Below are 142,763 nucleotides of genomic sequence, written 5' to 3'. Positions count from 1 at the left end.
TATAGCACTTTATCCTTGTTAATGATTGTTAAAGATATTTTGCATCTGATTTTTGCACAAGTGGTAACTGGAACTTTCATCTTTTAGTTTCAGGGAAGATCAATAAAGTCCAGTGCATCTATTTTTCATTGCTGAGCAGGTGAAGATTGGAATGAAAAGTTTAGTTTAGCTGCAGCACAAACTTTGCAATTCAAGTAAACATGACACCTGTGCTCCCGTGTTCTACAAGTAATATTTGTCTCATTCCTGGAACTGCCTTTTCAATAAAGAAGAATAATAGTCTCAAAAATGGAAGTTTGTCAAGGAAATCTACAAAATATGCATCATCCTCACAAAGACTTGTGTTGCCTCTTCCTGGTTTTGTTAAGTTGTTCCCACAATACCACAGGGATTGTGCTATGGTCCATAGATCTGTAGCGAGTACCGTATCAGCCACAGGGACTGATGTAGCAGTAGAGGAGCCAGATTCACCTGTTGTTGATAAAGATTCTGATGGGGTTACAGAGATTCCAGCAGCAGATGCAGTTGAAACAATTGATTCCTCCACCAAAGCAGGTTCAAGTCCTGCTCCAGCTCAATCTAGTCGTTCAAAGGGCAGTAGGAAAAGTGAGATGCCACCTGTAAAGAATGAGGACCTGGTTCCTGGTGCAACATTTACTGGCAAAGTAAGGTCAATCCAGCCATTTGGTGCTTTTGTTGATTTTGGAGCTTTCACAGATGGACTTGTACATGTTTCAAAGTTGAGTGACAGCTTTGTTAAGGATGTTGGAAGTGTTGTATCTGTTGGTCAAGAAGTAAAGGTGAGGTTAGTTGAGGCAAACACCGAGACAGGGCGGATTTCTCTTACTATGCGTGAAAATGATGATATGAGTAAGTTTCAGCAACGGAATGATTCTCCTGCCACTGGGAGCAGCAATAGGCAGGCTGCCCGAAGGAACACTTCAAAGCCCAACCAAAGAAAAGAAGAGGTAAAAAGCTCAAAGTTTGTTAAAGGGCAGAATCTAGAGGGCACAGTAAAAAATCTGACCAGGTCTGGTGCTTTTATATCTCTTCCTGAGGGTGAGGAAGGATTCCTACCCAGATCAGAAGAATCTGATGATGTATTTGCAGGCATGATGGGGGACTCATCACTGCAGATCGGCCAGGAAGTCAGTGTCAGGGTGTTGCGTATCACAAGGGGACAAGTTACCTTGACAATGAAAAAAGAAGACGCTGATAAACTGGACACAGAGCTTATCCAAGGGATTGTCCATACTGCGACGAACCCATTTGTGCTGGCTTTCCGTAAGAACAAGGATATTGCTGCATTTTTGGATGAAAGGGAGATAGCAACAGAACAGCCTGAAAAACCAATACCTTCAGTGCAAATAGGAGAGAAAAACCAAACTGAACCTTTACCTAATATTGCTGAAGTGCAGGACCAACCAGTAAGCAGTGATGAGGTATCGAGCAGCATCCCTTCAATGGTGGATGAATCAGTAGAGGGTGATGAGACTTCTTTAAAGGAGGTGGTTGTGGGTGCCAATGTTGCCTCCGATGAGAAGCAGCCAGAAACTGTTGAATCTAGTGTTGATAGTACAGTACAGACTGTAGAGAAAGAAGCAGAGGTCACTGGCTATAAGGAGCCAGAAAGCATAGAGTCTAGCACACCACAAAATGTGGACGATACAGTTCAGACATTAGAGAAGAAAGCAGTGGCTGATGATGATAAGGAGCCAGAAAGCATGGAATCTAGCACATCACAAAACGTGGATGATACAGTTCAGGCCTTAGAGAAAGAAGCAGAGGCCAACGATAAGGAGCCAGAAAGCATAGAGTCTAGTTTATCACAAAGTGTTGATGATAGTATTGCAGGATCAGGTACGCAAACCAGATATATCTTCCCCAGAATAGCATGAATAATAAACAATCATTATATAACTAGGTGCAAGAAATTCATATTTATAAAAAGTTTTATAGGCCAATGTACCGTTTCTCTTTTCCTTTTCTTTTGCCCAGCTGGTGAATAAAAATTTAACCAAAAGATATTTACTAAGAAAAGGGGTTTTTAAGGCGCATCAAACCTGACCATGACGATGGTTCTTGCCGAACTCTTCTTTCCTTGAGATCTTGTCATGGGCTTACTTCATGTTTTAGACAATGATAATGAGGAATAACCTAAGTCCAAAAATTGGATAAGTATGTCCTGTCCATGGGCTTACTCTTTCATTTAAATGAAAGTACTGGTGGCATATCTTGTATTTTTTTTTCTGCCTCAAAGCAATAAAAAATCATTTTAGTTTGCCACCTTTAAAATTTTGAGTCTTCTAGTTGAATCTGTAGGTGTTTCCTTGTTAATTAAATGTTAATTATGTTTTTATTTCATTTTCCTGAGAAACTGTTATGATCTGTTAATAGATAAGGTAGAAAGCATAGAAAATTCTGATGCATCTGGAGATACATCCGAGGCTCAAATTATATCTTCAGAAAGTCTAACCAGTGAAGAAGTTGTTGAGAACCAAGTTAAAAGTACTGAGGATGAAATGCAGATTCAAACTCCTGCTGCTGAGACTGAAATTACTTCTGCCTCACAACTTGAAGATAAAAAGGTGGAACCTGCGCCTGAGATAAATGGCACTGTGGGTGCTTCAAACGGACAAAGTGGCAGTCTTTCTCCTAAGGAGAGTGTGACTACAGGTTTTTACCTTTTCCATATCTTTTGATCTTTGTGCTTGCTCAAACGAATTCAGAAACTGATGTCAAGTCCAAGCCCAAAATGGCAACATGAAAGCTGAAACATGTAGGCAAAAAGGAGTGAATGGCACTGGTCTCAAAATGAGAATGTGAATAATTTGGTCTGAGAAAATATGTTCTTTTCTAGTGTTTTGCTTTCGACAATGATATGTTTGTCTAGTTGACTATCCTTGCATAATTCAACAAAGTTAGCATTCCGGTTTCAAGTCCAGCAAACTGAATGGGTTATGCCTAATCTCTCAATGATCACATAGAAGGTGATTGACATTCACTGCTGCTTTTCTGATCATAAATAAATTGAGGTATAGAAAATAGAATTCAGTAACTAGTTGCAAAATTAATGTGTCAGTTTATATCTGTCGCCAAATCATATAGGGATTTGTCAATACCAGCACTGGTTCTCAAGGCCATGGCCAAGGATAGATTCTAATCTATGTTTTTTGCAACATTTAATTTTGCCATCAGGGTATGACAAGAGTATCAGGGCCACATTTTACCAATTACAGGGTGTTGCTACGGACCAGAATTTTCTTATTTTTCTGATGTTTGTGATTGCTTTGATCCCCTATTAGCGAGTAGCCTCTCCCTCTACCTATGTATTAATTTATTATTTGTTCATTGGGTTGTAGCAACTATATCTCCAGTTCTAGTGAAGCAACTTCGTGAAGACACAGGAGCAGGAATGATGGATTGCAAGAAAGCCCTTTCAGAAACTGGAGGGGACATTGTTAAAGCTCAGGAGTTCCTTAGAAAGAAAGGTTTAGCAAGTGCAGAAAAGAAGGCTAGTAGAGCCACAGCTGAAGGAAGAATTGGTTCGTACATTCATGATAGCAGGATTGGGGTCCTAGTAGAAGCGAACTGTGAAACAGATTTTGTCTCCCGTGGTGACATTTTCAAGGAACTGGTGGATGATATAGCCATGCAGGTGGCTGCATGCCCTCAGGTTCAGTACCTTGTTACAGAAGATGTGCCTGAAGATATTTTAAACAAGGAAAAAGAGATTGAAATGCAGAAGGAAGATCTCTTGTCAAAACCGGAGCAAATAAGATCAAAGATTGTAGAAGGGCGTATAAGGAAGAGGCTTGAGGAGCTGGCATTGCTGGAGCAGCCCTACATTAAGAATGACAAGGTAGTAGTGAAGGACTGGGTGAAGCAGACAATTGCAACAATTGGTGAAAATATTAAAGTGAAGAGGTTTGTTCGCTACAATCTTGGTGAAGGTTTGGAGAAGAAGAGCCAGGATTTTGCTGCTGAGGTGGCTGCTCAAACTGCAGCAAAACCAGCAGAACCAGCAAAAGAGCTGCCTGCAGAAGCAGAAGCAGAAGCCAAGGAAACTGCCCAAAAGTAAGTTACCTCCCCTTTTGGATTCAGAAGAGAAATCTCTGATGATCACACATCATGAGTTTGTGTGTCAGATATAGAATGCGCCTTTGTGTTGCGCGTGTGTGTCTGAATGGTGCCCACCCCAATGAAGCTTTTTTAAATTGTGATGGGCTTGAAAAAAAAAAATCCTCTTGAAAAAGTTATAAAAATGTAGTAGTCAACTTAAAATGTAATGAAACGTCAGGAAGGTTTTTGAAGTGATAAAAGAGATCATGGAATAAAAAATGTAAATGAGAATTAATCAGCCGCATTGGTGTACATTTGTTGTGCATGCATGTGTGTTTGTGTCTGAATGAAATTTTGGATAAACAATTCTTACTGTTATATATATATATTTTGCTTGGTAAATTAGAAGGTTCAAGGCCTACAGAAGGTTCAAGGAAGTGTTACGAATTTTCATAGGATTTTATGTTCTGTTGCCCTGTAATATAAGGATCTATTGTGGTCCATTGCCTAGAGTTATACATTTGTGTCCTAGTGACTGAAGCATTAAAGTTTCACGTATTGCCTTGAAAGGAAACAGTTAACCTCTTTAAGATCTTCAAAGTTTCACGCATGCCCTGCTCTATTTTTCAGGCCACCAGCAGTAGTAGTTTCTGCTGCTCTTGTTAAACAACTGCGGGAAGAAACTGGAGCTGGAATGATGGACTGCAAGAAGGCTCTCTCTGAAACTGGAGGGGATCTTGAGAAGGCACAAGAGTATCTCAGAAAGAAGGGTCTTTCAGCTGCTGATAAAAAATCCAGCCGTCTTGCAGCTGAAGGCAGAATTGGTTCGTATATCCATGACTCCCGTATTGGAGTGCTGATAGAAGTAAACTGTGAAACTGACTTTGTGGGAAGAAGTGAAAAATTCAAGGAATTGGTTGATGATCTAGCAATGCAAGTTGTGGCCTGCCCACAAGTGCAGTTTGTATCAGTTGAAGATATTCCCGAGAACATTCGGAACAAAGAAAAGGAGCTTGAAATGCAGAGAGACGATCTTATGTCGAAACCAGAGAACATAAGAGAGAAGATTGTTGAGGGCAGGATCTCAAAGAGGTTCGGAGAGCTTGCTCTTCTAGAGCAGCCATTCATCAAGAATGATAGTGTTTTGGTGAAGGATTTGGTGAAACAGACTGTTGCTGCTCTTGGGGAGAACATAAAAGTCCGCAGGTTTGTTCGGTTTACTCTTGGAGAATCAACTGAAGATACAGAAACAGGAGCCCAAGCATAAGACAGGAAAATGCCTCTCAAAGCGAAATAATTGAAACAAATCAAGCAAGGTCTTGGAAACCTGACAAAAATGAGACAGGCAGGCATTGTTGAAACTAATTTTGGATGAGAGAAATCTGATTTTTTTTTTCCCCTTCTCGTGATTATAGCAAGCTAGTCCTTGTTATGTAGCTTTTACCTTTGTACCATGATCACTGAAATTATTTTTTTTGGAACCTCCATTTTATAAAATGTCAAGAAGAGCATCTCCCCAATCACCATGTCCATTTTCTTTTCTACTGTTCATTTCCAATCTCCTCGATGTTATTACAAACAATTTTCTTACACGAAACACACAGCCTTCAGTTTTTTTTCCATGATATACCAATCATTTATCATTTATAGGACTCACATTCTATATTAATTAACTGATAAATCGGTTTATATGAAAATTTAATATGAAAAACTTGTTTGTAAATTATTATACTTTGTTTCTAAACAACAACACTCCTAGTTGCTTTTGAGATGCAAGATGCTTTCCAGCGGCTAAAGTTGTTTTTGTGAAAAACTTTATGATATTTAAAGAATAATTATTTATTCTTACGAAACGCAGAACAGAGAATATATATATTATTATTTTTAATAGATTTTAGATTTAATTTTTTCTTTCATGATATATTTTTTCATACCTCTCTAAGTATTATAAAAATTTTCAATGTTCGTGAAATCATAGTACTATTGCTTAACTTATAAAATTGGAATTAAATATATCAAGAAAGAAGAAATTAAATCTAAAACCTATTAAAAATTCACAAATCCCTTTAGAGTTAGATAAGGGCTAGTCGTAGTGTTTACGCTGCGATACGGGCTACAGCAAAAATCAATTCAAGCGTGCGCACTTAAAGCTTGATGAGTTTGTTAACTAAAATGAATAGATCATCATATGTGTTAATAATCACTAAAAAACAAATTAATGATTAACAAAGACTAAACCCTAAGCAATTCATGTAAATTAAAAAACATAATATTACAATATGCCATGCTATTTAACATATTAATTTAATTATGCATCAATATATTTGAAAAAAGAAAAATAAAAATTAAATCAAAACAAAATAGCTTATTGCAGTTCTATTGTTTTTTTTTTCATTTTTTTTAATTCATGTAGCCTCACCCTATGTTATGTTCCCTTACATGGCTTGGGTTGGTTTCAAAATCTATTATGTTGGAGTTAGTTTGGAATGGATCACTTGATCAAGCGGGCTCACACGCGACCCAATCATCACATACAAAATCTAATTTGGCTCCAAAACTCTTTTAAAGTCATTATTGTTATTATTTTTGCCTGACTTGATTAGGTTTAAATACGAAACAACGAACTGTCAAATGATAAAATTAAAAAAGAAATGGAGTGAAACAAAAAGATAACACCATATTAAATCGATTTGGTTAACCTGAATTAACCTATCAAATTCACAACTCGAATCATAGACATGACCACAATGTGTTAATCTGGTTTGGTCATCTATCTCTTCATTTCCCTTCCCTTCGTTTACCCCTGATTAGGTCTTTATTGGGCTTGGATATGATGAAATATAAAACTAAATTGAAAAGCTATCAAAGAATTATGAATCAAACAAAAAAAATTAAAAAGTTTAAACACCAAATTAAAATACAATATGATCAAGTGTTAAATAATAGCTCAATTGACCAGGTTTTGAGTTTATTTTTTAATAATCACGAGTTCGAGTTTTTTCAGGTTCTCAGAGTCTTTAGTAGATATAGATATATATATATATATATATATATATATATATATATAAAAGAAAAAGACCCAAACACTATATTAATTAAAAAAGAAATAGCTAATACATTGGACGCACATGTGTGTGAGAAAGCTTGTCGTAGTTGAGTGGTGCGTGAGTCATTCTCTGATCTCATATTATGGCTTTAATTGATGTCGTCATAGCTGTCTTGGCAAAGACTCGTCCCAAGGTTGCGCATGTCAGTGTCACAGCGACGACATGACTCTAAAAGTCTCTAACGACCATTCTTCTCCCTCCTCTTCTCTTCTCTCCTCTCCTCTTTCCTCTCACAGTTTCCGCCTCTGGCTTGAAAAAAAAGAAAGGCACTGCTATATACGTTGGAATTCTTATAAAGTTCTTAGAGTAAATTAAACAAAAAGCATAACTTTAGGGTTAATCTCATTTCCTATCCCCAAAACTCTCTCTCTCTCTCTCTCTCTAAACTAGATTATATTTTACAATCAGATAGGTTACATACAGTATTCAAGCAAATTCATTCACATCTCTCCGATCGAGTCTACGTGCGAAACCTATGGCAGCAATTACTACAAGCAATTACTACAGCTATGGTAACAAATTTCAAGCAGGTCCAACTCGTGCTATTTTCAAGCTGTTTCCCTTCAAAATTCTTAACAAGATCAAATTGCATTTTCCCTTGTTCTCTTCAAAATCTGTCCAGAATTACATCCTATTTTCATAATACACTGAATGGAGTACATATATATGGTTGTTTTACCCTTGTCCATAATGTTGATGGAACACTGTCATTTCCCCGATTACTCCTGCGGTGTCAATTATCATTTCCCTGGTTAGTTTTTGGTGCAAACCGCCAGAGATCTACAGCAATGTCCATCTCCCTTTTCTTGTGAAATTTGTATAGCTTAGGCACATCAAACCGAAGCTGGGGAGAAAAGGTACGGAAACAAAATTAAGAGATATTTAAAGGGAAAAGCATTCTTAACATCGACGTCATTTTCCACGACCATGGAATGCTCCCCAAAGACTGAATAGTAAACATGTGGCTGCAAAGGCACATTTACCCACCTCACATAAAACCTCTGCACTGCTAGCACCAAAGCCCCGCAAGGCTGCCTTTTTAACATGCTGCAATGACCAGAAAAAATAAAATCCGTCGTGGTTATCACAAGAAAAACCACAAGAAAAACGCTTATAAGAACTGGTTAACAAGGCTAAAAATCCATGACTTGAATCGATGTAGACAAACATGCTGTGGCCAGTTAATAGGGAACAACTGATCAGAACCTTACATCAAATGCAAAAGGGGCAGATAAGTGTAGAAGCCTGGGGGTACAGCCATGCTACTCTACCTTAAAAAAACGATGCGGCAGCTATAAATTTGTGAAGAAATACAGTCAACTAGATGAAAAATTGCGAGTCCAGTGATTATACTGGTCTTTTGACCTAATCAAATATATAGTGCAGACAACCAATGAGAAATTCTTTCACATAAGGAGGCATACATTATCTAAAAGTATTGCCAGGATGAGTTTTTTGTAGCCAAGGCCAGAAGAAACAGGTCCTACATCCGCAACAGTGTTTACATATGACACAATAGTTTGAGGTGCATGCCAATGCCTTGGGTTAAATGCTCAAAGCAAGTAATTGGGTTTTGGAAATGAACCAGTTAGTAATAGCACATGTTTGGCACATACATTTAAGAGAGACTAACTAGAATGTATTTGCAATGATTAGATAGAGAAAGCTATTCCCTTAGCTCGATAATGCTCTAGTTTAAAGAGCACCAACTTGTATTGTGAAATACACTAGTTCTAGATACTTCCAATATACAGGAAATCCACTATCTAGTAACTCGTTAATCTAAATTATTGGTGCAAGGGGCAGAAGCAAATTCTCTGTTCTGCTGCTAAAGCCTAGAACTGTCAAAGGAAGCCACTTACCTCTCTTGTTGAGGTCTTGTGTAATGAATAAACTGCTCGAGAAGCAATCTGGCAGGTAAAGGAAAAAAGTAAAAGCCACCCATGTTATTACAATTCAAGAAAGGGATACAAAATAAATAAATAAATAAATAAATAATCCAAATACACCTTTAATGCTGCTGAAAGAAAATCCATGTCAGCACCATTCCTTCGGGTCCCAAATGGAGGATTCATCACAACAGTATCAACAATAGGACCTAAAAAAGAGATTGAGACCCTTAGATCCAGGTATTTTTGTAGAGTTGAATGCAAATGAGAAATGAACATATGGGATACAGAAAATCAATTAAAACTATTTTTTATTTCTCGAAACACTCTGGAGGTGCACTAGTTGTCCATAAGACAGGAAACAACAAAACATGAAGCACTCGTTTTGTTACCTCTCCATACTAAGTTCCTGATATCACACTGAATAAAGTTTATGTCCAGCTGCAGATTTCAGCATATAAAAAAAAAGGCGCATCAGATAAGAGCAACGATGCACAATTACGTTAAATAATCCATCTCAAATAAATGACAACTTGAAAACAGACACACACACATACACAAACAAAGAAATGTTAATTTTATTTTCTCCAGAAATGCTACTCTATGAAATATAAAAAGCACAGTCATAGATGTGGAATTTCTTCTTCTGTTAAATGAAAGTATGAGATGAAGGGGAAAATACATGAAGCCAGGTAAAGCTATAAATAGCACAAACAGACAGCAATACCTCAAGATCCTCCGCATTAAGAGATGCTATCTCAAGAGATTCAGAATCAATATCGATGCCGATAACCTGCCTGTTCCAAAGTTACAAACAGAAAACAGGAGTCAAATTTAAGAATGAAGTAGGTTAAATCACAAGAATCATTATCATCGTCATCATAACAAGTCTCCAATTCACCTTTTTTTTCTTAAAAAAAAAAGAATAATAGGATGGATGCAACTCACTCTGCACCCATAAGAGAAGCTGCAGCGCCCAATGTGCCACACCCACAACCGAAATCTGCAACTATCTTGTTGCTAACATCCCCTAAAGAGTTTTCTGCCTTATCAATTACAAAAAAAAAAAAAAAAAAAAACACACACACAAACACATAGTTACGCATGAAAAACTACTTGCTTATTTAAAGGAAAAGGAGGGGAGGGGGTGATTTCACACATACGGTATAGAGCATACGAGAAGCAATGTGAGGTCCAGTTGGGTACTGTTCCAGCTCTACCTGCACGCACTCACGCAGGTGCAATCATATTATTTTTATTTTTTTCTGGAGAAGGAGAAGGAGGATGAGAAAGAGATCAAGGTAAGATACCTTTGGATTGGAGAACTGTTGAAGCTCACCTAACATGCTTTCTAATTGCTTCAGCTTCATTTCTCTCTCTCTCTAAGAAAGAGAGGGCAGTAACTAGGTACCTACAAAAGCGGAAGAAGGGAAGAGGAAGAGAGGAGATGAGATTCTGAAAGCAAAGAAAGGAAAATACAACCCTAATTCTTCTGAATCAGTATCAGAATCAGAATTATGCGTCCCTACGGATAATTCTGGAATTTTATTACCATCCAATGGGCTCATTCAGGTTTTGCTATTGTTCACTTAGGCTGCGAATCCCAATGGGCCATTCCTTTATACACTTTCCTTGTTCTTAGTTTTTTACGAGGCCCAATTGAAGCCTTCTCCTCTCAAATTCAGATCGATCGATCACTGGCCTGTTTCAACCTCTAACGGCATACAAAATCAGGAGGAAACCACACCAAACCAAGCCAGTGCTCTGCCGTGCTGGTTGTTTAGGGTATGTTTGGAATTGTTATAATAATAAGGGTTTAAAATATTTTTTGTTTAAAAATATATTAAAATAAAATTTTTTATTTTTTAAAAATTATTTTTCACATCAACATATCAAAACAATATGAAAACATAAAAAAAAATTATTTTAAATAAAAAAATTTTAAAATTTAAGAAAACATGGTTTACATCACGTTTCCAAACATGACTCGTCTCGGTAACCTTTATTTTTATATGTACACTTGTGATAGCCTAGTATATGATTAATTTTGACACAAATATGGCATTGACTTCAAAAATATTTTTGAGGAAGTTTAAAGTTTTTTATACGTAGTTATTAAAAATAAATTTTAAAAAATAAATGTATTTTTAAATAAAAAAATATTCGTAAAATTTTAGTAGAATAAAAAATACAAATAAAGCCTTTCCAAAACAATGTACTGGGGAGGGAGAGTTCACGAAAACACAAAGTGACATCAAAACAGTATATCAATCATCATAATATCCCTAAAATATTTCTTCTCGGGCTCTAGTTAATTAGTTTTTACATTACTTGATTGTTGTCACGGGTAAGATTTTTTATTTAATGTAAAAATAAAATTCAAGTATTGCTAATATATTTTTTAATAAAAAAATTAATTATGAACTCAAAATATAATACATGTTAGACTATATCTTTTTCAAATATTGATATGATAATATATTGGATGACATTGTTTTTCAAATATTGAGTTAGTGACATATTATATCGACCTGAGTTAACATGTTAAATTAATGACCCAGTTCATTAAACTATGGTAACCCTATAGAAAAAGAAAATCAAGATAAATTATGAAAGTCAATTCCTAATCAACCTAATGTTAAATGATGAAATTAAAAAAAAATATTAAATTAGAAAATGATAAAAAAAAACTACCCAAATCAACTTAGATTAACTTGCCAAACCCCTAACCCGGGTTATGAGATCAAAATAACTCCATAAAAAGCAAGACAAAAGGAATTGTGAAGCCCAATTTCCAACCAACTCAATGTTAAAGAATGAAATCGGAAAAAAAATCAATTAAAAAAGAAAAAAAAAAGAGCTAACTTGTTAAACTTGTGGCTTAAGTTATGAGGCCAAGATAACTCTATAAAAATCAAATAAAAAAATTACAAAGCCCCATTTTCAAAAGATTCAATGTTGAATGATGAAATCGAGAAAAAAAACTAAATTCATTATAGAAAGTAAATTGAAAAAAATTATAAAGCTCAATTCTTATTCAAGCTAATATTGAAGGATGAAATTAAAAAATAAATAAAAAGAAGATTGATTTGTTAGAGGGTGAAATTAAAAAAAATAAATTAAAAAAGGACCCAAAAAAATAAATCGATTCAACCTGGATCAACTTGTCAAACTCAAAATCTAGGTAATAAGATTGAGATAACTCCATAAAAAGCAAATAAAAAATAGTACGAAATCTAATTTTCAACCAACTCAATATGAAGGATGAAATCGAAAAACAAATCAATTAAAATGGCAAAAAAAACAACAACATGAGTTAACCTTAGTTAATCTATTGAACCTGCAATCTAGATTATGAGATCGAGATAAATTCATAGAAAGAAAAAAAAATAATGAAGCCCTATTTTCACCAGATCTAATGTTGAATGTTAAATTGAGGGGGGAAAAACTAAGTCCACGTGATGCGGTTCAACCATGGATTTCTCATGAAAGGACTTCAATTTTGTACTTGGGTTTGACGAGGAGGTCATTCAGCCAAGATTGTGTTTTTCCTTGGAATTTAGCTTATGTTCCATTTGGTCATGATAGATTTTTGGCATGAGATAGTTTTAGCCAGCCTTGGTTTATATATAATGATGAGTTTGGTCCAATCTCTTTGATGGTTTATTCGGTCAAATTAAGTCAGCCCATGTACGGGTCTAATTTAGGCAGCAAGGTAGGCTTCTTAAGAGCTTAAATCATGTCTGATTTGGGTTACATTAATGAGTATGAATTTGAACCATATGGGGGAGGGGCCAAAGTTGGCTTGAACTAATTAAGATGTTGGGATCTTTCTCTTACAAAGATCAGTACAATATTCTCCTACAATTAAAAGGAAAATTCATTCATTATTGTCTCTATTATTTATGAGAATATTTAACAACAAAAGAGGAAGTTTTCTGGTCATGTAAGGAAACTAAAAGGGCTATTAAATCTGGATCTTAGACTTGAAAGGATTGTTTAATGCTAAAAATTTGATTATCATAGTCAAGAAAGGAAAGTGATGGGCAGTTACAAGAGAAATTAATTTCTAAGATTATTTTCCAAGTTCTGAAGGGAAATCTTAGTTCTACAAGGAAAGAAGACTTCAATAATTAAATTCCTATTCGGATTAGATTTCCTAGCATTTAAAGGACTTTAAAACTTGACTAAGCAATCCTAGAGTATCTAGGAAGTGGATCTCAGCCAAGAGTTATTTAAGCTACGAAATTAAGATATTTTATCTTATTTTTCTTTTTATTATATGCGTCATCAACAAGCTATTATCCAGACTTATTGTTTTCATTATTATTTCCATGTTCGAGCTTAATTAATATTTTAGTTTTCAACTAATATCCAAGGTTTGCTTGAATCAGGGTTTTGGCTTACTAGTAAAATTTTTGGGTCGGTTTTTATAAATAGATCAATCCAGCCCATAAGGGTAGATCCATGAGAGTCAATTTCTCGAAATTATTTAAACACGTGCAAAGCCTTTTTTAAAAAAAAAACCTTTGATGAATAATACTTTTGAACTTTCAATTTACGGTGTGAGAGAGATTCATGCATTCTTTGGTTCTTGAACGAATCAAATCTGACTTATGAAAGATTAATTGGTTTTGTGGTGTCATTTGATGTCCTTTCAATAGTGCTGGTGCTTTGGGGCATGTTTTTATTGTGTCACGGTCCTATCAGACCTCTTTTGGCTTTCCGATATCACATCTCAATCTTGATTGTGGGTTACGTGACCACATGATTACAAGGTTCGCATCATGAGATCAATATATATCCTAACATAAAGAAAATAAAAAATATTACGAAACACAATTGCCAAAATAACATAATATTAAAGGATGAAATTAAAAAAACTAAAAAAAGGGTTGTTGAATGAAAAAATTGAAAAAGAAAACACAAAATACTATTCTAACCAGATTTGTGGGCTCACGTTATATCGCAGACCAAAATAATTTTTTAGAGGTAAAAAAAGCTTTAAGGTAACACAAACATGTTTTTTTAAAAATATGACTCCATATACTCGAGTGAGAAAAACAATATTGATATTATTAATTAGATAATAAAAAAACATATAACAACAATAAATGAACTAACTATAAAAAATCATGGTGACAAAAAAAAATGGTTAAAGAAATGAACAAAACAACGAAGCTAAGATGCCAGTCAATCAAAGGGGGAAGAACAAAAAAAGACCCGACTAGAGCTAATTCAAGCAAGTATACCAAATATGCAAGCCACATCACGAGACTGAGATGAGTCAATAGAAAAAAAAATTAAAATCCAATTATAAACAAATTCAATATAAAAGGATGACATTTAAATAAGGTCAATAAAAAAAGAACCAAAAAAACACAAAGCAAACCAAGAGAGTCAACTTAATCAAGTAACTCTGTGACTCTAATCAAGTGAATGAGATAATCGAAAAAAAGAAAAACAGGAAAACATTACGAAGCTCAATTCTAAAAAGAACATAATGTCGAAGGACAAAACATAAAAGATATTAGATTTAAAAAAAAAACAATCATAAAAAAACAAACAATCCAACCTACCAAACTCATGTTCTAAGTGATGGGACTGAGATAAACGAATATAAAGAAAATTAAAAAAAATCACGAAGCCCAATGTAAAAAAAACCCTTAATTTTGAAGAATATAACTAAAAATAATAATAATTCCCAATGGATATAATATTAAAGTATAAAACCCAAAAACAATATCAATTTAAAAATCCTGCCAAAGTAAACTCAATAAAAAATAACAAATAAAAAAACTCGAGTTAACTCGGATTATTTTGAAAATTCACAAAGAATCCTATAGAAAACAAGTAAAAAATGGAGTGTAATCATTAACAATATAAATGTTGAATGATGAAACTGAAAAATATGAGTTTAAAAAAGAAAAAAAATCAAGCAAATCCAACCAAACCTTCTAAATTTGGTCCCATACATCAAATCTGCAACCCATAAATTCCTAGACTCGTGCTGAATAAAAAAGTTCAATTATCAATCAATTTATATTGAAGGATGGAATCGAAAAAAATAAATATAAAATCATCCAAAGAAAATTGAAAAAAGAAAGAAAAATAAAAAGACTCGAGATTACTCGAGACAATTTCAAAATCAATAAAAAAATTCAATAGAAAGCAAATAAATAAAAATAACAGAGTCCAATCTTCAATTGAATAATGCTGAGGGACAAAACTGAAAAATATGAACTTAAAGAAATGAAAAAAAAAGGTAAATTAGGACAAACCTCATAAACTTAGGTTAACCTCTAAAACTCGCAACCGTTGAAATCCTATACTTGAACTCAATAGAGAAGTTTAATTTTCAACTAATTTAATGTTGAAGGGTGAAATTAGAAAAATAATAACAATTTAAAAATTCTATCAAGGTAAAAAGATAACAATAAAAAATATGAATCAAATTTGACAAGAAAAAAAAGTTAAGGAGGATGAGATTTTTAAAAAAATAAATTTAAAAAATTATTTTAAAGAAAATAAATAGCAATCAAAAGAATAAAGATCAAAGTTGAAAGATTAAAAAATTAAAGGGGGATAAAATTGAAAAAGAAGTCTAATTTTATAAATTATTAAAAAAATCCAAATATTCAAGGATAGAATAAAAAAAAATCAATTTAAAAAATCAGCCAAAAAATTAAATAGAGAATAACAAATAAAAGACTCGGGATAACTTGGATCATTTAAAAAATTAATGAAAAATTCTACAAAATATAATAAATAAAAATTATGAAGTGTATTCTCTAATTGAATAAATATTAAATGATCAAACTAAAAAAAACTTGAGATTAAATAAAGAAAAAAACCAGACAAATTTAGACAAACCTTTTAAATTTAGATTAATCTTTAAAAAGTATAACGTATTCAATTTTAGACCCGAAATCAATCAAAAAATTTAATTTCCAACTCAATCAAGAAATCTAATTCTCAACTATTTAAAAAAAACACTTGCAATCAAGTAAAAGAAATGCATATTCAAATGAATCATTACCAATAAATTATTGATCTAACGGTTAAAACATTGTTATATCATTTAAAATTTTTAAAAAATTCATTTAAATCATGAGGTTGAAAATAGTTTATGACAACCTTCGTCATCCTCTCTTAATTATTTCATTGTCATTTCTTTCTTTTTTTTAAGATTTCTTCAAAGGACATAATTGATATGATTGAGAGAGCTTAAATCCTTTCAAAAAGTCATAATCTAGGAGAAAATAATTCAACGTATTGATATGATATATTGATGAGAGGTAGCAACAACGCAGTTAGTGGTGTTGATAAAAATTAACCTTTTTTATTATATTTTTTGAACTTAATCATTGTGTTTTCGAATAATAAATGGGTGTTTTTCTTATAAAAAATATTTTTTCATCAAAAAATACTCTGCTTAATGATTTTTTTTTATAAATCAAAATTATTTATTCTTGCTTTTCATGTGATTTTGGGATATTTCATAAAGTTTAAAGTTTAAGAATGGAATTAAAATTTACACATATCTTCTGTTATTGTTTCTAATGGGAAGCGGTGAAGGGGTAAGATTGAGACTACAATGAACTTGTGAGGGTAAAATTAAAATAAATTTTGAAATAAAAAATTGAGACGTTCGATAATTTATAAAACTAAAAATTAATTTTATAAGGTATAGTTTAACTGATTAGATTCTAAATTTATTTTTTAAAGATTACCAATTCGAATCTCATAAATCTTAGGATCACTAAAAATTTATATAGTCGTTAATTTTAGAATTCGTAGGATTAATAAATAAAAAAAACTGATTTCTGTCGCCGGGTCAGGTCAGGAGATCGATGGACAAGATGAAGCCCAAATCATTAAAAGGGCTCTATCAGGCCTGATTTATGAAAGTGGAATTTAGAAATGGCCGAAGTGTAAGATGTCCAGTTAGACTCGGACTGGCCTGTTCAGCCACACAGCCCGAGGATACATTTCATTCTTTCGGGCCTGATATTTCATATTAGGCTTCAAACCACCGAAAAAAGAATTGTTTAAATTTGGCTTATGGTCGGTCACTCCTCTAGACTTTTCCCTTGGCTCAAAAAAAGAAATGGTAGAATTGTACCTTGAACATGTCTTAAATAAAAAGAAGAGAAAAGAGATATTTAAGTAGAGAAAACAGTAATTTCCCCTCCTCACAAACTACTGTTCACTGGAACAGTAGTTTTTCCCTTTACCTCTTTTCTTATTTTTTTTTTAGTTTTAAATTTTTTTTTCTAATTTTATCATTTAACATTAAATTTATTGAAAGATGAACTTCATAATTTATTTCGGTTTGTTTTCTATAAAATTATCTTGGTCATATAACCCGAACTATTAGTTTTGTAGATTAACCCAAGTAACTAGAGTTTTTTTATCCTTTTGTGTAATTAGTCAAGGGTTTGAAGGGTTGACTATGATATTTTTTTTTTATCATTTTTTAATTGTTTTATCTTTCAATTTTATTATTCAACATTAAGTTGATTGAGATTTGAGTTTAATAATTTGTTTTAATTTGCTTTTTATTGGTTTATTTTAGTTTTATAATACAAGTTTGATAGGTTAACTTGAGTTGACTCGAGTCTCTTTCTTTTTTTTTAATTGATTTTTTTAATTTTATTCTTCAATATTAGATTAATTAAGAATTGGACAAACAATATGTTTTTGATTTACTTTATATGATGTTATTATGATTTTATAATCCGGATTATAAATTTTACATGTTGACTTGAATTGATCTAAATTAATTTAATATATTGTCATCTTATTATTTTATTTTTTAAAAAAATATTGTCTTGAAATTATTTTTAATCAAACTATTTTTCTTTTACGGTTGTCCAGTTATTTTTAAACTTGTCAAATCAACCAGGTTATATCAATTTATTTTCTGCAACATTTATTTTTTTTCTTTTTAAAAACATATTAATAATATCTTAATATTTTTAATATATATTTTTGTAATTTGACGCAGAAGCATTTCGCAGAAAAATAATCTAGTGTAAATCTTCAGAACTATGTGCCTAGCTGGAGAATCTGACGTAAGCTGTTCACCATTCGCCAGGGTGGATAAAAACCTTTTTTAACAGGAAAAAAAAAGCACAAACATTTCCTGGTGTTTTTCTGACGTTAAGATAAAAAATTAATTCTAAATTGAAAAGTTAATTTAATCATTTAATTAAATAAATCACTATTTATATTTTTTCTTTAATTCATTCGATCCTTTTTTTATATATATAAAATAAAAAAAATAATATATTATCTATTTTTTTCTCTAAAATTTGACAATCGAACACACGTTTTGTATGTTATACTTTTCAAAATTCAACTATCAAAGAAATGGATCAAAAATTGAGTATTGATTTTTTTAACCAGAAAATCTATTTTTAATATATTTTAGTTTAAAAACATCTAAAAATTACATTTAAACTCTAAAAAACCCTTATTTATCAACCCAAAACCTTAAATTCGGTTCAAAATCACAGAATCAATCCAAAAAAAATCTTGTTTCTCAAATCTGATCTATTTTTTCTAGCAAGATAAACATTTTAAATAATTCATCTCGTCGAAAAAAACTCATTCAAACCAGAATAATTTTTTAAGTAGTCAAAATATGGATAATGAATGATTTTTTCTCCCCTCTTTATTCTCTATTTTCTGACAATTTTTCTTTCTTGCCAGTAAACCATGAGACTAAATGTAAATAAAATGAATATTTATACCAAAATATATAATTTTTAAACTCAAAAGACCAAAATAGAATTTTGCCAAAATCCTAAAGCACAAATTCTTTTTTAAAAAACAAAAAACTAACACAAACAATGCTGCCAAAGAAAGAACCTTCTATTTTCTCCTCGGTGTCAATTTTAGTCCCTTTCATTTCAATTTTTCTATAAACAATTAAACTATTATTTTTTTCCACAAAATAGCTCATTAAAACAACGTTGGAATGTGTTTTTTATAGCTCGAGAATCCCAAATCAAGTTTATAAAGAAAAACTATAAAACACAATTGCAAATTAATCAAAGGTAGTAGGATTGGATTGAAAAAAACAATTAAACAATTAAAAAGAAGAAGATGAAAGACATGTAAATCCACAATGTCAATGGGCATGGATCCACAAAGAAGAAACAGCAGACTCCACAGCCACTCTCCAAGAAGTGATGGTGACGTTGGACGGGTGATGATTGCTTGGAATTAAAGATTTATTAGAACAAAAGGATCAAAATTTGATGAATGCTGAAGTTGACAAAATTGGACTGATGGGGTTTCACTTTTCAAACGTATCTCCCAACAACTAGACAAAGTGGTCAACCACAATTCTTATTAGCAGCGTTTAGCCATCATCACTTATTTATCAACAGGGAAAAAAAAAAACATCATCATCATGTAGTGTTAGGTGAAAACCCTATCATCTTGCGATGAATGAAATCGTGATGCTACATGAATCAAGTTGTTGAAAAGAGAAGCATATTCCGATGGAACAAAGAAATCCAAGTTTTCCTTACTTTAATTCCTTCACCAAACAAAACCAATAATTTTTTTTAATATGGGTGTCCGGACCAGTTTGCACGCACCTTGACTAATCCCACAAATCCTGAAGTTAATCATCATGTAAACCTCCAGTAATCATCATATTAGTAAACATAGGGTTCGAACTTGAAACCATATGGAGAGCAAACTTCTTTATTCCAAACTCTTATCACTAGATCATCTACTAGATGGTTATCTTATTCTTATAACTTGGAGATCATTTGATGAAAAAAACAGAAAGCATTTTTATTAATTAATAAAAATACAAATTTTTTAACATCTAAATATCCACTTCAGACCTTCATTACTATTAATGTAGATATGTTCTAATCCTATATATTCTTGCTTTTCATATTTTAAACATTAAAGAAGGAGGCCTTCAATCTTGTGATGGACGTAAGACGGTGTTGGAAAATGTTGAACATTAGAAATCGCAGATATGGCATATTTAATAGATTTTTATAGTATTAATTTCTTACAAACAGGCTCTTGGAGTTCTTATTTTAGATATTTAAGCATTTATGATTTGATACATTAAATAGCACTTCTTCTGTGCATGTTCAAACCATTTTATTAAATAGCACTTCTTCTATGCATGTTCAAACCATTTTTTCACTCATCTTGACTTTTCAAGAATGGAAAGGAAGCTTATCATTTCTCTCTTAATTTCAACTAGTTTTGTTGCCTGTGATTCGTTGTTGGTATGGATTTGAGATGCTTGTAATGTTCTTGCATTTTTTTAAAAGACATTAGTCATAATCTTATAATGTACGAAGAAATCTCGATCAAAACTTAAATATGAGTAAAAATAAATCTAGTTGTCGAGAATTACAAACGACATAGTTTTCTTAATTGTAAAAAAGAAAAAGAAAAAGCAAGCTGTGAGAAAATCTTCTCCAATGTCATTAATCTTTGTCTAACAAGTCAACTTTGAAACCTATTGGCTCAACTGTTTGCATAGGCCAAACATCAAATTGACCATGTAGTAGTTCACTTAATGTGACCAAGTTGATTTGACAGGGTCAAAGAAAACTCAATTGACTGGTTAAAACATGGGTTAATTTTTTCAAAAAAAGCCAGTATGATATATTTTCTTATTTAAATATTAAAGTGGATACCAAGCAAATCATCCACGATCAAACTGGATTAAGAGAAAAAATCATGACTTGGATAATGAACACGATCAAAATGCGTTAACCTGGGCGATCAACTATTTTTTTTTCTTTCTTATGTCCTTATTCTCTTCTTGGCTGGCCCTACATTAGGCCTAGGTCAGATTGAATTCGAGTTTAAATTGAAGAGTTATTAGATAATTAGGAACCCAATTGACAGAAAAGAGCTTGGACTAAGACGAGATGCAATGCTAAACTTACTTGAAAGGTTAATGTACAATTAGGGATGAAACTGATTGAAGGGGATGAAAAATATCTAGTACATTTCGAAAACACACAAACATGTGGGAGGAACAGTCGCATTCTGGCGGCGGATTTGGAGTCCTCCAGCCTCCAAAACTAGTCATCCTTGGAAGCTTCTAGACTCCCTCTTCCATTATAGGCAACGCTTATAGGTGTTTGATCCCCGTGACAACGTCATCAACCAGTTTTTTTTTTGTTTTTTTTCCCTCTCTCCTCCCCTTGAATTCCACAATCTTTTTTTTTCCTCCCCTAAATCCTGATTTTAGCTCATTTGTCAATTACAATCCTTAGATTTTTAATCCCTTGAATAAATGAAAAACCCGAACAATATTGCACAAAATTGAGCTTGAGAAAAATAACAAATTTTTTTTACTAATATTGAGCTCTTAGAAACAAATCATCAAAGACAATCACGAATAGAATAAATAAAAAATAATTAAATTGAAAAAAAAATCAAGAAAAAAAATACACGATATAAATCCATATTACAATTGAGTCCGAATCCACAGTAATTGCAACAATAGATTTTATAGACTCTTTAGTTTGTGTTAATTATAGAATAAAAAAAGGAAAATTTAAATTTCTTGAAACTAGAGTTGAAACTATTAGAAATAACATGCATTCCTTAATTTCTTGAAAAGTAAAAAGGAATTGAAAATGAGATTGATTATGAATAGAAGGATTACTATTCTCTCTGACAGGTCAAACCATAAACACACAATTTTCCAAATTAAAATCAAAATGGTATTTTGTTAGACTCATCCATCCGATCTCCTTATCCTAGAAAGATATTCTTGTGAATTCATGTACCGAATTGATTCTGATAACACTATCATCATCAATAACCTTCCCACAATAAAAAAAAAAGAAAAAAGAAAAAGAAAAAGGAAGACTTTGGTAAAATGACCCCAGCCAACCATGGACATGGAATGTGGATCGGGCTGGGATGTGTCACCCTTGATGTCAGGATGACGTAATTGCAAAATAATTCAAATCCACTGTGAATAGAAAAATATTTTGAATCTATAAAAAAAAGAAAAAGAAAAAGAAGAGAGAAATAAAGATGGAGAAATCATTGCACAATGGGCCCAAGGTTGATTTTGGTAGGAGTAAGAAACAAAACAATAAATAAATAAATAAAAAGAAAGAAGAAGAAGCAGAAGTTGTTAGAGGTCGGTGTGTATATATATATATATATTATTTTTTTCTTTATTTCTTTTAATTTTCGAGGAGGAGGGAGGCACACTGTGGGGTGGGGCCCCTGCTCTTGCCACTAGCCTCAGGAATACAGTCCAAAAACTTTAAAGTCGCTTTCGTAAAAGGCCGAAGGCAAAGAACAGCTCTCTTACGGACGCTCAGGTCCACAAACCGCCTGCTTGACTTCTTTCTCTCCCTTTATAATTCAAGCTTGAAAACGTGCTCCGACGAGAAAGGACGGCGTGTAAGGGTGTAAAAAACATCGAAGTAAAACATTTCAGGTGATGTTTGGCCTTCCCTTTTATTCTTATCTTAAATTGTTATTTTGGACTGCGCCCTGTTTGGGGATTCCGACGGAACGGAGGAGGGCTAAAATTTAATTTTTATATATTTTTGGATTATTTTAATGTTAAAAATTAAAAAAAATATTATTTTAAAATATTTATAAGTAAAAAATAATTTGAAAACTAATCATTTAAAATTGATTTATTTTTAAATTATTTTTTTATATTTTTTAACATATTAATATTAAAAATAAAAAAAATATTATTTTTAATATATTTATATATATAATATATTTAAAAATCAACCGTTACAATACTCCAAAACATATGTAAAATACCCATTTTCAAGCTTTGCATTTTGTGCCGCCAAAACGACCTCAATTGGCAAAATGTATGTAAGAGGGGAGAAGGGACTGGGATTCTCTAATTATTTTACTTGTTATGTTTGTGAAATTTAAACATTAAAATTAAAATAAGAGGGTAAAATTAATTACCTTCAAAATGACTTGTATCTCACTCTCGAAACTCAACGCAATTAAGAAAGACTCCGAAGACTTCGAGTTTTAGGTCTTCCAATTTCCAAAAAAGTAATTCCAACTTTTGGGATTTTGTAGAAAATCTTCAGAACAATAATGCCGTTCAAGAAATCAATTTCTATCTTTCAAATATTAATTATCATTCTAAATTAGTGGACAACTTGATCTTATTCAAACTGAAAATGAAAAAACCCGCTCACGCTGACCATTTTGCTCTCATTAAGCTTTTGACTCTTTGATCCCTTTTTTTTTCCCCTTAAAATATATAACTTAAGCTTAAAACTTGATAAAAACAGCAACTTTGTCATGTCATCAATGGATGATAGCACGTACGTGACATCAGCAAGCAGGGATGGAAAATCTTCATTGCCACTTTGAATTTGCTGATGGGCAATAGCATGGTGACGGATATGCCAAAGATTGATGGCCCAAGTGGCTTATGGGGGATTTATGTGTGATGGAAAAACAATAAGGGCAACCCAACACCCTGATTTAGAGCACTTGGATGCGCGCGCACGGTCCTATCAAGCTAGCATTCATTATTTAGTGGCAACATGTATTTTCTAACTTCCATGAATGATTACAGGAGCATAACTTGGGTTTATTTGTTGAAAGAAAAGAAAGAGGTTTGGAGTACGTTATAAGAGTTCAAGATTTTAGCTGAGAAATGAAGTGGTGGTTGTCGTTTGAAGCGTTCAAGAACCGATAAAAGTGTAGAGTATACCTCACGCGAGTTTGATAAATATTGCAAGTATAGAATGGCGTTGTGCATCTACTTAATTACTTTGCCACAAACACCATAGCAGAATAAGCTGAAGAACAAAACCATTCTTAACATGGTTGGATGCATGTTGAAAGAAACTACAACATTTTGGAGAGATGTAATGAATTTCATTGATAAAAATAATACTTGGGAGCTTTGCACGCTTCTTCCTCGAGGAATCAAAGCTATTGGAATCAAGTGAATGTTCAAGACAAAAAAACGTGCACAGGGAAATGTTATGTCAAATGAAGGCAGTGATCAGAACATGTCGGCATAACTTATACTTCCTCAACATGAAGTTTAGCCATCTCCAAATTAAGAGTTCTTCTAGTTCAACTTCAAGGAAGAATATTTCAGCACAGAATTGATCCGTCGAAGAATTGATTTTGAAGAACTCAACATGCTATATATATTGTTTTTGAAGAACTCAACATGCTATGTCTTTTCTACAGGTCGTGACCCATTGAAGCAGTTTCTCAACGACCAAAGTAGAGAGAAGTTATAGAGAGGATGGAAGGAATGTCATTGACAAAAATAATATATACTTGTGAGCTCACTGCACTTCTTCAAGACCTCATAGTTATCGGAGTCAAGCGGATATTCAAAACAAATAGAAATGCACAGGGAAAAATGTGAAGCCAAGGCTAGATTGGTGGGGAAAAGGCTGCAAAGAGCAATATGGAGTTGACAACGAAGAAGTGTTTGCACTAGTAGCTCAACTTAAGATGGTATTAGGGTTGTTAATCTCATTATTAGCAGCCTAAAACAAGTATTAAATTATTTTAGATGGATGTGAAATCAGTCTTCTTTCCTTAATGATTATCTTAAAGAAGAAGTGTATGTAAAGAAATCACCAAGGTTCAATAGCGTTGAAGGGATAGGAACAAATCCATAGGTTGAATAGAGCTGTTTATGTGCTCAAACAAGCACCACGAGCATGCATTTCTAAAATTGTTTCTTCAAATTTTGAAAGATCCCAGAAGTGATAACATCACCATCCAAAAAACGCAGGAGCAATCCAATTTTCACTTGCCAACCTCACACACATGATAGGATTAATGAAAGGTCCTTTCTCCTTTCATGGATACCCATCAAATACTAGATATGATGTAGAAATAGCTGTGAAAATAAACATCACTAGTGATTCGACGTATGAATGAATTAGTAAATCATTAATCATCAACATGTTTGGATGCATGACTACTCATTAAAGATCCTGTTTATGTTAAGAAATAATTATGTATATAATGTTGAATAATTATGTACTCACTATTTCTTAAGTGATTTATATTTCACATATAAAAAAAAACCATCAACTATGACTCTATTTTTTTTCTTTTTACATCATGTATAATTTAGTAAATTTTGAAGTGATATTATATATGATTCTAATAGATACCATCATATATATATATATATATATATATATATCAAGGAAGAATCATTTTAATTAAAAAAATTAAGTTACTTGGTGAATCCCAATAAATGATTTTATATTACCCTTTAATATATATATTCTTAATTAATAAAGATTAATCATTATTTTTTTTATTATCATATTTTCAAAATTATAAAGTTATAAATTTAGATTGATGTTTATAAGGCTTGCAATATAAGACAATAGTAACAATTATGCATATATTTAGTAGGTGACCCAGTGGTAAGAGCTTGAAATTAGGATGTTTGCCCTCTCCGTGGTCTAAAATTCGAACCATGTGGTTGCTAATATCATGACCACTGGAAGCTTACATGTTCATTAACTTCAGGGTCTGTGGGATTAGTCGAGGTACGCACAAACTAACTCAGACACCCACGTTAAAAAAAATTTCCAATTTTAGTTAAAAATTAACGTTTGGATAATTATGAATAGCTAAAGGCTAATGTGTGAACAAAAATTACAAATTACAACCAGCATTTCTTCCTAAAAAAAACTAAAAGAAAAAATTGGTGATTCAATTATGCAGAAAAATGGATTTTTGCTTCTGCCTTTTTTTTTCCGGTTCAAATTCCTCAATTCAATTAAAAAAAGACGAAAACTCCCCCCCATTTGACTTTTCTGCACCATCAATTTCACTTTTGATGACTGGAAAATAATTGCACATAATATATTGGTAATGGCAGGTGTATTATACTATAGTTTAATTAGTTTGTCCCTTGTGATGATAAAAAAATAATATAGCTGTACTAGTGGATGGAAAGGAAAGCAAGATGGGAATAATATTTTTTACCTGTGCTGCGTAAGAGGACAAAAGAATAAGGGTTAACGTGGAGGGAGGGATATTGATACAGATGAATTGGGATCAGCATTCAAGTCCGATCGAGGACAAGAAAGTAGGTAAATCGGATTATTCATTTCATCTTGAGAATGATTGATGGTTTTGTTTATTATCAACTGAGATTTGGTCGTTTGTTTGTCTACCAAGATTATACATAATTTGAATTATTTTGTCACTTTGTGCTGTGCATAATCCTTGGGCCAGCTAACCCCAGAGATCCAAGACTATATACATACACACCACATACATACATAAATAAATGTATAACGAAGGCTTATATTATTTTTAATTTTAGAGTTTGTGAGATTAGTTAAGATGCATACGACTCGAACATCTATATTAATAAAAAAATAAACATATAATTATGATATTTTTACCTTTTATTTTTTATGAAGATTGTATTGTCATATTTTTTATTTGTTTGTTTGTTTTTATATATAGTTCTTATATTCTTGCAAGTACAATGAGTAATATAAAATTATTTATTAAGTTTCTAGTAATTTAAAATTTTAAATTCAAATAGTTTTTTACTTCACCTAGAAATTTAAGGTTTTCTTTGAAGTACTATTAGAATAAGAGTTTAACCAATCATTTTTCCTTTTGTTTTAATTATTTAAAATTGTTACAAGGATTCATGATTTTTTCAATAATACTACTTGCTTCATAAGGCGGTTCAATTATGTCTAATAATTAACATCCATCTAATTAATTATATATTCCATTACTTGAACATGCATGACATGATGGGTAAATAAATTTTATACAGGATAAAATTAAACTCATATATCAATAATGGTGTCATATAACTTTCACATAATCGAGAAATGAAAACAAAAAAATTCTCTTTTTGTTACGCCATTTGCAATTGAAACCATGTGCTGCATAAGCTGAATAAAAAATCCCTAAAGAACCCAATCAAAAGCCTTTCAAAAATCAATCTTAAAGATAAAGCCTTTATTATGGTGTTTTTTTTTTATCACACTGGAAAAGAAAGCAAGACTTCCCAAATTAAAGAGAAATATAGAAAATAAAGTCATCATCTAGTTCTTTAAAGAGATTAAATTAAAATCATAAAATATATAATGATTCCAGAGATCTAAGTAAAGGGTTGATTATGTTTAAGGAAAGATAAAAATCTCCCTTACCATATCATTTATGAGAAAAGGTTATCTTAGCTGCGTGTTTCTCGTAAATTTATTTTACGCATGCCATTAACTTTTCAAATTATTTTCTTAGCAAATTCATAAGGTGTTTATTGTCAGTGCATGTTTTTAGAGTTAACATCGGGCCCTAAATTAAAAGTCTTGCAAATCAATGATTTTTGATTTTATATATATATATATATATATATATATATATATATATATATATATATATATTTCTTGGCCTTTTATCATCATTATTTATTTTTTACAAAAATATTTAAAAAGAATAATACGCTTGTATCACGCTGGTCTCTAATTGGAGGAGACTCGTGGACTTATTATTGACATTTTTTTTATTTAAAAATGTCATATTAGGCCTATATTGACCTCTAAAACTAGGAGACACATCGACCTAAGAGTAAAAAAATCAAGTTTTCAAAACACGACATTAACTTGATGACAATGCATCGATTCATTTTTGAACTTGTTTTTAGGTTAAAAATGTCTTGTTAGGCCTAGTTGATTTATAAAAACTTGATGACATGTTAACCTAATTGTTAAAACGAAATATTAATGAATGAAATGAATCTAATTTGATGAAAACTCATCAATGTTGATTTTCATTTGTTGTTTTGAAAATAAACTTTTGCGCACACACATACATAAAAATAAGAAAGCATAATTTTATAAAATACAAATAATATTAATAAAAAAAATAGAATAATAGAATGCACAGGTGAATAGTAACCTACTTTTAAAAATAAATTCTTACACATATACATACATAAAAAGGTAAGAACATAATTTTATGGAATGAAGCTAACTTGAATGTGAAGTCTGTAAAAATAAAATAAAATAAAAATAATTGAATGAATAATGTCCATTCATGAATTGTAACATCTTCATTATTCTTGCACTTGAATATTAAACATAAGCAAAAACCCTGTTATAAAAAAGAAAAATGAAGGAAAAAGAAGCTGGTTCACCTTGAGGCTGGTTCTAGATAAAGGAAAAGATGTTGTGGTAGTGGAGATAATGGCGCGCTGGTGATGTTGTGGTTTTCTCTCTCTAGTTTGAGTTTCTCTCTCTTTGTTTTTTTTCTTTTTTTCTTTTTTCTTTTTCTCTTCTCATCTCTTCCCTTTTGCTACCTTTTGGTTCACAAGCTTCTATTTCTAGCTCAAAACTCTTTTTTTTGTCCTCTCATTTTCTTCTTCTTTCACCTCTCCTACCTTCTAGCTCAATCTACCCTCACTTCTCTAAGCTCAAACTCTCCTTCTTTTGTTTTCACTCACTCTCTCAAACTTGACATTTTATCTCTCTAGCTTGGCTCTCCTTTTTGTTTTGTGCTTTGCCTTTCTATTTATAGGCAAAGATGACGCTCCTAGAACTTTTATTGATGGAATAATCGTGGTCATTGGTTTCCTTGGGTTAGTCTCAATCATCCACCAATTTTTTAATTTTTAGCTAATTTCAACTCTTTTATCAATTTCATCCTTAATTGTATTTTTTTATTTTTTTAATTAATTTATTATGAACACTTTTTTTATTGAAATATTTATATCATTTTCAGTTGAAATATTTATTTTGAGAGAGGTAAAAAATTGGATTATGATATTTTTTTTATGTAATAAACCACTTCATTTGTAATAAAAGCTCAATTCAGAATCTACTTACTAACAATAAAAGCATATCGGTTTTTCACCGAACACTTCTCCTATCACACATCTTAGTATCAATTAAAAAATCTTAGCTATGATCTTATAAAGCCTATTAATAAGGCTTACAGCTTGGAAGTCGATAAAAAAAGCTGCATCATTGAACTTAGTGTATAAATTTTAAATAAAAGAGAATGTTATTATTTAATAATAGGGATAATTACAAAAACCTTTTATACTATGGTTTGTTTCTTATTTTTCATTTAAGGTTTGACATATTACGGTTTTTCTTCTAAACTTTAATAACTTCATTACACTTTACATCTCACATTTTAGAGCCAAGACAAAAGTCAATTATTACATACAAGTTTACCATTATAATAATTTTAACGACTAAAATGCCTTTGGTGACTAAAAACAAGGAAAAATGATTATGTTATTGTTAACTTATTTTTTTAAAAAAAAATTATTGTTGCAAAATGTTCTACTATTTATAAAAAATGCCACTAAAATAATGTATATAATAGATCCAACAACAATTCTTGATCAAATTGAAAACAACCAAAAGCATAAAAGTTTACAACAAAAAGTCCTTCATCAGTTTTAACCAAAAGCAACAATTCTTCACTGTTTTTCACAATTTCAACCCAATAAAAACTCTACTGAAACTAGCATTGGTTACACAAATTTGTTACAATAATTCCAAAAAGTTGCAGTAACAATTCTTCACCTTCTAGAAACAATTTTTCACTACAAATCCTCCAAACACACACTAATCAAAACTACCAAGCCAACATATAAATCCAACACACACACTAGTCTAACACACATAATGCTAAAAATAACCATAAAATTACCAACACACACTGTAAAACATAACCCAATATTGGCAGCTTACACATTTGAAATAATATTGTCATATTCATTAAATGCTAATAGACTACAAACTTGCAACAACATGGATAAGCTAAAGTTCAAGAACAAAAGGTGCATAAAATATGGAAAAGACCAACTATCAGGATATCAAAAATAAATTCAAGTAAAAAAAGGTTTTCTACAGATGCAAAGACAGGTCATGTTAGAGCACATTCATTGATCGATGAAAACCTATTAATGATATTGAATTAACCACTAGAAGGGGAGGAGGTGTTAATGATATCGATTGAATACTAGATGAAGTGAAAAAAATTAAAGATGAATTACATCAAGTTTAGATAAAGAATTACACTTCTGCAATAAATTTATATATCTAAGAAGTCTGATGAATGACTCCTTATGAGTTCTTTCCACAAACTCAATTGTCTTTGTTCTAGCCCTTCAAAGTTATACTGGATATGGTTTGATACCATACATTTCCATTAATATTGTATCCAATGCTTTTCTAGATATGTTTGGATCAACACTAATAATATTTAATATCTTATTTGCAATCTAAGTAAAATTGACAACTTTAATAATGGAAGGTTTAATACAAGTATGCTTATCCTGAAGAGTCTTAATCATAAAGTATTACTACCAGGAACAGGTGAAAAATAAATCCTACACTTACAACAAACACCTGAATATGTAGATGTAACCTTCTTCTTCTGATTATGGTATCTCTTCAAATGATAGCCATATTTAACTTCATATTCTTTCAACACTTTTCTAAACTGATTGACATTATGAAAGATCTAACATTCCTGAAACTTAATTGATCAATCAACTCCAACTTTAAATATATTGTATTTAAAGCTAGATCTGGGATCGACATTTGGTTTCTTATTATTCTTCCCAATCCTCTCACTTTCATCTTTAGAACCCTTAAAACTATTGTCTAATTTGCACTAAATATAACATTATCCTCACCATCATCGTTGTCTATCTTCTACTCATCCATATTCATCTAATTTACACTTAACACACTTTTACTAAAACACATATCACCATCTAAGCTAGCAATCCATTTTTTTCTTATTCATTAATGAATTAAAATCCTTCCTCGTTGGAAGGAATATTCTCACTTCTATCTTCTCATCATCAACATATTTATCACCACCCTTATCATATACACTATTATTGCCAACATTATCCCTTTTAGTTTTTTTCACCTTTTAAACTATCATCATCAAAATTCCTACCAGTAACAACATCAACAACATTATCGTTAAGAAGATCCAATTCATCCATAAAAAAATATAGTATAACCTTAATGCTCACAACAACATCATCATTGAAATATTTATTTCAATTCTTTTACTGCCTCCAACCTTGCTAGTGAAACACCTTGGCATCCTCATTGTTATAGGAGTAACAACATCATCAACATCAATATAAATATGTATTTCTTGGTGTTTATAAAATTGATAGTAAAAAAATTAAAATTAAATCTAAAAAGAACCCAAACTTTTAGAGAGGAGATGTTGTAGATAAAATAGGCATTGGGCTTAAACACACATGCATGGGCGCATGCCGACTCAGGCTTTAGGCTGGGCCTAGGCCTTAGTCTAAGTTTATTGTTAAATAATATTTTAGGCCACAACAGATAATTTTTTCCAACTAAAATTTGGACTTGGAACTAGTTCATGAATTATTTCTTTTAGCTCATTGTTTGTCCAATCCAATTAAAAAATGTAAACAATCTTTTCTAGAAGCTTTTGTTACAAATCTGAATAATTGTTTTTGGCTAAAAACATTTAAATTTTTGGTCATTTTATCTAGATTTAATTCTTGATTTATGGTGGTTAATCAAAGGTTAATAATGGTGTGAATTAATTTTGATTATTATCATAATTAATTGTTCAACTTTTTAGCTTTCAAAATTCACCTTAAAAAAGAGCCGGGGGGGGTGAAGGAAGAGTTCAACTTAAGTTTTTCTAGATTCTTACAAACTCTTCTTCACCTTATTTTTAGCGTTTTTATGCTTTGAATTTCCTCTCAAATATAAAGTTTAGGTTCTCTTTATTGAGAGATAATTGAGTTTTTTTATTTTAATTTAAAGACTTTGTTTAAAAGTGCATCTAAACTAATATGGTGTTGGAATCTCGGGAGGCATATTGCAAACATCATAGTTCCATATGCAAGGAACGATAAATTCTTAAGGATAAATTATTCATTATTAACAACAACAAAAGTTTCATTACTTTAAAGTGCTTGAAAAAGTTAGTACCCTTCTTTATTTTAATTTAAGTATAATTATTTTTATTATTAGTATGCATGTTAGGACATTGATTTTATTTCAATTGCAAGTTTGAATATATACTTAGTATGCATGCTAGTATTTGTTTTTATTATATTTATGTTTAAAGCATATTTGTTATGAGTTTTATTTTTGCATGTTTATAGATCTAAAATTGTATACACTTAAGGCTTTCCTTGATTTTTTTTATATGTTTTGAATGCTCATGTTATGATAAAATAATCATCATTGCTCACTAGTATAATACAACTATTAAATCTTTGGAGAACAATTTCTTACAAGGATAGCAACAATGTGAGGACTAATTGAAGCAAATCCTATTGTTAAATTATATTTGTTCATATTAGAGATTAACATAAAATTATTCTTTGGATTTTACATAACAATTTAAGTTTTTTAATTGAAATAGTTCTCTAACATAATATTAGAACTTTAATGATCAAGTGATTTGGAATTTAGATTTCAACCCCCCCATTCTCTTTAATTAGATTTTATAAAATTAGACTAAAATAATAGTGAGTTTATACAAGTTTCAAATTCAAAGAGTTTATTTAAGAAGGTGTATTAAAAAGTAATATATATCTATTTATGAAACTTCACTAAATAGTTTAAACTTTTACGATTATATAATTGTCTCTAATCTTGGGTAATTGCATTTTATGATATGACCTCAATATAATTTCTTATGTATGGATAATGTTATAAGCTTGCTAATATAATAGAAGGATATAGAAGAGCTTAGAATTAAAAATGTATACTACAAATAAATAAGAAAAAATTTGTTCCTTTGCTAAAGAGTTAGAGTTTTCTCAATCTAGGATATTGAACATCATCTATTACCCATCAAAAAAATATTAGGATGGTAGTTATAAGTATAGAATTTTAGTAATTTGTCCATGGACATTTTTTAAAAGCTTGCGTATACTTGTAAGTACGTAGATGATAGAACTCCAATATTCTCTTACAAATATATGATGGATCATGTAATGTAATGTTTTAATATAGTTCTAAGTTTTGTTATGTGATAAGGCTAGAAAATATCATTAGTACAAAGATTGATGGTGTTTTTCATGGGTTGATAAAATTGAACTTGGAGGACTTGGTGGGCCCAACAACACCTGTAAGAAAAACATTCTTAAGCTTAAGTCAATATAGTGTTTGTGCATGTGATAGAGAGAATGAATATTCTATTGGCTTAAATGTTTCTCAAACCTTGTTTAAGCCTTGTATTAGACTTGTGTCGAGTCTTGTGTTGTCTAGAGACATGAAGTCTAGAGGGATGAGCCTTAGAGAGATGAGTTTTGACCTTTCTCATACTCCTAGAGAGATCTATTTATATAGATTTTCTTAAGATAAATATCTTAAGAAATATCTAAGATGTTTAATATAAACATCTTATATAAATATATAAGTTATAAGATATTTAATATAAATATCTTATAAATATTTAAGATATTTATAGAGATATTTATGGGGATGTGTACATTGTATAAAACATCCATGTAGTTTTTTCATGTATCATCAGATCCCTCCAAGTCTTGCAAACATATATGTTTTCAAGACTTAACCTAGCAAGAGTAGGGGAAGAAATACTAATAATGGGTAATGTTACCGTTTGTGTATCATTAGAGCCGTCAAGTCCCGGTGACACCTTTGGGCATGTATAAGCCATCATAAAAATTATTTGTGGGAGTAGCTTTGTGGCATAGCCGTGGAGCGTAGCCATGGGCATAACCGTAAGTGTAGACATAGCCATGGGCATCACCGTGGGTGTGCCATGTATAGTCGCTAACGTAGTCACGTGGACGTAGTCGTGGGATAACCGCTGGCGTAAGGCGTATCATAGGTAAAATCAATGGCTTAGCCGCTGATATGTTGATGGCATAGTCGTTGCGTTGGGGTTTTGTCATCCATGAAAAGAGCTTTTGAGAAACAATAATGAACTAACTTTTTGTCCAGTCCCTACAAAAAATGCCAAATGATAAGTCCAAAAAATATCCCCAGCAGAAAGATTAGAGACACTTTTCATAGGCTGATAAAACTGGAACTAGAGGGCTTCGTGGGCCTGATGACACTTAAAAAATATATTCTAAAGCTTAAGTTAGTATATTATTTGTATAAGTGATGAAGAGAATGAGTATTCTCTTGGCTTAAATGTTTCTTAAACCTTGTTTAATTCTTGTATTAGACTTCTATAGTGTTAAACTTGTGTTGAGTCTTGTGTTTTCTAAAGACATGAAGTCTAGAGAGATGCGCCTTAAAGAGATGAGCTTTGACTTTTCTCATGCTCTTAGGAAGATCTGTTTATATAGACTTTCTTTTTATAAATGTCTTAAGAAATATCTAAGATATTAAATATAAATATTTTATATAAATATCTTATAAACATCTAGAATTTTTATAGAAATATTTATGAAGATGTGTATATTGTATAAAACATCTGTGTAGTTTTTTAACATATCATCATTGTATAATTTTAAAAATTATATTTAATGGAAGATTAGAATCATAATTGCCTCTTACATTATAAGAATTACACACACACACACACACACACAAAGTGACTTGATTGCAAAAAGGTTCTATTATAAGGACGAAAATGTATTTTAATAAATACAAGGACTGAAAAATCTATAGACTAATTTATGAATAGAAAGAAAACAGAAGGACTAAAAAATCATTTATGTAAAGAACTCATAGGGATTGAAATGAGATTTTATAAAGCTTCCCTTACATTACTGAAAAGTTTTTTGCAACCAAACTTAGAAAAGTAATAGGTCAATAATTAGCACCTTAAATTACACACATTATAATACAACAAAAGAAGGTATATATATCTACAAATCATTACTCTAATATTGCTACATGTGTTGCATTTGTTACTCGGAAAAGATGATATTAGCTACATGTGTTGCTTTTGTTACTCGGAAAAGATGATACTAGCTACGTATAGCATTCCCTTTTTGTCTTGGGAGCCTCTAAAATTAAACTGTAAGTGTTAGGGTTTCAAGGGTACATTCTATATAATAAACCATCTTGGGATCGTAAGGAGGAATTAGTGGATTGAGTAAAGAAATAATAAAGCATGTGACGAGGAATCCAATGATCAAGCATGAACAAGTAGAAACAGAAAAAACACACCCTTTGATGAGTAATATATTCGACTTCAAGGAAACGACATGCCGATTTTCATATAGAATTAATGTCGAGTTCACGAAAACTGATTGCTGATTTAGATAGTAAGTATTGTAACTAATAAGATATTGAGAAATATGGGCTTCGAGTCGTGCTAATTCAACATTGTGTCGGTAAGAATTCTAAGATCTTCTCGACAAAAGACGAAGCAAATGACTCGAAGTTCGTCATATACCTAAATATTAAGGTTTGAGTCTTTGAGACATGAATTTTGAGGCAAGGGCTCATTGCTATCGTAAATGAAGTGACGTACAACTGCCTGATACACAAGAATTATCAAAATTTCCCATGTAATGTTCTTATTGGCACCTCGAATTTGCTTTTTAAGCCTTGCTTCCAAAATTATCATCTCACGGAAATAATGGCTTTTTTATGCATCGATCGTTATTGCTCTACAATGAGATAAATCCACGTATAACAAATGAAAATATTTTGTGCAAAAATGAGTCCTCTGGATAGCAACACAACGTAACAGTTTGCGGACAGGTTCAATGCTTCAACCAGAAGTGTCGTCTGCTTAAGAAATATATGAAAAAGAAAATAGAAGTGAAAACCTAGCTAGCGGGTCCATGTTATTGAAGAACTCTGTCTTACGGGATGGCTATTCCTGCCAGTTTGCGTATAAAATAAAATAAAATAATGAATAGACCTAGCTCAAGAGAATATAAGTAAAAGAAGATGAGGACAAGTGAGAACTGTTTACTCTTAATTTTGTTTTCTTTCGGTCGAGAAAAAGAAGAGAGCTAAAGAACATAAAATATAATATAAGAAAAGTGGAGGAAGAAAGAGGGGCAAAGGAAAAAGACACTCCTCCCCCGACAAATGTTTGGCAATTCGGAACAGACACGTTATATCCCCCTATCTCTCCCCAGTCCCGAAACAACGTTTATGTTCCTCAGCTGCTAGTCATGGCTGCCTCGAGATTTAAGGGTTTTGTTGTTTGTTTGTCACATTGAAAATTGTTTCAAGGGAGGAGTGTAGGTCGGTCATGGAATAAAAATATAAATTATACCGAGGAGAATAATTTCTTTTACATATTAGTATCTTAATAATGCATGTGGAGCTGGGAATAATGGAATGTTCTTGGAATTATCAAGCTAGCTAGAGACGCTGTAGCCTTATTTTTCTCATGAAAGCACTCCTACACGAAAGACTTTGCTCACCTTTTATAATATTCTAGTTCCATTGTTTTTGCTTCACTCATAAGCTTCACTCTGCATGCGCTTCAGAATTTTAAAATTCATTTGTCATGCTAAACTTGCTTCCAGTAGAAGAATTAGTATTCAAAATAAATATAAAGGTTAATCAATTTAATTATTTCAAAGTGGAGAAAACTTCATGTATTTAACTGTAATTAATTTGAGATTCAAACATAACTCGATGAAGTACTTCTAAATATTGGAGCAGTATATATTGCTTACGAGAGTCTAATAGTTAATTAATAAATCTGACCTTTACTTCTGCTACCCTCGTCATCGTATCTGTGCGTATAATATATATATGCACGGTCACTTACAACAAAACGTCACAACAGAGAAATTAAAGAAGAAATTAAAGAAGAATCTTTCGATTAGCATTGATATAAACATTTCAAATCTGTAAAAAATATTAAAAAAAAATTCATTTAATTTTTGTTATGTAGAATGTATTTTTGAAAAACAGCTAAAAATAAAAATTTTCATGTTCTTAAACAATCATATTTGCATTATACATTATAATGATAAACTCTCAACATCTTAATAAAATTGATCCAACTAACGAGTCAATATGGTGATTCGTTGACCCGATCTCTAATCTAATTGAGTTTTAAATCAAATTAAATAAAAGTTGATTTGATATGATCTAGTTGACTTGAAAGATATACTCATGATGACCCAATTTGAACCTCGTTAGACTTTTGTTTTAATTTTTTTTTCAAAACTACATAATTTAAAAGATTTTTTTTAAAAAAATATTGAGACGACAATATTTTAGATTGATATGATTCAACCTGAGTTAACTTGCTTAACCCATAATCCAGGTCATTGGCCCAACCAGTTTTAATAACTTTGTTTTTTGGAATCTATTTTTTTATTTAATTGTAAAACAATAAAAATAAATATTCATAGAAAAGACAACGAATAAAATTATAGAGAAAAATGTATTTCTTAATAAAAAAATTGCTTTTTTAATTCATATTTTTTATATATTTTTTCAACAAAATAGTTTTTATTTTTATTTTTTATTACCTACATAGTTCATTGAATAAAAAAAACCACAACAACCAAACCAATATTCAAAAAAACTATAATTATTTGAACTAGAAAGGAAAAAAAAAATCTATTTTTATCAAAAATATTTTTTTTATTTAGATGAAAATATATATTTTTTTCTTTTTATGAGAAGCATTATTTTTAAGCAAAAGTACTTATTATGATTTTGAAAACAAGTCTAGATTAAAAAATTTAAAAATCATGAATCAATAATTATTATGCAACTATCACTACCAAAGAATCAGCAAATACACACTTATTATGATTGTGAAAACAAGTCTAAATTAAAAAATTAAAAAAATCATGAATCGATAATTATTATGCAACTATCACTACCAGAAAATTGACAAATACAAACAAAAACACAAAAGAAAATATTCTGTCAGTAAATTGTGATGATCTTTACCTATAGAAGTTTTCATCCATATATCAAACTGTAAACACCAACAGAAAAATTCTCTCTATATATACCGAGGGAATGACGATGGGTATTATAGTGTAATTCAAAAAGACAAATCATACGGTGACATGATATTTTTACTAATAGAATGACCGATGAAGTTACTGAAGGAATAATTATGTCGGTAATGTCGTCAATGATATTTAATTCATGATTGGCGATCGACCCTCCTCTCCCCTCCCTCATTTCTTATTCTTCCCTGTGTATTTTTTCCTGCAACAAATAGCCACCCCTGCCCCTATCTCAACATAATTCAACCTCCCACAACAAATCCGACCACTACAACACTCAATTTGTATGCGTCTGTATTCTAATTAAAATTTTATTAAGGATTCTTCACTTTAAGTAATCAAATCTATCTTTTTTTATTTGAACTCAATTTTAAAATGTTGATTTTCTTTGCATATTTTTTGTAGTATATGTATTTTGTTTGGGTGTTTTCTTGTTTTATAATTTTTTCTCATACAAATTTGTTGTATGGATTTATAATTTGTACATATTAGAGTTTATTTTAGATTTTGTAAAATTATATATTTTTTGTAAATTGATGAAACTTGTGTTGAATTTTTTACTTAGGTGTTTTATGATGAAATAAATAATGGCTTAAATAACGGGCCGGTTTTATATTTTATCAATTTTATTGTCGAGTTGAAATTTTCAGTAAATATATAGATGTTTGAATGTATGTAGATAATTGATAATGAATTAAAAGTACTATTAAAATAGATTGAATAAGTTTAAGCTAAATCAATATTTTTGCAAATTATTTTGTTAACGTAGTTAATTAATACATGTTGTCATCATTATTTTATATAAGTTTGATATAAGTAATGGATGATCATTCATGGTTGTATACAGATTCACCCCAAAGATTGAGGAGGTTCAAAGTTTTATTAATTACACACTATCTAATCCGAAAAATATTAGTGATAGAGGTATTAGATGTTCATGCAAGAGGTGTAAAAATAAAAAGTTTCTCGATCTAAATGTTGTAATGATGCATCGTTTACAAAAAGAGTTCATGAAAAAAATACTTGTATTGATATACACACAAAGAACCATATGTTCCTTATGATACCATGGTAGAAAGGATAGTTGAGTTAACTTTTAATTCTAGCAACGTGCATGAAGTTGTTGATGACAATAGTAATTCTTATAGGAATAAAGTTATCAATGCGATGAGAATGAATTAGGGTCATACTAGTCAATGTCTAATTATAGATAAAGAACCTAGTGCAGACGCGACCAAATTTTTTTTTATCTTTGAAAGATTCTGATGAACCATTATGGGATGGTTTCATAAATTATAGTAAATTATCGGTCGTTGCACAAGTGTTCAACATCAAATCAGATCATAGGTACAAAATTGGTGAATGGGTAAAAAATATTTTACCTGAAGGGAATAGGCTAAAAGTAAACTTCTGTGCTGCTAAGTCGATAAAAATGATAGTGATGAAATCAACATACAAGATTGCAATGGAGATGAGAATGAGTCAATTGACGAAGAAGAAGAGAATTCTAATTAATTTGCATAACAAGAATGTGTAATGCCATAAACTATAATGTAATATTTATAGACGAAATTCACTTCAATGTAATGACAATTATGTTAATTTATTATTGAATGACAAGAAAATATTTATTTTAATATTATGATGTGAACTGATGTTATTGTGTTGCGTGTACAACTATAAATTTAAGTATTTACAGGATACATAAATAGGCATAGGGAATATAAGTATAATTTGGCATCAGACACTGTTTTACATAGATAAAAATACCGACAAACTGTACATTACATACGGGTATATCGACAGAATGTATTTGTTAGTATATTTTATAGACCATGGGAACTGTTCCCCTTCACCCTAGCACCATTCATGGTGTTCATTACATACGGGTATACCGATGGAATGTGTCCATCAATATATTCTAGAGACCATGAGAATTGTGTCCCTTCACCTTGGCACTATTCTCGATGTTCATTACATACAAGTATACCGATAAAATATATCTGTTGGTATTTTTCAGAGACCATGGGAACTATTCCCCTTCACCCTGGCATTATTCACGATGTTTATTACATACAAGTATATCGATGAAATGTGTTCGTCAGTATATTCTATTTATCATGGGAATTGTTTCCCTTCATCCCTGGCGTTATTCACGGTGTTCATTACATATGAGTATACCAACGGAATGTGTCTATCGATATATTCCAAAGATCATGAGAATTGTTCCCCTTCACCTTGGCACTATTCACGGTGTTCATTACATATGGGTATACTGATGAAATATGTTCGTCGGTATATTCTAGATACCATGAGAATTGTTCACTTTTCAATGCGGTGATAATTAATGATCTTTCGACTGTTCATTTTTTTTCTCAACAGAATCACCAATTGAATGAAAAGCCTTCAGTAATATTTGGAGGGGTTTTTTGAAAATTTTCATATAATTTGAAAATTTTCATTGGACTTTACTGAAAAAATCACCAATGAAAATATTAATATTTAATTGCCTATCGGTAATCCCGTCGGTAAAAACTAAATAAAAGACCTGAATCATAACAGATCACGAATTTATCTTCTTCACTCACACACCTGTTTCTCTTTCTTTCTCTTTCTCTTTCTCTTTCACTCTATTCTCTCTCTCATTCTCACATGAGATCAAGTATTCTCTTCTTTTCTCATCCTAAGGTATGTTGTATTTCTTTATTTTATTTTTTTTGGGTTTATTTAACAATGTATTTTTATTTTTTTAATTAAGAGCCAAAATAAATCGTGCCATCAAGGAAAGAATTTTTCATTCATTTTTTTTTCTTTTTTGTGTTTTTCTTTTGCATTATTTTTGTTCAATTTTATGTTTTTAATAATTTTAGGAATTAATAATTTTAGGAATTAATAAATGAAATGAATTTTAATTGTTATTGAAATAATTTTTGCATTACTTTGTTGAATTTTAGTTATTTTTTCTACTGCACGTCGCGAGGAAAGAATCGCTACTAGTGTTTCTAGTAGTGATGCTAACAGCCATAAGTCATTAGGAGTCAACCAAGAAAGAACACCTGTGGCACAAGTATCGACTCACGATGCAAGCTCGTAGGTGGGGGCTTTTTTATGTCTAAGAGTGGATGTTTTTAAAAAATAAAATAAAAAACAAAGTAGACAAGGCGTTGTTTAATGATCTAATTTTCAAGCACATGAGAGGTGGTTAAAAAGTTAGGGCATATGTTATTTTTATATCCAAAAACACATTTTTAATTTATTTTCATCTAAAAATACCTCATAAATACCATAAGAATCCTAACAAACCAATTCCTAACCTCAAAACGCCCCTAAACTATATAATCCAAAATTAAACCAAATAAAAAAATATTCTTCCTTAACCCCAATCTATTTTTTCAGTGAGATAAAAGCTCAAAAACACGTAAATATCACTCCTCTTGTTAATAAGAACTCGTCAACACCAAAATCAACTTTTTCATAGCTGAAATGTGACCAACTAGCTATTTTCTCTCTTGTCCCTATTTTTTCGTGATCTTCTCCCTTATCTAAAATCTAAAGGAAAAAATATAGAACAATTAAAGTTTAGGAATGAAAAGTTAAACTCTTTCCGTGCCTCATGAATTGTACAAGAAGAAAAAAGGCTTGGATTTTTGTTTATGTGATAAGTTTGATCTCCATTGTTTCAATTGTTTTAACTAAAAAAGTAAATCATATTCCCTAAAAATCATGCATCAATTCAAAGTTGAGGTATTTTTTGAAACTACAAATATGATGAATCATATAAACCAAAAGGAATTACCCACTCATGTGCATTGCTCACACCCATTATACCTATAAGTATATAGCCATAAAAAAAAACAACGAAATATTGATTTTCAAATAATTCAAAAAAAATTATTTGCCCATTCACAAAAGTTAAAACTCATTGTTCACCCTTATTTATTGGAATAGTGTATAAACAATTTTTTTCTTCCAATAAAAATATATATTGAACTGGATATTATGTTCAGTGAGGTTTTTCATAATGCTTGTAGTCATTATTAAATTGAATAGGGATAAATTGGTGTTTTCATATTTCTAGAGCACACTAAAATGACTCAATTACTCTTCAAAGCAAAAAAATATTTAAAAGTGGCATATAGGGTTTCTTTTTGTATTTCATGCTATTTTTTTTTGTTATTATTAGGTTGACTTAGTGACAATTTGGTATTTAAAAAATATAAAGTTTAATTAAAAAAGTGGCTCGTGCGTGCAATGCACACACTAGCTTGTGAGAGACGTTCACACCCTTTAGGCAGCGCGTTCTAGTGAGCAAAAACTACTTTGTGCCATGTCATTAGAAGTGTTATGTCGTTCTTTTCTTATTAGGGCAGCCTGTGGTGGTGCTAGTGCAATGTCTCCAACACTTTTTTTTTCTTTCTCGTTATCTCTCTTCCCCTCAAAATTGATGCTAGAGAAGCAAAATTTTGGAGTTGCCCTTTATTTATTGAGATTATAACTTTGGTTTTTATTCTTTTCATTTTTAATTTTTATTTTTGACCCTTTTATAAAATTATGATTTGTTTTTAATTTTATCCTTCAATTTCAATTTATGATATGTTATTTTTTCCACTTCGGTCCTCATCCTTTTAAGTTTTTTTGGATCATTTTGTTAAATTGATTTCTCTTTTTAATTTCACCTTTAAATAAAAAATATTAGTTATCATCTAATTTATGTTTTATTTCAATTTTGATCCTTATTTTTTAAATTATCATTTTATTAAATTGATTTTTTTTCTCAATTTCAACCTTCAATGAAAAAATTTAAGTTGTCCTCTAATTTATTTTTTATTTTAATTTTATCCTTATTTTTTTAACTGTCCTTGTAGTAAATTGATTTTTCCTTTTAATTTTACCCTTCAATAAAAAAATTAGTTGTCCTCTAATTTATTTTTTATTTCCATGTTGATGCCCATTCTTTTAATTGCTATTTTTTGTTTGTTTTGGATCCTTTTCTATAGTTTAATTTCTTTCTCAACCTCATCATTTAACATGTGATTGGTTCAATTTCACCATTCAATAATAAAAAAAAAAGGTTCTTCTCTATTTTGTTCTATATTTCTATGTTGATCCTTATTGTTTTAATTGTTATTTTTTTGTGTTGGATCCTTTTGTATAATTTTTTTTTATTATATCCTTCAACATTTGATTGGGTGAAGATTGGGTATCATGATTTTTTTAAGTGAGATGCTTCTAGTTTAATGACCCAAGTTATGAGTTTGGAAAGTTAAAGCAGGTTGGCATTTTTTTTTTGTTTTACTTATTTTCCTTTCTGATTTTATCATTCAATATTTTTTTAAAAGGAGCTTTGTGGTTTTTTTTATATTTTATATCAGGTTATTTCGATTTTATGACTTGGACCGTGAGTTTGAAAAGTTAACCCGAATTGGCTTGACACTTTTTATGGGGAGTTTTTTTCTAAAAAAAGAATTTTAATCTTTTTTTAAACATTATTTTTTACAAAAAAAAAAGAAATAATAATAATCTAACCCCACAGCACAACGCGGATCAACATCTAATGTCATATCTATTTGTGAGCATATTTCTTACTTAAATATATTGTATACATGCATTATTTTATACTTGAACAAAAAAACATGATATTCTTTAAGGATTTCACTGTTCATATACTAAAATTTTTTTTTATGGAGCTTCATTGTTTATATGGATAATAAAGCTACTCTTTTTTCTTTTTCTTTTTTCAATCTAGCCATTTTTTTCTTCCATTTCTCCCTCTTTCATTTATACTTTACTTTTTTTTTTCTTTCAATTTCATCCTTTAATTTTTTTAATAGTTATCCGAGTTGCCTTTGGATTGGACAAGTAAATTGAATCACGTTGAAACAACTCTCACACAATTTAATTTTAAACTCAAGCTAGGTAAAGAATCAGGCCGAGATGTTTCTTTTTGGTCAATTTCATCTTCTTTTTTTCTAGTTTTCATACTCAGACTTTTTTTACCGATTGACCATGTTGCCTTTGAACCAACTAAATTGACTAGGTTATGTTAAGACAACTTCCACACAGTTTAATTTTAAACATGGGCCACATAGAAGTTGGGCTTAGAAAATTTTTTCTATCAATTTCATCATTTTTTTCTCAATTTTATAGTTAGATTTTTTAACCTGTGAAACGAGTTGCGAAGTTGACTGGTTATGTTGATGTAACTCTCATAAAATTTAATATTAAAACTAGACTAGACAATAAATCAAATTAAAAGGTTTCAAGGTTAACTCATTATAAATGATATAATAATAATATCAAATAATTTTCTATGGTCTATATATTTTTTGTTATTTTCAAATCCAACCCGTATGTAAACCCCTATATATATATATATATATATATATATATATATATATATATATATATGGAAACTATAATTTGATCGTACATACATGGTATCCCTAGTCAATCCGGCCTTCATATAATTATTAATTGAGTCAACTGAACTTCATACCATAAAATGACAATCGAATAATAATGTCATTTAAGTTAATTAATAAGATTTTGAAGGTTCAAGGCCAGTCCATTAATTAATGAATATATAATTGGAGACTATCTATTTCATCTTTGACCTAAGTCTAAGAAAGATTTAATTCCGTTAATTTACAAATAACTAACACCAAAATTGGCTTCATTAATTTTAACTTCTTCGTATTTAAATAAACTTATTGCATATATAATCACACATATTATGATTGTAAAATTATTTTGATCACGTTTCTAAATATAAAGATAAATTGATAGGAAATGACACACACACACACACATATATATATATATATATATATATATATATATATAGCAAGCTGTTGACGACTTCATAATTATTGATCAAAGCATGACATAATTTTCTTTCGTGGGCATGGACTGTCATGAATAGCATCACAACTTAACGAAAACAGTTAAAATCAAACAATATTTCTCTTATAATTTATTTTATTCAATGAGAAATCCAAATACAAGAATTAATCTCAACAAAAATGCAAGTAAGATTAAGAAGATATATAGTAGTTCCTCATATCTTGCTGACATAAATACTTGAAAAAATTAATGATTATTTGTGATAGGAGTGCTCCGAGGCATTAAAGCAAGGATGAAAAGCAACGATAATTAATAACATATAGTATGATTCTGGGGAAATGGCAATCATTCCTTTTGGAGACCTTAGGATAGGGATCTCCAAACCCAAGATTTTGACCTCTCGAAAAGTGTGATATGTCGACCGTCTCATCTCTCACGGGTCCATTAATCTCACATTTACCACATTCTTAGAAGATTATCCATGTATACCATATACATGTATGTCACCACACCACACACTGCTAGCAGTTCTTATTTTTCCCATCATCCTGACGTACGTAGCTGTCATCCATTCTTCTTTCTTTCTTTTTTTATTTATTTATTTATTATTATTTTTTAACCGTGGATATCCAGACTAACTTATATGTACCTCGATTAATCTCTCGAAATCCTAAAATTAATAATTAGATAAAGCTTCAATGATCCTAAAGTTTGTGATACTCAAACCGATAATTTCTAGAAAATAAACCTGATATGATCCACCCATTATCCCTTCTTCTTTCTTTCATCAGTGGGTGGTCAGTCCCTGATTTTCCTATTCTTTCAGCTATACAATGCAGCTATATATGATATCGCTCTTTATACATAATTGAGCCAGTGTATATTTTGCCCATTTCATAGAATTTTCTACATGCATGGTAGTAAATAGTGCCTAGCTAGTCCATGAAGAGTGAAAGAGTATTTAGCCACGTAGATAAAGAGGCGGCCATAATATATATATATATATATATATATAAAACCTGCTTAGAGACAATTTACTGTTTGCTTCACGACTCGATAAATTCAATCACAAAACCATATTATGACAGAAGAAGAAAAAAACAGAGGAGCATAATAAGAAGAGAAATTACTTTCGGTGCATTTAAATCCTATTAAAGTAACTATGTGTGAGAGTGGGACGTGGAAATGAAATATTAAATGTTAGTTGTGTATATTTACTATAGTTTGACTGTAAACTAGATTTTATTTTTATGGCCAATAATCACTCTATTAATTAGGAAGTCATTCTCAAGGAAAAAAGAAATTTAAGTCATGATTTTATATTGTTGAGTTGCAAGAGATTTTGGGTTTAATTAAATCTTGTTAAGTAAAACTTCAATAAATAATTTTATATTATTCTGTAAATATATTTTCAAATAATTTTTTTTAACTTAAAATAAAAACAAATCTACCATTATCTTGTATTTAGTTTTATTATTTTATTAGAAAGAACCAGGGTGACGAAAATCAAATTCTTGACCGCTTGGTTGTTAAGACTATTATATAACGTGAAAGAAATCCAAAAATTAAACTTATTAGATGAATTCCAATGAATAATTAATTTTATATTATCTTGCATGATGCATTACATTGTATTAACTTATATAAAATGTACATTTAATATCTACAGCTAATAAATCTGTTATACAAGGGAAAGACAACTCATAATATGTTATACCTAGAGAGAGCACACCAAGTCTGAAGCATAATGATATGAAGAGACAAAGGATAATTCAAAATTTAAATTTTCATTGAAATCCTTATATCAATATCAATAACGTAAATTTTTGGATTGAAATTATTTTTTAAGATAATATTAGAGTTTTAATAATCAAATAATTATAAATTCGAGTTCTACTACCTGTATTCTCTCTAATTAAAGTAAAAATTAAGTGCAAGTTAGTTATGAATTTTTATAAATTTTAAGTCTAAATAATTTTTATTTAATGAAATGTATTATCGAATAATTAGATATGACAACGGATATCACAAGTTAAGTTTCTAGTATGTCTATACTATATCTTTATCCAAAATAAATATTCATACCAATTATTCATTGGATTAAAAATTTTTAAATATTTATACCAAACCCATTATATTTTGAGCATCGATCCATTACCTAATTACTATTCACACACACACACCCAAATTATCTAATAAGTTTAAATTAAATTACCATCTGTACAAGTAAAATCCGGTACATTCATAAAGTATGAGCTAAAAAATAAATCACAATAAAACATGATGGAAAAATGGGTACACCTACTGTCATTGTAGTGAAATCATTTTTTTTTTTTTTTTCAGTATTATAAATTAACTAGAGTTCATAATACCTTTTGTGTCCCACTTTGAGCTAAAGCAAAAGCAGAGATAAAGTAGAAAAGAAAAACATACAAAAGAAAGGGGGAAAAAAGAGAGAAGAAAAAAGTAAAGTAATAAAGAAAGGAGGGAGAGAAACAAAGACAGGTTCTCAAACCTCCATGATTTAAATTCTCTCAACAGGAGGACTTTCTTCTATTTAATCCAGAACAGGAAGACCCCTCAAACTTTCTACAAAGACCCTGCTTAGGAGCTTCAAGAAAAGGGAGGAGAAATAAAAAAGAGAGAGATTTATAGCTAGTACAACTAGAGTGAAAGAGATCATCATATATACCAAGGGGGAAAATATATATATTCTGTAGGAAGGCAATGAATAGAGGAGTTTTGCAGAGTTCACCGGTGCAGCAAATGATGGCTGGCAACCCCAACTGGTGGAGCATCAACAATATGAGGCCACCAATAACTCATCATCAACAACCCTCTCCTTTTCTGCCTCCTCCTAGTCTCTTCCCTCAATTCCTACCTTCCATTTCTTCTTCTTCATCATCTTCTCTTCCTCTTCCTTCTTGGAATTATGATAACCCAGATCAGCTTCCAGAGTCATGGAGCCAACTGCTTCTGTAAAGTTCTCCCTGTCTATCTCTCATTCCCACACACACACCTCATAAGTACTCTTGATGCAGCTTTATGGATGTGCTTTATTAATCATACTTGTTCTTGTGGTCTTCTTCTAGACATGTTTGTCATGCTTGTTCTAGTGGTCTTCTTCTAGAAATGTTTGATGGCACTCTTTAATTTCGTCTCTTTCTTTCTAGATCCTGGACAGTTTCTATATATCATGAGTTATACCAAATGAAGAGTGGATATTATGATTTACTTGGGTTTTGTGTGATATGATCTTTTAGGGGTGGATTGGTGTGTGATGAAGACAAGAGCAATATAAGCAATTTTCAAGCAAAGAAGATGGAGAATTGGGAGGAGCAAGTGTTACATCAAGCATCAAGTGCTTCGGTTGTGGATGTCAAGCAAGAAAACTCTGCAAGCAACTACGTGTACGGTGCAAATGAAGATTTCCAGGCAGCTGCAAAACCTACAGCTTGTTCTCAAGTGATACCTGCTTCATCCCCCAAGTCCTGTGTTACCAGTTTCAGCAGTAACATGTTGGATTTCTCTACCAGCAAAGGAGATGGAAGGCATCCACCACCAGATCGATCTTCTGACGTGAGTGAGAGTGGAAAAGGGTTATTTTCCACTGACTTTTCATTAAGAAATCCTATTTATTTTAGGGCTTCAACAGGAATTTGTTCACGTATCCCTTCATGATGGCCAAAATAAATATCCGTTAATTAATTTGAATAGGTTATCCAACAAAGAGAATTCAGAAAACCTTTTATTTTTTTATTTTTTATAAATTCTTCATTCTACATCTAGATTAATGGTTTTGTTAGGTCTCAAACTGTTAATTATATGTATTATAACAGGCTTGAAGCAATCAGATTTGTTATTAAATACTTCTTCTGCTATCTTCCCTTTTGGTAGTGTAACAGCACCGCTACTGGTGGGGCAGTAAAGAAAGCTAGGGTTCAATCTTCTTCAGCCCAACCTACCTTTAAGGTAATGTACACATCTGAAGAGAATCCTCCATCACATAATACACACAGAGCACGCACATGCACAAACATCCGCTGGGGTGGTGGCTGTGTATTTGTCTTTCTTGATTGTCCATTTCTTGAACCACGGTGATTCTTTTAATTAATTTGCATCTTTAATTCTTCATTAAGAGATTAAAGAAGAAGAAGAAAACAATTTTAAGTACATGCATGTTTGAATTCACCAGGTGAGGAAGGAGAAATTAGGTGATAGGATTACCGCTCTTCACCAGCTTGTTTCTCCATTTGGGAAGGTGAGCTTGAATTTCTCTTATTTATTAAAAAATAAATATTGCTAGATCTCGCAGATAAAAAAAGGAATAAAACAAACACAACTCTTTTTATGGATATACATAAAAGGAGATTTTTCCCACTAATAAAAGCTTCCCCTTTTCCTTCATCTTCTGTTTTTCTAATTTACATTATTTATTTATTTATTTTAAGGCTAGAGTTTTCACGTAAACCTAGCTATAAAGAAGACAAGAAATATGACTTTGGATGTTTGTGGTGTGGTATTCTCTCTTTTGCAGACTGACACGGCCTCTGTCTTGTTAGAAGCTATAGGGTACATCAGATTCCTTCAGAGCCAAATTGAGGTGATGTTCCTTTCTTCCTTTTATTTTCACGAACAACCATGAACCAGTGATGGCACCCTGCAAAAGATTTAAGTATTACACAATATTCCTTTAACATTCTTTTAGATATTGAAGTCCTAAATATATATATTCCCTCCTCCTACCCCCTCGAATATATTGCAGGCTCTCAGCTTACCGTACTTGGGCAGTGGATCCACAAATATGAGGCAGCAACAATCTGTAAGAAACTGAGTTTATAAAATTCCATAACTTCTCCACTCCCAAAGCATGAAAAAAAAAAAAAACTCATGCATATATATATATCTGTGGTTATGTCCTTGCATGTGCTTGATATATTCGTTTTCTTAATTATATGATACTTACTGGTTGATGATTGTACATTTTCTTTGTAGGTTCAAGGAGAAAGCAACTGTATATTTCCCGAGGACCCCGGTCAGGTATGCTTTATTGGATCCATTACCTCCTTAAAAGGGTTTGGGAAGCTTGAATTTGAAACCAGAAAGGAAAAGCTACTGCCTTACTAGCTAGTACTGTGCAGTGATTTTTTCCCCCCCTAAAGAATGCTCTAAATGAACATTGCTCTCAGCTTTATGGACGGTTAAAGGCAATCTGAGTTTGCATTTCAAAATTGTAAGATTATATATGCAACCAAGAAAGCTAATAATGCTTTTTCCGTGTTGTTTCTTTGACTAGCTGTTGAATGATAGTTGCATAAAGAGGAAAGGAGCTTCTCAGCAGGTACTTTTTTATTTATTAAAAACCAGCTCTTTCTCACTTTTCCTTTCTAATTTAATAAAGTTTCCCTTCTAATTATCTCGCTACTCTATACTAGTAATTAATCCAACCATATATAATTTAACAAATAAAATATCATTGACATGTTTTCCTTTCTTTGGAACATTGTGTTAATAATCAGGACTCTCACGGGGAGCCAAAGGACCTGAGGAGTAGAGGATTGTGTCTTGTTCCAGTGTCATGCACACTGCAAGTTGGCAGCGACAATGGAGCAGACTACTGGGCTCCCGCTCTTGGAGGGGGGTTCCGATAGGCGGAACAATCTTCTGGTGGGAGGTTTAAGCACACGAGGAGCTTCATAAAATGATATAACATCATTAGCAGTCACTCTGCTCAAATCTAAGGCTGATTGCTCATGATGCTATATGCGGTCTTCGCTATCTGTGTGTGCTCTCTAGTTTGGACCTGAATGTCTTTAATTAGAACACTCTGATTTAAGATCAAGACTTATAATCTATCTATGTTCTTCCTCATTTAGCTGCTACTAAGATCGATGATGCTTTCATGTAAATGCACTACTTCTAGTATGGTTAATCATTTTAATGCTTGTTGCGCACGGATTAAGCAGCATTTCTTGGATCGTTATTAATTGTCAGCATTCCGAATATCAATTCTTTCGTAAATTCTTCAACATTTCTAAAACCCTACTGTAAAAATATCTTCTATATCCAAAAAGCGCACCCATCAAGTTATTTTTATATGTATAAAATCCTAAAAAAAATCTTCGAACAAAAAAGCTCATGTAAAATCTAACTCAAAAGGTGTTATGCACAATCACCGACGTTATTATTTCATCGATAATTTATTAATAGAAATACAAACGGAATAAATCCATTGATATATTTTCAGTGGGAATTTATTTTTTTGCATGCATTTTTTATTTGTAAAACCATTGATTTTTTTTTTATCGATAGAATTAGTAATAAAATATGGAATTACTGACGAGTATTTTTACGACGACGTGGTAATCTTATACCGATAGAAAATACCCATCAATAAATAAAACTGTTAAATATTACAGTGTAAAGAAAGAAAGAAAACTACATAAAAAGATGGCTATAAAGTTTACAATCAGAAGTTAAACAAAACCCAGCAGCTAAAGTCTAGTGTTTGCTTATATCTGTGTATTACTTCTGAACTAATAGCCAAAGCACTTCCTCTAGAGGAGAAACAAAGCAACTCTGTCCAAGATCAGGAAATGGGTATCCTCCCAATTTGGTGTAACCTGATTATTGCATTTTGCCAAAAGTAAAGGATTTCCAAGTCTGAAATAAGCAATCAAAATCCTTTGGAATGACCGCAGAGCTACTCTACCAGCGCATGCATGATCAAAGCAGCTATACTTTTCGGCAGCGTAGGAGCAATTGATTACTATTTTCTGAAAAATCATTGCAAAATGGACATGAGCAGCCTACTTGTTCAATAATTCTATAATTTTAAAGAAAATATCAAGTTGGAAGTTTACAGTGGGCTGCTAACGAAGCAAAAAGCTTCAACCTTTGGTAGAGCTAGAGATTTCTAAACGTATGGAACTATAGGATTACTACTTTATAAAAGTTTTGACGCATACACAAATAATATACGAAAAATAGTAAACATAAGTAACATAATATTCTGATAATTATGTTGAATAAGGTAATACACGGAAAAAAAATTTCATTTAAATTTTTATTATTAAATTATTTTTTCTTAGTAGTCTGCAAAAATATAAATTAAATAACTCTACTTATATTAATCCTAGTTCTATCTCTAAGAGGGAAAAAATCATAACAAATAATTATACAGATTCCTATACTAAATAGGAGAAATATGATTAGCAAGCATAAGATTTGATTTTCTAAACCAAATAAAAAAAAAAACCATCAAAAAATTATTTTTCTAAACAAAATAGAAAAAAAAAATAACTAAGAAAAAAAATTGTTTTTCCTAAAAATATATTTGGCAAACACGCCCTAACATTTTTTCATAGCCTTATTATCTTTTTTTGTTTTTTGCCTAACATGCCTTAGTTTGATTTTTATTAATTTTCATATTTTTGGAGAACTATTTTGCAATTAATTTTGGATCTTTTATACCATTTTTACCCTTTTATATTTAATGTTTGAAATTATAAAATTATATGTAAGATATTTTTTTAATATTAAATAAACTAGTTTTAAAAAAGTAGAAAAACAACAAAAACAAATCCTTCTTAAAATAATATATTTATGTTTTTAAATGCACATGGTCAAATTCTAAGATAACTTTCACACATATGTTTTTTTGTAAATTATAAAATATTTTCTTCATTTATTTAAGAAAAATCATTTAATGGATTTTACAACTAGTTTGTAAATATCCGTTAGGATTTGACCTAGATTTAAAAAAAAAACAAGTTATTTATTTTTAATATCAGGATTTATGAACTTACATGTAAAGTATATTTTTAATATCAGAAAAGGAAAATTAAACTCAAAATAAATAAAATAACCCCCCTCTCTCTCTTTACTTTTAATATTTGAAAATTACAAACTTATACGTAAGACACATTCCTAGTATTAAGGGAAACAAAAATATAAAATATATTTTGACTTTAAAATGGTTAGGTTTGACCCATAAAGCTATGATTCACTTTACTAAGGTGGATATGCTTTAACCAATAGACAAATTAATGGTTATAAAAATACAACAGAGCCTTATTAATAATAAAAACAAATTAATAATGCAACTTACCTTGGGTAGCGTGTATTAGAGGTTATATTGTCTTCCATATACGCAATCAGTCCTCTTATCCAAACTTTATAAACCAGTTAGGGTTTTTAGTGACCAAAACACTGAGTGATGATTTCAAATCTTTAAACCATAAAAGAACAAGAATTCCTTATTCTTTCCACACCTAAATTTAATCCATAAGGATGTTCGTTGTGACATCGTACACATACAACAAGGAGAGAGAAAATGAGAGAGGGGATTGGGGGAGAGAAAAAAAGAGAAAGGAAGACAACGACTAGGATAATTTTTCATACACCACCATCTCCCCCCTCCAAGTATTTTAAGTAGCCATGTTTAAAAGACTTAACTAATAAAGGTATGGGAAATAAAATACTTACTATTTTATACAAGTGATATAATCTTTTTATGGCTTTTGTTATCATATCTATAAGAGAGATAAGAGTTTTCCTACAAGAGAGATAAGAGTATGATAAATTTGTTTATTCCAATAAAGGTAAAGAACATTATTATATAGAAATTCAAGAATACAAAGCATTATGTAAAGAAATGTTACATGGATAGAATACATAACCTCTAATACAAAGCATTTTTGTTGGAGTTATGGAGATTTTAATGGAGACATGAAAATCTCATCATGGATATTTTATTGGAGACATAGAAATTTTCATAGCCACCCAAGTGTTTTAAATAATCATGTTTAAAAGACTTAATTAGTACAAGTATCTGGGAAGAAAATACTTACTATTTTATACAAGTGATGTTACTTTTTTTTATAGCTTTTCATTATCATATTTGCAAGAGAGACAAGTGTTTAACTATAAGGATTATAAGGGTATGATCAGTTTGTTTGTTCCTTTAAAGATAAAGAACATTATTATTTAGAAAGTGGAGAATGTAAAGTAATGTTAACATATTATGTAAGGAGATCTTGCATGGATGGATATCTTTGTTAAAGCTAAAGATATTTTTATGTAGATATGGAGATCTTACCATAAAGATTATTGGATACATAAAGAAATTATCCAGATATGTGGAGATTTTAGTAGAAAGATTTTATTGGAGATCTTATTGTGGAGTTTTTATTGGAGACATGAAGACTTATTTAGAGATATGAATGATTTGTTTGGAGACTCAAAGATTACATTGGAGACATAGAGGAACACTATTGCTTTTATTAAAAAATAAAATATTTTCTCATATAGCTAGAGATATAATTTCTAGTTTTTATTTGATCTCGAATAATGCATCATATGGATCTTTCTCAATAATAAAAATCTAAAATCAAGCTAAAATATGCAATGTTTAGGGACATCTCACTAACTCACTAGTGATTCAATCAGATAGATAAGGATATATCTGTAACATAGATTTTCTCTTGGTTCTAATTAAGCAAGGGGTGAATCCTACTGAATTCTACTAAGGTTAGACAAAGTTTAAAGTTCAATTCTTATCAAAGTTTAAAACTTTAAATATTGTTTTAAATATAAGAATTGACCCATATAGATTGTCTAAAAGATTATCTCCTAAATACTTTTCTAAATATTAGGGTTTAACCCATACAAACTTTCAAAAATTTTCCTAAAAGCTTTAGACCATGCATGACATTTTTTACTATGGGCGTTGGACTCATACATACCACATAAGTCAACATAGAAATGAAACATAAAAATAAAGATTATAAAATGAAAAGCATTATATAAGGATAAACCCTACATGACTGGGGTTGTTTACATGACTAAAGAGAGACGAGGAGCTAAGGCTTAGACATCTAGGCCAGGCTCTTAAGCTAGATATTCCTCATATTGAGCAGATGCAGCCTTGGTAGGGAAAATGTCAACAAAGTCTGGCATAAAAACTAAATAGAAGGAAACACTAAAGTTCACTTATATTCCTCTTGATTAATTGAAGAAATTATACATGTTGGATATGGCAAGGAAGATCTTATCCCCAATCATCTCAGATAAAACTATAGACCCTGGAAAAATTCCTTGAACTCCTGAGAAGATTTCCTCAAAGCCTTCAATTACGTCTAAGAGCTCTAAGCTTGTTTTCTAGAAGTGAGGAGCTCAACCCTTAGACTATCTTGAGTGGTCGTCACCTCGAGGATCCCTTGTTTTAGGGGATCCCTTTCATTTTGAGCAATCTGAAGCTACCTTTCGGTATAGCTCAACTGAAAGACAACACCCTGCATTTTATCCTTCTAATAGGCATATGCCACATTGATTGAGGCTCTTCAATTCAGCCTTAACAATAGCTTTCTCCTCCCTTAGTTGTTGGAGGGCAGTCTGGTCTACTTTATGTTTGGTAATGGCCTTCTTTACATAGTTTTTCTTAGGTATCCAGTGCCTCTTAGAATGAGTGCATATCATGAAAGTCTATGAAAAATAGGATTGTTAGAAACAATAATCATAAAACCAAACTAAAAATATTAAACGAAAGATTTCCTTACATTAAAAGCCATTTTTTTAAGATTCATATAGTAGTTTTAGATCTCATCAGATATCACTAAGATGGCTAAAGGAATAATAAAAATTCTCTTCAACTGTTTCACCACTTTGAGGCCAGCCTCTCCAAAGCCAGATCTCCTACCAACAACAAGCTTCATGGCCAAACTCTCCTTTTTAGTTAGGGTGAGGAAACTAAAAGGAGCTTAACCAAAAACAAGTTAGGTTGGTAAAACATCCTCAAACCTCTATTTAGTGTTTTTAAAAACACCTTAGGTAGAGGGCCTAATAAATGTAGCCTCTACAACCAATATTAGAGGTGAAGGTAATGGATTATTGTCACATAACCCTTTATAATCGAGGCTGGAACACCAGTTTTAGATTTAACTCTTTTTGCATCCATTTTGTTATGAAAAAAAATAAAGAAGTTTTTTGGTACGAAATACCTAGAAAGACATTTTTCTTCTCAAATTAGGGAAAATTTAGGCTAGGGATTCTTCAACAAAATTGTTTTTCAGAAGTTACAAAGAGTTAAATTAAATGAAAAGATGGAAGCGAGAATTACTAGGGTTATAAAGGAAACAATATTTCACCCTTACTATTGGATGAATGGCCTTTCATGTCATCTCAGATCTCCAGAAATCTATTTAATTATTGCATTGAATACACCATCATTTTGTTTTCCAAATGACACTTTTTTTAAAGGCAGACCATCTTACAACGTTGAATCTCAACAATTCTATGTGAGACATAAAAATTATATGGGAAATGTAAAAGGTCTTTTTGTTCATTAATAAGAATGAGTCACATGGCCACAAAGAATCCCAATATTTCTGCATGGGACAAATAAATCTCGTGAGGAACGTAAAAAGGTCTTTCATTGATGGGATAAATAACTCTCAAGTAAAAAAAAAAAAACTCTCATTAAAGCTGGTAACCTTTTAAATCTTTTCGTATTAAAATATAAAGACTTGAATTGATGGATCATCATGTTTTATATATGTTATTTTTGCTCAAGTCCATGTTTAAAAGGGTTAAAAGCATAACAATAACCCAACATCCTCGGCCTCAGCTACGTGTTAAACCCAAATACATATGAGTTTTGTGAGCTACCAATCTAACATTCTTGAACACAACTATACGTTGAGCCCAGGTACATGTAGGTCTGGCAAACTGCCAAACCCAACATCCTTTGGCTCAGCATCATGCCAAACCTAAATGGATAAAGAATTAACAATCTTTTTATGCCCTATATAAGGCCACAAGACTTTGTTTGTATATTCTTATGACCTTTAAAATATTAAGGTCAATGATACTTATCTCTCAACATCTTTAGGTGTATACAAGTCTTATAAAGACCTACCACATTTCCATCAATATTAATGATGTGTTCCTCATTGATGCTATAAAAAAAATTACTTTTTTGTCCCTCCCCTCTACAAAAGAACAAGACTCATGGGCTATATATATATATATATATATATATATATATACCCTACGAATCCTTCAAACACGAGGTTTAAAATCTTTATTCTCTATTATATGCATATTTTTAGAGCATCTATTTCTTAAATATTATTGTACCCTCTCTCTAAAAATATATTTAGTTAAGCATCTGAAAGTCTTCAAATATATAAAAGAAGACTTTTTGTATGTACCAGCCACCAGCTATCTTGGTTTACCAACTACCTTAGTTAAGGAGAATGAGTCAAATTTCTAGAACCAAGAGATTAACTGATTATCTAATACATAAACATTGCTTCTAAGATATTTGGATTTTTGGAACATCATCAGATTCTATATTATTTTTCATTAAAGCACATGATTTAACATAACCATATATCAATTTCCAAAAATTAAGAGAAGTATCTAAAGAATTGCATCAACGGTTCATAAACACCAAAATCTAGATAGTTAGAAGCACACATGCACATAAAATTCAGTAGTATATAGCCGTAAAATTACGGCATATACTCGAAAGTTCAAGATCCAACCCTACTAAACTTCTATTCATTTTTCTTATTGAAAGTATGTTATAAATTAACAAATCAAACATGTTATTTAGATTAAAAAAACAAGTAACAATATGTGTTGATACCATTGTTGGAAACAATAGCAATAGAAAAAAAAAATATAATCATGTAACAAGAAACTTGCATCACTATTCTAAGCATGATCACAATAAATAATAAAGAATCATGTTTTTTGTTCAAAAATTAGTAAAGGGTTTTTTTTGTGAATCTCTTCTTGATCTCTTTAACAAAAATACATTATTTTCTCTTTCTTACTTTGTTGTTGTTTATATATATATATAAGTGAGTTACAACCTCTAGCAATTATTGTCAAATACAACTCTTCATTATTTTTTCATAAATTATTTTAGTAATATAAATAATATTAATATGGGTCAGGTTGCCTATTATGAGCTGCCTAAATCCATTTTTTTCTTCATTTATATATATATAAAAAAATATGGCCAAATATTAATTAACCTTAGAAATAATATAATAGACCATTTTAATTAAAACCTACATCAACACCGGCACAAATCAAGATCCACAATCACAACAATTGTGTTTAATATTTGTGGTGGTTGTGCCAGGCACATGATATTGTGATCCTTGTTCTATTGAGTTTGAGGCAACAATGGTTACTAGCACTTGTGGTGATATGGGTTGATTTAGTGTGTGTTTGGTATTATTATTATTTTTATTCGAGGAAACCCCACCTCCCGGAAAGCGCACTTTGTAGGTCCAGGTGACCGAGTAAAACCTTGGTTGTACCAGACTCGAGCTCAAGACCTGCTGTGCAGATCTCAAACTCTTTGCCATCATGCTACGTCCCTTGGGGACAAAGGTGTTTGACATAAAACAATACGTTTAACTGCGGAGTTCTAATGTGATCCGGTGCATTAGTGCTGGTATGATCGCACTCGTGTGTTTGATATTGTGTTAAATAGTATTTTCAAAAGTATTTTTTTAATTGAAAAAATATTAAAATCATTGAAAAGCATTTAAAAAAATATTAATTTGATATTGTTTTTAGAAAAAAATAATTTAAAAATATATTTAAAGCAAAAACTACCACAATGACAAACACCTGGATTCAAGACTTGATTACTTTTTTTCTCTTATTTTTGCTCATGATAATATATTTAGTTTGGTATTTCAAATTGGTTTCTTATGTCAATTATTTTACCAACATTTTATTTTAATCTCAAATTTCTCACGATCCTGTGTTTTAAAAATCAATTTATGCTAATATTTGTTTTCAATCTAGACCTCAGTCTTCCGGCTGAAAACTGGACTGTACGTACCAAGTCAGAAACAGGAAGCATGTTTCTTTCCCTTTTTTTTTAAATAAGAAATCGGAAACTATCATAGCAATTTCTTAATCATCTTAACATTTTCCCGATCCATGTTTCCTGTCCGTATATATAATATGATAACTTAATGCAACAATGGTAACCAGAACGTCAACTGCTTGCTATGACTGAATCAAAGTATGAAATTTATATATTGCTCCAACCTGTACATGGTGAATAGAAAAGGCTTGCAAATTTGGCAGATAAAATAAATCCAAGAAAGGCATGGCCCAGCCAAGAATTTCATGTAAAATGCTTTGAATCTTTGATGCTCTATGGAAGAAACATCGATAGACAAGTGGAACACAAGAAGATAGCTACGCAAACTTGGATACACTGTAGAGCTACAGCCTAATATGGTCATCAGGCCGGCCAGGGCGGCAGAGGGTCCCTCTCTTGCATTCCGGTTCTCTCTTTGCCGCCAAAATTCAAAGCTAATTAAATTATAATGGAATCCTTGTTTTGTTTTCCTGGTGAAATAGAAAAATCAGAGAGTGGAAACTGAATACAGAAATTTGTCTCTTCTTGCTTCAATCACCAATCATTTACAAGGGCCGTCCCGTTTTTTTTTTCTTTTAAAGAAGAATGAATTAAATCTTTGTGAGGGAGTGAGTATTTTTGGTTTGAGTCTAGCAGAATTTGGTTTGTGCTAATTCTTGAGAAATCGTGATCAAAAGTCGTTCTTATGGTGTCGTAGTGGTGTTGTTCTGGGTGGTTTGCTTTCAAAATTAATATTTACAATAATATTTTTAACATGGCAACCACCACAGCGTCCCAAATCCTCCACCACACCACTGCCTTCCTCTCCGAAACCCTCTCCCAACCTCATGACCACCGCCACCATCTTCTCTCCACTCTCCGCCGCGAAGCCCCATCATCCAACAAAACCACCACCATCAAACCTCTGAATTTAGCAGTTGACAATCTCGAAAACGCCATCTCTACTACCAATCCTTCCATTCGATCATCTTCTCTACGCCTCGCCCAAAAGGTTCTCCTCTCGTATCCGGATTCCCTCCTTTCCTCCTTACTTCTCTCTCTCATCTACACCCTCAACAACCGGCCCACCAATGCCTCCATAAGTCTCCTTAACATCTTCCATCTAGACCCTTCATTGGCTCGATCACAGATTGCTCCTGTTCTCTTTGAGGAGCTGTTTTTAGTCCATCTTCTACCAGTTCTTCGATGGTTTAATGAGCAAAGATCAAGGATTTTGTCCTCTTTAACATTGGATAGGGGTTATGATAGTGATGAAAATTCAATAGGTGATGTTTCAATTGTTGTTCCTTGTACGAAGTTGCTGTCAAAGATGAGTGGTGATCAAGCATTGGAGTTGAAGGAGTTAGAAAGCATATACGAGGAGGTTATTGATGAGAATTGCAAAGTTTTTGCCAAGTATTTTAAGGAGGTTGTAACCAACGGTGATGAAAATAGAATGATAACGCCACCATCGGTGATCTTGAAGGAGTTGGGGAAAGTTGATAAATCTGAAGTGAGTGATGAAATTAGCAAGATGGAGGAACTCGGCTTTATGAATGGACGGTACAATGTAATGCTCCATTTTCCTTTTCATGGATTATACATTTTCTCTGTCTGCTTTAAATTCTTACACCTTTTGCTTTTTCAAACTTTGACTAATTAAAGAAAGGGCTGGTAACTTTTCATTTCAGCAATTTCGCTCAAATTAATTTTACAAAAAAACTAAATCTGTGTAAAAAAGATGTTCCAAGTTCAATGAATCTCTTCGATGTACATGTATGAGAGGTTCCAATGAACAGAGGAACCGCATGCAAGTCCTGGCATTTCTTTTATTTTATCAGACCAACATTATCACCCAAGTTACTGGTGTTAGCCTATCGCTTGCATGCACTATTTGTGCTGCTGCTGATACAAATTGCTATCCCAGGTACCGAGGGGAATTGAATCTGTAGCTTTCTAGTCACATTTTGTTTGATATTGTGAAGTTTAAACTCCATGTTATGTTTGTGTCAAGAATTTAATGATTTGATGTGCTTTTTGGGGGGCAATAATGGTTTGATAAACAAAATCAAACTGGTCAAACTCCATGTTAGATTCGAAAAGTCGTGGAAAATTCCTCGAGTTACACGGATTCCCCCCCTTCGTATTTCATCTATTAGATTAGATATTGAGATTGTTTTTCAATTCAGCTTATAACATGGTGTCCGAATGCGTCAAACTTTAAGATGAGAGAAATGGGGAAAAATTATTGAGTTCTAATAAAAAAAATTAATTGTATGAGCTGGTATGCCTAACCCTTTTTGGAGTATTTGATTCCTGGACCACATGTTGAATTTTAGCTCAAAAATAAATGGTTGTAATTAAGGCATAAAACATTATCAATATTTAATAGCGTGAAGTGGAAGTGAATCGTTTACTTTCTCACATGTGAAATGCACCGGTTTAGGGAAATTCCATCTTTAGGTAAGCCTCCTGTATGCAAAAATTTTGTGAATACAGTAGGTCATTATTTTCTGGATTGTTTGAATTATCCAGGCTCCAATTTGCAGAAATGGTCTGTTGTCATAACCTACTGGTTTTCCTGTCCCAAAAAGTCTATCTTTTTCATTCGTTATTAATTGGCAATTACTGAATGAATGATTGGATATTTTAGCAGCATTTTTTACAAAGTCAAACTTTAGTTGAGGTCTTGACAATTCCAAGTTTAGTTTCATTTTCTGAAGTTATCAGTCTTTTTTTCTCCTCTTCTTGCAGCCAATGTGGACTGAAGGAGAAAGATCTGTTGATTTCCTTAGTTTTAGCGGGGCTAGCAAATCCAAGTATTCTTCACCATCCTATCCTCAAAGGGTCTCTCCAGAGACCATAAAAAATATCAGCTGTAGAAGATCGACAGCATTTCCCACTTCGTTAAATTCTGATTCTGAGCCTGAGTTGTCTTTAGAAGACAATATGGCCTCTTCTGGTGCATCTTCTTCTTGTTGTTCGGAATCCGAAGCTGAAATTGAGGTAATCGATAACAACAAGGGGATAGATTCTCAACTCTGGATTGACTAACCTATGCCGTTGTTTCAGTTTTAAATCTTGTGTGTCATGTCTTGTAGGAAAACAACAGAACAATGGCATTGTTTGAGCCTACACAAAGCGAAACCCAAAAACAAAAGCAGCCTACCGTTGCAGATTTCAGTAGGTATGTTTTGTATGGAAAACCATTCATCATTGTAGTCTTCGCTTCAGTTTTATCACATTTGGACTCTCTCTGTCACCAGTACTTCTTCAGAACATTCAATGGCCGATACAGATATCTCACCTGGCGGAGGAAAACATACCCCTCCCAAGGACTTCGTCTGTCCGATAACAAGTCATATATTTGATGATCCAGTGACTCTTGAGACAGGACAGACTTATGAACGGAGGGCGATCCAAGAATGGCTTGAAAGAGGAAACTCAACATGCCCAATCACACGGCAGAAGTTGAATTGCACCCAGCTACCTAAAACAAACTATGTGCTCAAAAGGCTTATAGCAAGCTGGAAAGAACAGAATCCTGCAGGTATGGGCTCCATTCCACCAGAAACTCAACAGAAGAAGACAGAGCCAAGCTTCATGTCAAAAGAAATTCCTTCAAGTACTTCACCAAATAGTGTCATTATCCAGACGACCATTGATGGCACAATCAGTGAGCTGAGACTTGCCATTACAAATCTTTGTATGTCAGAAATTTTGAATGAGTCCGAAATGGCTGTTCTTCAAATAGAGAGATTTTGGCTGGAGGCAGCCATGGAATTTGATATTCAAAGTATGCTTTCCAAACCTCCCGTTATCAATGGATTTGTGGAGGTCCTTCTCAATTCTGCTGATCCTCTTGTACTGAAAGCAACAATTTTTCTCTTGTCTGAGTTGGGTTCGAGAGACAAAGGTGTAATCCACACACTTACAAGAGTTGATTCTGACGTGGACTGCATTGTGGCCCTCTTCAAGAAGGGTTTGCTGGAGGCTGTTGTTTTGATATATCTATTAAGGCCCCCTACCATGAGCCTACTTGAGATGGACATGGTCGAATCCCTCCTAACAGCCATTAAGAATAAAGAGGATGATATGCTTAAGATGTGTTTGAAACCAAAAACAGCATCAGTGCTTTTATTGGGACAGATCCTTGGTAGCAGTGAAGATAGTATTATTTCTTCAATTGCCAATGCCATTATCTCAACAAAAGTGATCGAAAGTATTATTGACAGCTTGCAAGCTGAGCAGACGGAGAGGATTGCAGCAGTTGGGATCTTATTGAAATGCATGCTGGAGGATGGGAAATGCAGAAACACCGTTGCGGATAAAGCTGAGTTAGCCCCTGTTTTGGACAGCTTCATGAGTGCAAGTGATGGCGAGAGATTTGAGATTGTTCAGTTCCTCTATGAATTAGTCAAATTAAACAGGTAATTTTAACTCAAGTTTGCCTTTGTATGTGTAATCATTTGAATTTGATATCTTTGTGATAAATCTTTGAAGTATGCAGCAAAGAGGAAAATTTGATCTTAATTTTTCTATAGGAGGACATTTAATGAGCAAATTCTTCACATCATTAAGGATGAAGGGGAATTTTGTTCAATGCACATCTTCCTAAGTTATTTACAGGTTACTCTTCCAGATCAATCTCCTGTAGTGGCTGGTCTCCTGCTCCAACTTGATCTTCTGGTATGATGCCATCATTTTAAGTGATAAATATGCTGTCCTAGCTTCTTTGACCTAATGACAAATATATTGGTGTCTACTCTGTAGGCTGAGCCGAGAAAGATGAGTATATATCGTGAAGAAGCAATAGAGAGCCTCATTTCAAGCCTCAGGAATTCTGAATTTCCTGCTGCTCAAATAGCAGCTGCGGAGACGATTGTGTCATTGCAAGGGAGGTTCACTGTCTCTGGAAAGTCCCTAACCCGAGCTTTTCTTCTGAAACAAGCTGGACATGGAAAAATTTACAAAAATCTTATGCGAATGGAGCAACTCGGAAAACTTTCTGGGGAAATTGAAGAAAACTTGGTCAGTTCTATGAACTATTGAGCAACATTTCTTTATTTATTTCCATTTATCATTTAGGGCTGCGCATGCTTTTCCTCGGCAGTTTAAGACACCGTATCGTCCATGCTCTCTACTTAGTCTAAATCATTTTACCACTTCCATTGCATCAATAGGAAGAAGAGAAGGCAGCTGAAGAATGGGAAAGAAAAATGGCCTTTGCTCTAGTAAGCTATGAGTTTGGTCTCCTCTTTGAAGCTTTAGCAGAAGGCATGAGGAGTAGATGTGCAGAGTTACGTTCAGCATGCTTTGTGTCAGCAACTTGGCTTGTACATATGCTTGGCATTCTTCCAGACACAGGGATACGAGCAGCAGCTCGAGTTTGCTTTCTCAAGCTCCTCATTGAAATATTCACGTCTTCGAAGGACATTGAACACAAAGTCCTTTCATTGCTGGCTCTAAACAGCTTCATCAAGGACCCTGGTATGCAGCAAGCTCTGGAACAAGACAGTTTGAATTCCTACTCATTTTAGGTCCCTGCACTCAAACAATGCAAACACTCTTACCAGATTCTTTAAAAAAAAGGGGCTCAAAATTTTATGAATTCTTTTGCATGTTTGGGACATGCTATCTGGTTGCAAGTCACTACAAAGAAGATTGCAGAAGGCTAAGAAGTTCTTATAGCATTATGGAAGAGAAATACTATAACTATCTTAAAAATGATTCCATTGGACGTTAAATAAATCACTGTAGAATTCAGATGCAGTGGGAAAACACTGATTTACTTTTGACAACGGTTTTGCGGAATTGTTTTATTTTAATCCATTGCTTCTGAATTATACGTATTGATGAACTTTAGAAACTTACATGCTTGAAATTCTGAATTACAGAGGGGCTGCATGACCTTACTTCATCCATGAAAGATATTAAGAAAGATCTGAGAGAGCTTAGAAAATCTTCATCCTTGGCAGTTGAAATTCTAAAAGTTCTCTCAGCTGGCCATGACTCTAGTATTGCTGTAAGTTTGTCGATCCAGAAAGTTGAAAATATCTTAATTGTACATACTTTGCTCTCTGTTTCTCTTCTCCTACTTGAAAAGAATAAAAAATAAATAAAGAGAACTAACTATCCGTGCTTGTTGGACAACAGGAATTATGGACTCATAATGAATTAGTTCAAGTAGATTGCAGTGAGAATGGAGAAGTGCTTTCAATTACTTTCTACAATGACAATATATTTTCTGGACATTCAGATGGAACTATAAAGGTACCTCATCAAACCAGGTTCATTTTCTTTCGGCATAAATATACAGAATCTAGATCACAACATGAAGATGGTGTGCGTGTAAATAAATCAGTAAGTGCGTGTCAGCACATTGTTTGATCTCAGTAATGACTGTAGAAATATGGTTCGGAACCAGATGTACGTGCAAATGTGATATGGAGCATATTTTCATCTCAGCAATGACTTGGAATCAGACAGCGTATCCACAGTACAGATGAATAACTTTAGGGGAGTAGACCTCAGGTTGTTGCAAGTATTCATCTGTAGTGCGGAAAGAAATGAAACGGCAACTCATTCCATTCCATAGAATCTGCCATAGTTTATATGCTTTGTCTCAATGGAGAGAGTGAATAACTTGTGTCCCCCCTAGTTTTTCTCTAGTACATGGTTAAACAGAATAGTAATCAGAGTCTAATACTAGTGCTTGGAAGATGATTGTGATGTTTGTCAAATAGTAGATGACATGATAATCTAATGACATTCTATTTTCTATTTCTGAAGGTTTGGACTGGTAAAGGTAGCATTCTTCATCTCATCCAAGAAATTCGAGAACACACCAAGGCTGTCACTAGCTTGGCAGTTTTACAGCCGGGAGAAAAATTATACAGTGGTTCACTGGATAGAACTGCAAGGGTACGATGCTCTTATAACTCTCTAAATTAATTTTGGTTAATGGAATAAAATTAGTAGATGGCAGTTACTCTAGATGAACATCAACCCAGAGACATGGTTGAAAGTTGAAACCAGCAAGACCTCATTAAATCTTCATCCCTTGAAGAAGTTAAACGGAGAGGGAAAAAAAAAAAAGCAACCTTCATACAAATAAATATGCCAGAAGGTGGTGTCTCAAAATCTGCATGACAAAACTAGTTGCGATATATAACTTGATTTCTTGCTCGTGTACTTGTCACCTCCAAAGAGCTTATCCTACAGTTACAGTTATTCACTCCAATTCTTAGCATCACAGATGTCCCTTTGGCCATTAAAGGGCTCTCACTTCAATGGGAGTACGGTGTTGTATGCAAAATTTGCAAAAGCTGATTCGACTTCTAGGCTTGAATGTTTCTTAATTGTGACGAACAGGTATGGTCTATTGGCAACGAATCTTTGACTTGTGTACAAGTACATGATATGAAGGACCAGGTTCATAATTTAGTGGTAGCCAATGGCATTTGTTGCTTCATTCCACAAGGAGCTGGTGTCAAGGTAACATATAAATGCTTCCATATTTTCTACTGCTTGCTGTTTTCGTTTCTGCATAATTAATTATAAATGCTTCCTGCCTTCTCTTTTTGATACTCTCTCTATTTGCTTCTAAGGAAGTGGCATATATGTGCAACTAGAAACAGGATTCTTGTCAAAAAGAAGAAGCTGAAAAACAGTATACTGTTTTGTCTCAGGTTCACTCATGGAATGGAGGGTCCAAATTATTGAATCCAAATAAATATGTAAAGTGCTTGTCTCTAGTACATGGAAAACTATACTGTGGATGCCAAGATAGTAGTATTCAGGTATCAGAACTTGAGCAGCCTATTATCTCCATTAATACATCCCCAGTTCTGATGTCTTTCCTTTTCAGTGATAAATGTAAAGGTATTTTGGTTTTCAGGAAATTGATTTGACAACAGGAACACTTGCTACCATTCAACATGGATCTAGAAAACTGCTAGGAAAAACAAACCCAATCCATGCACTTCAAGTTCAAAATGGACTGATTTATTCAGCCAGCTCACCCTTTGATGGAGCAGCAGTGAAGGTATCTCTCTTTCAAAAAGACAACAGAAGTAAAAAATTTGCCCCTTTCACCAAATTTCTGGCTTCTCCCATGCTCCTACACTTGCACATCATTAGATTAAATGTTTTATTTTTATTATACTAACTGTATGTAACTTTCTTTGCTGGCAAAGATTTGGAATGCATCCAATTATGGTCTGGTTGGCTCACTACCTTCTATACTCGAAGTGCGGTCTATGGCCATAAGCTCAGATCTCATTTACGTGGGCTGTAAGGCAGGAACTGTTGAGATTTGGGATAGAAAGAAACAACAAAATAGAGTTGAAATACTACAGACAGGTACAAATGATAAGGTTCTTTGCATGGCTCTGAATGCCAACGAAGATGTGTTGGTGATTGGCACTTCAACTGGCCAGATTCAGGTAAAATTCACAAGTACAACACAGTAATATTGCTAGATCCGGCTCTTTTTTACTTTCTATTGTAACAATTAAACCTACTTATTGTTTTGCAGGCATGGGGTCTTAGCTAGAAATGGAGGCTGCTATATATTATTTACAAATGACAGTTTTTCACCAAAACAAAACGAACGACCAAGAACTTAATTATTTGAAAATTCTTTCGCATGATTCAAATAAACTCCTCCATTTGAGAATTATTCTTGCCACTGTATATAGCTCGAAGAGTAACAGATTTTCTTTTTCCTAACGGAAGATGTCTCTAAAATCTAAGGTGTATAATAGCAGGGTTCGGTGTTGGATAATCGGTTAATTAATTAGTCATGAAAATCTTATTTATTTATTTTAATCAAAATAATTTATAGCTTGTACTTGATATTTGATATTTAGTAGGTTTAGATGGCTTGTAACTAGTACATGCAGAAAAAAAAATTTTGATGGATGTGTGAATTTTTATATACTTAAATAAGTATTCTTTTTTATAGAAATAAAGTATAATAACATTAATGAAGATTCTGAATCTTTATTTTGAATGATTCATGGTGTATATATAGTTCATTAATCTTATCTTTTTATGAAGAGAATGGACTGTAGTGTAACTCTAAATTTATAATATTTTTTAGTTTTATTATAAGTTGAATTTCACTTATTTTATCCAGTAAAAAGATGAAGATACAGTATGTCATGAGAGATTTTAATACACCTAATGGTATTGGAGGAGGGTAAATTTGTTTAATTAAGCTTATTTGTTGAGAAATATATCCTCTAAGATTTTATATAAAAATATATAAAATTAATGACATTAGATTCAGGTATTATGTTTGAATTCATGAGTGTAGCGAATCTGGCTATACTCGAGGTGCGGTGATAAAAATCTTTAGGTTCAACACTCTCAGATAACACACGTCAGGCCAAGCTATTGAGCCTGATAGTACTTGACCCAAACAGTACCAGACTCAAGCGTTAGGTTGGCAGCATTTGCAAGACACACGTGTTGGGTCTAGCACACGCTACCAGAACCATGAGGTGTTTGGGTCTAGCATGCTCTAGACCTAGCATTATTTGAGTCTAGCGTTGGTCAGATTCATCAATCACTTCGGTTTGAATAGTACTAGAACGAGCGCGTCTGAATGGAGACTCGTTTGATAATAGCACGTGTCAACTCAATGCATCCGAGAATATAAAAAAATTATATCTGTATATTTTTTTATTCGATATTTTTTGGAAAAGATATATAAAAATATATTTATAAATCTTGTTTCTTCACTACCCAATGCAGCCTACGGATTAATAATGCACATTTGCAGTATTGGTACTTCCATATCGAGAATGCGGAAAAGGGTAATATTAAGGGGAAAAGGCAGAACATTTGTTCTTTTGGTTTTTCCCCTCTACAAATTGTAGACATATTCTTTATTTATTTTTTCTTTACCTTTAGTTATATCTCTTCGTGTTTCTATTTTCATTTCTTGGAGAATCACTTGAGTCATAAAAGGTTTTTTTTTAATTGTTTTTTAATGATAAAATTACCTAGAAAGAACTCTAGTGCTCTATAATAAGGTTGTCAAAAATATTTTTTTAATACGATATAAAAAATAAAATATAAACTCGAATTATAAAATCATAAATAATTTTTTTAACTAATTATATATTGATAATTCTAGTCAAGAAATTACATTACATTAAAATTTGATAAAATGAGTTAACAATATTATAATCAATGAGTGATATATATATATATATATATAAAATGAGAGAGTATGAATCAATAAATTAATAACATGGAGAAATAAAAAGTCTCAGAATAAAATTTCTCAATACAGGGGAATCACTGAAATGTAGGAAGCACACATAAACCTAGTGACAACCTGGTTGTTCCCATCACAATAAATCTTGATAAACCCCTTTTAAGTTGCAAGCTAATGAGTTTAAATTAGTAATTAACTAACATAAATTCAATAATAAAATAAACCCCTAAACAATGTCTAATGCGCTAGAAAAAATTCAAATTAAAAATAATTATTTAAAATTAATTAAATAAAATAGAATAATAAAAAAAGCATTTATGTTAAAATTCCTCCATGTAGCCTAAATCTTCAATTTTTGCATATTCTTGGCAGATTTGAGTCATGATTTCACACATGTCGTTCTCTTCTGATTTCAAACATGTTGTTCTCTCTCGTTTGGATGAATTATTGGGCCTACGATATATAGTTGGAAAGTTTTAGATGTCTAATTTCTATCCCAACTTTAATCGAAGCAAAATTCCACCAGTAGTTCTAGATATGTCCCAAACATTACACGAAGGTCTTGTTTGACATATTTGACAATATTAGTTTACTAACTTTGATTCTCTGAAATATTATATTTCCTAACTCTATTTGACCTGAAAATTTACCACAATATATGTTTATGTATCTAATATTTTCTTGTAAAATTCCACCTTTATCCAATATACGGCTTGAAACATATGCGCAATCTCGCAAAACTAGTCAACAGACATTTTAAGGACAAATTTGGACCTGACTTAGTTCATATCACAAATTCAGTAAACTCGTAAAATCGGATCGAGTTTACCAATTTTAACGATTTTGCACAAGTTAAGTTTGATTTAGCACGTCAGATACATGTTGACTCGTAAAATCTTATGATTTTACAAGTTATCTCGCGATTTTAACAACCTTGCTCTAGAGTACTCATCACTCATTACTTTTATACATATAATAAATCACAATCACACATTTAAAATTAATGTAATTTTAGTTTTTAGTTCTTTCAAAATCATATAAACCATATCAACTTTAAACATTGTTCTTTCAAGCTTGGTTCTTTAGGGGAAACTCTATTAGAATTGCGGTAGAATATAAAAAAAAATTCTTAGGTTTTTCACCTAATAGAAATGCCAATTATCTTGAAATTATATTTAAAATTTAAGGTCATTATAGTTGGTATCAGAGCCCTGGCTTGGGTTCAGTGGATTTGTAATGGATATTGCTAAATGATAAGTTGTTCTGGGATGGTCTAGATCCATCTCTGGTATGGAAGAGGATTCAGGATACAAATACAAACAATAAATAAGGGGAGGACCCTTTAGCGGATACTACTTTTTATGTGTTGGCACCATCATTTCAATCCAGATATGGAGGGTCATTTGGACTTTGAGATGATATAGCATCTAAACAAGCTAGAGTATCACAGCTAAAAGGTTCAAACTATCAGGGCCAGGCGACTTTTCCCCCACCAATATCATCTACGGGGACCCGTGCTCCCCATATTGACTCTGTTTTCTTAAAACATATTATTCGAGTAATAGTTGTTGGTATGTTTAATGCAACAGCCTTAGAAGCCCTTACAACTCCAACACCCACAGACAGTATGTTCACTTTAGTCTGGATAGTTAAGAATATGAGAGAAGTGGGTTGTAAGCCTTATTTGGGGGAACAGAATGCAAAGACTGCAGGAATATAGATTCAAGAAGTAAAGAAGACCTTGAATCATATTAGAATGTCAAAAGGATTACAAGTGGGTTGTGCCACCTAGTTGTTTTTTGATAGAGTGCAATCTTGATGGGAGAATGTATTATTGAGGAGAGCCACTGAGGAGTTATCTTGGGGTGACTTTAAGATGGAATTTAAGAACAAATTTTACTCTAGATACCACTGTAAAATAAAAGAGCAAGAGTTTTTGGCTCTGAAACAGGGATAGATGTTCGTGTTGGAGTATGAGTGGAGATTCCAAGATTTCTCTATGTTTGGTTCACATTGCATTCCTACTGAGTAGTATTTGATAAAGAGGTTATAAAAAGGTTTTAGACATGAGCTAAAACAAGGATTGATAGCCTTACAATATGCAATTAGAGAATTAATTGAGGCAACTTAGGCTCTAGAGGCGTGTATAAGTGAGGGTCAATAGGATCTATCTATGTTTGGGAAAAAAAAAGATATTGATTTTTCAGATAGACAGCCCCTCTTGAAGAAGAGCAAAAAGGCCAGTTCAGTCAATTTAACAAGAAATGAAGGAATTTTGGGTAGAGATAACCATTAGCTGGGTCTCTCAAATGCACAAGTGAGGGGTTGACTAGAGGACAATCGAACCTAAAGGCCAGTTCTACTAGAGGGTTTTTGGAATGGAAGACCATCATTTATCCTCATTATGTTCATTGTGAGCAAAGACATATGAGGGATTGTTTGGCATCACAAGTCTAGTGGTGGCAGATATGCTATAATTAAATTCTTTGCTTGTATATGCATTAATTAATCCCAGTGCAACATATTCATTTGTAATAAGTAAAATTATAGGAAAATTGGGGGGGGGGGGGAATTTAGTAAAGTAGAAAAAGAATTCATAATTGATATCCCTTTGGGTTAAAGTGTAGATATTGATCGTGTATACAAAAGGATAGGAGCTAGAATTAATGGATGTGAGATAAGAGTATATTTAATACCCCGTTACATGACTTTGAAGTAATATTAGGAATGAAGTGGTTAGGCATGTATAAGGCTCAAAATGGATTGTTTTGTAAAAATTCTAACCCTTCAAGGATTGAATGGTAGGAGAGTAATATTCACAGGAGAAAAAAATATCATACTGAATTGTATAATTTCGGTTATGACTGCTAGGAAGATGATGAGAAAAGGGTGTATGGCTTACCTCACTTATGTGATAGACTCTAAAAAAAAGATATTGTTGAGCCGTCAATTCTTCTCATGGTAAGGGAATTTTTTGATGTGTTTTAAGAGGACATGCCATAATTTCCTCCAAAGAGCTACAAAAATATATTTTTAAAAAATTCAAGACCTAAAACATAATTTTGTTAATAAATTAGAGTTACTAAATGAAAATTATAGGAAAAAATCCATTAAATTACCATATAATTTTACAACTAACAACAAAAATAATCTAATAAATTATCTTATATTAGATTACTTAAATCCTATCAAACATGGCTTTGAGGGTTACATTTAGAGATGATATCCGTGAGAAATTAATGTTTTCTCTATTAAATTGAGTAATGAAAGATATTTATATGAAATTAGAAAATAGTTACGTACATCCTAAAAAAGAAAGAACAGAATCACATTTTCTTAACGAAAACAAAATCAATATCCTATATTTACTTTTTATGTATAATAAAAAAATTCCATAAGAAAATTATAAAAAGATCATTTAGGCAAAAAAAGGATTCCGAGTTGTACTCATCCTTTTATCTAGAGCAAACAATATTTTAGGCTCTTATATATATCATATATAATTGAGAATTAGGCATCATAGTCCCCACTTCGAAGCCAACCTACAAACAACACAAACGTTTGATCATGGCTAGCAGCCTAAATTTCAGAAATATTCAAATTCAGTTATTGGTATGTAGATGATAATAATTTCAGGTACTAAATCTTTTTATTAAAGAATTTTCTTATTCTACTGCCAACTTTGCAACTTTATAAAACTACTATATGTGCAATAAGCTAAAGAATACAAATGTCATTGAAGGCCCAATATTACATTAAATACTACTTGTTGAGATTTGTATATAGGATGATAAAAGCTGCTAGATGAATCTTTTCAAATCTATTAGATTAGATCTTCGTGTACTGTTTGGGATATATTTAGAGCTACAAGTACAATTTTGATATGATTGAAGCTGGGCTGGAAATTAGACATCCCAAGCTTTCCAACCATATATGGTAGGCTCGGTAATTCATCCAGATGAAAAGGAACAATGTGTTTGAAGTCATGACTGAAATTTGTCAAAAATATATAAAAACTGGAAATTCATGCTACATTGAGAAACTTTAGCATGAAGACTTTGTTTTTATTATTCTATTTTATTTATTTATTTAATGTTGAGTAATTATTTTTAAAATTTATTTTTGTTCTAGCTTATTAGATATTGTTTAAGAGTTTATTTTATTATTAAATTTATGTTAATTAATTATTAGTTTAGACACATTAGCTTAAAACTCAAGAAAAGTCTACTTTGTTTGGGGGACAAGAGGTTCGCATCAGCAACTCTAGTATAGTCCTTGGCCGCCAACTCTAATGTGTTCCTTTTATTAGTGAAGCTCTTAGATTTTATAGCTCTAATATGACGCTCGAAATGGTTAGGATCTAATAGATACTTAACCTCGTAGTTCTAACACGACTCCCTTGATTGCCAGGTTTTTCAAGCTTCATTACATAAATACTAGAAGAATGTTTATTATCTTTTTAATGTGGGATTTGAAGCCCTTTAGTATATATACATATGTTCACAAGAAAAAAGCTATGTTTTGTCAATATAGGATAAAAAAATTTTAATTTAAATATTTTAACTTAAAATGATAATATAATATATTTTCAATGTAGAATAAAAAATCTTTTAAAATAATTTTTTAAACTTCGTCAACATATATATGATATATTCATATGAATTGTTTCTTAATTTTTTTATAAAAAATATTAAAATTTTAAATATTTTTCTTTTAATTTAATTTTTCAAAAAAAATTCAAATCAAATCTGAAGAACACATGCTTGAAATTGAAATTGAAATTGATCTCTTAACCACGTCAAACTCAGATCACATGCTTTTCTAAAGAACACATGTGACTAGTAGGGTTATAATCGGTTTTTTATTTTTAGGTAGCTGTTAAATTTTTAATTATCTTGGTCTTCTCTGCCATGTGTTGCTTCCTTCTTTTGTTTCTTTCTTGACCAACTGGGGCCATCTTCTTCTTTAAATTCAATTCAGTTTAGACCACAGGAGGGTGGTCCGGCGCACGCTTTGGTTCATCATTGCCGTTGCTGCACTATTCTTTTGCGTTTTTGGTTGGCCTCTCTACTGGCCGACATTTCTTTTGACAATTGGGAATTGTTTATAGATAATTCCCTCTTATAACCATAAAAAAACAATTCATTCCTATTCTTTTGGATCCTTGTCCTTTTTTTATTTTTTTTATTTTTATGCACAATTTATTAGACTCTTTTATAATATTTTTTTATCATTCATGATGATTTTACATGTTACCTCAATTTAATTTAATTTCATTTCATTTGTCCTTATCATGCGCACTCCTTGCATGAACACTTACGTCTTGATTTAGCTTATGTCTCATAAAAGTAAGAGATACATTTTTGTTTATAAACAGATGTGTTATATGATTTATATAACTTGTTATCAGAAATTTTAGATTTATTGTCAAAAAATTTTATTGATATTTACATTTTCAATTCATTAATATTATTTTTATTGATAGATTTACAGACAAAAATATTTAATCAGTGAAATTCTTGTTAATAATTTTTGATTTGTCAGAAAATTGCCTTCAAATTAAATGATGGTTAAAAAAAAAAAAAAAACCTAAAAATGTCGACGGCATTGACCAGCCCGTTCAAGACGCACAATCTGTTCATGGTCATTAATAGTTGTGGTCTAGTTCAATGAACATTATTTTGACTTCAACACGATCTCCCGTCTTTCTACAATGTTGAATTCAAAACGAAGCTAGTTTTCATGTGTGTGTGTGTGTGTGTGTGTGTGTGTGTGTGTGTGTGTGTTGCCAATAATATAAAAGGTGTGTTTTTTCTTTTACTGCAAAAGCCTATACTGTATTTCCTCTGACATTTCATTTTGAATTATAATAGTAAGATTTTAGAAACAATTTAATTTGATTCTAAAACTTTTTATTTGTACAATTGAGTCCTTATAAACCCAAATTAAAGACCAATTGCATGTTTTTTAAGGGGTGAGGGTTGAATTAAAAGAGAAAGAACTGAAGTGAAAAACACGAGTAACATAGATGATGGCTTTGAAATTTATTTCAAAATTTCACTTTCATCCCTTATTTTTATATATATTAGGCGATTGGTCCCTGTAATTTTAAAAACATATATTTTGATACCAAATTTCATTTTCCTCTTTTTCTAGTTTTTTTTTTGGTGAAGAAGAGAGAAGAAATTGTTGTATTCCGGCTTAAAGAAAGAAAACTATCGTTGGGGAAAATTTAAGCCATCAAACAGTCTATTTTTATGTCAAAATGTTATATATAAAGGGGATTAAGATTAGGTGTTTTTTTTTACCTTGAAAACACCTATATAAAAATTTCTGAGCTCAGGAAGTCTTTTAGTTTTGGGTTTTAGGGTGGTTTTTTGCATTTTTAAAGGTCATGAATTGGTTTAACAAGGTTTCTAGAGTGTTTTCCAAGTGTTTTGGATCAAAATGAATTTTTAAATAAAAAAAATAACCAATGGATTTTTGAATAAAAAAAATAACCATGTTTTCTCGACCATACCAATGGCCGGATTTTAGAATTAACAAACAGTGTGTTTTCTTTTTTATTTTGACAATCGTCATTTGCCTCATTCACTTTGGAAAACAAAAGGAAAAAAAGGCTAGCACACAGGGCTTTTCTTAGTGGGCCCATAACGCACGACCTTTTCAAAATAATTTTTGCATTTGTGTTTTGATTAGCACACCTTCATTTTTATTTTTATTTTTTGCTTATTTAACATTTTTAAAATAACAATTATTTTTTAATTATATAAAGTGTGTTTAATTTTTTTATGAGGTTAGTGTGATTCATTTATATTTTTTTATATTTTATATAGATTAAACTTATTTTTAAAAATAAAAACAATTATTTTTATAAACAAATTAATATGTGCAACCTTATACGAAATGTTTTCCTTTTGTTTTATTCAATAAATTTTACATGTGTCGATTTCTGTTATGGAATGATTTTCATAAATAAATTCATGAAACAAAACCATGTAAATGACTCATATTACAATATTAAATATATTGATTTACATCTATTTCTTAATTTTTTTAGTTTTTCTTTTAGTTAGTGTTAACGACTTTATTTGATTACATATTTGCATTGGTTTTTTTTATTTATACTTTAAATTCTTTTAGAAAATAACCTACATATCCAGAATTTTTTTAAAAAAAATTATGACCAACGACGATGCACAAGTCAAATAGCTAGTATATATATATAATTGACGGATACACTTTATTAAAAAGAACAAAGGATCTATTTGGAATCGGGTTTTTTTGTGAGGCAGACCACCAAATCAAAATTAGAGTTTTTTACTTAGAGTTTTTAGACCACTGATTCATTCAGTATATTAATTAACAAAAACTAAAAAACAAAATACTAAGAGGTGACCACGATTCATATAAATAGTGAACCTCATGTCCAGTTTTTTTTTATCAATTTTTTTTAATGCATCCTTTTATAGTTCAATTGTATCTTTTTTTCAATCTAATTATATGAAATTAGGTTATAAAATAATAATAGAAAAAGATAGGGAACTAAAATGTAAAACACAAAGAAAATGCATGGCTCACCCCAAATTCATAATAATTTTTATTTTGATTCAAAAGTTTATTTTGTTCATTTTCAATCCCTGAGTTAGAGAGAGGAAAGAGAAAGTTACCAAAAAAAAACAGAGAGAGAAAGAGAGAGAAAATGGTTTATTGTCGTAATTCCAACAACAAAAATATTTAAACTTGGTGTCAATGAGTTCAATTCGATGAGGGAAGTTTGATGGTGGTGGATTTTTCTTATAACCATGCATGAAAAATGAGATCGAGTTATTTTTTTTTTCAGTTCGGTTGAATTTGGTTTTCTTAGGTGATTTTGGGGTTTTTTAGGTTAACAAGTGATTTATAAAGGCTTTTATTGTGTTTATTAATTTTTTTAGGTTAAAAAATGTTTAAAAAAAAAGAATTTTCAACCCGCAAAAACCCTAGCCCATGATTTTGTTACAAGCACAGTGGTTGCTAGATTCTGAGATAAGCAATAATAGGCTACGCATCGACTATCCTAACAAGTAAAACATCTTATTTTAAAAAAAAAAACAAAATAAAAGGTGGACGATATATCATCTGTCTTTTATAAAAACAAAAATATGGCTCAGGAGCGTAAGCCTAAGTTTCTCAATTGCCTCTTATGCTTGTGCACCTAGCCTCATTTGGCTTTTTTAAAATAAAAAAAACCTTTGACATTGGGTCTTTGATGAATTTTCTTATTGCTTTTCTTTTACAATTTCATCTTTTAATATTTGATTGATTCTAAATATTGGTCTTTATTTTTTTTCATACAATTAAAATAAAAAAATAGTATTGAACTCATTGGAATCCACAACTCAAGTCACGGATTTGTTGAGTTAGCTCGGATTAACCTGAATTAATCCAATACATAATCCTCTTAATACACAAACAAACACACACACACACACACACACACACACACACACACACCCGAACTTCAATTTCTTTTGAAAGTCAAACCGTTTTTTATTGATCTTTCAGGTTGCTTTTGAACTCGCAGGTCTATTCTTTATTTTTTTTGTCATCTTTTCCTTTGATTTTTTTCTTCGGACCCCCTAAATTAACTAGGTCACATCATGACAACTAACACACAATTTAATTTGAAACCCAGAATTAAGAAGTTGAGTCAAGAGTTTTTAAGTTTGACTCACTAGATCTGGTTCAATGACAATGTCAGAGAGTTCCCCACAGCTTGTATCTTCTTTTCTTACATTCAAAAAATACATAGATCAATCTACATCATAACGTGGGAAGTAAACTCAACTACAAACCCATTTCAATTGAATTAGAACAGTTGAGATATAAAAAAAAAACAATACATAAAGTGTAGATTTACTAGGTAAACTCTAATCAAGAACTTAACGATGTTTTTTCAACCTTTTTTTAATGATATAACATTGTTTAAAAAAAAATTAAAATAAATTATTGCAGTTGACCCGGCTCGGTCTCACCTAAGTTTGGCTACGTCAACGTATTTAATTAAATCAATCTTCAAATCAATTTGAAATGAAACCCATTTTAAGTCATAGGTTTGTTAAGTCTACCCTAAAATGATGTTGTTTTGTTTATTAAAATAAAATGACATATTTTAAAAAAAAATAAAAAAAATCTTTAGAGCTCACCCAGTTAATTGAGTCGATAAAGTTTGATCAAATCAATTTTTAAATTAATTTAAAATAAAACTCAGTTCTAGCTAGAATTCACTATCAGGTCAATGCGTAAAGCCAAATCAGGTGTAATAGTTATAGTTTATATTATAATAGAATGAATTTGCCAAATATGACAAAAAGGAACGAAAAAATAATATACTCATTTTTTTGCCCATTCTCATGAAGGCTAATTTATTGAGTTTGTTCGTCTTGGAGATAAATAGTATTTTATGCTTCAGTTACTCTAGAACTTTGCCTTTCAATCTCAATTTCTCTAGCAAACAACTCAATCTAAAGTTCTTTGATGTTAATTACAAGTTAGGTCTTCTGTCATTCCAGCTCTTCTACTTTGTCTGTCAATTCTGTATGGGCACGCAGTTCGATCTCTTCCCAATGCTCAACCTTACCTTTATAATCCTCTCTTTCATTTTCAGCTACTGTTCGAGCATCTTTTTAGTTTCCACCTTTTATCACATCTTTCCTTGGGGCTGGTAGCTGGAGTTTCTGGTTTTGGTCCCTGAAGAAGAAGAAGAAGAAGAAGACAGAGGTTGAGGGTATATATATCAAAGCTTCAAACGACATCATTTGGCACTGACAAAGCTCAAGTTGGTCCTTGACGAAGAAGAAGAAGACAGGGGTTGAGGGTGTATATATATCAAAGCTTCAAACGACATCGTTTGGCACTGACAAAGTTCAAGTTGGTCCTTGACTGTCAGCGCTTTTTCATTTTTAATCTTCCTGACCTGAAGTTTTAATTATCCAAAGGGTGCAATATCGAAGCCAAATTAATAAAATCCTTCATTTGAGTCCTTGACTGAAATTAAATAAACCCTTAAACTTCTATGATTTTCCAAAATGGCCCCTGGATCCGTAAAACGTTTAAATTGAAGTTAAAATCAGCTATAAAGTCATAAATTTATTAAATTAAGTTTCTAATTGAATTAATGAAACCTCCCAAATTATGCTAACTTGACAACTTTGGTTCTTGACTTTAATTTTTTTAATTACAACTAATTTCTCTTTAATTTCAACCATTATAAGAATTTATCATGTTCACGAAGAATTTTGATCAACTAATTTAAATAAATATATTTTAGATTTGTTTTGTTTGGAAATATTTTGAGATAAAAATTGTTTAAAATAGTGGAAGGGGAGGTGATGGTGAGATGGTGGCAATGGTGAAGAAAAAAGATGAGAAAATGGTGGTTGTAATTGAAATAATCAGATGGAATTATAAGGGAATTATTGTTCTTAAAATATCTAACAAACTTACTTTTTAAATTAAAAATTAATTATAAAATATTTTTTATTAATTAAATTTTCCATGAAATATTTTATGTTACTGTAATTATATTATAATAACGAACGACTGACTTTCAATAATCCGTAATGACCGCCGGGTTTCGTCATATTGTAGAGTTGACTTTGCCTGAGATATTCTTCACCCCTGGCCAGAGTAAAGCCTCCGCTCCATGCGACCGATCGAACAAGAAAAGAGAAAATAGAGGGAGGGAGAGATTAGACTGGAATGACAGGTCAAACAAGAAGGAAGGGCAATCTCGTAACTCTGATCGCATTTACCAAGATAGTCGTCCACTTGGCAAGCACGGCCATGCCAAGATAATTACAAGAGCGGCCACCCACCCACGTGCCACTCGTTTAACACCGGACCCCAAAAATTTTCTCAATTCCCTTAAATGTAAATTTAAAATTTTAAACACTATAAATACACAGCCACAATATCTGTTCTTCTGCTCATAATCCCTCACTCGATAACACGGTAACAGTTACGAAAACAATACCGTCGATTCGATATGGCCCCGATTGCTGTTGGTGATGTCTTGCCTGATGGAAAGCTCGCTTATTTCGACGAGCAAGATCAGCTCCAGGAAGTGTCCGTACACTCTCTAGCTGCCGGTAAAAAGGTCATCCTCTTTGGTGTTCCCGGTGCCTTCACACCCACCTGCAGGTAAACAGAGTTACTATTTTTATGGTTCCGATTTAAGTATATATATGATTGATTTTGTTGTTTGGTGATTTGTAGCTTGAAGCATGTGCCGGGGTTTATCGAGAAAGCAGAGGAGTTAAAATCAAAGGGCGTTACAGAAATTTTGTGCATCAGCGGTACGTCTTCTTTTCCATTTGGGGATCTATTTTTTTAATTAATTTGATTTTCTTATTTTTGAGTCATTTTGATTAAAAATCTGTACAACAACTAGGGTTTCACCATTTGTTGCGAATTAATGTAATCTGGGTTAAGTTTTTGTATCTAAGTTGACCAGTTATAATTGAAATTGGAAGGAAGAGCAAAGCTGCTAGAAATGCTGGTTCTTTTTTTTCTAATTTGGGAATCTGTCTGACACACCTAATCTGCTACTGGTATTGGTGTTGGAGGAAAAACTAAAATGTGTGCGGCCTTACTTCAACTTGCATTGTTCTTAAGTCTGCATCTCTTGTTTTGGTTGGCGTAAATAATATGTATGTAACTTATCAGCTGGATCTGTTATATTCTGTTGGAATTCAGACTAATTGCAGGTTTAGAGAACTAAAAGAAAGTGATTGGTTTCCGTGTTTTTTGAGTTTTGGTTTCTTATTCATTTGCAGTCAACGACCCCTTTGTGATGAAGGCATGGGCCAAATCTTACCCTGAGAATAAGCATGTCAAATTCTTAGCTGATGGGTCTGCAACTTACACCCATGCTCTCGGCCTTGAGCTTGACCTCCAAGAGAAAGGGCTTGGCACACGTTCTAGGAGGTTTGCTCTCTTGGTTGATGACCTTAAGGTGAAAGCTGCAAATGTTGAAGGTGGTGGAGAATTCACTGTGTCCAGTGCCGATGATATCCTCAAGGATCTTTGAATTTCCCTTCTTGTTTGTTTCTGGGCCATTGAGCCTTTTAGTTTCTGGACGCAAAGAATGTCATGAACTTGATATGAGATGATGTTGGGAATAAAGGAGGATATTTCTTTTTCCTATATAATGTTATTTTCGAGCTACAGCTTCTTCTTCTTTTAATTAACATCATTTATTAGAGTGGAACTGCGAAGTTAGGAGGAGATTCTGTAGATGCCAGCATCATGCTGCTAGTCAAATTTATTATTAATAGGAATAGGAATTCTAAGCTGTGTGGTAAAGCACAGGATGACTGCTTGCAGGAGCTTTTAGTGCGCTTGAGATGATGTGAATTCTTTAAATAGAGACTTGTCAACATTTGGTTCCAAATAATGTGGCAGCCTGCTTTGCAATCATGGGCCAAGGCCCTATCATCGACGAAGATGGCTTTCTTGTTCAATAAAGTAATTTTGATGGAGCGGAAAGGACTATTAAAGAAAACATCGTATTTTACCGTTCAAATTCACAGTGAATGTTTAGTGCGAATGTTTCTCAAAAATTAGTTTTTAAAAAATTATTTTCAGCTAACAAAAAAATATTTTTTAGTTAAAGATAAATTTGATTTAATTTTTAAAAAAGTTTTTTCTTTTTATTTGGGGTAGAAAACACTTTTCAAAAGTTATGAAAAATTTAGAAATATTATATTATTTGCTAATTATGTCAAATTTAATTCTCAAACTTTTGATTGTTATATATTTTGTTTGAATTTTTTTAATTTCATCTCTTAAAATTTAATTTAATTTGATTTTTATATTAACTTTAGTCCTTATTTTTATGATTGTTATTTGTTTTTCTCTTATTATTTTTTTTAATTGAATTTTTTTATCTATCAAATTTGATCATTTAAAATAATTTATGAAATTGTCAAGAAAAAAAAAACACATAATCTTAACTCTTCTCATCATATGAAACCATTTGATATAAAAAGAATAACTGTTTTGGTGGTTGGATTTCTCATCAATGGGCATTTTCTCTCTCTAAGTTAGAATCTGATGACCTCTTCTTTTCTCTAACAAAAAAAAAATGAAAAATGAATAAAATAAATTTTGATATCAAAATTGAATTTTTTAAAATTCAAGAGATTAGTCATCTAATAATTAAAAAAGATAAGGGACTTAAATGAATTTTTTATATAAATTTTTAATCTGTCACATATGTTACTCGTTTTTTTCACTTTAGCTCATTTTTTTTCAATTCAACCCTTCCTTAAAAAAAAATAATTGGGCTCTAATATGGTATCGAAAGAGATCAATTGTGTAAAAAAAATTAAGGATCAAATTAAAAATTTTAAAAATTACACTATTGTAATCCACTGTACGAAGGTGAATAGTGTTTTAAGAATAGTAAAAATACCACAAGTTTTAGTATTATGTATAATAATAGGGTTTTTTTTCACTCAAGGCCATTTTTAAATAATTTTTATTTAAATTTGCAGCCATTAACAAAATATGTGAAAATAATTTTAATGATTTCAATTCTGAGGAAGAATCCAAAAATTCTGCAGTTGTTTTTTACAAACCATGAATATTTTATAAGCAATAATTTCTCTTTAATAAATACTTAAATGAATTAAAATAAAATCTTATAAGAATTCAAAAGAATTATATTTAAGAAGAAAAATGTATTTCTTTATTCAATGTTTCTTTTTATTTATTTATTTATTTTTATTTTTATAAGAATAGTTTTTTATTAAAAGCATAGTTTTTATATAAAAACTTATCATGATTTGAGAACCAATTTTTATGCAAATGTGTAAGAAAATAAAAGAATAATCAATTAAAAGAATAGACGATAAAATATAATAATATATATATTTTATTCTCAATGAATGTTCATGTATGGTTTTTCAAATATTATACATATTATTTTTATATATAACTATAAAAAATTGCAAATATAATTATAAAAATTTATAATTTTATTTACAACTTTGGCATAATTAAATGATTTTTTAATTATCATTATAATTGTTTATTTAAAGAGGATTTTATTTCAAGATATAAAAAAATTAAACAAAAAACAAGAAGAGCAAAGAGAAGCTAGGCGTGTATGAGTCTAGATTGTTAGGTCTCCATGCCTGGCAAAAAAAAAACCCAGGCACACCTAGTTTCCTCTATAAAAACTCAAACGAACAACGTGAAGACGACATGTCTTTGAATCCAAAAAATTTCATGATTTTCATCCATCTCTAATAATTAAAAAAAAAAATCAGTTTGGGGTATTTGAATCCAAAAACCTTGATTTTTCAACTCATTTTTACCTAAACAAAATTATGAGAACTTCAACAACCTCATTTACAATCTCAAAACATTTTCTAGTCGATATAAAAACTCAAAATTAAATGAAAATTAAAAAAAGTATTTTTGATCCCCCATCCACTTTTCCAGCGTGATTAGAGATTTAAACCACCTCCATTGAATACACCTTTTCAAGATGAATCACGTCCATGTAAAGATTAGTGTTCTGATCACCTAAAAACTTTCTTTTCTCTTTCATTATTTAAAAATTAAAATTTAATAAAAATAAAGTTTACAATTGAAATATAAATATTTAAAACTATAGAGACAAATAAAAAAATAAAGGATCAAATTATATTTTTATATATTTTAGGAATAATATTTTTTGCATTGTAGATGCATTGTTGCGGTCCACAATATAAGGTAGTGTCTAAGAGTATGGTAACGGTTGCTTTTTAAAGTATTTCTTGTTTGGAAATTTATCAAATAATATTTTTTTAATTTTTTTAAAAATCTATTTTTGATATTAACACATTAAAATAATTTAAAAATACTAAAAAAATTAATTAAAATAAAAAAAATTAAACTTTTATAAAAAATAAATGAATCACATCCCAAATCGACACTAAATATCTCTTCGTTTACAAGAACTGCTGCAACAATGAATCAACTTGTACTTTTAATTTATTTTATGATTTCAATGATAATATGAAAAATATTTTTTATTCAGAAATATATTAAAAAGATATTTTTTTTATTTTTTAAAAATTATTTTTAATATGAGCACATAAAAATAATTTAAAAATACTAAAAAATATTAATTTGAAACAAAAAAAATTAAAAAATTTTTAAATTTTTTTAAAAATACTTTTAAAAAGCAAAAACTCCTTGTTTACCGCAATTGCTGCAACAGTGGATTAACTTGCACTTTTAATTTATTTTATGATTTTAATGGTAATATGAAGAGTAAAAGAAGTATTCACAATGAAGTGGGGACATAAATGATTAAATTTATCATTTTTGTTCTTTTTTGGAGAACTTTATTTAAACTTTCGTTCATTTTACAGATTCTTTTACAATTCACGAGGACAATTTAAGCTTTAAACTTTTAAATTAAAGCGACTGTAATGAAAGAGGTGATTTTTAAAAGTGCACTCGTATTGGGATTGCATTAGACAAGTAATTAATCGCGTGTTCGGTGATTATCCGTGGAATGATTTTCTGTAAATTTATAATCAACTTACTTGTGCTAAAATGAAAAATTAATCAAAATCACTTGTCGAATCTACACTAACAGCACGATTGGTATTATAATAAGATTTGTTTTTTTAAATATTTTTTACTTGAAAATATATTAAAAATTAAACAATAATTTAAAACAAAAATAAATATATTTTTTAAAAAATATTTTTTAATAAAACAAACAAGCATTAATTATGAATGATTCTGTTTGAGAGTGTAGTTGTAATTGCTTTTTAAAATGTTTTTTACTTAGAAATACATTAAAATAATATTTTTTATTTTTTAAAAAATATTTTTGACACCAACACATTAAAATAATTTGAAAATACCAAAAAATATTAATTTAAAGTAAAAAAATAAAAAAAATTTAAATTTTTTTTAAAAACACTTTTAAAACACAAAAATAAATAAAACATAATGATAAATTATTGAGAAATGTGAATGATTTAGAACCTGCCGCAGATATTTATTGAACAAATACTAGCGATGGTTCTCTTCGTTGAAACTATATTTTATGATTTTTTATTATTTTATGTGGAATTGTTTTTTTTAATTATTTTAATATTTAATATATTGATATTAAAACTAAAATATAAAATATAAAATAACATTATTTTTTATATATTTTTTAAAATAACAACTAACAAACACTACCTAAATCTAATAGATGGACGGCAAAGCATGAAAGGACCACCACCCCACTAGTCCTTGCATTTGTATTATATATTTATCAGTCCAATATTACCTAACGGTCGCATTTCAATTGTCGGGAAAGAAACCAATTTTTAAACACTTGTACTGTTTTTTAGCTAGCGACTAGTTGACTGTTTATGTCTTTGCTAATAATTATTTTATAAAATATTTTTATTTAAATATTTTTTTTTATTTTTTCGAATTATTTTTAACTTGATGACAACACATTATCTAGAAATATAACAAAAATTAATCTTAAACAAAAAAATTCAAGATTTATAAAGATACACGGCTAGCATGTTTCCAAATAATTTTTAAGATTATGTTTGAAATTATGGGTTGTTTTTAAAAGTGTTTTTAACTTAGAAATATATTAAAATAATATTTTTTTAAAAAAATTAATTTTTATATTAATCTAATTAAACCAATAAAAAATTATTTTTAAAAAGTTTAACTAAAAAAATTAAAAAAGCTAAGCGCCACGAAAAAAAACAAACACTGCTCCACAAACGCTGGCTACTGCTCTGTTTTTCTCGTTGTTGTTTTCTTGCATGCTCTGGAGTTGGTGTTACCGAGACTTAATTTTCTCTTTTATATTATGCGATGGCACATAAAGAACAGAGTTGTTTTTTTCACTTGAAGGCTTGTATTTTTACTACCTGCCTCAAATATTCACTTTTCTTTCTACAGCTTTAAGACTCAGCTTAGAAAATAAAAAATAAAACTCGAATTTAAGTCCAGTAAATTTTTTAATTATCTGTTTAAAAATGAAGTTGCGATTATTTTTTAAAATATATTTTATTTAAAAATACATTAAAATAATATATTTTTTATTTTTTAAAAATTATTTTTAATATTAACACAATAAAATAATTTAAAAACACTAAAAAATATTAATTCAAAATAAAAAAAAAATTAAAACAAAAAAACAAACAGCGATTCAACTCCTCTTGTTATACAATGTCAATTTTTTTCACCAACGATACACAATGACAGTGCTTATATTTTTTTTCTTATTATTTATCTATTTTGTGTCAGTTATATTCTGCCCTTACCTGTCATGAAATGTTTTTTCATTAAATTTCTTTATTAAAATTAATTTTTTTCTATTTTTATATAGTTTTATTAATATTAAAAATAATTTTTATAAAGTATAAAATATGTTTTTAATATTGTTTTTAAAAAATATATTTTAAACCAAAACGCTACTCCGTAACATTGGATGAGGCATCAAATCCATCCAAACGGCAGGGATCGAATAGTTGCCGTTTGAGAGAGGGACCCAGTTTTCTGCATTTCAAAAAATATTTCTGTTGGTTTTGAAATTTCTTGAGAGGGACGATAAAGAGCGATGGACCTTTGACTAAAGATAGTAACTCTCTCTCTCTCTCTCTCTCTCTCTCTCTCTCTCTCTCTCTCTCCCCCTCCCTCCAACGAAAATAGAGACCCGAGAGAAAGACCTCTATTATATCATCCCTACAGCTCTCTACATTTCAAGCTCGCAATTCACTTGCTTTTTTAACATCTTCGGTTCAACTTTTCCTTCTTTAAGCATCTTTCTTTGCTTTAACTCAACCTTTTAGAGGGTTTAATATATCCCAAACTCTCTCGCTGTAGTTAAAAGAAGAGTTACTGTGCAAGTTGTTCTCAGGTTTAAGAGGAGATGAGTGCTTCCAAGTTCATTAAATGTGTTACAGTTGGAGATGGAGCTGTTGGCAAAACCTGTATGCTCATTTGTTATACCAGCAACAAGTTCCCTACTGTAAGAAGTCTTTTTTTTTTTTGTTTTAAGACATACATCCCCATCCTCGCTCAACCACTTGACATTAACAACCCTTCTCTCACTTTTTTTTGGCTTTGCTGCTTTAATTGGCTCCATTTATGACTTCCCATGACATTTCTCCATATGGGTCTATTTAAAGATTGCTTCTTTTTTTTGTTGGTTTTTGCATCTTCATCGTTATTGGTCAAGGTTTCAGTAAGAGTTTTTGGTTAATGGCTATATGAGGATATTCCTCCCTCACAGACCCATATTTCTTGTTTGCTCTTCCCAGGATTATATACCCACAGTGTTTGATAATTTTAGTGCTAATGTGGCTGTGGATGGGAGCATTGTCAATTTGGGACTGTGGGATACTGCAGGTATTTGGATGTCCACATAAACCAAGCCTTCTTAAGTTCTAATGCTGCCTGTCATAATTTCAGAGTCTGTTGTTAGGTTCTGGTTGCAACTAAATTTATGACTAATTACTTTAACTTAAACTTAATTGAAGGTCAGGAGGATTACAGCAGGCTGAGGCCCCTCAGCTACAGAGGTGCAGACATATTTGTGCTGGCTTTCTCATTAATTAGTAGGGCAAGTTACGAAAATGTTCTTAAGAAGGTACAAACTTTAATGCTGATGTCTTTTCCTACTTTTCTTTTTCTTATCTTTTCACTTTCCAATTGTCAAGGATATTTTAAGATCATTCTTGGAAAAAGTCTCATACTATTATTCATTTCAAATTAAACCCTCTTGTATTGTTGTTTACTCTGCGCTCCCTCACCTGACATTAATGTAATTCCTGGACTCTAGACATTGGCTATTTTCTTCAGGAGCTTTTTGTTTCTGAATTAGATATCTCGATACATTAATAACTGAGGCTTTCCATCCAATTTGATTTTTCAGTGGATGCCTGAACTGCGTCGATTTGCACCAAATGTTCCGATTGTTCTTGTTGGAACGAAATTGGGTAAGCAAGTTCGAAAAATAGAAATGTGATCCTGACCATGTGTGTCTATTTAGATAGCTTTTTGTGTGTTTTACTAGGTTTTAATATTTTATCTGTTACAGACCTTCGTGAAGACAGAGGATATCTGGTTGATCATATGAATTCTAATGTCATAACATCTGCTCAGGTATGTATTTGTTGATTTTTGGCTTCAATTGTGAGTTTATTTTTCTTGTGTGGCATACAGTTGCTACAAAGAGCTTATGTTATATAACTAGGGGGAGGAGCTCAGGAAACAGATTGGTGCAGCAGCATATATTGAGTGCAGCTCTAAGACTCAGCAGGTAGTTTACTTGCGTGATTCTTAGCTTTGAGAAATGTTTTATACGGTGCTCTGAAGGTCCATTTTTTCCTTTTCCTTGCGATGATTAGTGCATGAAATGATTTGTGGTTGATCATTCAGAATGTCAAAGCTGTTTTTGATACTGCAATCAAGGTTGTTATTCAACCTCCAAGGAGGAAGGAGGTGGCAAGGAAGAAAAGGAGCCGAAGTGCTGGTTGCACTATTGCGTTAGTACTTCATTCTGCTTTCTCTTGTTTGATATTTCCCATTGCTCTACTGCATTGCTGTTACCAAATAAAGTAGAATTAGGTAGTAGATGATAAGAAGGGAGTGGGAAGCAATAGAGAGGCTTGGCAAAGGGAAGGTTTCTCGCAACCAATTACTAGTTAATTAGCCTTTTTTCTTCCCTCATTTGATTGTTAGACTATTTGGATCTTGATATTGAGAATCCAAAAATGGATACATTAGTCGAGTTGTGTATTTGGCAGGAACCAAAGAATATTGAAGTCCAACCCTTAGTGGCTTACTTTAGTTGGTAAGTGAGTTTGTCTCCCCATGTTATCGTGTAGATTTTGAATCTTAGAGAAAGCCACAAGAAATGCGAATGCAACATTCCATGTGTGGATGTCCTGTTTAAACCCAACATTCTCGGTGTGCTCGAGGGGATTGCCTTTACTGTTAAAACAGATATATATTAGTATTTGATTTTGGTGTCAACCATAAACAAATCGAGACTCATGAGTAGCTGTGGTCTTCTCTTCATCATTATGGTCAACCAAGGTTGAATCCATTACATTTCTGAACTTGAGCAGTTGAATCATCCCTTTCCTCGCCTGCAATATCATAATTACATGCATGGATACTTAACCTTCTCCGTTAAATAGGCTAGTGCTTTTTATCTACTGCAGGAGCATCGTGTGTGGAGGTTGTGTCGCATAGGTTGTTGATGATGGCAGGATGGATTGAAAACACCACCCCACTCTTGAGCATCGTTGTTTTTGAAGGGACTTTTGGGTATTCAATGCTGGTTCCTGGCAGCTGATTGCATCTATAATTTTCTTTTTTTGTGTGTATGGAATTATTATGGAGGAGCAATTTTCTTGTCTTACAAACTTGAATAGAAGCAGCATGGAGGGAATTGTTCATTCTCTCTTGTAATTTTAATGTAGTGAAGTAAATTTATTTGAAGTTTAGTATAACTTGTTTGCCTTCTTTCAACTAAAAGGATGGTATATATAATGTTTCTTTAGAAGACAAAAAAAAGAAGAAAAAAAGTAATGGAATATTGATGCTTGTTGATTGATTACTCTCTATTTTACATAACCAGAAAATCCTGAGAAAAACTACTGGAGCAATCAAATTGAGCGTCTTTTCTGAAAATTACAGTCTTACAGATTTTACATGAAATAGTGGGCACAAATTCGAAAACAGAGTTTGAAACTATTCTTCAGTAAGCAGGAAAAGTAGGTAGTTGATTCATGAATGTGGCGATGGTATCATCTCGATCAACCACCATCCCTGTCTGTTTCGAGCAAGACCATAAATAAGAAACCTCTCGATTAGATGGATCATGATGGCCCCACGGCCATGTTGCACACTTTTTCAGGCTACTCACTTTCTCTGCCAGTCCAAAATCAAGTACGTAGACCCAGGAGAGCAGTGACTGATATGGTTTCATCATCATCATTTAATATTTTTGTACAGAAGGTTGCAATCTGTCCTGGTTTAGGGTTATATTTGGTTGTAGTGAGGACACCATATCTATATTACGACGAAGACGATATGCGGTGATCCAGTCGTTGAGCACTTGAGCTCATTTGTATATATTATATTATATTGTTTTATTTTATTTATTAAATTATCTATTATAAACAGTTGTAATTGATGTGTAGAGCTTAATGGTTGGATATTTTATGATTATGCTGTTTATATATTTTTCTAGAGTTTTTAATGATTAAATAAAAATAACAGCTTCTCTTCCTGAATTCTTTTTTCTTTTCTGGTTTTTTTTTTCATTGTTATGAATCAATTTTGATATAAGAACTTTGAATTTTTAATTTTCTTACAATCAAACAGTCTATTAGAGCAGGGCTTGTGAAAATCTTTAGGATGATCATTAGCAACTGATCTAGACAAAAATAAATCCCTTCGGTCTTTCAATTTACAGCTGAATAAAAAAAGTATTCGTCTTTAAGAACTGGCCAGATCTCTCATGCCACAAGCAGCAAATCTTTGTCTTCAACAATCAACTGATCAGCATCACAAGCTGACAGGAGCCACCACTCACCACAATAGACTCGGTCGCTTCCACCCACGATGCCACAACCACTGCCTCGTTCAACCAGCTGTGACAACCGTGATTCAATCTCACAACAGCCCAAGACCGCATCCTCGAAGGTCCAGCAGAACGGTCACGGAGTCCACGATAGATCCTTCACGCCGCCGATCCCACGCAGACAAAGAACCACAAATCCACGCCCCTTGCACCGTCGTCGTCGGCAATGGCAACAAGGAAGTAACATAAGGCTCTCAAGCCAAATTAATTAACCCTTGCCACATCATCTATAACACTTATGCCACAACTGCCATGTCAGCCCTCACCAGACATGCCATCACAACAGCCACGTTAGATCCAATTCGCGATGTCTCATCTGCAACGTCAACTTCATATGCCACATCAGTGCCCGCTGTCATATCAAATGCCATGTCATCTGTTGAAATTCCAGCGTGTTCCCTTTGCAATCGAGTCAATAGACTACTTAGAAGTGTGATTCCTAAAGAGATGTTGTGCTTAGAAGTGTGTTCACCCATGACGAAGTTTACAACCCGCAACAAAACACAGTCAAATAACTAGTTTATTATATTATTAAAGTTTCATAGAATAAAAAAATATGTTCTTTTTATTTATTTTTTATATTTAAATTTAGGAGTGCCTCATTTAAAAAAAGGCTAATTTTAATTAACATGTACACTCATTTAGTGTCTCTTTTAGTTTTAAAAAAAGAGGGGAAAAATGATTTTATCAAAAATAATTTAAAAATAAAACTATATATATAAACCCAAAAACAACACAACGAAGCTCCGACAAAAAGGAGAGAAAGGAAGAACTCCAATCAAAACCTGCCACAAAACCCATAATGGACCGATCTCCGCCGCCCGCAAAGAGCTGGAGCATCCACACCCGACCCGAAATCATATCCAAATACGAAATCCAAGAACGAATTGGCTCCGGCGCCTACTCCGACGTGTACAAAGCCAGGCGTCACTCCGACAATCTCACAGTGGCTCTCAAAGAAATCCACGACTACCAGTCTGCATCTAGAGAAATCGAGGCATTGCAGGTCCTCCAGAATTGCCCGAACGTCGTCGTTTTGCACGAGTATTTTTGGAGAGAAGACGAGGATGCTGTGCTTGTTTTGGAGTTCTTGAGAACTGACTTGGCTGCTGTTATTAAGCAAGGGGAAAAGAGGGATGATGGTGTTGGCGTTAGTGTTGGAGAAGTTAAGAGATGGATGGTTCAGATTTTATGCGGGGTTGATGCGTGTCATCGGAATATGATCGTGCATCGTGATTTGAAACCTAGTAATTTGTTGGTTTCTGACGATGGGGTTCTTAAGTTGGCTGATTTTGGCCAGGTAAATAATGGGTTTCTTTTCTTTTTTAAGGAGATTGATTGATTATGGTAGTGTCTGTATTGGATCTTGCTGCAGTAAACAAATGTTTTAGATCGATTGTTTTTTGTATCAGTATCCATTTATGCATAAAATATTGCTTTTAGCGAGTAAATGTTAAATCTTTGATGCTTTAGGTCTGCCTTTTGAATTGGCTAGATCAGTTTTTCATGGTCTTTGATGCATTTTGTTTGAATGGAAGAAAGAAATTCAGCAAAAAAAAGGGATTCGAACTTCTTATCTTACTTCAATGATCAGCAAAAAAAAGGGATTCGAACTTCTTATCTTACTTCAATGATCATTTGAGGTCGGTGCATTCTTCATAATCTCTACTCTGCTTTGGCATTTCTTAATGTTTTGGTGAGATTGGTGCTCTGTGTGAATGTTGATGTGGTGACGAGTTGAAGTTTTTCTCTCTGTAGTTTTGAAGTTGTGAAAAGCTAATTGTTACTTTATTTCCAGGCGAGGATACTCATGGAGCCTGGGTTCGTTGCAGCCGATGAGAACATTCAACCATATGAACAGAACCCATTATTTCAGGAACATGGCACTCCACCAGCTGAAGTTGTTCCTGAGATAGACAGCTCATCTCAAGAAGGACATAGAAATGAAAAGCAAGGTATGATTAGTAGAGAAGAATCATTTCGAGAGATGGGCAACTACAAGATTCAGGGTTCATTAGAAGACATTGATAAGGAAATGAGTATTCGGGATGGAGATACTTCTTGTTTTGCAACTGGCACTGCAAGCGACTTAGGAGATGATATGTTGAAGAGTTATTGTTCATATGAGGTTGAGGATGCTGAAAACGATGGGTGTGGTTCACTCACTTCATGTGTTGGAACACGGTGGTTCCGGGCTCCGGAACTGCTCTATGGATCCACAGACTATGGCCTGGAGGTTGATCTGTGGTCTTTGGGCTGTATCTTTGCTGAGCTTTTGACCCTCAAACCCCTTTTCCCAGGCACTTCTGATATAGATCAAATTGGCAGAATTTTCAGTGTCTTGGGAAATTTGACTGAGGAAGTCTGCCCAGGCTGTGTAAAACTTCCTGATTACGGAACAATTTCTTTTGCCAAGGTGGAAAATCCCACTGGCATAGAAGCCTGCCTCCCTAACCGTTCCCCTGATGAAATCTCTCTGGTCAAGAAGCTTGTCTGCTATGACCCAGCTAGTAGAGCTACAGCTATGGAATTGCTCCATGATGAGTACTTTAGCAAAGAGCCTCTTCCGTTTCCCTTATCTGATCTCTGGGTTCCTTCAACTAGTAGTGGGCAGGATGAGGATTCCCCTGGTCTGTGGCATGATTACAATGATAGGGAATCTGATTCTGATTTTGATGACTTCGGCCCCATGAGTGTCAAAACCACCTCGGATGGTTTCTCCATACAGTTTTCCTGAGCTCAAAGAGCATGAGGTACTTCACATTTTGAAATTAAAGTTCTGTTTTGTTCAAGAATACAAATGAATGCTGTCCTAAATCAGTTGGGCGTTGTGTGTTTTTTTATTAAAAAAATTCCATCTTGTAAAACCATAATCTAATATTATGATGTCCTCCTCCTTGTGTTGCTGAGTATTTTTGGTTCTATTTCAAACGGATGTGGTGAGTTGACGTATGAAGGAAGAGGAGGGTGCGCGCGATAATGTATGTCTCCTTTTGGGCATGGCAAAGTAGGTTTTGCTCCTTGGATTTCCAGAGGTTTTTTATGGCAAAGACGACCCCTATTTTAAACGTTTGGCAAGAATAGCTGCACACCTTGTGTTTGTTTTTATGTTTAAAAAGTATTAATTTGTTTTTATTATTTTAAATCATTTTAATATGTTGATAGAAAAGTGGAAATACGTTTAAATTGATTTGAAATCAGTGAAAAACAATGATTCTTGTCGTCAATGTGAGTTTATTCTGTTCATCATGACAGGTGCCGCCCTGCTGGTCTAGTTGCTGTATCTTGATTTTGCGTGTCATTGCACTGTGGTTTTAAAAAATATATTTTTAATTGTGATTTTAAAAAATTACATTTAATTAAATTATTATAAGTTTAGTTTTTATATACAAAATAAATAAAAAATTATTTTAACTTATGAAATTAAAAGTTTGAAACACAGTCACACAAAAAAAACATATTGGCCGATAAAAATAAATAAAATTTATATGAGGTAGTAAAGATTAAGGGGTGTTTGGTTTGGAGGTGTAGGGTTTTTTGGGTAGAATTCATATAAAACACATGTATTTTTTGCTTTTATAAAATATAATTTCTACTTTTAAAAAAATTATACCTTTAAAAATTACCTCTAAACTAAATACACACTAAACTTGTGACGAGAACAAAGACATTTCCAACCTCAATTTCAAGCTGAAGCATGTCCGTAGCATGGTGCGCAACAGAAAATACCTTTAAAAATTACCTCTAAACTAAATACACACTAAACTTGTGACGAGAACAAAGACATTTCCAACCTCAATTTCAAGCTGAAGCATGTCCGTAGCATGGTGCGCAACAGAAAATCCCATGCCCATCAACTCTAACCAAAATATAATTTGATAAAACAAATTGAAAGGGAAATAAATGTGACTAGCAGCCTCCTGGATCTTAGTGCACAATCTTCATCTTTTGATATGATTAAAACACGAATAGTCAATTTTAACTTCAAAAAGATAATAAATTTACCATACATATTTATGCGCTCATAATTTTGCGAAGAACCAAGTCCCTAGTTTATGCATGTTGTCTTTTTTGAAGGGTGGGGTACCATAAACCCACACCAGTAGAGCTTTACATGAGAGCTTTCATGGTCGACGGAGTTGCCGACAGAAACTTCACGGTCCCCTGTATGCGTAAACGCTCCAAGATGCATGGACGTCAATGCTAAAAGCTACTGATGGAAGGTAGGATTTTTATTATTATTACCCTCTCCCTCCCTCCCTGTAGTATTGTTTAGCTCTCATTATACAATCACCCAACCGAGGTAGGCGTACCTTAGAAACTTCTAAGCAGCGGCTTCACTCAACCATGGAAAATTCTCCTGGTGGCGTTATCAGAAGAGATCCGATCTCATTCAGGGGGAAGCAGGGCTATCTCAATTTCTTGGAGTGATTTTCCTTTGGTTTCCGTGACATTCCTCTTCACAAAAACCACTGCCATCAAGCAAAATGTACCAAAGATAGTGTACAAGAGCCGTGGTCCGAGTTGCTCCAGCAAACGCAAGAACAGCAAGCCAACAAAGAAATTTATTACCTGAATGAAGAAGAGCAGTTAAAATACAAAAGGTAATACTTATCCTTGAAATGATGGCACTACAATCCCGTTTCCTAATTCACTCCTAAGAAAATTGATATTTGGCATGTCAAGTTTCATAAATATAACAAAATAATTATTTCAAAATTCGTCCTTGTCAGGGAGCAGAGAAACAATAACGCAGAAGAAGAAAATTACCCAGTGCACAGACATGCAGACTGCCATAGCTTTTGCTCTGATTCGACTGGGGAAGATTTCTGGTAGGAGGAGGCCTGGAACTGGACCAGCTCCGATAGCAAAAGTGAAGACAAACCTGAACAGAGAAGTTCTCAGTTATGGAACACATAATGACATTGTCAATCAAAACGCCTTATTCATCATCTGTTAACCATCGCTAGCATTTTCTATAAGCAAATCGATGGTTGGTTCCTACTTCCTAGTCGCTTCCACAATGAATCTGTGAGTGAGGTTTGAACTTGATACTTTTCTGGGAAAAGGGGATACTAGTGCCAGTTGAGCAAAGCACATTGGCATATCATTGTTAGTTATTTAATTCATGCATGCTCAAAGCTTATTTTGTGGGTTAAGGTCATTCATCTAGGTTCCCAAGCAGTTGGACGTACCGCCAAATTAAAATCACATTTTCCACATAAAAATGATGATCACCATGCTCATAAATGAAGGCAACAACAACATCGCATTTGATACCTTTCTATATGAATGCACTAACATAATCAAATTCATCTTCAACATTTACAAGAAAAATGAGTACTCACATTAGCATGCCACCAACAGATAGGTACAAAGTTCCAGAGCCCAACATATTAGAGCTTGCTGCAACAACTTGAAGGCCCATGGATACTGCCTGCATCGTTAAAATGCACAACATGGTAAATGACAAAAATTCAACATGTAGCCCCTGGTTTCGTTCTAAAAAATAGAGGGGGGGGGGGTGTTCAGTTTTCCCCTCCAGATAGGGAGTGTAATAGCGAGAAACCAAAAACATAATGATCACCTAGAATGTAATTTCTAGAGTGTGATTTCAAGTATATCTAATTATGTGCTCTGGCACATAAAATTTTCTTTTTCATTTCCCAATTTAATGAATGCATTCTATTCAGCTTCATTATGCAAAAAAATGATACCTACACTGGAAGCTTCCAAGGAAAAATGATATGCAATTGTCCCCAATGGGATGCCTGAGAAGTTAAGACCTGGGATTTCACTCCAAGTCCTAGGTGGAAACCCAGGGAGGAAAGGGAAAGGGTGGAGTGGGGATGTATGAAATAGGAAATGTGGGGGGGCACCACATCGTGTAGCTCAAGCCCCATTGCATCTCCTAATGAATACAACAAAAAAAATGATTATAATTACCATTCCAGAGAAACTCCACAGAAGCAGCACCTTCCTTCCCATTTTATCCATCAAAACCATTGCAATAACAGATCCTGAAGGCAACCAGAATAAGAAGTGGAGATAAAAATAGCAAAAATCCTCGTACAAGAAAAAAGTTAACAAGGAATGAAGTTGCACCTGATAAATTTGCTATTCCAACAAAGACATTCGCTAGGTCTGATGGAACTCCCGCATTTTTAAACACAGTTGAAGAGAAATAAAATATAGCGTTTATGCCAGATAGCTGTTGTAAAGCAAATAGGGTTGACCCAATAAAAACAACTGCAAAAGGAACATGTGAATAACAAAACCTAAAGAAAACATGAGGGAAGACGAAGCAGAAGAAAGAAACTGATGGCGGCAATAGCAGCTGTATATGCCAAAATGAAGAACAAACATACTCACAAAGTCCGTTGGAGCATGCCCAAAAATAAAAATACATGTACCTCTAAAACATCGACCATAAAGCAATTCTGAGAAATGCACAACATCTGAATCATCCCCTCTGTCTAATTTGGATAACTCTTGCATTGCAAATTTGACATGTGCTCCACCTAAAAGCCTCTCAAACTCAGCTTCAGCTTCAGCAGTTCTTCCTTGCTGCATATATCAATAAGAAACTGTGGGCATGTTCCTTCAACACAAACACTCAGAGAGACAGTTATGTTTTTAAGGATTTGATATCATGCTGCTGTAGCTGTGCATACTTTACGGTGTTTCTTAAAGCAAAAGGGAAGAAGTTAGAATACAGTATGATGAAGTTCACGGAGCACAATTCAAATACAAATCACGACATTTTTCCTTTTCAGTAGGTGATATATATAAATGAATTAAGTACATTGACTGACAACAAAGACGATGTGAATGGGAGCAAACCTTGTACAGCCAATGTGGACTCTCTGCACAAAACATCATGGAAAGAGCAAGTATTCCAGCAGGAACTGTAGAAACCCAAAAACATATGCGCCACCTGGCATATACAACATGAAAACTCAGCTTCAACAGTTCAATAAGAATCACACGCATCACAGGTTTAACTCTTTCTTACCAGCCTGCTATTTCTCTGACAGGGATTCCAATAAACAAAGCTGCCATAAGTCCAAGACATGTTGCAATCTGGATGAAACTTCCATAAGTTCCCCTCACAAAGGATGGAGAAACCTGGTTTCCAATTGACATACCCAGATAAAAAGTTCAAAACTTCATCTACTGATGCAGAAATGGACTCAATGACATCTAGTGCAGCAGAAATAAAACAATATGCATACCTCTGTCACATAGAGAGATGCAACAGGGGGACCAAGGCCCATTCCAGTTCCCACCAGCAATCTTCCTAAAAGCATACCAGCCAAAGTTTTGGTTGTTGCGCTGAAAATGCAGGTCATTCATTCAGATATAAACACAAACATAGATATTTGGAACAGAACAGAGAAAGGATTTAACAAACATGCTAAGGCCTTGTCTTTCTGCTGGAATGGTAATTAAAACAGAGGTTTCTATGCAAATGGAAAGAGGGTGCAAGTATAGCAGTTTCAAAGCAGATATTGATCTGTGATCCTTAAGCAAGTAATGACAGTGTGATACAGTTTGTTCGAGTTATGGATGCAGTTAGCAATAGAGAATTAACGGTTAGTTTGGGTCTTCATCCCTGTTTTGTTAGTGTCTGATTTTGTTCAGAGTAGCAAAACTTGTTTCTGCATTGAGTTGTTTGATTGTTCCAGTGCAGCAACAGAGAAGAATGCCCATGAGCTTGCTTTTTACATTTCTTTTTCTCAACAAAGTTCCCTTGATTTACCCATGTCTAAATGGAAGATACAGTAAAATGGTAGGAAATGGGTTTGAATAATTGTGGAAGACAAATCGTGGCCATATTTTGAGGTGATACATGCCAGGAAGAGAATCAATGTTCAACCATGAGCTGATAGGATATATTGCTAAAGCAATACTTTGCCTTTTCTCAATCATGCCTAACATATTTCTATTAACATTTAAACTCCACCCAAAAAATATAAATAAAACCTAGTTATTGCTTACAAACTAACATAAGCCTGAAGGAATTGCAATAAAATGAAGCACGTATATAGAGTTCATCATTTTATAAGCATTTGTTCTGTGAAGGAGAATTATTACCTTATAGAAGCGCCAACAATCATGGGCAAAGCACACAACTGAAAAGCCCTACGACGGCCAATCCCGTCGGCAATCCAACCACTGAATAAAGATCCGATCAACGCACCACCCAGACATGTGCTAACCACAAGACCTTCATTTTATATCAATTGTTAGTCAGAGATACAAATAACAAAACAGGTATCAGATTATAGGGTAAGAAAAAAGAATCCATTATGTGGTCACCTTCTGCCAAGGTGTTTCCATTGAATCCAAGATCCAAAGAAATGCTCTCCAGTGGTTCATTTACCACACTGCAGGAAACAAAAATATTGAAATCATTATTGCCATCACATTATAATCTAACAGGAGTGAGTAAGACGAACTAAATAAGGAAAAAGAGTCAAAGAAAGTGCACAAACCCAAGATGATAGCCAAATAGGAAGGCTGATATGGTTGCGGCTAGTACATGTGGAAATGACAACCTCCATGAAGGATTTGTAATTTCTTGATCCGGAATGCTCTGTGAAACAACTAGAAGAATGTATACAAATTACGCTCAAAGATCAGCTCATAGAATCACTCATACACAATAAAATAAATCATACGCCAGAGTGCAAAATATCCAATGAACTGCGAACATTCCATACAATTGAATTGAAAGAATGATACAAAATTCGATATTTATTAATGCCACCAAAGTAAAATATGCACTGAATAACTTGGGATGACAAGTACTTGGACTTACCAGAATTATCCTCTACATCAGCAGCAACAGTGAAATCTCTAGATGACATTCTCTTGTACATAGAGAACTCTCCCGTTCGATGTCCCCGCATGCCAAAAAAATGCAGCCAGCTTACCTTCCCAAATCACCCAATTTTTAGAGATTAAAGCAAGAGAGTCAAAATAATCATCGACACTCAATCATCAAGTCAAATCATATGAAGCGGATTTCGATTTTCACAGTTTCTATATATACCGCTATATAAATTTTTTTAAGAAAAAGCTAAATTTGAAAACAATTCGGAATGGCACCAGAAGGAAACAGGAACACGTCTCTCTTAAACACCTTACAGCTTCCCATGCATTGATCCAATTTTTTATAAAAAAAATCTGCCTATTACAGTGTCAATCAAATCAAGGCATAAAAAAGTGTTTCCGCAGCGTAATTAAATCTATAAAGAAATCGGAAATCGGCTAACATTGACAGTCCAAAAAAAATAGCTAACTTAGTGTGGTTGCTGAAGAGATTAAGAGTAAGAAAATGATCTTCCAAATATTAAAATAATAATTAAAGCAATTAGTTTACTAACACGTAATTATTCAATTCAAGTAAGACTGAGAATCATGCTAACTTATTCCTTTTGATTTCTCAACTTTCTCAGCAGCCAAACAAAATGAAAGAATAAAAAGCAACTGCAGATAGATAGATAGATAGATAACAATAACACAAAAAGAAAAATATAAAAGTATCAGATACGTAAAATAAAAGAAAGATGATACGCTCGCTACCTTGATTGCTAGTGCTAACTGTTATGTTTCGATCGTCCACAAGGTTAAATCAACAGAGTTGTTTACTTTTCGCTTCTCTCAGTGAAGAGAAACGAAAAACTCTCAGATCTAGAGTGAAAAAATAACAAACTTATTCTAGAAACAGCAGCTTAATCAGTACGTATAAAGGAGAAGGAAAAGCGGGTAGGCGTGCTAACGTGCGCTGGGAGTGGAGCGGTGCGATTGAACGAGTTTCTCTTCTAGTGTAGAAGAAACAGAGCACCGCCATTAACTTTAACGATTTTTTACAGAGAGGACAACTGGAAATTTATTTTTTTTAACCACCAAAAACCAGTAATTAAAATTGGGAAAAGATGGTAAGATTGCATTTTCACATCGCTGGCTTGTACTAGGTGTTCCTTTCTGTGCTTACCAAATCTTTGCCTTTGTGTAGAAAGCTGAATGGACCGATATATTATTGACACGTTTAAGGAATGGATTGGAAGGGTGTTTTTGTTAATAAAAATTTTCCTCGGGAGGGGTGCTTGAGTAGTCATTGAACTTCGAAGCAAATATTCATGCAGCATGACTGCAGCTTTCATCGTGACACGTGGCGAAGATGGATGGAGGTATTCTGGGGTAATCTAGTCGTTTCAAGTAAGGCAGACTGTCAGTGTCAGATGGTTTGATGGAAGTAAGGAAAGTTGCCCAGGTATGCACGTCTCTGGTTGCGAGCAGTTCAATGAATCGTCTTCTATACGGTATGATATTTTAATAAAAATGTTTTTTAATTTTATTTTAAAATATGTTGAAATAATTTTTTTATTTTTTAAAATTTATATTTAATATTATCATGTTAAAATAATTTTAAAATATATAAAATAATTAAAATAAAATAATAATTTTTTTAAAATAATACTTTTGAAACACAAAAATAAACAAATTTTTATTTCATATTCAATTTATTTGATATAACATGTTTTTCAGTATTTTTATAAAATAAAATTTAAAAATCATAGTTATTAAATCTAGTTTGGGATTAACATGGTCAAGAGACTAGATTCTAAATTAACCCAAAAAGTTAAAAAAAAAGTTAAAAATTTTAATATCTTATATTAAAAGTTAAAAATAAGTTCATATAAAAGTAATTTATATATATTATAAATAATAAAGGTTTTAATGTCTCATATTAAAAGTTAAAAACAAGTTCATATAAAAGTAATTTATATATATATATATATATATATATATATATATATTATAAATAATAAAGTTTAAAATATTATTTTAAAATTTTTTATTTCATATTGAAAATATATTTTTTTAATAAATAAAAAAATCTTATTTTAAATTAGAAAAACACAACTTTTTTTAAAATAAAAAATATATATAATAATAAACTTCAAATCTCATATTAAAAAAATTAATTTTTTAAAAAAATTTATGTAAGAATTCTTTGATGCTGGTTAATAATCAGTAAAAAAAAAAAAATAGGAGACCTACGCACATAAAATTGAATCAAGCAAGTAAAAAACTTATGAATGTCCCTTACACTGCAAGCAACGCTTATGGTGAAAAAAAATTACTCTCTCTTAGGGACACCTACCCAAGCAAATATCTTCTACCTATAAAAAAAACATCTCAGTGTGAGGGTGTGTTAAGTAACACAAATCAATTTTCCTTTTTTTATTTTCAGTTTTCTTCTCCTTTTCTTATTTTTCTTCTCTAATAGAAAACTAGAAAAAATATTCATTTTTAAAAAAATTCAGAAAATTTTTCTAACTTAGGAACAGAAAAATATGTTCATATTATACTTTTTTCTATTTGGAGAAAAATAGCAAAATAAAAATCATGTTCAAATTAAACATGTTTTTCTATTTATATGATATTCTTTTACACTTTGATATGCACAAATATTTTTTATCATTATTTATTATTATTTTAAGAGAAATTTTCCACGTAATTATATTAAATGAGATATAAAAGTAAGCATAATATAATATTTTCACTGTTGAATAACTTTTATTGATCTGCAATATTTCTCCATCTACTCACTTTTTTTCTCAAAAAAACTCTCCAATGTCAGGACCACTTGATGGTATCTGCACTTGAAACTCCTCATCAGTCAACTTTTGAACTGCCTGTAAAACCTCTAAAGATCAACTATCCAAATTCCATGAATAGAAAATTATGTACACGATAAATAAAGAAGTTGTTCAATAATTTAACAGTAAAGAAAAAGAATTTATATTTGAGATGTCAACATTATCCCCACAAGCCAATGGAAAATGGATCCGTAGTAACTCCTACTGTCCAAGTACTTTCAAGAAAGTTTGATTATATGATAATGATTATTTTTTAAATAAATTTTTGTGCTGAAATATATATTAGTGATATTTTTTTTATTTTTAAAAAATTAATTTTGATATCAGCATATAAAAACGATTCAAAACATATAAACCATATTAAATTTTAGCAAATTTTTTTTTAAAAAAACATGGTTTGCACCTACATGAAAAATAATAAGTTATGTACCTTGTACACTCATGTTAAAAGAAATTACAAGAAACAATTGTTTAGTTCATTGCTAAATTAGCATGAGCATGTAAACTGCAATGGACATTCTACAAGAAAAGCAATTTCTTGAATTGCTAGTTTTACAAAGAAAGATTTGATCCAAAATCCAAATACACCAAAGGCGTGAATAATATTACCAAATGAAAAAAACTGTTTAGACTTATTATAACAATAATTAAAAAGGGTTATTGTTATATATACATAAATTATTGTGGATTAAAACAATGTAATGACAAAATTATCATTGTCAAAAAAACTTGTTAGACATATAGTTACAAATAGGATTTTCTTTTTCATGGAATACATTTGATATTAAAAGAATGATTAGGGACAAAATAATCTATTTGAGTTTTTTTGCTGCAATATGGATACTCGTTTGTCTTTTAGGGGATAAATTTTTTAACTTTTGGGTTGGGGTTTGCTTTTGTCTTTTAAAAAAAGTAATAAATAGTAAAGATACAACCATGTTTTTAAAGAGGAGCAATATACGTGTGTCGAGGGGCGTCATCATCTTTTTTATTGAAACATTTCAAATACAAAATTATCTTTAGGTTTCAACAAAAACAAGACTGCATATAAGGATATTTTCATTGTTTCCATATAGGGAACGCTTGGGAACGCAGCTGCAGTTGCGGCTGCGTTCCCAAAAAATTTGAATTTTTTTTTTGCTAAAATTTAATATGGTTTGTATGTTTTGGATCGTTTTGATGTGCTGATGTCAAAAATAATTTTTAAAAAATAAAAAAAATTATTGGCATGCATTTTAGCACGAAAAGTTATTTGAAAAGCACCCGCAACCACATTGCCAAACACGCTCATAGTTATCAGACCCAAACACCAAAGTTTAACATGATTGCTAGATAAGAATTTTTGTTTTTGTTTTTCCATTCTTCGTATATACTTAAAACATGTATTTAACTTTAGAAGAGACATAAGATAAGGTTTGCATTGAGAATATTTTTGTACTTTCATATAAATTTATTAGGGTAATTATCAAGGTCGTAAGGGGTGTTTTAAAAATTAAAAGTACGGATATAAAAATCATTTATCCCGTAATAAATGAGATTAATCTCACACTCATATACATTTCAAAGGTTACATACCACGCTTTTATATCAAAACTAAAACTTATAATATTTTTATGAATGAGATTAATTTAACGTAAATATATCACTTTTTAAAAGAAATTAATGATGAAACTTGAATTCCAAAACCTACAGGTTGAATTAGTCCTTTCCTGCCATTTAAGTAATATGTATTGAAGAAATTTTATACTACTTTAAGAACAATGACTAATATTTAGTACATGTGTTTACTTTGAAGAGAGAAACAAACATTAAAGAAAAATATATATATTTTTAGTTTTCTTTTTATTTCTTAAATCCTTGTGGCTAGTATTATTAAACTCCGACTATACCGGCAGATTAACTAGAAACTTGATGACCCAACCATCTGACCAGGTCAAGTTGACATCAAAGACTGAAACTAGTCCAATCTAGTACGGACCCACCAGTTGAATCGGTGGTCAATTATTGATCTAGTTAAGAAGAAAATATTGCAACTCTTGAGGCTTTTGAACTTGGTACCTGTAGGTTCTAAAATTATGCATTTATCACTTTATAATATCTTGTTTATGTTTTATATATTGTAAAATAAATTTATATTATAATACAACCAATTTTAAGGTTGTTGTCTTTTACCTATTAGTAGTAGCACAATAGCTCAATAAGGTTAACTGTATTTATCAGAATTAACTTACACATCTTTTAATTAATTTTTTAAAATTTTAAAGTTAATAATTATATAAATTTTTTAGCATAGCGTGGTCACCTCTAACTATAATTACTTTTCAAATAATATAAAATCCCATCAACGACTATAAACGTTGCATAATTTTTAAATTACATGCATTAAATTTAATAGGTTGGGCAGGTTGTTTTCCTTACTAATTATATGTATGTATATATATATATATATATATAATTCGAATCAGATTCATAAATTATTAATATATAATAATAAATCTATAATATCACATATATTTATGAGTACTAGAAAAATTTTCTTCAAGGACATTTATAGAGCATTTGAAAATGCGGGTATTAAATTTACTTTTTGTTAAAAATTAATAATTTTTTATATTTTGATACGTTGATTTAAAAAATAATTTTTTAAAAATAAAAAAAATATAATTTTAATACATTTCATAATAAAAAATATTTTAAAAAACAACTATAACTATACTTTTAAACAAACCTACATCTTACTAGCCACTTGCACTAAAGAATACTGGATAGGAATTTTTTTAATTTTAAGGGTATGAATAATTTTTAAATAATACTTATCAGATTGAAAGATTATTCATTATTCAAACTCTAGTTTTTTATTATTCATATATGATAATAAATTGGTATTTTTCTTCATTATTCAAATAATTTTACATCCTAGCTGTTGATTTAGAAAACCAATCTAAGCTCGCCCACACCCAATCAAAACCCAAATAGATCACAATCGTAGGTTCAATTTAGAATCATTTGATCTGGATCGTTTGATCAAATCAAGCACGATTGAATTGTCAAACCACACGAGCTCATGGATCCACCACGCCACACCTGAGCCTAATCCATGTCTCTTTCTCTCTTCTTGTTTGACGGTGAAATAAGCTACCGTTTCTCATATGTCCGACCAGCATACGCCTCGATACCACCATCGAAAGATGTGCCTTCACTCCGACCAAAACTCGAGGAGTCCCCGCCGTCAACATCGCCATTAGTAGCAGATAAAAGCAAGAACGAGCTTCATCTCCGCTGATCTCCCTCCCTGGTTGGTTGTGATATACACGACCATTAACGGACGAGATTGGGAGCTCGGTAGTGGTCGTTCGATGCGCCAACACGTTGTTAGAATCGATGTCGAGCCACCGACAGTGGCGGTGCATGACACACGCCGAGTAGACAGTGTAGGTGCACAATCAGTGGCTTAATCGTAATTCCGAAATCTGACAGGGCAAAATAGTAATTTCACTTAAATCAGGGGGATTTCGATGATTCCTCATTCACATGGAGACAAATCCTATATATTTAATTTTAAACTTATGCAGATAAAAAGTTAGAAAGTTTTTTTTTATTATTTCTTTTTAATTTTATTCTAGATTTTTATTATTAATTATTATTTTTGAATTGGTTAAATTAATTAAATTATATTAAAATAAATCTCACATGTTTAATTTAATTGCGCTAAATAAAGAGTCTAAGATGTTTTTTCTTCTCTTTTAATTTAGTTTTTTCCTTTTAATTTTTTCCTAATATTTTTTTAATAATTATTTAAATTGTTTTTGAATTGATTAAATTATCATATGATAATTTTTATACATTTTAATTTTAAATTTAAATTAAATAAAAAATTAGGTAAAAATTTTTTAAAGTTAATTTATCTGAATTTAATGTGTATTTAAGATTGTGGTTTTTTAAAATAATTTTTCTTTTAAACAAGTATCAAAATATTTTTTTTTAATTTTTTTATATTATAATATCAAAATAAAAAAAACATTAAAAAACATCACTTTGATATTTTATAAAATCAAAAAAATTTTAAAAAAACATTCAAAATAAAAAAACAAAGCATTTTAAATACATTCTTGGCCTTGGGCTGTATTTGTATATTAAAAATAAAAAAAATTATTTTAATATATTTATAAATAAAAATATTTTTAAAAAATCGCTAAATATTTCGTTTTAGATATTTTTTTTTTGGGTTATGTTTAACCCACAATGAAGTGGTGACACGTAAACAAGTAATTTGCTACAAAATGTAACTATAAGAGGCTGACAAAGCAAAAAAAAATCACGCACCTTTGAAAGACCAACCCAAAACAAAAACAAAACAAGCAAATTACCCGACGCTATGGACGCGCTTGCTTAATCAGTTACTACTTCAAACAGAAAGAGTTAGAGATAGAGCGACAAAACGATGGGGTCCAGAGACAAGGACCAAACGACACCGCATCACCAGCCTCTCCTTAGCAGCCTTGTTGTACGTCCGTCCGTCAGAGACGGCGGTGATGGCGCCGGAGGTGGAGGCCTCACAGGTGGTAGCGATCACGAGCCTGGCGAGTTCCTCCGTGAACCCCCATCCTATTCTCGCCCCGAACGATACTCTGATGATCCTGGTTCGTCTCTTTCTTCTTAATTTTAGTTTGTTTAATTTTTTTTTTCTATCTCTTCATATTTTAATTAAGATGCGCATATGCGAATTTTTTTTATCATGAAATCTAGATCGAAGTAGTAGAGTTATTTGAGTCATAATATAATGATACAGTTGATTAATTCTTCCGGTGATATTTTTATTTGTAGATTTATTGAAGTTCTTGACCTAGTGTATCGAAAGCTATGTTTTCTTTTGTTAATTGATTATTTTATGAATTACGTTTGAAGAATTGGACTAAAGAGTGATTTGAGGAGGAACTTTCAGAAAAATAATAAAATTCATGACATTAATGAAATTGCTATTGTTATTTAAGGTTGTAATCTGCACTTTTTATTTTTTTAATTTACGGAAAACAACTTTAATTTGTGTGAAGTCTTCTATGATTGATAGTGGGACTAATATTAATTCACTGGAAGGCTTTTTCTATGGAACCTAGCTTTTATCTCAAATAATGAGAACATGTTAGTGTAAGTGAGCAACTTTTTGGATATATCTTAGTTATCCCGTGGTGCTTTTCATTTCTCTTTCATTCTCTCCTTGTTTCGTTCTTAATTTTATTTTATTATATGTGTGTGTGTATATATATATATATATTTTCTCCAAATAATGGTTTTGTAATCATGTATTGCTGCATTAGTTGCCTTCATAAAAGCTGATGGTGGAAATCATTTGACAGTTTGATGTTAAGCTGCCAAATAATTGAAGTATGGGAAACTTACCGTGGATAATAGCTTTGGGTATGGTTAACGTTTCCTTCTAGCATATGATAAAAGTTTTAAGCATTAAAATGGGAACGCCGAGTATTTTTGCAATATTTGAAGATTCAAGTAGGATGATTAGTAGTATGTTTGGCATGACTTTTTAATTATGATTTTTGACATTGAGTTATAATCCAAAAGTTGTTTTTCATAAATAATTGATGATAAAAACAAGTTAAAATGATTTTAAGTTAGAAATATATTTGGTGAAAATGACTCAAATCAACTTTTTTGAAGAATATATGTAGTCTAAGCTAAAATCTATAAAACTTTTAACTAAATAAAAAAATTGACTCAATTATGTAACAGATTTTTGATTCAAGTCAAAAGTTATTTCCAGCCAAACATGGTTTTGACTTTTCTATGCATCAAAAGTTAAAGAACAACGCATATCGGCCTTTTGTTCTATTATATACCTCATTGTTATCATCTTATTCTTTCTTTACTATAAATATGTGAATGTAGTTTCTAGTTTATTGAATGGACACTAATCCTGTAAGTGAATGTCTTAATCACATTTAACTTTTCAGAGGTTAGATAGATCATTGAAAATATTGAGGATATGTTGGATACTTTTGGAGTATTTCAGCTGTTACTCAAGATAGGTTTCTTGATGTTGTGTGTTGCATTTCATGTTGAGCTTGTGATCTACTACCATATGAGTGTCGAATTGCAAGTAAATTTTGCTGTTGTGTGTTACAGCTTGCCTACAATAACTTGGGTCTCAAGGAAGGCATGTTGGTGTGAGTGCACTCTTGGATCATGATCCCTGGGGATTTGGTTTCTGTATTATGGCTAGTATATTCATGGGAAATGCAACTATCATTATTTTGAGTGGTATGGGAACTCTTTGAATGCTGTGTCATTTTGCTGGAAAGCCATTTTTGTGTATGTGCAGGGATGTTAGGGAACTACGTGTTATGGTTTGGTATAGTATGGGGAAAACAAATATTGCATTTTATAAGGAATTTTCTCTCAAGGGTAACTGAGATGCAAACATGGCCTGTGAGTGGCTTTGGAATACCCACTATTATCAAGTGCAATTGTAACCTTGATTTTACATGGCAAGCAACAAAAAGGGTGGCATGTTTGGGGTGTGATCAAGTGTGTAGGCTTTGTTTTGACACCTGGCATTTTTGCAGCTAGCTGATGGGTATTTGGCGCAGGTTCTGTTTGTTTGCATTTTTTAAGTTGGTGTTAAATTGCTGGTAACTGGTAAATTCCAGAAGGTATTTGTATTTGTGTTGGAATTATTGTTGTGAGAACCAGTGGCTTGATTGGGCTTTTCATTATCAATGTACTCTTCAACATTTGGATGGTTGAATCGGGTTAAGTTGAGTGGTTCTTAGTAGCTACTAAGGAATTCTACTTTTCAGTGTTGTTATATCAAGTCTTAAGTCCATAAGAATTGTGGAATTCCACTATCATCCCATTTTTCTAGTCTCTGCTGTGCTGTTTAGGTCTTTGTTATTTGTTGTTGTTTAATGGGTTTAGTCTGGGAAGTTGCTGCACACCTCTTTAAAATCTTGGGTGGTCTCCATCGGGTTCTGATTTCCAATTTAGTTTCACTGGCTGTTCGGGGTGAGTACAGACGGTGCATATTGGACATGACAAAGTACCTTTTGGGTTCAGGAAGATCGTTATGGCTTCTGTCCACCATGTTGCTTTGAACTATTGGGTACTGTGGTTGCGTGGAATATATAATGTTACATTATTTCTAATAATTCACAGTTATTTGTGAAGATAATTGGATTAAATTGGCTGCCACTTAATTTGTGAATTATTAAGCTACTGTGAACCTTGCTGTCTTCTACTGGTGGAATGCTTGTTGGTCTTGCTGCCCTTGAAGCTTGTTTTCGACTGAAGTTATCGGGACATACTTGTGCTTGGGTTATGGTGGTCTGTGTTGGGCTTCACATATCAACCAAGTTTCATTCCCATTGCTATTGTGAAGTTAAGACTGATCCTGATAAATTGATTTGGTGTTGTTAGTTCAGTACTTAGGTTAGAAACATATCTTTAAGGATGCTCTGGGTGATGAAATGGGAGGACACGACCTGTTAAAGTAGGAAAAATGGACTTATTGGTCATGTATGTAGATTTTGGTGACTTCAAGTAACTGGTTTTGGTTTTACTTGTGTGCTGCTCCAGTTGTATTCATTGTAATGGGGGCTATCATTTGGAGAGATAGCAATAGGCCATTATCATGTGAATGCCTTACTCTTTCACACTTGGTATCTCCTTTTATACCCACTTTTTATGGGGAAATGACCTGACTGATGATTGATGTCATTCCTATTTTGTTGGATCAGTTATTTCACAGTTTTTGGGTCAAATCTACAGCTAGCATTTCTACTTTGCACTAACAAAATTTCTCCCTTGTTTTAGGGGTTGCTCATCTTTAGATTTCGCTGGCTTTTTTCCAGGATATAGGCTTCGTGCAGGTTCTGGTTCTCCTGTACGTCGTAGGGATGCAGATCACAGATACAATTCTGATCTTGATAATTTAGGGGGGCCATCTCGAGGTCGTGATTTTAGCAACAGGAAGTATCATGGTAGATTTCAATATTCTTCACCCCCTTATGCTCGAGGAAGAGGTTTTGATGGGCCTGAACTTGGTCCAGGACTTCATAGAGGGGAGGGCATGGGTAGGAATAATCCAAATGTACGCCCAAGGGAAGGCGACTGGATCTGCACAGATCCTTTGTAAGTTCATATTTCATTGTTTTTTATGTATGGTTTCACTCTCCATTACTCCACACCCTTTTTTGTCTTTTCTTGGTACCTGATTCTGGCACTTTTGGGTCATTAAATTTTTATGTTGAATAAGACTTGAAGTTGGTTATCTCCTCCGTCTTAATATCACTTCCTAATTGTATGCAAATGATAGAAGGAAAGGGTTTTACCTTTTAACGGTTGATTTTGTTTTAGCATGTTTCTTATGATACCATGAAGATGGAGCATCTTCAAATCTATGTCATTTTTCCCTTTCAGATGTGGCAACCTGAACTTTGCAAGGAGAGATTTCTGTAACAATTGCAAGAGGCCTCGCTATAGATCTGGAGGGAGTCCTCGGTGGGGTTATCCTGGCCCCCCACCTCTGCATGCTCCTCCAAGACACTTTCCTGGTCCTTCATTGGATCTCTCTCCAGGCAGGACTATGAATGGCTATAGGTCTCCTCCTCGAGATTGGGCCAGAGACAGACCCAGAGATTATGGGTCTGGTGGTCCACCTCCCAGGCAAGGGGGCCGGTTCTCTGACCATGACATGCGGAGAGATCGATCTGATTATGCAGATGATGAATACAGGGGGAGGAACAAATTTGACAGGCCAATGCCAGTGGATTGGGGTCATAATGACCATGGAAGGGATAGCTTTTTCCATGAAAGGAAAGGGTTTGAGAGACAACCACCCTCTCCACCTCTACCTCTGCCTTCACTTCCTCAACGTGGCAGATGGGGCCATGAAGGGAGAGACAGGAGCAGATCGCCAATTAGCACCACCAAAAGAGTTCATAATATGTACATGGAGCAGGGGCGGCGAGGTGATCGACATCGTGTTGGGCGAGGCAGAATGAGAGATGTGTATTGAAAGAAGTGAGGCTATGGAGTTTGCATGGTTCATCTTGGTATCATGGTAGTTCTGTGTTCTTCGCTGGGTGAGGATGGATGTTATGGCACAGCTCAAAACTTAAATAGGTTTTCTGACTACGATCGTTGTTGTTTGATTTTCGCTTATTAAAGGTTCTTTTAGTATAGGTACATTAATGCCGGTCTTCAAGTTTTTCTTTCCTTTTCTTCTTTCCAAAAAGAAAGAAAATAATAATAATAATAAGAACAACTTGGAACCAGTATTGCTCTCTCTATCACTTTTGGCACTAAAACTGAACTTTTGCTGCTCGTATGAAAATCGACCCGTTACAATTTAGCATGCAGCCGTGTTCCATGGTTCACGACTTTGATTACTCGAGAATGCAAGGATGGTTGTAGGAATCTTATTGGCAATCACTTTATATTTTAATTTGGATGTCACGAGCATCTCTTTTGCAAGAGAATTTTCCAACCCGGTCTTTCTCTTTTTCAAATGGTGACAAGACCCGTGGATTCATGTTTTTTAGTGAAACACAAAATACAGGTTCCTTTTGTTTTGTTTTCAAATGGTTGGTTTATGCACCCTTATTGAACACAGGAGGACATCGTGTGTTGACTCGGATTCAACATGGTGTTTCTTAGCCCAGTCCATCTGATTAAAAAGTAATAAAAAAGTTAAATTTGATTTGACGTCATCATTTCTGCGGATTAATATATAATTTTATTAAAATTTCATTATATATTACTTGGATTTTTGTTAATTTTTTTTTATTCAGTAGTTTGAATCTTATACCCCGAGTAAAGTTTAATAATTATACTACTAATCAAGAATTAGACAAGAAAAAAATGAAACTCGATGCTGGGCATTTCTGAGGCCGATTTTATCATAGAAAATAATTTGATTTATGAAATGGGAGAACATTTGCAAAGTCGAAGAAGTTGCCTATTTTAGCTGAGCAATATTTGGTGTCAGACAATTTCTTCCCATATATATTTTTTCTCGTTTTAGTTACAATCACGTGCTCATATTCCTCTGTGTCTAGAATAGATCTTGTCCATCCATTAGTTACCTTGTAGTGCTGAGATTTACTTGGGAAATCTGCACCAAATCTTTAAACTTTACCTTATCTCCAACTCTAACTCCAAGTCAACAGTTTAGCGCCAATTTTATATTTTATTTTCACTTTTCACGGAGAGTAAGAAGAAGTGAAGACCCACTAAAAAAATTCCCTCCTCTTTTAACTCATAACCCAACCATCCAATAACACGTTGCCAACTAACCTTTTCCCTACGTGGCGTGAATCCGTGGGTTGGGAGTTGTAAATTCTTCGCACCCTGCACCACAGTGTACACTATCCCATTAGACAAATGGAGTCACACCATTAATATTGAAGTTTTAGAGGATAGTTAATCAAACGGCGAAACAACGATACATGATTCTCTATCTATGAAATATGACCGTCAGATCATGGAATTCAAGAAAAACCGTCAGATTAGAAACAAAACGGAAATCCAACCATTGAATAAAGAAGAAAATTGAATTTCAAAATCACTTGAGAGAGAGGGAGGAGAGACACTCGAAACGAGAGAAGAAGAAGAAGAAGAAGAAGAAGAGAAAAACAACACCGCCAGCCAAACCAAAACCGAAAACAAAAGCAGAGCACAAAACAAAAACACTCCTTTGCTAACCTACAGTTGCTTTTTTTTTTTATATATAATAATTACACTCAAAACCGCGCCTTTTCGTTCTCTCTCTAGCCCCCCCCGCTCTTCGGTTTTGGATCAAAGTTATCAGTTATTCTCTTTTTTGTCCAGTTTTGGTTTAAATTTCCTGTTGGGATTTATTTTGAGCTGATTAATTTCACATTTGTTAAGTAATTGTGTTTTCTGGATTATTTATTTTCATGTTTTTGGATCTGAAGGTTTGAGGATTTTTCGAATTTGTGTAATTATTGAGAGGGAAATTCTGTGGATTCATTTTTTTTTGTTAAAGAATCTGGGAAGGGGTGATTTGGGGGAAAAATTGAATTAAGATGGGGGAAAGTGAGGGAAGCGAATTCCCTCCAAAAAAGCAGCAGCAGCAATCGGAGAATGCATATTTTCAGACCAAGAAGCTAGCCAGACAGCTCGATTTTACACAGGGTGTACTTCCTGACCATCCTCAATCGCAGCCGTCGCCACTGCAGAAGCCGCCCCTCTTGGTTCCCCCGGCGGCTGCGCAGAGCCAGCCCCAGCCCCACCCACAATCCCAACTGCAACTGCAGCCACAGGTGGCTGAGATTCAAGTGGTACCGCAACAGCAGACGCAGCAGCAGCCAGTCAGGGCTGTGTAAGTTACAATTTGTAATTTTTGAAAAGAAAAAATTGCTTTCTGAGATGGTATGTGTAGCTTACTAAATTTGCAATTTTCTTGGAATAATTGATTATGGAATTTTACCAATCTGCGGGCTTAATTGAAATTTTTGTTTGAAAGTTTTGATTTTGGACTTGCAAAGTTTTCATATTTGCTAATTTTGGAGGGTTCTTATCACTGCTCTTTCTCTCATCAATTCAATTTTGGATTTTTCATTTTTTTTGTTTCAATTGTTGTTAATGAATTAGAAACCATAAAAATTTTCCATTTTTGTGGAGGTTTTCAAATTTTTTTCCAAGGAGACAATTTGCTTGCTTAGGTTTCTTAAAAGAAAGGAACTCTTTTTTCCCTTTGAATAATGAAAAAAAGAGACAGTCTTGTAAATGTGATTCCTCACTAGGGTAGTTGTTTTCCCTTTCCTATTGATGAAGATTTTTTGGTGTGTTTATTTTCAAACTGAGATGCATTTGGTGAATAATTGCCCTAAACATGAAGTTGAGAGAAGTTTTGGTAGAGACAGACACGAAATTAGTTACTTTGCAACTGTTTTCATTGTTGAAAACTCTGCATTGATCAAGACACACAATTAGTTTGCCATTATGACATTCTTTCAAATTTTCATCCATTTATTTCTTTCCTAAGAGTCTAAGACTGCTCCCCCCCATGTTCAGGAAACCAGAATCACCAAAATCAATACCGAACACTGAATTGAAAGATGGCACTCCAAAGAAGCAAAGACAGTGTAACTGTAAACACTCACGGTGCTTAAAGCTGTAAGTACATCATCGTCGTAGTAATGTTTCATAGTGTGATGATATTGAGTTATGCTTTAGAGTCAGCTTTACTGTTTCGTTTCTGATGAAATTTAATTCAAATACATTTTGGTACTACTTAATTTGGTCGTAGGATTTAGTGCTTGTTTGCTTTTCTATTTAAGAATTTTAAAAATGGAGTTACATGTGTCGATTTGTTATAGGGTTTTATTTCAACATAAAAAGAAACAATTGAATTCCTTTTCCACTCTTATATCCAGTAAGTACACGTTTTAAGTGCAACACTGAAGGTCTGGTACTGCTCGTCTCATGCCATATGCTTGAAATGATTTTCATACATTTAAACAATGCCTAGGAAGCTTGCTTAAATCATTTTAAACATACTGTGCCTGCTTTCTGTGTTTCAGTTGCACGATATCCTAGCATTCTGTATAATGGGTTTCGGGTTTGCTTTGACTTTCCTGGTTTTCTGGGAATTTTATGTCAATTCTTGTTCTGCAGTGGTTGGTACAAGATATTTGCTGATATATAATTTTTTTCATGTCTGGAGCAGTTACTGTGAGTGTTTTGCCTCTGGAACATACTGTGATGGGTGCAATTGTGTTAATTGTTATAACAATGTTGAAAATGAAGCTGCCAGGCGGGAAGCTGTTGAAGCTACTTTAGAGCGTAATCCAAATGCATTCAGGCCAAAAATTGCAAGCAGCCCACATGGAACACGGGATTGTCGGGTATGTTGGTTATGCCTATGTAGACTGCTTTTCAGCTGAATGCTTTTATGAAGTTTATTAACCAATATCAAATCATGATGTTGTTTTTTTTTTTTTTAATTTAGTTAAAAAAATAGAAACAATTGTTATGGTATTCTCAACATTTACTTCACAAGGGAGTCTTTGTCATGTATAGCCATTTCTTTACCTTTGTTTTTCCTCTCTTCTTTTTGGAACCAGAGCTCTTTCCCATTTTTTGATGGAATTTAAATGACAATTTTTTTGTCTGAAGCTATGGTTAGGTTGTATTTTTTATTTTGAAGATTTGGAGTGGTGGTTGTCTTTTTCCCTTGCTTGTGCATGAAAGTGTTACCACTACTTGAGATGTGATATGATTTTCAATAATAACAAAATAATATTCCTTTTATCATTTTCCTTTTGCCTTGAATGACATTTTCAGTATGTAATACCAAATAATCAAGTCTTGGACAGTGGGAAAATAATTGGGGGTTCAAATTTTGACATTAGAAGAGACAGGAGGGCTCTTGACATTGGAAGAGATTGTAGGGATCTTATATTCTCTCTCTTCGTTTCCCATTCTCCATTTCGATGGATGACTTATTCTTTATTTTGTTATTCTGTTCATTTTTCATTATTAATAAAATTTTCTTCTATCAAAATATTCAGTAGATATCAAATCTTTTTCCTATGAATTTTATCTGAAATAAATCCTCATATGCTGAACTTTGTAACGTGGAATTTCTTTTTATGTATGTGGAATTTATTCATTTAGAAAATTAGCACAACACCATTATGATAGACACATAGGTAATAATTAATTTCTTCTTGCTTGTTACTGTTGAATTTAAAGGAATTACCTTTGCTTGGAATTCAATTGAGTTCTTTTTTTTATGAGATAACACTGTTTTCTGGTGTTGTTGACCATCATATGAAATTGTTGGAAACAATTGCAGGAAGAAACTGGGGACGGATTGGTGTTTGTAAAGCACAATAAGGGATGCCACTGCAAGAAATCTGGATGTCTCAAAAAGTACTGTGAATGCTTCCAAGCCAATATTCTTTGTTCTGAAAATTGTAAATGCATGGACTGCAAGAACTTTGAAGGAAGTGAAGAGAGACAGGCACTCTTTCATGGTGACCACGGCAACAACATGGCATATATTCAACAGGCTGCGAATGCTGCAATAACAGGGGCTATTGGATCATCTGGTTATGCTTCCCCTCCAGTATCTAGGAAGAGAAAAGGTCAGGAGCTTTTCTTTGGGCAGACAGTCAAGGATCAATCATTTGACAGGCTTGGACATTTTCAACAGGTAAATGTCCTCTTAGCATATTTGTTTAATTTGGTTTCAAAGATAATTTTTTTTATTGCTACTATGATTTTTTAAAGCTACCTGATCTTAGCTGTTTACAATTTGATGCATAAAATAAGCTAGTATTTGTAGAGTCAAATCAGAAAGAAGAAGAAAGACATAATCATAAAACTTGCTTCTGTCAGTCTTCTGTATCTTTGAGTCATGGTTCACATTTGCAAAATCCATCCACATTGCTGTTTGTTAGATCCGTTGATTTATTACCACATCATCTTATTTGGGTCTGATTTCACAACACATGACAGTGTTACTGTGTAATTTTTGTGTTCATCAGGGAAGCCATACCAGGCCTCCTGCACCCTCCTCTTCATTGCCCTCCAATCCTGTTGCTCGTGCTGGTAATGCTATAACATTGGGCCCTTCAAAAATCACATACAGGTATAGTGGCTATATTCATGAAAACATTACCAATTTTATTGTCTTCAAAACTAAGCTTCATGTCATGATTGCAGGTCTCTCTTGGCAGACATCATCCAACCACAAGACTTAAAAGAACTTTGCTCAGTTTTGGTGGTTCTGTCCGGAGAAGCTGCCAAGATGTTTTCAGGTATAACAATGCTCCTATATGTCCAAAAAAAAGTTTTTTCTGGTTCAGAATGTTTAAGCACAACTTTTCATTATGCTTCTATATTGCATCTCTTCATTTGCATGCCTGAATGACTGCCTGTGGCCATATATCTTTGATGAAAATATCAGAATAGCTCAAAATTGTTTCTCATGGTTTATCTATTAGAACTCTTGATCATGTTTTCCAACTCCTGACTTGTTCTAAAAAGTTGATGCCTTAATTTGGTTGACATTTGCTAAGTGTAGAATGCAGAACATCTGCATGGGTGAGTTTGGATATGCCAGTTGCTTATATGCATTACTAGAAAGAAAGTTAATTCGACAAGGAATGGGTTTCATGATGATCCTACAACTCCCTAATTTTAGCATCCATGGGCACCTGTATTGTGCATTACTTACATGCAAGGTTGTCAAAAACATTTTTTTGACATGACATGGAAAATACAATGTAAACTCGGATCGTAAAATCATAAATAATTTTTTTTAACTAATTATATATCGACAATTTCAGCCAAGAAATTAAATTACATTAGAATTTAATGAAGAGAGTCATCAACATTATAATCAATGAGTGATCTAAATAAAATGAGAGAGATAGATAGTATGAATCAAGAAATTAATGACATGGAGAAATACAGTGTCTCAAAACAAAACTTCCCAATACATGGGGGAATCATTAAATGGTAGAAAGTACATAAGAACCTGGTGACAACTTGGTTGTTCCCATCACAAGAAGTCTCGATGGACCCCTTTTGGGTTGCAAGCCAACGAGCCTAAATTACTAATTAACTAACATAAGTCTAATAATGAAATAAATCCCTAGACAATGTCTAATGTGCCAGAACAAACTCAAAATAAAAATAATTATTCAACTTTAAATAAATAAATAAATAAAATAGGATAATAAAAACAAAGTTTTCATGCTAAAATTCCTTCATGTAACTTGAATCTTCAATTTTCACACATTCTTGGCAGATTTTAATCTTGATTTCAAACACATTCTCTTTCGTCTGGATGAATTACTGGGCCTACCATATATGGTTGGAAAGCTTGAGATGTCTAGTTTCCAGCTTAACTTGAATTCTAACAACATTCCACCTGTAGCTCCAATATGTCCCAAATAGTACACTAAGTTCTAGTTTGATAAATTTGATAAGATTTGTCTAGTAACTTCGACCCTCTGAAATAATATGTTCCCGAACTCCATTTGACCTGAAAATTTACCACAATATAGTTTCATGTGTCCAGTTTTTCCCTGTAAAATCTCAGCTTGATCCAATATATGGTTTGAGAGATATGTTCAATCTCATAAAACTGATTAGCAAACATTTTAAGGTCAAATTCAGACCTGACTTGATTCATATCACAAATTTAGTAAACTCGTAAAATTGGACCGGGTTTACCGATTTTCCACGAATCAAGTCCGATTTTACTGGTTTTCAAGTTTTTAGTTTGATTTTGCACGTAGATACATGTTGATTTGTAAAATTGTATGATTTTACGCGTCAACTCATGATTTTGACAACAATGCTTACATGTATTGTGGAACAAGCGAAAGCATTTTATCATTGTGAGGCTTATGTGAAGTTTTATACGAATAATTTAGTCATTCCAAAAACATCAATATGATATAAATTTCAGCATTCAGTACATGTTTCCTTCTCTATGAAGTTATTGAGAGTTCATGATTTGCATCAATGTCGAACTGAGCTGGCCTGGGAAGAGAGGAAGCTTACTAGGGTCCAGAAGATGGTTTTTGCTTCTTGGTTTGGGAAGAGGAAAGGAAATTTGTTATGAGATTGATAGTCCCACTAAACTGGGGAATATGAAGATAGTCCTACCCTTCAGAATTTAAACATTAAGTGTCTGCTCTTTATTTCTTAAAAGGATAAGTGCAGAAAAGAAATATAGAAATGCCTCATGTTTTTAGCTTTCTGAGCTTTCTCTAACAAGTCAGTGATATAACTTCCTGGATCTTGCTCTCTTTAAAACTAGAACCCCTCATTTTCATACAGGGGTCTCCATTATCCACTCGCAACAAAATATCATCTTCCATGTCTGCATTCCTCTTGATATTCCATGTAATAGTTTATTCCCATTCTGCATCCCTTCTTGGCCTCCAAGAGCTTTCTGAGATGCTTGCAGCCATGCCAGCTTAGTTTCTTTTGACTGCGTATTTTCTGAACTGATTAGATTATCTATCATTTCTATGTCCAGTTTGGTTTGCTTTATCTCTCTGAGCTGACTATGCTCTCAGGGTTAGCTTGTGCTATATAAACCTCTGTCTGAGATTTTCAAGAAGTTTGTTTGCTAGAGGAAGAGGGCGGGGACTTTATGTGATTTATCACATTTCCTCCACCATGTGACAAGAAGTCAGCTTCATATTTGTAACTATTTGCAATTTTTTTATGGTATACCAAGCACCGCTAACTAAATAGATATAAGAAGATGCCCAACTATTTATCCATTGTAAATATTTTTATGCTCTGTAGCCTTTCCTTTTCTCGAAAAATAAAGAGTGAATTGAATAGAACTATATCTGATCTGACAAAAGGGCGTTCCTTTTCATTATTTAAATGTTAAAAAAATAAAAATAAAATGTGAGTACTACAAACAATATCTAATGAATGGGCCTCCTTTAATATTTTTGTATGCCCAGACCAAAGAAATTCAATGGAAAAGCGAGTAGAAGATCAAAGAGAAACTTTGCTTGCTTCATCTACTCAAGAAAGGTTGCAGAGCCACAAGGAATCCAATGCTGATAAAATTGTTGCTAATGATTGTTCTAGTGCAAACCATGCTGATAAAGTAGGTCCTGATGATTCCAGCTCGGATGGTGCTGATATGCCAAAAGGAAGACCAATGTCTCCTGGGACCTTGGAATTGATGTGCGATGAACAAGATACGATGCTTATGGCAGCTGCTTCCCCCAATGGGTTGATGGGCCATGGCTGCAACACTTCTTCACAGCTGCCTTGTGGACAAGGCATGGCAGAGGCTCATGCAGAGCAAGAAAGAATTGTTTTAACGAAGTTTCGAGATTGCCTTAATAGGCTCATCACATTCGGGGAAATAAAAGGCAAGTTTCTCTTTCCTTTCTCCAATTTTTTACACTAATGGTTCTAGAAATGGAAACTGCCAGGTCTGGTATTTTGAGATGATAAACTCACGTTTAATGATAAGAGACTAGTATGTCCTAATATGCATTGCCAATATGCCAATTTTATTAAAAATTTTCCCTGAAACAAACATTGCTTTTTAACTCCTTTTGTTTGTGTAGTTTGACATTATATTGCCCTAATTGAAGTTGGAAATGGTTGTTTTCTTATAGCGTATGCTAGACAAATTATCTCTTTGCAATCAGAAAGTTGCATTTACTAGAATTTCTACATTAGGAGGCACATTGGTCCTAGGGTTACACATTGGGAAATAGCCCTCTTCCACCCCATACAATCATTCTCCGTTGGCTTTGAAATTTGAACTGAGGACCTCCATAGTTGGAACAGGAAGATCAAACCATTGGAGTGTGCTCTTGTGTATGTGCATTAACTACAATCAGCTACTGTAATTACATATACCACTTGTTACGTGATTCTCATTTTCCGCTCAATCAATTGTGATTGTTTTAAGTTTTCTTATTGCAACTTGCAAGGGCTGTCTTTAGTTGCTCAATTGTAAGGTGACATGGATTTCAAATTCTCAGTTGTTGTGATCTACGCTATTCTGATTAGTGAAATAATGACACGATTTAAATTTCAACAGAAACAAAGTGTTCATCATTAGCCAGAACTGAGTTGGGGAATCAAAAAGACCCACCCAGCAATGGTATAGCAAATACCAGAACTGGAACTGGGAGTCAACGAGGGCCCTTTAGCAACGGGGTTGTTAAAGTTGTTCCACCAACTGCCAAACCAACCCAGATGGTTACTTCTATGGTTTCCACCTCTGGCAGTGATCTTCAAAAAATCCCAGGCCTCCCACAAAATGGAGATAACAAACTGAAGTCTTGAAAAGAACTGCAAGGATATTTCAGCTCTGAAGACTGGCCCGAGGTATGCTACAGAATTTCTATAATACTACTACAATGCCCATTCTGGCTTCGATGCTGATGCAGTCTCTACGTAGTATTGGGCCTTGGTGTTGGAACTGACCAGGAATGAATTTATTTCTCACGTAATTAATATATCACATAGTAGTGTTTCTGCTTCAACCATAATTCAACTGGTGTAAATTTCTGAGCCTTACAATTGCACAGGATATGGTTTAATATTATTACTTGCAGTTACCATCATAGATTGTATCTTTAGATACTAGGAATTTTCTTGTTCTTTTCACATTGTTAAAAACAAAGAGCAATTTAACGAGTTCTCATGGAATATGAAATTTCAAGTTTGACCCATTAATTGCCTGCAGAAATTCTTTTATTACTTGTGTAATGATACTGTTCCTACTTGCTGATTGTCTTTGCAATCTAGATGCTACATTCAATACCTAGGTAGATGGAGTTGCCCTTGTCAATACATTAAATTTGATAATTTTGCCTGTCAATTGGTAGCATTGTTTCTCGTCTGTGATTCTACTTTTGGCACTTGCTGATGCTGCACACAAGTTAGACACACCGGGGGCAAAATACTGATAAATTTGGCCTAAACCCGGAAATTGTTGCGCCCGATATGAAATTTCGCAGTCAATCAGCCAAGGTATGCTAAGCTCGTGTCAATATAGGCCATAAAGAAGTATGCATATGAACGTATATTTTCTACAGACATTGGATCTCAACTTTTCTATATTTGACTCCGATTTTCAACAAATTCTCTTCCCTAAGCTATGAGCTGCGTTTTCAATGATTATACACTGGCTGATAACTAGATTTATTGCCAGTGCTATTCTGTGGCCCTGGATATGATTTTGGCATCAAATTGGTTGCCGATGATGTTCCCTTGTTTTAAACAACAGAACCAGATCTGAATGCTCGAGTAACATTTCTTTTTCATGGGCAGTTGTCCTGTACAAATGTTGAAGATGGAAATAGTTTTGTTCTAGTGACACTGCAGCTTAACTTTTTTTTTTTTTAGATTCATGACTGGACCTGCATGGTTTGGACACGAAAAGGCTAAGCATAGCTTGGAAAAAAGATCTCAAATTCTGGATAAAAAAAAAAAAAAAAAAACAGCTGGATCAGCTCCAACAAAAACAACACTAGTTTTTTAGCAGCAACTAAGCACAACATGCACAGGACACCCTTGACAACAGACTACACAAACTGGTCCTGCAACACATCGATCATGTCAGCGTCGACTTCTTAAGAAAAAAAGAAAAGATAATGCTATTGTCAGGCAAAAATATTGAATCTGATAGGTCACAGAGCTCTAGTTTCTCACGATGTAAAAGATCATCTACCCAGCTGAGCAAATGATTTGGCCTGGCTGCTTAGGTGAGCAAAGCGAGCAATATTGTTCCTTCACACCTTTGAATCTTTGTACGAATAACAGCATAGCAAGAAAAACTCAATGCACAGTAGGCTCACCAAAACCGAAAGCTAGATCACGAATTTAACACCAACAAAAACACGCAGCATATAACTCATGTATAGGAACCATATCAGAAGACATTTTTCGGTAAAATTTATAAACCATGTCTTAATTTTCTAGACAACTTCGCTGATCCCACACTGAACCAGCTCTCGGAATGGATTTTTGAACCTAAAGACCCTAGCAACATAGATCAAAGCGAAGTAAACAACATGGCAAATTACATTAGAAAAAACAAGGCACTACTTCAATGCAAAAGCAAAACCAAGGTACAAACAATAGTGATTTCAAATCGCGTAAGAAAAAGCTAATCTAAACAAATAAATAGCTGTAATACATGGGAAAGTGGAAGAATTCAGAAGCATGCACACAAATGAAAGGTATGCAAACATTTTGGTGCATGGGGAAGGAGTGGTGGGTGGGTGGGGGGACGCAACTGTATTCGTAAAAAATGTAAGCGAACAGAAACATAGAAATGCAAAATACCGCAAACGTCAAATGAAAGAATACTAAGTTCAGGATTCATAAACAATAAAAAGAAGTCCTTCGTTGCCCAAAGTTAGGGCATTGCAAGCAAAACAAAATTGACCATCAAAACAAATGAGCTCATTGGACAACATGGCGAGTAGCTGCTGGGAAGAAAAAGATAGCAATGGCCATTAACTTCAGAATAAGGAGGAAAACTATTATTAGACTAATTTAACAGCCAAAAGTCAATACAACATAGGAAGTTAGTTTCTGAATTTCAATTTAGAGACGACGATAGGAATCCATGTGACATTTGTTTCAGGAAGCACTTTCTAAGTTTGGTCAGTTTAAAGTAGCAAGAAGAAGGGCATGCAACAATGAAAGGAAAGCTTGCCTCACGATACATACCAGTCAAGATTTTAGAATGGAGAGAGAAGGAATTAAGGAATAAAATGTCCTTTGACAAGAATACAATGAAGAAATTCACAAATTAAAGAAGAAACATGAGAGAGAGAGAATAAAGATGATGAAGAAATATCCTATGCTGTCTGTACATTTAGGTACGAACATCAATTTCAAGGATGAAATTTCCTCATGAGGGTCAATATAAACCTTGCTAAGAAGTAAGGTTTTAAACTAACCATCTAGGTGGTGGTCCAATAATAAGAGTTTGAGATCAAGAGATTTGTTCTCTCTATAGTTTCAGGTTCGAGCCCTGTGGTTGCTCATATAATGGCCACTGGAGGCTTACATGGTCGTTAACTTCAGGGCTTGTGAGATTAGTCGAGATGCCCGCAAACTGACTCGGACATCTACATTAAACTAAAAAAAAAATTTTTAAACTTAAATAGGAAGGTAATTAATAATTAGAGAATTTAATAGGCTTGTAGGAGTGAAGTATAGCCCAAAAAAACATGAAAGTAAATATTATAAACCACAGGAAAATTTTTTAGAAATTTTGCTAGTAAATAAATGTTTATTTAGAAATTTGAGAAGGTCGTTTGATTATAAAATGAACAAATAGACTTGTAAACATGAAATATGACTTAAAAGAGCATGGGAGTGATATATATATATATATATATATATATATATATATATATATATATATATATATATCACACACACACATATATGTGTGTGAAGGGAATGTGAGGGGCAAAGGAATCTATGTGGGAGGAAGAAACTGGAGATGAAAATCGAAGAAGAAAAGGGTCCTAAACATACTTAAGTCAATTGGAAGACATTCTTGGATTGTGTTTTTGGGTTATTTGGTGGCGTAATGGGTTTATTTAGATTTCTAGGGTTTTTTTGATAAAAAAAAAATGCTTAAAAACACCATGCCCTGACATTCCAGCAACCTCTGTTGCTGGAATCCACATCGCTTGCTATTGTTTTCAAAAAAATGTTTTCTACCCCATAAATAAAATAATAAATACACTCAGAGGCATGCATGGGCTGCCCCAAGCCAGCATGCCTTGATCTTAATTTTTTTTTATTATAATTTTTTTTAATTTTATTCTTCACACTTATATTTTATTTATTTTATTTTTAATCTTTAATCGAGCAATATAATTTATTTTGGTTTAATATTTATAAGTTTATCACAATTTCAAATAAATACCTTAATATTTATTGGGTTCTCGGTTTTGCTAACGTTTTTTTTATCATATTATTAAATACAAAATTATAAAAAAAAAATATTGAACTTGATTGAATTTATAACATGGATCACGGATTTGACTAGTTAGGAATCAAGTTTTCTAATTTGTTTTGGTTGCACAAATTATTTTTGATTTATTTAATCAAATACATGTATGAACTTTTAAATTTATAATTTTTATAATTGAGAATATTTTTATGTTGAAAGGTACATTTAAAATACCATCATATTCAATTTTTTTTGTGTGTGTTGAAACATAATGATAGTTAACCTAATCTACACATTCTCAAGTTTTGAAATAATTGCTGAAACTCGAGGAAGAAGGGAAAAGAGATCCATGAACTTGTTAGAAATTGGAGGCCACTGATAAGGGAGATATTTGGCAATTTTCACATTAATTGCCTTTTTCTTTTTTCTTTTTGGGTATAGATCAGATCTCACATTTGTGATGGCTTAAATACCATTATTGCATATTATTTTTATTTTTTTGTTCGAATGAAGAATTATAAGAAAAATAATGCTCAGGCATTAATATATAAGAAAGTTGAATATTATTTAAAGATGCAGCAATAGATGAAATCATTATATAATACAGGATTTAAAGGGAATAAAAAAGGAGACAGAAAAGAAGGAAGAGGAGGGCTTAACTACGTAGGCGTTTGTAACCTACGTAGTTATAATTTTGGCCGTATAAACAAGCGTGTTCACGATGGAAAATCAAGAACAGAAGATCTTGACCATACAACGCGTCGTTTGTCCATAGAAATACAATCACTTTATTTAACCATCCATCGCACGAGGAGTTCCAAAACGACTACCAACTGACAACAATTTCTTGAAAGAAATTCTATTGCCTTCCGGATTCAACATGGAACTGTAGACTACATGCGTGACCTTGACCCTGAAGACGATGAAGCAGGCGCACTCTGCAGGGAAGAGCAAGAGGTTGTCAGCGGTCCTTTACAACTAATGTCGTGTGCATCTCCATGGTCGTTTTGACAATTAATGCACTTGAGGGTAAATAAATGCATAAATAGAAGAAGAAAAAAGATAACAGGGCCCTTAGGCCTTACCAATGGTATGCCTCCTGTTGCTCTTTCTTCCAAGAACTTCGATGGTTTGTAGAAATCGCCGAATCTTTGAGACCATTTCTTCAGGCTATCATATACATGTTTAGGCCCAACCAGGTCAGCCCAAAAGACGATGCCACCACTGCCAAATAAAAACACTCGCCATTAGATACAAGTGCGCCAGGTTTATCCAAAAAAGTATGGGCGGTCAATGTCCAATAAAAAACTTGCACGTGGATTCTGTAAGATATTAGAGAAGGATTTTAACATAAACGGGTGCATGCACGCAAAAGAAACGTGGCTCATTAATGCAAAAAAACAAGGACTTGCTACCCATCTTCTTGCTGACTAGAATGCATCACTGCAGCGTATGAATGAACTAGAAATAACTCTAGAATGAGGTAATGGCCGACAAAGAACTAAATAGGATGGATATGAAATAATATATAGAGCAATGAAGGGTTCTGTTGATAATAAAAATATATTGGGGGGCCAGCCACATGAAATGAAAAAATATCCTTGTTTCCCTCGAGCCTACATTCCCCTCCTGGGAATCTGTTCAGTAAGATTACTCTTGGAAGAGCTAAACAAGGGCAAAAACTTGAAATTTGGACAAGTACTCACCGATAAGATGGGAAGCTCATTCCGAGAACAGATGCGGTGTCGAGGTCCGAAGCCCGAACCACAACGCCCTCATCCAGAACACGGCATGCCTCATTCACCACTGGAAAGAGAACCATCTCCACTATCTCTTTGTCGGTGATATTTATAGGCTGCCACATAATCCAGTAAAGTAGATTAGGAAGTCTTCAGCTAAGCAACCGAACATGTACTTGTGACATTGTCTCCAGCACTAGTGCGTTCTCGATAACATCTTAAAACAGACTACTATAGAATCTCAACATAATGGCAGTTTTTCGTTGCAATAAAAGTACCTTTCCATTAGGCATAATATTTGCGAGCCGTCTCGACTCCTCAATAATTGGTAGGACTGATGGATCAGGCCTTGGCTTGCTTCCTTTCTCATATATGTAGTATCCTTTTCCATTGGTTTTACCTGAAATGCCAAAAGAGATTATGAACCCCCGACACAAGATTACAAAGCAAAGCATCACCACAATATATAGAAGCAAATGTCATTTGAATGCCACTATAAATCTATACAAATATTTTATTACCATTTCTTCCATTTTTTACTAGAAGATCAATTAATGGAGACTGGAATGTACGATCAGGGAATGCATTAGCAAATTCTTTCCCAACTGCAAGGGCAACTCCATATCCAGATAAATCCTGAAGCCTGCAAGAGTAACCATGGAGCAGTGCAAAATATTATGATCACCTATTTAAAGTACCCTAAAAGTTAATGCACTTGAACACATTTAGAGACAACTCTGTTAAGACATTGATGCAAAAGCTAGTCCTGATATTGGCAGACGAAATAAGATTTCAACGATGTATGAATGCACAAATACTACACGCCAAAGGAGACTTCACCCGCTACCAATATTTTATAAAAAATGAATAATGGTGGTATTTTTTTTTCTGAATTTTAAACTCAAATCAATTGGTTTCACTGTTGATAAAGGTTTGTTATGAATCTCTACCCATTAAAGCATTAGATCTGGAAGACTTTACATTTATGCAATTGATTGTGACAAAAATGCATGTTTTAAATCATCCTTCAAAAAGAAAAAAAGTGATGCAAATGCAAACCATAACGTTAAAGGATAAAAACATTACTGGTAAGGACCCATTGGGAGGCCAAAACTGCTGATCAGCTTGTCAATCCTGAACACGTCCACTCCTAAATGAACCAAAATCAGTGCGCTTTGGGTGTATGGGAAGAATGCTCGATTGACTGCAAAGCCAGTGCAGTTACCCACAACAACTGGAACTTTCTTTATGGTTTTACCAACGGTCATGAGATCAAGAATTGCTTGGGCAGAAGTCTTCTCAGTCCGTACAATCTCCAGAAGAGGCATTATGTGAGCAGGACTGTCCATAAAAGAACGTGTCAGAGATAACATATAAGAAAACCATTGCGGTAAAAAAATATGCTTTAAAATAGTTGACATAACAATAAAAGAGTCATTTAAATGGATTATCCAATGTCACAGAGCACCATGGCACCACTAAAAGAGTTATTTGGTATCTTTTCATATCATATATTCTCCTAAAGAAACAAAGACATAGGAACAGTAGTTCTATAACTTCTATTCAATAATCCTCTCTTCTTTTATGTCTTCACTTTTACAAAACCTAAAAGGCAAATTGCCACAAACTAGTCATGTCATTGTTTTTTTAGAATTGGGTGAAATTCCAAAACATCATATGACACAAACAAAGCCCAATTGTGTTACAAAACCCTCAGCATGCGGCTGCAACTTGTACTAAATAGATGGGTGAGGGGTGTGATATTTTCACAATTTCAGTAATCAAACAACCAAGAGTTCATATAAAGTGGGAGATAAGTTTAAGAAAAATAGAAAAAAAAAAAACTTCACATGTTTTCTATTGATTTCTGGATGGCTAACATAATGATGAAGAGTGAGAAAATCAAAATGAGTATAACCTGAAAAAGTGGGCACCAATAATGCGATCTTGAGAGCTGGTCTTTTCTCCAACCAAGTTGAGGTCAATGGTAGATGTATTTGTCGCCAAAATGCAGTGAGGAGGACAGATTTTTTCAATCTCACTGAAAATTTTTTGTTTCAAAGGAACACTTTCAATTACTGCCTGCAAATCAAAGAAGCTATTTCAAATGGCTTTTAAAGAGACCGTAACTATGGAAATCCATCCCAATGTCATTGAACAGTGATATAATGAAGAGAATCAATTTGTGAATAAACAATCTCAAGTGTGGACAGATCAAATTCAAAGCAAGCAATCACCCCATTCCAATGGCAGATTCCAAAATATAACCAAAATTTCAAGATTTCATAGTCATAAGGGACAGCAAGCTCTGCTCACCTCTATGACCATATCCACATCTTTGAAGTCTGAGTAGTCCAATGCACCTTTGAGCATTGAGAGGGCTTTATCTGCCTTATCCCGTGTCAACTTTCCTCTTGTCACTAAGCTTCGAACATTTGCTGTGAAGTGAAATAACAAGTTTTGAGTGTTTTAACCATAGAACACAAAAACAAGAGTAATACATATCAGAGTAGTTTTCATATTCTGGAAAACATTTGACCAAACTCAACTCAAATATTCAGTTTGAAGGATTTGAATTCAAAAGGGAAAAGGTAAATTTTCAACACTGGCCATCCCTAAAAAAGTGGCTGAGGTTCTTCCACTGTGTCTATTACATGTTACAATTAACTGCTCTGTGGACTATTGACACGTCCCCTTGCTGCTAAACTCACCAAGATAGCCAGAAAGTATGTGCAAATTATATATAATCAGAAGAATCTTATGGAAAATCAATATGGAAAAACAAACAGATCAACTTTCCCAAATAATAACTATATGTAGGATGTATCAGGATATAGGATTGTTTTGTCAAACACTATTCTCATTTTTTTTTATATGAAGTCCTTCAAAGATGGAGACCCGATAGCACTAAATCAATAATTTAATGGTCAATGTCAGTCACATTTGTGTACCTTCTATTGTTTTTGTTCCCTTCTGAAGATATTCAGAGTTGATTTCTTTAAGAACAACGTGTATGTTGCTCACAATTAAAGCAGTAGCTATGCCAGAACCCATTAGACCACCACCAATAACAGCAACTTTCTTTATATGTCGTGGTTTGAGCCCAACATCAGTGACTTTAGGTATCTGTCCAAGTTAACAATGATGAGATTGAAAGAAAGAAATTGGATATACTGATTGCTTATTTGAGCATATCAATAAGTTCACTTCAAGAGTCAAAAAAATATACATAGAAAGAGAGAGAGAGAGAGAGCAGTAGACATGAGACTCCTGTGAAGCGAGAACAAGAACGCAGAATGGAGAACAAACATAAAATTCAGATGTTATGTACTGCAAGAATGTTTTTTAAATCTATGAACATGCAATGTTATCTAAACTACTTAAGAACAGAGTATTGATAAGGTTACAATTATATAAATAATTCTTAAACCAAGCATGTTCTTATGAATAACCCCCCAAATAAAGAGAAATCTACTAGAACAATCCCTTAGTGGTGACAGGATGCATCAATAGAAATCTATATGCTAGCACCTCAAGTATTTCACAATCACAAGCTTGATCATATCGAGCAATTTCATTCCCTTGCAACCTAGATTTTCCCTTTAAGTGGAGGAAAAATCAAAAGATGTTCTTAGAATAAGAAAGAGAATTAAATATTTTCTGGGACAACACAAAGAAAGCACTTACCAAAAAAAAAAAAAAACACAAAAAGCAAACAATTCAAATTGTGAATTTATGTTGGATCACATCTGAAAATCTTTAGAGTATCCACAAACACTTTAATATGATGAATCCGTTGATTTTCATAAATTATTAAAATCTTGTAGACCTTGATTCATATGGTGTACCTTTGACGTCATACGCTGGGCAAAAAAGACATGCACAAGACCTTTTGAAGTTTCTGTCAAAACTAACTCCTTGAAGACTTTTGCCTCCTGCAACAACAACTCTGTTAGAATGTGCATGGACAGATCCCACTTTTCTATGAAATGACATGTTCTTGTCAGTCTAAGTACAGTACAAATAACAAAGGTCAATTACAGCACAAGCTAACACCTCAAATAAAAACTTAATAAAAAGGCCACGTTCCAGAGAAAAACAGCCACAAACCACTAAAAGCAAAAGCATTTTGTTCTCTAATGAAGACTTCACATCTATATCTACAAACAGCAAATCCTGAACTCAAAAGTACCTTTAGAACACCATTATATCCTCCATGAATGATGCCTTCCTCCATTACATCAAGCAATGCTTGATGCTGCGGCATATTTGGGGCAATTTTCTTCGCTTGTTGTCTAGCAGCTTTCAGTACCTCACGTGCTTCAGACAGCGAGCCAATTTTGTCTGTCCTATGAAGAGAACGCAGCCATGGTTTGCGCCTCTCTGAGATGTCTAAAGCCCATTGTCGAGATACTTTCAGCAGTTCTTGAGAAGGCACAATAGCATCAATTAGACCTAGCTTCTTCCCCTCTTCAGACATGATTGGTTTGGATAACTGCAGAGAGTTGAAAACATGTTGAATGAGCATGCAAAGAAGATGTAGTTCCATATGATAAAGAAAATAATATATTGAATAAGCATTTCTGAAAACTGTTGGACATAGCAAACCATCAAGTTCCAAAGGATGAAATTAAGCTTTGGTTTTCTTTCCCCGGCCTAATATTAAGCAGTTTGAAGTTTTGTGACGTCATTGAGGTTTGTCATTTTATTTAACATACACAGCAAGCCAGGTAAATTAAACAAAATTTGCTTAGTCACTTTCCCATCACTGGGAATAAAAAAAATGTTATAATGGTGATTTTTACATATAACTTGTTTAAAACTCTCTCACAGGCTAACAGCTGACAGTTCAGGAAAAATTCACCTCATCTCTAAAACCCAAAGAACTAGATTACCTGGAATTCTCCAGTAAGAACGAGCCCAAAAATTAATGAAAACCTTCTAAAGTGAAAGGCTATTAAATTTAACTTCCAATGTGAACATTAATAGAAGGGGAAACCAGGTCTAAACAACAGCTCAAAGGTTGGCTTTTTTTCTCAATCTTTCTCCACCTAAAAGGAATACCATAATCTCAAGATTCATTTAACAGGTTTTCAAGCATAAATTAATAGAGGATTTACCAGCATAATTTCAATGGCCTTTGACAGCCCCAAAAGCCTTGGAAGACGTTGTGTACCTTAAACAATTAAACAGAGTTTCACAAGTTCAGTCCATTGTGGTAAAAAAAAATACACAGCTGAACTTGAAAGCATGTGTTCATGTCGATACATTCAAGTTCTACATAGAAAAGTAGCCAGACCTCCAAATCCAGGAATCACTCCAAGTGTCAGCTCTGGCAAACCAAGTTGAGTTTTTGGAGCAGCAATACGGGCGTGGCATCCCTTCATGAAGATAATTTAGATGATCAAATGGGAAAAGATGATGATAATCAAAACAAAGTTCTTTAAATGCTGCTTCATAATAGAAAACACAAACCATTGCCAATTCCAAGCCCCCTCCAAGTGCTAGTCCTTCCACGGCAGCAACAACAGGCTTTTTACAATCTATAGTTGTGAAAGAACAAAAAAAAAATCAATCAAACAAATAAATACAAACACCGCATTCCTTATAAGAAACTTGCCGTATTCTCATTTAAATATTCAAAATGAATGAAAAAAGACTCCGAGGGTTAAAGTCGGATAAATACCTTCAATAGTGTTGACCACAAGGTCAACTGATACATCAGGCATCAATGAAATATCTCCTGTCAAGCCACACAATAAAATCATATCCGCAAACACTAAAAAAAAAAAACGAACTAATTTGGAAAAATTTTAAATAAAAAACCTCGATAGTACATGAAATTATTATAAAACAGACATAAATATACCTGTCGCATGAACTTTCTGGAAAACATTGATGTCAAATCCACCGGAAAACCTTCCACCCTTGCCTTCAACAAGAAAAAAAAAATTAAAATTAAGGGGAAAAAAAGAAGAAATGATTATATATTTTAAACCAAACCTCCAACAAAAAAGATAATATAAAATAGTCAGATAATTTTGCTTTCGCAATTCGTTATCAATCCTTTATCTTCCAAAACAATTAAATATATAAATAGTCAGTCAGTATTATAGAATAAATTACCAGTAAGAACTAGAGCCTTGACGTCATTTCTCCGGGTGGCTTCATCAAACTTCTCTTTCAATCCCGCAATGACTGCATCACCGTCAAACTCAACACAATCAATCACAAAAAAACCTCAAATTTATAGTTAGAACAGATAGAGGAAGGAGGAGATATTTACTTGGAATAGCTAAGGCGTTGACAGGAGGATTGATAAGAGTCACCACAGCAACGCCGTCGTTTCCGACCTCCATGGTGACGTGAGGCTTAGCCATGACTCTCTCTCTCTCTCTCTCTCTCTCTCTCTCTCTCTCTCTCTCTCTCGATCTCGATCGGTTGTTACTACTTGCTTGCAGAAAGTAAAGCAAATGATTGTTTGAGTGCAACTTTCTCTCTCACTATTTTATAGATAAACATAAAACATGAATGGTTAAATACTAGATTAGTCCTTATATTAGTTTTAGTTTTTTAATCCAGTCCCAATCTTTTAATCTGTTAATGTAAGCCCTGGACTTAATGACTTTTTCTAATATTAACCGTTTCGCACTAAGGTTGTATAATCATTTACAAGTTTGTAAAATTTATATTATTTTCATTGTGTTTATTTGGTCACAGGTAAAAGTGATGGATTTTTTAATGTATTATTTCTTTTTATAAAAGTGTTTTTAATTTTAAAAATAAAAATCACTTTATAATTGATATTTCTTCTTTTAATCTATTGTTTTAGCTTAGTAACGTGTTAAATTCGCAATAATTATGTGTTTTAGGACTTTTGTTAATATTAATGGAATTTTTGGTTTTATAAATAAGCTTAATTAGTTTTAACTTTCTCAACTAATTTTTTAATTATTAAAAACAGCTCTTTCCGATTTTATTAAAGTTTTTGTGCAATAAACTTAAGGATTGACCGGGAGTTATGAAAAATGACAAGTGGACGATTTTATGGAAGGTGGGACTCATTACCGCGTGGGAATGGATAGAAAGATCATATTAATGAAAATCAGATTGAGAAAGGGCTAGATTAACATGATAATAATAGTATAGGGACCAACTAAGGCCATCACCGTCTAGGTTTGTGCCATTTTAATAATTTAATTTTTTAATATTATATTGATTAATAATTAAATTTTATTATTTATTTTTATTATTTTTATTTTGATCTTATAATTTAGACATTGCTTGAATAATTTTTTAAATTTTTTTTAATTAATTTTTTTTTAATTTCACCATTTAACACAAATTTTATTAGAAATTAAATATTATAATTTATTTTAATTTACATTCTGTAAAGTTATCATAATTTTATAACTTCATATGCAGATTGATAGATTAATTCGGGTTAACTTAAATCAAATTGAATGTTTATTAAAAAAAATCATCTTAAACATTTATTTTAAGTCATTGATTATCTAAGATATTTTTTAATTAATTCACATATAATTTAATTTTTTATTATTAAAATAACATGAATAATACATAAATATTTTCTTACAGTAATTTTGTTTTAAACCCTATTCGGTGGGGCCTAAAGGTTGGTGGCGCTGGAGGAGTAATCATCTACGTTTGATATTCGATGAAACTGAGATAATGATTGGTTGGAAAGTTTGGTAAGAGAAGCAAATGGATTGATCTGTGAAAGTATTGGCTATCAGACGACCGTCTCAACTCTTACCTACCGTAATTTTGTCTCAACCTGGTCAACGTTAATATTAATATGTATGTAGCAGATACGGTTGTTATTAGGTAGCACTAAGAAAAATAGATTATTTTATATTAAAATATAGCTTTCGTTTCTGAACAGAAAGAATATTTTTAAAGACCGAAAAAAAAAACTTGAATACTAAGTCTGGCACTCACGTTATGATTAAAAATTAAAGCTTGGGATTAGAATATTTAGGTGCTAGAGAACTCTTGCAACCCATGTGATGACATGTTAGAGGCAATTTAGTTTTTTCCATCCCAGAACGAGAATCATCCATTCTGGCATATTTTTGAAATTTTTTTTTATTTAATTTTATGGTGATTTTAAAGATATTGAAATAATTTTAATGATTTAAATTTTTAAATAAAAAATATATTTTTTCTTGAGTAAACAAATCAAGAAAATATATTTTAGATAGTAGTCTATTAATACAATCACTAATTATGAAGAAAATCAAGCACTAATATCATCATGAATCTTGAATAATTGAATATTATAATTTATTTTTATAATTGTTTAGTTATACTCTTATTTATAATAGGTTGATTGTAACCACATATCATATTGATATAAAAAAAAAAACTTTTAACATTTCCAATCAATATTCTCTTCTTTTTTTATTTATGCATTTTTTTATTTAACAAAGCTAACATGGTTTTTTTTATATAAAAACATAAAGCAACTAAAATAAAAATTTATTTGATTTAAATTTAAGAGAAAAAATATGTTTCTTTTCCAAAAATCCCTTTTTGTTATTCATTTATTATTTTTTCATAAAAAATATCTTTCTTTATCAAAAGCATGGTTTTTCATATAAAAACTTCTAATAAAAAAATAATGTCTTGATTATTTTCACGCAATTTTATTGAAAAAAATTAATTCAAGGAAAGAATATAAAACATTGACAATAAAAAAAGAAAAAAACATATTTATTTTAATTAAATATTCATGTGCGTAATATTTTTTAAATATTTTACACGTACAATTATTGAAAAACATTGCAAATATAACCCTAAATATCTTTAATTTTATTTTAAAAATGTGGCATAATTGAGTAATTTTGTACACATCATTGTAATTTTTTATTTAAAGATAATTTTATTTTAAAAAAGAAAAAAAGGTCAAGAGAATTTAGGTGTTTATAGGTACACTGTCAAGCCTGTAAAAAAAAACCCAAGAGTACCTGGCCTGAGGAAGGTTAGGCTCGGTTACCTAATTCCCTTAATAGAATGAAAATAAAAGGATATCTTAATAAATAAATCAATGCTACCATAAGTGCAATGATAAAATAAAAAAGAAATGAAGCTCGAGGACAAAAAAACAAAAACAATTGAGAATAAACAGCGTTGTAACAATATTTTTTTGCGATGCCCATAGTAAAAATATTCCTGCCTGTTTATTTTTGTATTTTAAAATTTTTTAATAAAAAATAAATTTTTTTATGTTTTTATATCAATTTGATATGTTAATATAAAAATTAATTATTAAAAAATATATTATTTTAATTCATTTCTGAACAAAAAATATTTTAAAAAATAACTATATCACACTCTTAAATACCTTCTTAATTCTTTTATAATTGTAATCATAATGTCTGTAAAATCTATATAAATTAATTAATTAATTAATATAAACGCAATGAGGTTGGTATGATGTATTGTAGATTTAGATTATGGAATTGAGGTTTTAACAGTTTTTTATTAAAACAAAAATTATATGATCTCGTTGATATGATCAGTCCAAGTTATATTTAATAGATAAAATGTATCATCAAAATTTACTTGTGGTAACCAAATTAATCTTAAAGATATATTTTTATGATGATTTTAAAGAAATTAAAATAATTTAAATGATTTAAATTTTTAAATAAAAATATATTTTTTATTGAGTAAACAAATCAAAAAAGTATGATTTGAACGTAGTCTATTAAATACAATCATTAATTATGGAAATACAATCATTAATTATGGAGACAATCAATCACCACATTAAATGATATCATCATGAATCTTTAATAATTCAATATTATAATTTATTTTTATAATTGTTTAGTTATACTCTTATTTATACCTTTTAATAGGTTGATTGTAACCACATATATGATAAAAAAAATATTTTTAACATTTCCAATCAATATTATCTTTTTTTTATTTATGCATTTTTTATTTAACAAAGCAATGGCTTTTGTGTAAAAAAAAACATGGTTTTTTTAATAAAAACATAAATCAACTAAAATAAAAAATTAATTGATTTAAATTTAATAGAAAAAATATGTTCTTTTCCAAAAATCCCTTTTTGTTATTCATTTATTATTTTTCATAAAAAATATCTTTCTTTATCAAAAACATGGTGTTTCATATAAAAACTTCTAATAAAAAAATAATGTCTTAATTATTTTCACACAATTTTATTGAAACAATTAATTCAAGGAAAGAATATAAAACATTGACAATAAAAAATATATATTTATTTTAATTAAATATTAATGTGCTTGGTATTTTTTAAATATTTTACACATACAATTATTGAAAAACATTGCAAATATAACCCTAAATATCTTTAATTTTATTTAAGAAATGTGGCATAATTGATTAATTTTGTATACATCATTGTAATTGTTTATTTAAAGATAATTTTATTTTAAATTTTATGAAGATATGTTCGTAAACAATTGACATTTTAACTATGAGAAGTTACTTGGCCTATATATGTTATATAACACCAACTAGTTTTTTTTGTTTCTCATGATTTAAATTCTAAAAAAATATTTTCTAAGTTATGTTGCAATTAAATTAGATATTTGTACGAAATTTCATGATTCAAATTCTAAAAAATATTTTTGTTATTATGTGAAGTTTTCTTTTCTTATTAACATTTTGTTTTACGAAAACATATCTTTTTTATTAGTAGATTTGTTTTAATAAAAACATAAAGGAAATTAAAATAATATTCGAAAAAATTTAAATCATTTGAATTATAGAGAAAATAATACATCTCTTAAATCAAAACTTCCTTTCCTTATATATGCATCTTTGACAAAAAAAAATTTCTTTTTATGAGAAACATTGTTTTTTAAATAAAAAACATATCATGGTTTGAAAAGTAAGTTTTAATAATAAAAACATAAAAATCACGATTCGATAATTTGTATATGATAGAAGAAAAAAATAAAAAAATAATTAATCTAAAAAGTTATATAAAAAAATTAAGAATAAAGAATAACAAAATAGATATTTTATTCTTATTTGATATTCATGAGCATATTGTTTTTTAAAAAGTTTTGCATATTAGTTTTATATATAATAATTCACAAAGTTATTATCAATTTAATTATAATGAATTTTATTAAATAAATTTAAAAAAACTAAGAGCAATATAAAAGAAGTTAGAGGCTTAAGCCTATGAGGATAAGCTCGCTTGTTGAAAAAAAACAAAAATCCCAAACACATTTCGGCCAATTAAAATAAATATTCAAAACAAATTTCAATCATTTAAATTAAGAATGAAAAAAATATTTTTTTAATCAAAACTTTATTTTCTTATTCAAGTATATCTCTTTTTAGAATTTTTTATATAAACATTATTGTTTTTTTTAAATAAAACTATATCAAGATCTGAAAACAAAGTTTCAATGAAAAACATAAACAATCATGAATCGATAATTTATACATGATAGAAGAAAAAAATTAATCTAAAAATTTATGAAAAAATATTATGATAATAAAATAAAAAAATATATTTTTTATTCTAATTTAATATTTATGATCATATTTTTTAAGTAGTTTTGCATATGAATTTTATAATATGTAAATTCATAAAGTAATTTTTAATATTATCTATAATCTTATTTCACAACTATGAAAAAATTATATAACTTTTTAAATACTATTTTAATTATTTTATTTATAGTGAATTTTATTGAAAGGTAATGTAAAAAGAGGCCATACAAATTTAGGAGGATAGACATGTGCGCATGGCCTAAAAGTAGAAGAATAGAAACACATGTCTAGCCTCTCTTTTTTTAATGAAACTTCATAATTATTTTTAACTAAAATAAACAAATAACATGTTATTTTCCAGTTCAATTTTAATTTATTAGCTGGATGAAAAGTTAGGTCTTAGTTATTGAATCTTAAAAACCTATTTTTTAAAACTTATGTTGACTTGAAAAAATAAAAAAAAAACATTATAATAATCTAAGTAAACCTATTTTGAACTCCAAAACATCATCAATCAGTCAAAAACTAAAAATTCAACCAAATAAAAAAAAATCTAAAGCTTCGATCTACTTTTTTAACAAGATAAAACTTTCAAACTACCTCCATGAAAAATTCATTCTATAATATGAATCCATTAACATTAAGATCATATTTTTCTCATGACCAGAATATAGTTAGTCGACCCTGCTCGCTTCTCTCATTTTTTTCAGTGATTTTTTTTCTTAATATTCATGAACTGAAACATAATAAAATTAAAGTTTAGAATCAAAATATAAAAGTAAAAAACTATATAGACCAAATATGCAAAATTTAAATTTAGAAATAAAACTATATTATTTGAGTGTGCTGCAATGATTTCTTGTAGATTAAATGTCACACTCATAAGGTCAAATGACACCCAAAAAAGCAATTTTTTGTGAATAATATAAGTTGATGGAAGTTGCTAGGATATTAGAAAAAAAAATGAAAATGTTAAATTTAAAGGATCATAATATCCTTGGTTTTTTAGAGATCAAATATAACTAAAATTGTAGATGGATGATGTGTTGTTTGCTGTAGTTTTTTTTTTTTTTAAAAGCTAGTCACGAGGACTTAGCTTGTTAGGGCTTTGTAGCATAAACTGTCTAGCCATGGCTAATTGGTCTTCTAATTTTTGTTGTTGCTTTTCTTTAATTTTTTATATTTTGTAAATTAAAAGATTAATTTCTATTGAAATCAAATGATTAAATTAATGTTTTTAAAAGATATCTTATTACCATCATACTTTTCAAATGTTATTAAATATTTTATGATATCAATATCAATATAAGCTGAAGATGCATAACTTAAAAAATAATTTTTGTATATTTTATTGTTCATACAATTTTCTTAAAATTAATTATTGATTTAGTTTTTTCTTATATAGTATCTCATAAAATTAGACCTCCTCTTTCTAAAAAGGGTAAGGGATAATTCAACCAGTTTAGAAGAAAGGGATAAGCAGTGTCTAGGCCTATTCAGAGTACTGATGTTGGGACTACTAGTAGACAGCCATCTTTTCAGGGAGATTCTGCTGGAGGGGCATCAAGATTAAATGCCTTATCTTATCCCCAATGTGTTCGGTGTGAGCAGAGACATCCAGGAGATTGTTCAATGTCACTAGGACGATGCTATATTTGCAGAGCTGAGGGGCATAGATGATGTAATTGCTTTTATTTAGGCAGAGGATGTTACTACTGTGGAGGACAGGGACACATCCGTAGAGATTGTCCACCGAGAGCTGAGTTCATACAAGGGCAGAGACCACAGACCCAAAGCCAGCAACAATCTGTCACTATGGATAGACCAGGTAGACCAGCACAGTTGGGGGCTAGTGGAAATAGAGGTCGGCCTAAGATGCAGGGTGACAGGACCCGAGGCAAAGTATTTCATATGACACAGGAGGAGGTTAGAGTCGTCTCAAATGTAGTAGCAGGTACTTTACAGTTAAACTCATTAATTGTACATGCATTGATTGATCCTGGGCTACACATTCATTTTGTGGTTAATAAAATTATGAGGAAAATAGGAAAAAGACCTAGCAGGGTAGAAAAATGATTTATGATAAGTACTCATCTAGGTGAAGTTGTAGTCGTTGATGTAGTCTACAAAGAAATTGGGATTAGTATAGATGGGCTCGAGTTGGGAGTAGATTTAATTCCCCTAGAATTACAGGATTTTGAAGTAATACTATGTATGAATTGGTTAGGTATATATAAGGCTTAAATGGACTGTTTCGCGAAAACGGTGACTCTTCAAAGACCAAATGGAAGGATAGTGATTTTTAGAGGGGAAAGGAATGTTATACCGAATTGCATCATCTTGGTTATGACTGTAAGGAAAATGGTTAAAAAGGGATATGAAATTTACCTTGCTTATGTGTTTGATTCGAAAGAAAAAACTGGAGAGTTGACAAACATCCCTATAGTGAGAGAATTTACAGACGTGTTCCCAGATGAATTACCGGGGTTACCACCAGATAGGGAAGTGGAAGTTTCCATTGATGTACTACCCGGGACCACACTTGTTGCTTAACTACCATATAGAATGACGCCTGCCAAATTAGCCGAGTTGAAGATTCAGCTACAAGAATTACTGGATAAAGGATCTATCTGTCCAAGTAATTCCCCTTGGGGAGCTCCAGTATTATTTGTGAAGAAGAAAGATGGGACCATTAGACTCTATATTGATTACAAACAATTAAATAGAGTAACAGTAAAAAATAAATACCCACTCCCACGAATAGATGATTTGTTTGATCAACTTAAGGGAGCCAGGGTGTTTTCGAAAATAGATCTTAGATCCGAGTATTATCAATTAAGAATAAAAGAACAAGATGTGGTAAAGACTGCATTTAGGACTCGGTATGGACATTATGAGTTTCTAGTAATGCCATTTGGTTAACAAATGCACCGGTAGTGTTTATGGACTTAATGAATCAGGTTTTTCGACCTTATCTAGATAAGTTTGTGGTAGTATTCATAGATGACATTTTGGTCTATTCCAATTCATATTTGGAATATGAACAACATTTGAGACAAGTGTTATCAACCTTAGGGGAGCATCAATTGTATGCCAAAATAAGTAAGTGTGAGTTTGGTTAAAAGAAGTAGTTTTTCTAGGACATGTTATATCGGCTCAAGGAATACTAGTAGATCCCAGAAAGGTTGAAGCAGTGTTGAAATGGGAGAGGCTTAAGAATGTGACTGAGATTCGTAGTTTTATTGGATTGACAGGATATTACAGGAGATTCATTGAAGGGTTCTCCACTATAGCCATCCCGATGACTCAACTAACATGGAAGGAGATAAAATGGGAATGGATCGATGAGTGTGAACAAAGTTTTCAGGAGCTGAAAAAGAGACTAACAACCGTACCTGTGTTAACCCTTCCATCTGGGACTGAAGGATTTGTAGTTTACAGTGATGCTTCAGGGAAATGATTGGGTTGTGTTTTGATGTATCACGGTAAGGTGATTGCCTATGCCTCAAGATAATTGAAAACTCATGAGATTAATTATTCGGTGTATGATTTAGAATTGGCAGCTGTTGTATTTGCTCTCAGAGTATGAAGGCATTTTTGTATGGATCCAGAGTTCAAATATTTACCGATCATAAGAGTTTGAGGTATCTAATGACGCAAAAGGAATTGAATATGCGACAAAGACGTTGGGTAAAGTTAATTAAGGATTATGATTGTGTAATAGAATATCATCCGGGGAAAGCAAATGTGGTTGCAGATGCTCTTAGCTGCAAAACTAAGATGATAGATGTTGATTTGGATGACAATGATGAAAGAGAATTGCTTGAGTTGAGGAAGATAAATGCTAAGGTAGAAGTTGGACCTAGAGGTTCTTTAATTGCTCAATTGCGAGTAAGGTTGATTCTCCAAGACAAAGTATTAGAAGCACAAGAAAATGATGACAAATTCAGCAAAATAAGGGACAATGTGAAGTCAGGAGTTGGGACTTCCTTCCAAATCCTGGAGGATGGAATGATAGCATTTGGAAAACAAATGTATTTACCTAATGATGAAACACTAAAAAGAGAAGTGTTACAAGAAGCACATGAGTCTAGATTTGCAACTCATCTCGGGAGTACTAAAATGTATCAAGATTTAAAAGAATGTTACTGGTGGTCGAATATAAAGAAAGATGTAGCTGAATATATGGCTAAGTGTGGTGCATGTCAGCAAGTAAATGTGGAGCACCAGAAGCCTGCAGGGCCTTTACAGCCATTATTAATACCTCAATGGAAGTGGGAAGACATTTCTATGGACTTTGTATCAGGTCTGCCTAAAGCGAAAAAAGGCAATAATAGTGGATAGATTGACCATGTCTGCTCTTTTCTTGCCTATGAGAAAGACATACTCGATTGATAAACTAGCACAATTATATGTAAATGAAGTAATAAGATTGCATGGAGTGCCAGTGTATATAGTATCATATCGGGATCCTAGATTCACATCTCGATTGTGGCCAAGCATACAACAGACTTTAGGGACAAGATTGAATTTAAGTACAACCTTTCACCCTCAAACTTATGGGCATACAGAAAGAACAATTCAAACCCTGAGAGATTTGCTGAAGGCTTGCATATTAGAATTTGGGGGCAATTAGGAGGATCATCTACCACTGGTAGAGTTTACGTATAATAATAGTTACCAGACAACTGTGAGGATGTCACCATATGAAGCCTTG

General features: G+C 32.2%; 11 protein-coding genes and 1 long non-coding RNA gene across 20 annotated transcripts in view; 8 read left to right on the top strand and 4 right to left on the bottom strand.

Annotated features, from left to right (window-relative positions):
- Window positions 1-5,582, top strand: part of LOC133673668 (polyprotein of EF-Ts, chloroplastic) — a 6,813-nt gene extending 1,231 nt beyond the window's left edge. For all 3 annotated transcript variants that reach the window (XM_062094517.1, XM_062094514.1, XM_062094516.1), the window contains exons 2-5: window positions 88-1,860; window positions 2,398-2,676; window positions 3,363-4,077; window positions 4,693-5,582. In XM_062094517.1, the coding sequence (XP_061950501.1) occupies window positions 201-1,860; window positions 2,398-2,676; window positions 3,363-4,077; window positions 4,693-5,329 (3,291 nt within the window). In that variant the 5' untranslated portion in view covers window positions 88-200 and the 3' untranslated portion in view covers window positions 5,330-5,582. The remainder of the gene's footprint in view (window positions 1-87; window positions 1,861-2,397; window positions 2,677-3,362; window positions 4,078-4,692) is intronic.
- Window positions 5,583-7,725: 2,143 nt separating this feature from the next.
- LOC133673881 (uncharacterized) lies at window positions 7,726-10,585 on the bottom strand. The gene is made up of 9 exons (XM_062094809.1): window positions 10,369-10,585; window positions 10,222-10,278; window positions 10,007-10,104; window positions 9,786-9,855; window positions 9,451-9,499; window positions 9,179-9,267; window positions 9,032-9,079; window positions 8,157-8,216; window positions 7,726-8,013 (listed from the first exon to the last, which is right to left on the bottom strand). Exons 1-9 carry the CDS (start codon window positions 10,426-10,428, stop codon window positions 7,903-7,905), a joined length of 642 nt encoding a protein of 213 aa, XP_061950793.1. The 5' UTR covers window positions 10,429-10,585; the 3' UTR covers window positions 7,726-7,902.
- A 36,710-nt stretch (window positions 10,586-47,295) lies between these two features.
- On the top strand, window positions 47,296-50,805 carry LOC133674746 (transcription factor bHLH68). Its single transcript, XM_062095963.1, has 9 exons — window positions 47,296-47,815; window positions 48,101-48,416; window positions 48,735-48,809; window positions 49,033-49,098; window positions 49,375-49,440; window positions 49,603-49,659; window positions 49,833-49,877; window positions 50,134-50,178; window positions 50,357-50,805. Exons 1-9 carry the CDS (start codon window positions 47,565-47,567, stop codon window positions 50,486-50,488), a joined length of 1,053 nt encoding a protein of 350 aa, XP_061951947.1. The 5' UTR covers window positions 47,296-47,564; the 3' UTR covers window positions 50,489-50,805.
- Window positions 50,806-59,247: 8,442 nt separating this feature from the next.
- Window positions 59,248-67,728, top strand: LOC133674064 (putative E3 ubiquitin-protein ligase LIN-1). Of its 3 annotated transcripts, none has more exons than XM_062095025.1 (15): window positions 59,248-60,304; window positions 61,489-61,740; window positions 61,836-61,921; window positions 62,001-63,164; window positions 63,279-63,423; window positions 63,508-63,765; window positions 63,918-64,224; window positions 64,632-64,759; window positions 64,891-65,007; window positions 65,527-65,658; window positions 66,109-66,231; window positions 66,426-66,536; window positions 66,635-66,781; window positions 66,933-67,181; window positions 67,274-67,728. In XM_062095025.1, exons 1-15 carry the CDS (start codon window positions 59,510-59,512, stop codon window positions 67,289-67,291), a joined length of 4,032 nt encoding a protein of 1,343 aa, XP_061951009.1. In that variant the 5' UTR covers window positions 59,248-59,509; the 3' UTR covers window positions 67,292-67,728. The 3 variants fall into 3 exon arrangements, with proteins under 3 accessions (XP_061951009.1, XP_061951011.1, XP_061951010.1); XM_062095027.1 differs by lacking the exon at window positions 59,248-60,304 and adding an exon at window positions 61,117-61,197; XM_062095026.1 differs by lacking the exon at window positions 59,248-60,304 and adding an exon at window positions 61,210-61,288.
- Window positions 67,729-79,921: 12,193 nt separating this feature from the next.
- On the top strand, window positions 79,922-81,159 carry LOC133674937 (peroxiredoxin-2). Its single transcript, XM_062096236.1, has 3 exons — window positions 79,922-80,149; window positions 80,225-80,304; window positions 80,785-81,159. The coding sequence occupies exons 1-3, from the start codon at window positions 79,995-79,997 to the stop codon at window positions 81,036-81,038; spliced, it is 489 nt and encodes a 162-aa protein (XP_061952220.1). The 5' UTR covers window positions 79,922-79,994; the 3' UTR covers window positions 81,039-81,159.
- A 5,480-nt stretch (window positions 81,160-86,639) lies between these two features.
- LOC133674396 (rac-like GTP-binding protein ARAC7) lies at window positions 86,640-89,496 on the top strand. The gene is made up of 8 exons (XM_062095477.1): window positions 86,640-87,005; window positions 87,298-87,385; window positions 87,517-87,626; window positions 87,912-87,975; window positions 88,077-88,141; window positions 88,233-88,298; window positions 88,418-88,524; window positions 89,206-89,496. The coding sequence occupies exons 1-8, from the start codon at window positions 86,907-86,909 to the stop codon at window positions 89,234-89,236; spliced, it is 630 nt and encodes a 209-aa protein (XP_061951461.1). The 5' UTR covers window positions 86,640-86,906; the 3' UTR covers window positions 89,237-89,496.
- Window positions 89,497-91,360: 1,864 nt separating this feature from the next.
- LOC133674394 (cyclin-dependent kinase F-1) lies at window positions 91,361-93,544 on the top strand. Its single transcript, XM_062095475.1, has 2 exons — window positions 91,361-91,932; window positions 92,431-93,544. Exons 1-2 carry the CDS (start codon window positions 91,435-91,437, stop codon window positions 93,367-93,369), a joined length of 1,437 nt encoding a protein of 478 aa, XP_061951459.1. The 5' UTR covers window positions 91,361-91,434; the 3' UTR covers window positions 93,370-93,544.
- Window positions 93,545-94,559: 1,015 nt separating this feature from the next.
- On the bottom strand, window positions 94,560-100,621 carry LOC133674505 (probable plastidic glucose transporter 2). 2 transcript variants are annotated; one of them, XM_062095643.1, is made up of 14 exons: window positions 100,224-100,621; window positions 99,457-99,566; window positions 99,131-99,242; window positions 98,955-99,022; window positions 98,730-98,862; window positions 97,868-97,967; window positions 97,648-97,760; window positions 97,476-97,569; window positions 97,046-97,199; window positions 96,738-96,881; window positions 96,579-96,652; window positions 95,981-96,069; window positions 95,403-95,517; window positions 94,560-95,204 (listed from the first exon to the last, which is right to left on the bottom strand). In XM_062095643.1, exons 2-14 carry the CDS (start codon window positions 99,545-99,547, stop codon window positions 95,022-95,024), a joined length of 1,470 nt encoding a protein of 489 aa, XP_061951627.1. In that variant the 5' UTR covers window positions 99,548-99,566; window positions 100,224-100,621; the 3' UTR covers window positions 94,560-95,021. The 2 variants fall into 2 exon arrangements, with proteins under 2 accessions (XP_061951627.1, XP_061951626.1); XM_062095642.1 differs by having other exon boundaries at window positions 99,457-99,571; window positions 100,224-100,619.
- Window positions 100,622-106,611: 5,990 nt separating this feature from the next.
- On the top strand, window positions 106,612-111,511 carry LOC133674393 (uncharacterized). 3 transcript variants are annotated; one of them, XM_062095473.1, is made up of 4 exons: window positions 106,805-106,947; window positions 108,446-108,580; window positions 110,170-110,449; window positions 110,738-111,511. In XM_062095473.1, exons 2-4 carry the CDS (start codon window positions 108,535-108,537, stop codon window positions 111,333-111,335), a joined length of 924 nt encoding a protein of 307 aa, XP_061951457.1. In that variant the 5' UTR covers window positions 106,805-106,947; window positions 108,446-108,534; the 3' UTR covers window positions 111,336-111,511. The 3 variants fall into 3 exon arrangements, with proteins under 3 accessions (XP_061951456.1, XP_061951457.1, XP_061951458.1); XM_062095474.1 differs by lacking the exon at window positions 106,805-106,947 and adding an exon at window positions 107,704-107,722; XM_062095472.1 differs by lacking the exon at window positions 108,446-108,580 and having other exon boundaries at window positions 106,612-106,947.
- A 1,366-nt stretch (window positions 111,512-112,877) lies between these two features.
- Window positions 112,878-122,173, top strand: LOC133673664 (protein tesmin/TSO1-like CXC 5). Of its 2 annotated transcripts, XM_062094508.1 has the most exons (9): window positions 112,878-113,663; window positions 114,359-114,460; window positions 115,014-115,191; window positions 116,145-116,504; window positions 116,839-116,942; window positions 117,017-117,111; window positions 119,791-120,210; window positions 120,894-121,183; window positions 121,687-122,173. In XM_062094508.1, exons 1-8 carry the CDS (start codon window positions 113,368-113,370, stop codon window positions 121,139-121,141), a joined length of 1,803 nt encoding a protein of 600 aa, XP_061950492.1. In that variant the 5' UTR covers window positions 112,878-113,367; the 3' UTR covers window positions 121,142-121,183; window positions 121,687-122,173. The 2 variants fall into 2 exon arrangements, with proteins under 2 accessions (XP_061950492.1, XP_061950490.1); XM_062094506.1 differs by lacking the exon at window positions 121,687-122,173 and having other exon boundaries at window positions 120,894-121,530.
- A 141-nt stretch (window positions 122,174-122,314) lies between these two features.
- Window positions 122,315-123,712, bottom strand: LOC133673665 (uncharacterized). The gene is made up of 2 exons (XR_009835034.1): window positions 122,513-123,712; window positions 122,315-122,400 (listed from the first exon to the last, which is right to left on the bottom strand). It is a non-coding gene; the product is annotated as an uncharacterized LOC133673665 (long non-coding RNA).
- A 1,615-nt stretch (window positions 123,713-125,327) lies between these two features.
- On the bottom strand, window positions 125,328-133,010 carry LOC133674342 (peroxisomal fatty acid beta-oxidation multifunctional protein AIM1). Its single transcript, XM_062095390.1, has 18 exons — window positions 132,807-133,010; window positions 132,647-132,718; window positions 132,390-132,452; window positions 132,207-132,263; window positions 131,996-132,063; window positions 131,820-131,901; window positions 131,641-131,696; window positions 130,713-131,015; window positions 130,369-130,455; window positions 129,472-129,646; window positions 128,837-128,958; window positions 128,439-128,602; window positions 127,607-127,861; window positions 127,042-127,163; window positions 126,799-126,920; window positions 126,488-126,636; window positions 125,867-126,005; window positions 125,328-125,719 (listed from the first exon to the last, which is right to left on the bottom strand). The coding sequence occupies exons 1-18, from the start codon at window positions 132,898-132,900 to the stop codon at window positions 125,675-125,677; spliced, it is 2,175 nt and encodes a 724-aa protein (XP_061951374.1). The 5' UTR covers window positions 132,901-133,010; the 3' UTR covers window positions 125,328-125,674.
- Between the last annotated feature and the right edge of the window lie 9,753 nt (window positions 133,011-142,763).

Source organism: Populus nigra, chromosome 15 (genome assembly GCF_951802175.1).
Source record: "Populus nigra chromosome 15, ddPopNigr1.1, whole genome shotgun sequence".
In the NCBI taxonomy this organism is placed as follows: Eukaryota; Viridiplantae; Streptophyta; class Magnoliopsida; order Malpighiales; family Salicaceae; genus Populus; species Populus nigra.
The sequence above is the reverse complement of the archived record's forward strand: the minus strand, read 5'-3'. Positions and strand labels throughout refer to the sequence as shown.

What these genes read in the sequence shown, in the direction of transcription:
- LOC133674505 (XM_062095643.1), bottom strand. Translation starts at nt 99,547, where the DNA reads ATGCGGGGACATCGAACGGGAGAGTTCTCTATGTACAAGAGAATGTCA. An exon ending in CATCTCTCTATGTGACAGAG is followed by an intron (nt 97,761 to 97,867) that starts GTATGCATATTG and finishes ATTGGAAACCAG; the next exon opens with GTTTCTCCATCCTTTGTGAG. An exon ending in TGGAATAGCAAATTTATCAG is followed by an intron (nt 96,653 to 96,737) that starts GTGCAACTTCAT and finishes GGTTGCCTTCAG; the next exon opens with GATCTGTTATTGCAATGGTT.
- LOC133674064 (XM_062095025.1), top strand. Translation starts at nt 59,510, where the DNA reads ATGGCAACCACCACAGCGTCCCAAATCCTCCACCACACCACTGCCTTC. An exon ending in TGCTCCAACTTGATCTTCTG is followed by an intron (nt 63,424 to 63,507) that starts GTATGATGCCAT and finishes TCTACTCTGTAG; the next exon opens with GCTGAGCCGAGAAAGATGAG. An exon ending in GCCAAGATAGTAGTATTCAG is followed by an intron (nt 66,537 to 66,634) that starts GTATCAGAACTT and finishes TTTGGTTTTCAG; the next exon opens with GAAATTGATTTGACAACAGG.
- LOC133674396 (XM_062095477.1), top strand. Translation starts at nt 86,907, where the DNA reads ATGAGTGCTTCCAAGTTCATTAAATGTGTTACAGTTGGAGATGGAGCT. An exon ending in GGGACTGTGGGATACTGCAG is followed by an intron (nt 87,386 to 87,516) that starts GTATTTGGATGT and finishes ACTTAATTGAAG; the next exon opens with GTCAGGAGGATTACAGCAGG. An exon ending in GCAGCTCTAAGACTCAGCAG is followed by an intron (nt 88,299 to 88,417) that starts GTAGTTTACTTG and finishes TTGATCATTCAG; the next exon opens with AATGTCAAAGCTGTTTTTGA.
- LOC133674746 (XM_062095963.1), top strand. Translation starts at nt 47,565, where the DNA reads ATGAATAGAGGAGTTTTGCAGAGTTCACCGGTGCAGCAAATGATGGCT. An exon ending in TCATGGAGCCAACTGCTTCT is followed by an intron (nt 47,816 to 48,100) that starts GTAAAGTTCTCC and finishes ATGATCTTTTAG; the next exon opens with GGGTGGATTGGTGTGTGATG. An exon ending in GGAAAGGAGCTTCTCAGCAG is followed by an intron (nt 50,179 to 50,356) that starts GTACTTTTTTAT and finishes GTTAATAATCAG; the next exon opens with GACTCTCACGGGGAGCCAAA.
- LOC133673881 (XM_062094809.1), bottom strand. Translation starts at nt 10,428, where the DNA reads ATGAAGCTGAAGCAATTAGAAAGCATGTTAGGTGAGCTTCAACAGTTC. An exon ending in AACAGTTCTCCAATCCAAAG is followed by an intron (nt 10,279 to 10,368) that starts GTATCTTACCTT and finishes GAGTGCGTGCAG; the next exon opens with GTAGAGCTGGAACAGTACCC. An exon ending in TTCTTTCAGCAGCATTAAAG is followed by an intron (nt 9,080 to 9,178) that starts GTGTATTTGGAT and finishes TTTACCTGCCAG; the next exon opens with ATTGCTTCTCGAGCAGTTTA.
- LOC133674394 (XM_062095475.1), top strand. Translation starts at nt 91,435, where the DNA reads ATGGACCGATCTCCGCCGCCCGCAAAGAGCTGGAGCATCCACACCCGA. An exon ending in AGTTGGCTGATTTTGGCCAG is followed by an intron (nt 91,933 to 92,430) that starts GTAAATAATGGG and finishes CTTTATTTCCAG; the next exon opens with GCGAGGATACTCATGGAGCC.
- LOC133674342 (XM_062095390.1), bottom strand. Translation starts at nt 132,900, where the DNA reads ATGGCTAAGCCTCACGTCACCATGGAGGTCGGAAACGACGGCGTTGCT. An exon ending in GGGAACAAAAACAATAGAAG is followed by an intron (nt 128,959 to 129,471) that starts GTACACAAATGT and finishes TTCACTTCACAG; the next exon opens with CAAATGTTCGAAGCTTAGTG. An exon ending in ATGAGCTTCCCATCTTATCG is followed by an intron (nt 126,006 to 126,487) that starts GTGAGTACTTGT and finishes TTTATTTGGCAG; the next exon opens with TGGTGGCATCGTCTTTTGGG.
- LOC133674393 (XM_062095472.1), top strand. Translation starts at nt 106,749, where the DNA reads ATGGGGTCCAGAGACAAGGACCAAACGACACCGCATCACCAGCCTCTC. An exon ending in ACGATACTCTGATGATCCTG is followed by an intron (nt 106,948 to 110,169) that starts GTTCGTCTCTTT and finishes GCTTTTTTCCAG; the next exon opens with GATATAGGCTTCGTGCAGGT. An exon ending in TGGATCTGCACAGATCCTTT is followed by an intron (nt 110,450 to 110,737) that starts GTAAGTTCATAT and finishes TTTCCCTTTCAG; the next exon opens with ATGTGGCAACCTGAACTTTG.
- LOC133674937 (XM_062096236.1), top strand. Translation starts at nt 79,995, where the DNA reads ATGGCCCCGATTGCTGTTGGTGATGTCTTGCCTGATGGAAAGCTCGCT. An exon ending in GCCTTCACACCCACCTGCAG is followed by an intron (nt 80,150 to 80,224) that starts GTAAACAGAGTT and finishes GGTGATTTGTAG; the next exon opens with CTTGAAGCATGTGCCGGGGT. An exon ending in AGAAATTTTGTGCATCAGCG is followed by an intron (nt 80,305 to 80,784) that starts GTACGTCTTCTT and finishes ATTCATTTGCAG; the next exon opens with TCAACGACCCCTTTGTGATG.
- LOC133673664 (XM_062094508.1), top strand. Translation starts at nt 113,368, where the DNA reads ATGGGGGAAAGTGAGGGAAGCGAATTCCCTCCAAAAAAGCAGCAGCAG. An exon ending in CACTCACGGTGCTTAAAGCT is followed by an intron (nt 114,461 to 115,013) that starts GTAAGTACATCA and finishes TGTCTGGAGCAG; the next exon opens with TTACTGTGAGTGTTTTGCCT. An exon ending in CACATTCGGGGAAATAAAAG is followed by an intron (nt 120,211 to 120,893) that starts GCAAGTTTCTCT and finishes AAATTTCAACAG; the next exon opens with AAACAAAGTGTTCATCATTA.